Genomic DNA, 132103 nt, shown 5'->3' with positions numbered 1-132103 from the left:
TGTTAATTTAGTTGCTAGCAAGCATATAGGCATGTTATTTTATTTGCTGTACTGCAGTAATGAGATGAATGTTTAGCATCTTTTGCAGAGTGCTGCTGGTATGAGGCCCAGGATTATATTCCCAACTGAAATAGTATATTTAAAATCATATGTGGAGACTGCAGTATGAAATATGCGGGCCTGATGAAACCTCTGAAAAAAATTTGAGTTGCATGATACATTAAGAGAGTTTTAAATCTGTAGATATGTTTTCTGATCCTTTCCTTTCAGTCCTTTCCTCTTCCTTTCCTTTCCTTTCCTTTCCTTTCCTCTTCCTGTCTCCTTCCCTTTCCCTTTTCCTCTCTCCTTTCCTTTCCTTTTCCCTTTTCCTCTTTCCTTTCACTTTCCTTTCCTTTTCCTTTCCTTTCCTTTCCTTTTCCTTTCCTTTCCTTTCCTTTCCTCTTCCTTTCCTTTCCTTTCTTCCTTTCCTTCCTTTCCTTTCCTTTCCTTTCCTTTCCTTTTCCTTTCTTCATTTCCTTTCCTTTCCTTTTCCTTTCCTTCTTCTCTTACTCTCTTTCTCTTCTCTTCTCTTCTCTTCTCTTCTCATTCTCTTCTCTTCTCTTCTCTCTCTTCTCTCTCTTCTTCTTTCTCATTCTCTTCTCTTCTCTCTCTCTCTTCTCCTTCTCTTTCTCTCTTTCTCTTCTCTTTCTCTTCTCTTCTCTTCTCTTGCTCTTCTTCTCTTCTCTTCTCTTCTCTTCTCTTCTCTTCTCTTCTCTTCTCTTCTCAACAAACAATCAAACAGAACACTTCTACTACTTCTTATCAAGCATATAGAATCTACTCTACAGTGCAGCCAAAAATCTACTATAGTGGCAGTTCAGTGGCAGAAGTATCCAGCTGCAGGATCCCCTACAATAGAGGGCAGGAATCTGATGTGACCAATGTCACCCGAGAGCTTATTTGGCACAACACTCAGTTGTGTAATTCAGAACTTCAGCACAAGGATTCTTTAATAAAATAGTGATTCTACAGGGGCAACATAACTTCCTCAGATTGGTTACATTGGCCTGATGAGAAATCAGAATACATTTTTTCCTAATCCTTCTTCATCTCTGCAGAAATCACTTTCTGATTGAGGTCGAACTTTTGGCTTTGGCAAGGCATACAGGCTCTCATTAGGATCTGATTGCACGCATATGATAGTCCAAAATGCACAGTAGGCGAAGGGTCAAGGATACAAAGGCTGCTGTTGTTTTTATTTCTTTTCCCCAGTGCACTCAGCATGTGGGAAGAATATTTATCAACCTTTCGTCTGTGTCCCTGAAGCTTCACTCCTGATACGCTTTTTTAGTGTCCCCTAAGGAGTCCTGTTTAACTTGGACCTACGCATCTACAAAGTGATGTGGGATATTATTTTTAAAATCAAATGGGTGGCAAGATGACAGTGGCTCAGAAAAGCTAAATCTCTTCATCTTTGGTTTGTGTTATGAGATAACCACAACACTTGTGAATAACTAAAATACGTGTAATTGCTGCAAATAGGGATGCTCTTTAGACAGAAACTCTTGTTACTGAGGAACAAAAGATGCTGATAGTCCCCGTGAGTATTTTGGGACAGAAGCCTCTGTAACTGAAAGTTAGGGAAAGAAAATAAGACCCCAATATTAGTACATGGCATCCACTTTGTTACATGTTCATTGATGGTTGTGACTTACTAGACACATGATAAAGACACAGATGAAACTGTGAAGCCAAAGAAGTGTGTTTGGCTGGCTTGACCTGGTCCCATGAGCTATCAAGAGGAGGAACATCCACATCAGAAAAAAACACGTGAGATATTTCTCTCTCTAAGAACTGTAAATTCTGCAGCTACAAACGCACAGTTTACAAGACGTCCACATTGTATATGTTAAGAAATGCAGTCTTCACCTTGCTCTAACTAGGGCTAACCAAGGAGTTATATTTTAAAATGTAATTATAACCAGGTAATCTTTATCTGTTTAAAAAGAAATCCGTTCATTTTTCAAACTGCAATTGTTTTCTTTTTTATATTAGTTTTAGCTTCTGATTTTTGAGGAGGTGAAACAATGCATTTCATAGCAGTTCTCTGCAGAACTGGAAAAGTCAATTACATGCTATAACTGGCAAAAAAAAAAAAAAAAAAAAAAGCTCATCTAGGTGCCAGTGAAAAAAAAAATATTACCTGCAAGACTGCTTCCTTTCAGGGGGAGGGCTTTTTAGGCATTAGGCATTGTAACAAAAACGAAGGGCCAACATTTTGTAATAATAAATATGAGTATTTCAGATTGAACAGAAATACTTTCACAGCCTTTTTTTTTTTTTTTTTTTTGGTTTGTGTTCTCTGAACAGTTCCTGAAAATTGTCATTTAATAAGGAAGTACTCCAAAGGGAAATCTAAACCACAGTTTTTCCATAAAGGGAAATATCTATTCCAGTTGGTTTTTCTGTGACTGTTCCCATTTTTTCTTTTCCTTTCTCCTTTCTTTTCTTCTTTTCTTTATATATATATATATTGAAGAGTTAAATGGGTTTTTACTTTATCTTAAAAACAAGATATTGGCAAAAAAAAAAATCATTATACTTTTTTTTTTTTTTTGTAGAAAGGCATTTTAAATTTATGTTTGCTAGTTATAAATATATATTTTTATATATATATACACATAGCAAACAGTTATGTTTGCTGTTCTATTTTCATTTATGGATCTTACACTTATGTGTACCATGGATATGCTCTGATCTGAATGAAATGCTGCTTCTCTTTTGATTTATTCAAGCTCCAACAGCAACTCTCTAACAGAGTAATCCAAGTGTTGCTGCACTGGTAGCCAACACATTCTATTATTTCAAGTGAAAGACAGCCCTGCAGATTTTCTCCACAATTTCTTTCCACAAAATGAGTTTGGAAGCAAATTATAGTTAATAAAAAAGCCCACGTCAGTGAGTTGGTCCTGACTTAGCACGTGGAATACAAGATGTCCATGCATGTTAGTGGTGTTAGGAAAACCTTGCTAGCATTAAACTAATAGGAGTACAGTTCTGGAAATAGTAATGATTCTTTCAGTGAGGTTCTGATGTTCAGGCTTGCGTCAAATAAATAACTAGGTTACAAATTTTTAGCTAATTGAAACTAATTTGAAAGAAAAACACTTCTTCTAAAAAAAGATAATCTGCAGCTCAAATTTTACTCCAGAAGGAAAACTGATGTGTCTTCAATGCAGTTTTGCTTTTTAAAATATCACTTTGATTTACAGCTAGGAATCTTTGAGTATCTTTAGCTATAACAGCTATTGACAGAAGTGGAGAGCACTCAAGGTGATTATCTCCTTTAGACTGATGTGCAGGGTTTGAATACATCTACAAAGCATAAGTTGCCATAAAATTCAAGCCAAAGTTCTTTAGCGGGCTGTTTTAAAATCTTACAACCTCTGTGGATAAGGCTCTTGAGACTGGGAGGGTTTGTAATGCACACTAACTAGTGGGTTACATGCTACAAGGTAGCTCATCCAAGTATGTGGGACCACAGCAGCCTGAGTCTGGGATCAGTCCCAGTATATGTGTCAGCTGCCCTCTTAGTTGACATATCAGGGACCCAAAGCAAACAGCAAAGTTTTAGCGCCTGAGTTAAGAGCCAAGGCTTTACAGCTGTGGGTTTTAGCAACATATATTCAGAGTGGATTGACAAAAGCAGAGGATTTGCAATATACGCTGATTAGTGGTGACCCTGAGGACCTTGCAAAAGTCCACCTTTAGAAAAAAAGGAAAAAAAAAACAACAATGTAAATATCCATTTAGAAGATTTTAAGGTGATTATTATTTTCTTATAAAAAGATTTCTTAATAACATACCCTTCGTCCTTTTTTATTTTTATTTTTATTTTTATTTTTATTTTTATTTTTATTTTTATTTTTATTTTTATTTTTATTTTTATTTTTATTTTTTATTTTATTTTATTTTTATTTTTTTTTCTCCACAATTCAAATTCAGCAAAACATTTATGGTCATGCTAAGTACTAAATATAGTGTTACTTGACTGACCAAATGAATGGGCTTGAATATACTTTTTGGTGTTCATTAAAAGACTTCTTTTAATCAGAGCCTTTAACTGAGTGAGATTATCAAACTAGATTATGCTGGACCTCTTTCTCCCATATAATACATAAGGGTTTTAATACTCTAATTTCACTGGATAGTGACTATACTTTTGAATGCTATAGAAAAATGTGCATACAAGCCCATACCAAGTAGCTGGAACATACAGCTAAATCCATGCTTATATATTTGACCTCCGCTCTCCTTTTTCTTTTTTTCTTTGATCACAAAAAATCTTATACTACTGAAATTTATAAGCTATGTGTTGTATTTCTGTGGAGTAGAAATAGAATAGAAAGAATATAAAATAAAGGACCATAGTGTAGTTAACAATTATAGGTAGTAAATGCCACTTTTTTTTTTCTTTTTTTTTTTTTTTTTCCTATGGGGTACCTGCTTTTTAAGTTTAATTTCCAATCTACATAGATTGGAAATCTACAGTACAATCTACAATAAACAATCTAATTGTAATCTACACTGCAAATGCAGTTGGCAGGTACTTCTTTTAGGTAACTCTAATACATTTTTACAGACCTGTTTTTTTGAATTAGATTGGAATACTTGGTCATTGAAGGAATTATTTATTTTCACTGGATGTGATATTACGGTTTATGAGATTCACTCTATTTAAATGGGATTTTGCACCTTTTGGAAGACTAGTGAACTCCACTTCAGAGAAATCTTAGTAATTCAAGCCAAATATCCATTGCTTAGTGTGCATTGTTTGTATATTCTCTTGGGTCACCTGAAGCGATCTTATTCTAAAGGAGGTAAATTCCTAAAACCACTGCCCATCAGATGGCTTGTCTGGGGGAAACATTTGTGGAATTGTATGAATTGTATCAATGTCATGTCTTGTTCTTGTGAAGGCATTACCTAAAACAGGTAGACAGATGTTATCCACATACCTATTCTGGAATACTTATCCACTAGCTGTATGGGAGCCTCATCTTTTCTGGGTATGATCATAGTATACTGTTTTTCTTTCTGCTGCACTCTTTTCACTATCTACTAGAGCTGATTTATCTGTTAAAAAAGTGCAACCAGAGAAAATAGGTGTATGAGTATTTTGTTGAACAGCTGCTTCTGAGAGTACTTTCTCATGCTCCCTTTCTAGATACTATGGCGATGGGGTCAAGACAAATAGCTCTCCACCTGGATATTTCTCTTTGGTTGAGCCTTCTTTGGGATCCTTGAATACAGACTTGCTTTAAACCTAAAATTTTCTTTTGGTGTCAAGTACTTTCTGTTGTCCTTCAAGTAATTAAGCTACTCAACTAGATCCAGAATTGTCACCTTATTCACAGCAAATCTACTTTTCTAGTCATTAATGAAAGACATATTACTCTCTAGACTGGAACTCCTTCTCTCTGTGTGCGTCTCTTCATTTCTGGGTTATATGAGTGTAGCTTTCTTGAAACACTGCCACAACTCTGGTAGTTTGGGATTAATCCATCCTCAACTAGATGCAACTTTTCTTGGTTTCAGTCTGAACACATAATGTGAACACAGTTTGCGGTGTTTATCATGGGGTAAGTCTTGAACAACCAATCTGTTCTCATGTGGATAACACCTCTAAAAGCTGGTTAGAATGTTTGGAGAAGAGCAGAAGAAATAGAAGAAAATGGAGCTGTGTTTAGTTGCTTAACTTGAAGAAGAGTTCAGTAATCATCCTAAGTAACAAAAGCATTGTCAAATGCAATGAATCAGTTTTATTGAACTCAGTTAACTTTTGCTGTTCGTTTGTTCAGAGTCAATAAATTCAATTTCATGCATAATTAGAGAACCATCAGCAGTTGGCCAATTTGTAGTTGGCACTACAAATTTTTTTTTTTTTTTTTTTGCAGACTACAAATATAACTCCTAAACATATTAGTATTTTCTTGAAATAATCTTAGAAAATGCAGACTTCTGTGTTTTGTGGGGCTGAGTCTGCTGAAGCCACTTGCGTAAGATCTAACAGCAGAGATGCTCAGCTAAGGATTACATTTTTCCAGGAGTGAGTAGCGAGGATTGTTTTTTTTTTTTTTTAACCTCAGAATTAATGTATTATCTGTGCCATCCAGAAGCACAATTGTTTGTTCTTCAAACCACACTACTCTTGGACTATGCTGTCATTCTGCTCTTCCTTCCTTCCTTCCTTCCTTCCTTCCTTCCTTCCTTCCTTCCTTCCTTCCTTCCTTCCTTCCTTCCTTCCTTCCTTCCTTCCTTCCTTCCTTCCTTCCTTCCTTCCTTCCTTCCTTCCTTCCTTCCTTCCTTCCTTCCTTCCTTCCTTCCTTCCTTCCTTCCTTCCTTCCTTCCTTCCTTCCTTCCTTCCTTCCTTCCTTCCTTTTTAGTTTCTGTTCCCATTTGTCTGAGGATATGACTCCTGAAAAAAGGCACTCTGCAAATAGTAAATAGTTTTTGGAGGGGTCAAAGATGTTTTTTTTCTGTGCACCCTAGATACTACAAGTTTTTAGTGCACGGTATGTATATTTGCGTGTTTGTGCACACATGTATAAGAGTGTATATAGATATTCATGTATATACATATGGGCACATGTACTCTGTAACCTGAATATCCTGGTTTTAAGTCCTACTTGCTGTTTAGGGATTCTTGTTTTACTGTGTTTGTTTTTATTATTTTTTTTTTGGCAAAGACAACATTTGAAATGTCTGAAGCAGAGTTTGGATTGTAAGAAATGAGACTTTCTGTGATAATCTACAGGAATTGTGTCACCTGTAGTCACCTAGGAATCTGGTAACTGCCATACCTATACACAGGCTGAACCTCACCTATGAGGTGGTTCTCTGACCTTTTCTGTGGTAGTGCTAAATATATATATATATATACACACACACACACACACACACAAATTATATATATATACAAATTATATATATATATATATATATATATATATATAATATATATATATATATTATGGAACCGTGTGTTTGAGAAACCTCGGGCTTGATTTAAAGAGTGAGTTTGGAATTTCTGAGCAGTGAGCATAGTGTGATAGAAAAATTATGTCCCAAATATAAAGGTATCCAGACTTCTCCAGCAGGCAACAGACCACCTATGTGGCAGACTCAAGATTCCTCCAGAGCCACTAGTTGAACTTTCTGTGTGTGTGCCAATGGAAAAACACTGAAAGGGTATTTTCTGTAAGTGCACATTAGGGTCTTCTGCTTGCTGCCCAAAGTGAAGGAATGATGTCCAGCAGAGAAGGTTAATTGCATATCCTAGTGATGCTCAGGAAAATGCTATTTAACAGCAGTTTGCCATCAGAAATTCTACTGTGTGAATGATTATGAAGTTGTGCACATTGTAACACTATATGATAGCCTCCCAGCATTTGTACTTGTAATGGACTTCTGCCAGATCTCTAAAACAGCAGGTGATTTTTTTTTCCACTTCTCTGTTTGTGTTTTTCTATTTGCGATCCAACTGCATTATTGGCACATGCAAAAGGCATCTACAAAGGCAAAATAGTAGGCTGTGATCTCCAAGTACCTGGTACTCTTGTGGAATTTGAAACATATGTTTTGAGCTTTGGCATTAACAGAAATGAAAGCATAACTTTTTACATATATTAAGCATTCCCCCAGACTCCAAAATACATGTTACACTCTATGCCAACTTACCTAAGGGCAAAGGATCCATAGTTCTTTGGAACTTGACTAATTTTGATAAAAAGCCTTATGTACCACTTCACTGTTCAGTGTGTGGATGTTAAAACTGTATCTTGACCATTATGGTATAATTTATGTTAGTATGAAACATATGTAATATTTTGTAATGATATTAATCTACAAAAGAAAGAGAATTTTATGTATACATCTGAAATACAAGCTGTATGCAACAGACAATAAACTTAGCCAATATTAAAAGTAAAAAGTATGCAGTATGCTAGATTTCATCTTCTTAGATATTTACAAATCACATACCTTCAAATTATTGTAGTAATAAACATGGAGAAATGAATCAATCCAGCTAAAATAGGAACCAACTTGGAACGCCAGACTTTTCTTTGAACAAAATTAATTTTTGTTAGCTTCAAAAAACATTTGGATAAAGAATGCCTCATCTCAAACCTCTTACATGGCCTTCCTGACCTTCTTTGTTTGAAGTCCAGTTTGGCATTCCTCAGTTTCCTGTTCACCAAAAACTTCTTTAGGTCTTTCTACCTGACTGGAAAGTTTCTTTATTTCTACTATCATCCACTTCTTCAGCAGCTCCCTTCTCTTTGGAGAACCTCATAGTTGATAGATATGTCAAGATAACTACTGAATGCATGCTCTTCCCTTATCCCCATCTACAGCTAATGGGTTCTTTGCTTTCTCTGATCAACCACTGTCTATATTAAATGGGAAATCCCTGACTATCAATGAAAGCAACCTTACAGAAAGACTGAGGTAGGGAGAAGTGGGCAGGAGAAAGAAAGTCATATTTTAAAAACCCTACTAAAATCATATATGGATGACAGGAGAGGCAGGGATAAAATGAGTCAAGGAATATCATAGTAACACTATTTACTTACTAGAAATAAAGAGGTCTGAGATCTACAAGGTTATTTTTTTTTTCTGGTATAAGGGATACAAGTCTACAGTTATTTACATTAGCATGGTGGAGTAGAGACACAAAATGTTCCCCGTCTGGAGTGACACAAGAGGAGTGGGAAGATATCTGTAACCTAGGTAAACTGCAGCCCCAACCCAAAACCCTTCATAGAATTGTAAGATTTTTGTCTCCTATCAATATATGTTTCCTTTGACTAGCATATAGTTCCAGATTTTTAAAATGTACTGCACAGGATTTCAGATGAATTCTTCCTTTTTATTTATTTATTTATTTATTTATTTAAAAAAGCAAAGCTCTCATTGATAGAGTTAAATTAGGGCTCAGTAAAGGTGAAACCATGATCCTATGTACAGTATACAGAGTGCCTGTGTATGTGTGTATACACGCATACACAGCATTGTGGCAGTTCTCAGAAACTAACATTTAATGGTAACCACTGGGTAACATATCCATGTACCCTACCAACCACAGCTGAGGTTCTCACCAAGAAGTTGACTTGGTCCAGGAGGTGGGGTTTGGAAAGGTGATATAAAGCTGACTTTGTTTCCTGTGGTGGCTATTTGTGAGGCCAGTTCCCCAGTTAGAAGTTAGAAGACCATGAGCAAACAGCGGCATAGCGTATCTGGCAAAGACCTGGTGCTATGGATGCAATAGGAATACCAGCCTAGTGTTCCCATCAGAGCTTCCTAAAGCCTTCCTCCATTTACACAGCCTGGCGTTCAAGGCCTCTCCAGCTCATGAGCCTTGGTGCACTTGTATTGTTTCCACATCCAGCAGTGCATCGTTGTGAACCATGTTGTGTTTTGCTGCTCTTTAGAGCTGTAACCTTGACTGTGTGGAAAACAGCATTAAGATGCTTACAGTTGCCAACACACCATCTAAGCTCTCTTTCTGTGTGTTCTTAATAGAAAAGGAACCCATGATTTTTACGAATATTTTCTCATATGACCTAGTGCGATAGGGAAGTATGGACTAGGAAGAGGGAGATCAGTTTATGTTAGCCATCTAAAAGTTAGTTATCAAGTCCAATCTATCCACACAGGCTTTATCTTTAGTCAGGAGAAAGGGGGAAAGATATATGGAGTGAATCTGAAGACAAAACGAATCACCACCTATCTGAGTCCACACTGAGTGTCTAGTGTGGCACCTACCTCTTGGATGGTTAAAGCAAGAGGAATTAATTTCCAAACAGTTTAACAAGGTACCTCAAGAAACCTGTGAAATCAGGCCAGGCTAGGGTCTTAACCCTTCACTTTCTCTATATTCATACACAGGCCTGTTCAGGCCACTTTAAGGGCTGCTCTGTGTGAATGATGCAGCACTAAACAGCTGCACAACAGCACTATCTGGTATCCATATCTACCCTGGATTTTGCACATATAAAATACATGCACACACAAACACAGATGCACATACACTTTTGGGGCACAAAGGGAAAAAGATTTTAACTCTGCATTTTCTGAGAAGTGATGAACTGACAGAAAATATATTAAAAAACAGAAGAGACTTAAAAAAAAAAAAAACAAAACACTCTGTTAGACACGGCCAGTAGGCATTTAATTTGTCAGTAATTTATTCTGAATTGTTGATCTATTCAGACTTTCTTTAGTGACCTGCTCTCTGTAACTACAGCATGCAGGATTAATATCCTCACTAACTCTTATGCATTTGGCAATATGCTCTTGCCCAATTTTTACTGCCCCCCTAAGGAAATAAGAGCACTGTGTATTCTAGGAAAAAAACACACTTCTAAAATATTCATATTTCCATGGTTGTGTGTGTCTGTTGTGTAAGTTTTCCTTGGTGGCAGTGAACAAAGTGCTCTTCTGTGGAGCAGGCTCTCCTGTCTCCTCCAGCAGACTCAGTGTCTGTACAGGGAATTCCTGTTCCTGGCCCAAACCCACAGGCCCTCGGCACTGGAGGACAAGGTCGGCCATCTCACACTCTCTCTTTCTCTCGGTCTGATAGCTGATCTGCACTCTGGAGAAATGGGCTCTGAAAGACAAAAAGAGGGGGGCTGAGGAGAAAGAAAGAGAGAGCACATGTACTTCCAGCTCACCCTGTGAACCTCAGCAGCCATTTCCTCCCTAATGTAAGTTTGTTCAACTTTGCAGTAGTCCTGATAGGCTCTGATTTATTCTGCTCTTGATTTAAATGAATCAGTGGTACCTGGCTGTGCTGTTTCACCAGCACTGTGACAGCATCATCCAAGCCTCATTTCACACCTTCTGCCTTCCACCCTGCCCATGAGGGCTTCTTTTTTTTTTTTTTTTTTTTTTTTTTTTCTTCTTCTCACAGGGGCAGTGACTGAGCAATAGCAGCCGCTGCTAAGCAGGAGGCTGTCTGTAGAGAGCTTCCTCTGTTTAGACTTTAGTCAAAGGACCCACGGAGCATACTTCATGGCTACTTATGGTCAGGGAGGTATGCATATTTTTTAAAAGTTTGCATTTTCAAGACAGGTAATTGTGTAACCTTAGCTGCACTCTTTTTTTTTTTTTTTTTTTCCCCTAAGGCTGGAGTGGCACCTTGCATTCCAGCTGGTGCCAAAGGCATGGCGTGGCTGTGCTGCTCCACAGCCAGCTGCAGTGTAGCTCGTGTCCTCCTGTTGCTCACTGTGGACAGGGTCAGTCCTTTCAGGCTCTCCCAGGCTGTATCTCCCAAGCTTACTGCTCTCCCTTTAATGCACAGTACAGAAAACTTCAGGGTACAGTGTACAAGGCTCCTTTATTATCCTCTGCAGCTATGCTTTCCATTGAGAGCAAGGGTAATTCTATTTCTGTTTCAGTGTCAGGTACCACAGGGTTTATGCATTTGTCTCTTAGAAAACATGTTTTGCTTTGATGTTTGCTTTTCTAATGGGACTAGTTTGCATAATACCTTCTGCTGCAAAAGAATGCTGAATCTACAGATGAGCTATCACTTCTCAAAATACTGATTGCTATCAGATGGCTTGCCGAAGGCCTTGGCTGTGGATGTGCATGCGTGTGTCTGTGCGTGTGTGCACAGTCAGGGGAGGGAGGGAGGTTAATTTCCTGTCTTTGACCAATTTTGACTTATTGTATGAACTAAAAGAGCTGGATTTATCAGTACATTAAGACTACCTGCATTTCCAAAGCAGCATAGTGAGCTCTCTACCTGCAAAGGAATGGAGCAGGAACAGTATGGCAGTGAAAAGGGAAGTACAGTATTTGTGACACCAACTTCTACAGCGCAGCATTTGTGATGGCATCTGCCACACACACACAGAGATAAGAGTGTGTATGTGAGACCTGAAACATGTTTCTTCCTTGTCCCCAGATGATACATCACCACTTGCTCACGATGACCTCCCTCAAGTGAAATCCCCTGTCTGCTGCCAACTCCCCTGACCTCATTGCTTTTCCATGCCTGGACCTGATATCTGACTAACTCCTAGCAGGTAGTGGGGGTGTGAGGAGGGACGGGACTCCTCCTTTCCTTCTCTCCACAAGGAACCCTAGCTAGAAGCCACCTTTCTTCCAAAACTACTCTGACATACTTAGGAGCTAACTCAAAGATTTCCCACTGGCAGCAAGCTCTGAGACTCGAATTTGAATATTTTGGCCTCAGTGTTTTGCTTGCTAGACTGCTGGCTCCAGAGTCTTTTGTTAAAATTAAGGGACTGTACTTTCTGTAGTGTTGCATACTTCCAATTTCCAGGACTCATGGAAACCCCCCAAAGATTTAGACATTTATTTCAGTAAATATTCCCTCATTCCAGTGCCATCTGAATGTATCTGCTTCCACATATCTTTGGGCCAGAAATGGGGTCCAATCTCCAGAGAAGAAACTTTCTCATAAGATTTTTGGAACTTCTTGGCTTCAGTGAGCAGAAACAATTGGAAATACCATGAGAATGATAATAAATAAGAATAATTTGTGCTGACATAATGCCTTCCATCTGTAGATCTGAAAAAATTTACGAACATTAATGAATTAGTCCCCTTGCTACCCTGTGAGACAAAGATATTGTTATCCTAGCTTTGCAGGAGGGGTAATGAGAGGGCTGCTGGGAATTTAAGGGCCTGATCCAGCATTCACTGGAGACTATGGGAAAATTCCCATTGACTTTACTGGGAGCTGGATCAGCCTGCAAGTGGACTGCTCAAGGCCACACAGCAAGTAAGCAATAGTTTTGGGAACAGGACCTAGAGTCACCGACTCCTCATCCTGTGCCATGGCCACAGGTCTGCTTTGTTCATTTCCAGCCCTTGACTTTCTTCATGTCTTTCATTACTTTTCTGTCCGGATGAGGTGCCTGAAGTTGAAAGCATCAATCGACAATATAGAAGGTTCATTTATAGCACCTCAAACCTCAGCAGAGAGCTTTGCTCTGGTCTGGTCTGAGGTAGGAATTTTAGAAAGACCTGATTTTTAAAGCAGTATCCAAGCACTCAGTTCCCAAATTTTTGTGCAGGAGGGGCCTAAGGACCTTTAAAAATCAAGCTGAAAATAATGACTTTGCTCCTAACAGGTTAATTACCCCACTTGTAATTTCCGTGTGAAGCAGAGGAGAACTAAAGCTTAGCCAAACTGAACCTTGAAAACAGGTCATCTCCCCGAAGAGCTTCCCCTGCCCAGGGGACCCTGTCCCCACTGGCCTCTGCCTTCAGATCAAAGCCACATCCGATGCTGCCAGAAGACACCTGCCTCACCAAAGACACCAGTATGCCGGCTCCCCCTGCTTGGGGTGGCACTGGTAGCCTCCCCCCCAAGGCTAAGGCCATCCTCTCCTCTCCCTGCTGGCCTCTTTCTCTTTCAGGCTGTGCTCTCCTACTGCTTTTTTAATCTTTTTGCAGCTGGCTTGCTTTCCACCTGCTCTCTGGGTTAACCCCTTCCTCATCATTATAAACATGGTGGCAGATGCATGTAGATGCATGCAGATGGGTGGAAGCTGAAATTAGTACTGAGCAATATAAGCTGTTTTTGCTAAGAGCCCTGGTATCAGTGAAAAGAAAATAACCAGCAAGATTTGTGATTTGTGGGAAATTACTCTTTTTTAATAGCTTGGGGCAGTTTGGGAGTTTTGAGCTCACAAGACAGGGGCAGGGCTTGTCCTCCTGGGGCTGATGCTTGCAGGGCAACCCAGGGCTGGTATTAATGGCATCAACCCAGACCTGCTCAAGTGCAGAGCCCATTGGGCAATTTGCTTCTGCTCTGCACTTTTTGAGATCTTGGGCATCCAGCATGCATCTGGACAGGGCAGTGGGAAACCGAACCTGCCTCTAGCAGTCTGTAAAGGTAGAGACTTTCCTAAACCATTTACATTCAATTGAAACGGCAGATTTTTTGATCCATTTCCATGCTGAAAGTTCATATCACGGATTTTCAATGAATGAAATTAAAAAAAGAACAGCCAAACTTTTGATTTGAGACTGTGAGCTAAAGGTAGAGGTAATGGAATAACCCTGGAGACTCCTTATAATTGAATTCAGTAACTGTCTGTGTAGCTGTGTTTTGAAGGATTGTAACAAAATCACACTACCCATAGGGCAAGTACTTACACAGACTCCACAGTAGTCTCTTGCTCAGGCACTACATACAAGGGAAAGTTGTTTAAGAGTGAGCTGTGTTGCTCAGCAACACTATGTATTTAATTTTTTTTTTTCCTTCTTTAACATTTCATAGCTCATGGGATTTTAGGCACTAGAGTTAATTTATAAGAAGGCTCCACTGTAGTTTTCTGAAGTTTATTTAACTGAATGAAAACATTTCCAAATAAATTATGTAATCTACAAGATATGTATGTTATTTGTGTGCTGCTTTGCTGGTATTTCTACTAAAGTACTGTTGGATAGGTCTTGAAGCTGAAATGAGATATCATCTGTTCATTCACTGATTGAAATAATTTTTTGGGTCATTTTACCTCTCCCCATGCTACCCACTAAGAGATAAGGAGAACTCTTGTACAGTTCAGCCCATTAATTATCTTTATATGTTTTATACAGAACAAATAATAAAGTGGTTGAAAAACACACAGGTGAAGGAGCTGTTTGTGGCTCTAAGAGAAGATTATAGTTACAAGTGTTCAACTTGATTATAAGGACACAATTCATCCTTTCCCCCTCCCCCCCCCCCCCATTTAAGTACATTGGATCAATCCCAAATCTTTTCCCACTTTTACATATCATGTTTATGGAATTAGAAGATTTATGTGGAGGTGTATATGCTTGTGTCCACCTTTAAGTCAAAGGTAAATTAATTCTCGAGGGAATGAGCCCTCGTGAATACTTTTTCTTGAGAGTGACCATTAAGAAATAGAAACAAAGTCTGAGAGAGGTTTGTGGCTACATATTGGTAAGGCAAGCTTTTCTCCACCCAGCTCCCCTTGCTCCTGGAAAGCTTCCACACCTTATGGCCTCATTACCCATGTTCCTAGTTTCCTCATTACTTGTTCTCATCTACTGCTGGGCAAATCCTGCAAAACAGTATTCATAACATCTGTTCAAAGACAGCCCACACTCTAACTGACATGCTGCTTTAATGTGCTTTTTGTGAATGGGGGACAAGCAAATATTTGTTCACAAAAATACCGTTGAAAGAGAGACTTCCATGGGTAACCACTGAAATCAATAATTGCAGAAAGATTAGGGGTAGGGGGAGTGATGGGAAAATGAAGGTGGGTTGGTATGGTCACTTTGCAAACACTTTGTGGGTTTGACATTTAGGAAGCAAACCCATTGTTATGTGATATCTTCTGCCGTGCATGCTGCTTAGTCAAATCATGAAATCCTCCCTTTAGGAAGCAAATCCCATCCCAGAGGAAAGTCTGAGAGCAATCTGTGGGTGGAAATAAATAGCAATAAACTATCTGGTGAATAATTGAGAGTAACAAATGATTCTGTACCAACCCAGGCCTTTCCATGGATAGGTTACAAGTGGAGTTGGAGGCTTGATGAAACATTATTTGGCAGAAAATACACTCACTCTTGTTCCTTTTTATTAGAAGAGTTCTGTAAGCTGGCTGGTACCTTGGTGAAATGATCTCCTAGCCCTTGCCTAGGGCTTCTGACTTATGATAAATTTAAGGGAGCTGTGACAGTGGCAAAGATAATAATTTGGAGCAGGTGAAAGCCATTGCAATGTGGGAAGAGTTTAAAATATGCTCTTTTCCAGGGAGCTTAGGATACAGTTAACATTTATATATATATATATATATAAAGTGTTAGTTGCTTGAAAATGAGAAGGGTTATCCTTAGTAACTGTGTATTTGCATTTCAAAGAGGTAATTGTAGGTATGTGTATACACAATTAAATAGGCTGTGCATAGTGAAAATAAACAAATAATCAGTGCTATTAGCCAAGCCTTAATGAACATTTTTTGTTATAACATAAATTAGTATGTGTTCTTTGAAAGAACAACAAAATGAAATATTCCTGTTGGAGATTCTCAGGGACTACACAAACAACAAATGAGTTAGAAAAATTACAGATGTGCAATGCTTTGACACCGACACGTCCTTTAAAACATCCAGCAATTGTACCTGGCCAGCTACCCTGATGCAAGCCTTTTCATTCCCGTTGGTAATACATTCAGCAAGTTCCTCTGAACTCCAGGCAATCAGACACATAGATGGCATACCTCAGGCTTGCTCCAGCAGGCTCCATTGACGTTTGCACTGTTGGAAGCCATTCTAACACAGCAATTTATGAATATGTAACATGCAAACTGGAGCTTGCCCAAGAGCTGCTCCAGTTTTAATGACTCTGCTCCTGTCTGCACACACGCACTGCAAACTCTTTCTTCATAGGTGAGCTAAGCAGATCCAGGAAATGTCAGCCATTTCAACTTTGGGGTTTGATGACAGGAACTGTGCGCAAGCTGCTGTTTCTTGCAAACATTCCTCACATTTCTGACACACAGGAGGGTGGATACATGTTGTGTAACAGCGTTTTAACCTTAGCATTAAACTGGTCAAGTGACAAAACACTGAAAAACAACTAGTGTGCTCAAATGATGTTGTTCAATTCTTATCTCACATACCAAATAACCAGTCCATTTACTGTGGCTAGTCCTGAAAATAAAAGCTTTTTTTTTTTTTTTTTTTTTGTAAAGTCCTGACTTCACTGTGTCATACTGCCTGAGGACAGCAGCTACAGCAGTCAGCAGTGTGACCTGCTCCATCCACATGCCTTAAAGGATCGTCTCAAGACAATTAAAGTGTAGCTAAGACTCTGTTCATTCAATCTGTGCTTTCAGCACCGAGAAGAGATTTCTATGCAGAATGTGCTTTCTTGATTAGCTAAATCCTGATTTTAAACTAAAATCGAGTTATTAAACAACTTTACCCTCTCTCATAGAACATTTCTCAGGGCAGTTCCCTACCCCCTCAATTCTCTTCTCATGCCTTGGTTTGGGGTTCGATGTTGAGTTCAAATATGTTCCAAGCTTGTTTGCTAAACCTCATCATCCTCTTGCATTCTCAGCATGCTATTGTACTGCCTAATCCTTGGTGGTAATCTGCCTTTTCAGATCAGTGCTTGCCTGGTATTATCAGAGAGATCAAAAAGAGTTTTCAGCTGGCTGAAGGCATCACTTAATGCACTAGGGATATCTGGACCTGCATCTACCTATGTGTCTGCAGTTTTAAAAATGAGAAAATCCCTTTGGAAAAAATAAAACAATAAAATATAAATCAGAGTGGTATCCAACCTGAGTTCTTACCAAATGCAAAACAAAATAAAAAAGGCAGAATAATTACTGTTTTTATATCACTTTCTAGATAGCACATTATTCAAACTCACCGATTAGTATTCCCATTTCCAATTCCATGTCCCTATAAAATCTCAGGAGATGTGGCCCTAACCAGAATGTGTAATGAGTAAGGTAAGATTTTCCCATTCTCTTTGGAAAAAAAATGATGTAGAAAATATTTTTTTCACTTCTCGTCAAAATAGTACTTAATTCTGCCCCTGCCCCCAAGGTCCACATGTAAGGCTGAAACAATTCCCCGGAAATGTTTGGGTTTCCCTTTCCTTTTGGGGAAAACAACCATTTTTCTTCACAAACCTTGCCAAGCATTTTCCTCTGTTAAAACGTTGTGTTTATTTGAAAAAAAAAATCATCCAGAATTTCTTTGACCAATCCTACCTGTTATGAAGCAAAGAAGATTGTTCTTGTTTCTGAATTTATTATCTATTATTATCTCTATTCTTAAGGCAGTCTTGAGAACATAAACTATCAAAAACTGATAATAGGTGCTCCCTGGCATGGAAATCAAAGTGTTTAACTTCTTCAGAATGTGAGTATGGGATCTTAGAAATGTTACATAGATTCTAACATCATTTAGAATACCTTCCAACATGATGTTTTTCTGTCCCCAACTTTATGTTTGGCTATGCACATGCTCTGATTTTGCACACTGTTATGTCAGGTTGAGTCATTCCCACTCCAGATAATGGTTGGAGCTCCACTGTGTAGGGAATAAAAGTTCATGCACATTCAAGAAGATAACGACTTGTCTCTTTTGGACTGCAAATGATTCCCAAGGAAGTCAGCTGCAGCTTCTGTAGTGACAGTGAGGTAAGGGACTGTTGGCTACACATGATCACCACAGTCAGGAGGCATAAAGCAGTGGGTGCATCTCACACTAATGCTGCTAGCATCCCTAATGCCCATCAGCATGCTTGGCTCAGCCAGTGCAATAGAGAGAAGGGAAATGCCTGTGAGAGCACTACTAGGCCACCCCTGCTGCTGCTCCTAGAGCTGCCCTTTCTTTTGGTGCTCTGAGTGAGCTGCATCATCTCTCCTGTGCACTTTTAAACTGTGCATTGCTCATGGTAGGTAGTTCATACCATTGAGAAGTGTGACTGACAAAGAAGGACAACCTCAAAGGTTTTGTAGTCTAAAATTCCTCGTAAAGTGGTGTTGTATAAAAATGGGACATACTGAGGAATAAAAACTCTTCACTAAACCCTCCTCAGTTTGTAATGGGGCAAACTGCTGCAATCTGGTGACCACAGTAGAAGTTCAGCCTGTCTTTATGGAAACAAGATTTATGCTTAGATAGCACAGAAAATCTGTGGAAGGAACGGCAAGCAGAGTATGGTCCAGGTCTGATGTTAAAGCTTGATTCTCTCTAAGAATAACACACTACCCCCCTACTCCTCACTGAAGCAATGTTAAAATTGACTGCTGCTCTGGAAGGACCCAGCAAACAAAACCCAGCAAGACCTGTGTGTAACAGAGAGATGAATGCAAAATGTAGCTTATCCATGAGTGAGGTCCTCTTGTCTTCAGTGGTCTGTCAGGATGATATACTTCGCAGCCGGCACTTGCTGTTCGTGGTGTGGAACAACCTGTTTGTGAGTTACATGTATATTCTTGCACAAAGTCTGTGAACGTGCACTGAACTCTTCTGCCTTTTCATCTCCTGTGCAGGGTACTTGCAATGTTGTTCTCATTTTCTAATCAATTGCACTTATTGCTTGGGGGCCTTTAGCTTCTTGTTGCTACACTGAACTGGTTGTCACGCCTACTTCTAGGCATTATTGTAGTTAGTAAAAGTAAGAAGTCCTTTTCCTTCTCTTCTCTGGGTCTGTTGTGTTGGCTGAGAGTGAACTGTCCTAGTGTTCCTTCTTATTTCAATAATGATCATTTGCTATAAAGCTGCAATATTGATACATATTCAGGTATGTGTATATATGCAAATATTCCTGAATTTCTTATGTACATTAGGATTTGCCAGCAACTAATATAATTTGGATTGAAATATCGGTTATTTCCAATGTCTCTTTTTGACATGACATATTCAGGCCAAAACCAGAACAAAACAAAACAAAATTCCCATTATGGTGATATAGAAGCAACAAAGGAAAAAAATTGAATTGATTACAGCTGTTGAGATTGTTATGATAGGAAGAGAGAGGATTCCTCGTCTGAAGAAGTTAATTATAAGATCTCTTTCAGAGTAAAGTACCTCTAGCCAAAGATTGCCTGTGACCTGGTAGACAAAACCAAGTCCATTTCTTTCTTAGCAGCAGAGCTAACTTTTATTTTTATGTTTATTTTTATTTTTATTTTTTTATTTTTATTTTTATTTTTATTTTTATTTTTATATTTTTATTTTTATTTTTTATTTATTTTTATTTTTATTTTTTAACATAAGCAGAGTTAAACATCACAAAGACACAAAAGTGATCATTAAATAAGATGCTTCTTTCCAGCATTGTACTTTCTGTGTTAAGTGATTTTTTCTATGCTAATAATTTTATTTATTTATTTATTTGGGATGAGGATTACATCACAATTACAGCATACAGTTACCAGAGTATTTTCCCAGTACTTCCAAGAGGAGCAACATTAGTATTTGGCTTGACCACTGTTGGGTTCTAAATGTTTTTTGAGCCCTTTAATAGACCTGCCTATCTATAACATTAAGGTCTCTGCAAAGGGATGGACAAAGAATATTTACTGCTGTAGTTTGTAGGACAAAAGGGGACAGAAGTACTGAGTAGTAGGAGAAAGATGCGTCCAAGCCTCAGTGTGCCTCTGTGTGGAAGTTAGGCATAATTTGTCTGAGAAGCAGGCATTCTTGAAAGTTGGTGCTACTGCCATGGTAAGTACCCAGGAGAGGGTTGTTCTGGATTCCTCTTGCATCTTCTGTTTCAGTGGTGTTTTGCATATACTGTCAAGGGAAAGTAAAAGTGGAACTGAATATGGCCAGGCAAAAAATAGTGATGCTGGGGATCAGCACTCATTTATTGGACTGAAGATATGTTTGAAATTGTTCTACAACTAAACTAATCTCTTACCTGAAGTATCACGTGTCTATATACTAGGCCTTCAATTCCTGAAGTAAAACTAATATCTGGTGTTTTATTGTCCCCTAATTTTTTTTTTTTTGCAATGTGTCCTTTTTGCCACTCTGCACAATCATGAAATCAAGTCCTTAAAATTTTTATATGCTGCAGAGTCCTCCTCCAGGCTACTCAAGGGTCACTAGAAAATACACTGATGTTGTAGACCCAGATTCAAATCTCTATTCCAATGAAAGCTGAATCTATATATAGAATAAAACAGCTTTAGCACTCCAGATAGTGTTCATGTGGCACGGCTCACCTAATGGATATAATACCTACCTGGACTGAAACATGAGTCCAAATCCCTGTTTTGAAGAATGTAGAGCTGAAACATGAACTCAAGTTTTCCCACACTCCTGGTAGGTGACCTAACCAAAAGGGCAGCTTGAGATAGTATTTCCACTGTAGATCCCAGATATTTGTTTGTTTCTCCTTCTCCCTCTCTTCCCCATTCCCTCTAATATTTTGACCAAATATTGATCACCAGCTTGAGAACTTCTCTTAAAAGAAGCACTGTGAAAATGCACAGAAGTAGTTTTTTTTTTTTTTTTTTTTTTTTTTTTAAATGAAGAAAACAACAATCAAAACAAGCACATTTAATTGGAGAATTTCCAGCAGGCTCCACTTTGGTATTCTGTGGCTGGATTATTTAGAGTCAACATGAAATTGGAAAAATAGTCTGTGTGACTGCCATATATACATGACTTTCACTTACTAAATATGCAGTCTTTTATATGACTGGAGATCGATAAGACTCACCAAACTTCTACTGAATCCTCCATATAATGAAACAGAAGCCTTTATTTGCTTCTGTAACACTGCACTAAATAGTATATTTGCCTTTTATTTTTGGAAACTGAGGGAAGAAAGTGGTGGTAGGATAAAAGGACCAAAAAGTTTTTGAAGATGTATCTACTTTTGAGCAGATTATACAAGTATGAAAACTAAATCAGTACTGTGTTTATACACCATTTCATTATTTTCAATGTACTCCCAGTATTAGGTATTTTAATATTTGTGGAGATGGTGGCCTTTGAGATATGAACATTTCTGAGGAATACTGATGGGTTTCAAAGTTACAACCTCACATAAAAAAGCTGTAGAAAATAAAGTGGGGAAAAAAGAAAGAAAGAAAGGAAGGAAGGAAGGAAGGAAGGAAGGAAGGAAGGAAGGAAGGAAGGAAGGAAGGAAGGAAGGAAGGAAGGAAGGAAGGAAGGAAGGAAGGAAGGAAGGAAGGAAGGAAGGATATCTTTTACCAGCATTGCATGTGATCAATCTAAATTCTAAATTATAGCTTCTACTTCATTAAGGTGAATTAACAGAATCTGACGTCATGAAACAGGCCATTTTCCACCTTTCTTTTGTGCCAAGGAACAGGAATTTTCTTCCCTGGAAAGCTGAAGTAAAAATCAGATGAATGTCCATGAAGAGGAGGTGTTGGAAACCCTGATGTTCAGGGAGTTGCACAAGGTCCCATGTGATGTCCAGCAGCTCTGTGGACTGGGCTTGGCCAATCGCCGCTCTGGGAAAAGCTGTTGGATTGAAATCTGAAGAAATGTTTTCAACAGACTCTTCCTGCCTGTTTGCTGTTATTGCTAACAGTCATGAGAACCAGAAGCCAGTCATGAGACTTCTGATAGGCTTAGAGGAGAAAGGATGAAAAAGGTATCCCATCATCTGTCATTGATCGCTGCCAGATGTGTGCTACTCCCAATTAGAAGTGATTTCAATGTATGACTCAAAATGTGCTGTTTCATTCTATGCTCAGTGCAAGGTTCCCTGGGCCTGCCAGCTTTCCCTGTAACCAACATACATGTGTGAGTCCCACCTAAATTTTTCCCTAATTAACAGTTTTAAAAGAGTGTTGGCAGTTCCACCCATTTATGAATGTCAAAGCAAATATCTTGACCTTCATACATTGTTAGCATTCTCACTAAATATAGAACTGGAAAAAAAAAATGATGGAGGGGCTCAGAGGATTTCACTTTGCTCAGTTTTGGTAGCAGAGATTCAGCTTTACATTCAGTCTACATAAGAAAAATAAATGAAAAGTTAATAGGGTCTGACAATACTACTAAGATAGTTGTATGCCTCCAGTAATGGTGGTCATATGATATGAGGGAATTAATATTGAGTTGTCAAAGAGGGAGTGTTTGCCTAAAGTTAATTACATAATCAACATAAATTTGTTATTCAACTATCTCAGTTAATCTCTAGCTCAGAGATCAAAAAAAGTCAAATAGATGTGTAAAAAATCATGTATAGTTGCTAAATGTATACTTACTGAAGACAAGTGGCCAGGGTTTAGACGTGCATACCTAGCTTGGAAGATGTCAATCTGTTTCTAGGCTGGGGCAAAATCTACGGCAACTTGTTTTTCCTTTTATTGATTATTCCCCAGAGAACATTTCAAATTTTAATGACAATTTAAACAAATGAAAATTTAAGACTGAGAAATAGAAAATTAATTTTAAGTGATGCATATTTGATGACACAATGTTTGTAGTTTGGGTGTTTTATACCTGAGCTTTTTGCTGTGCTCTAGATTTCTTGACTAGCATGCATCCAGGAGTGGAGTACTTCTTCCTACTTGCCCTATGCAGTATGTTATTTGCATGCTACTATGCAATAGACTTTGGCCATGCTACCTTGCAATTGAAAACTGAGAATTATTATAGGTTAATATTCTTGCTGAATGGTTCTTCTGTCCAGTCACTTGACAGCTGAGGTTTTCTAAACACAAGAGAAACTTAAGATGTAAAAAACCTTGCTTAATCATTAACTCCAGTTATCTGCCAGAATATATTTTAGGTGGAAAATTTTCAGCTAGCTTTAGCTAGTTCTATTTCTGTGCTGGCAAAACTCCACATAAGAATGAAGAGAGTACATGTAAAGCAACAGGCCCAACCATTAGATAAAAGGGTTTTGTAATGGGTTAAATTAACTTTAAAGTTTGCTTGCCAATTGGAAGGTATAATAAAACATATCCCCAAACCAAGGGAGAGCCGGTGGGTCTAATTTTAGGGTTACTAGCTGTTTATATTTGGTGATGCCTGTCATTACAGAACAATTTCTGTGTCTGTGGCTACAGACTCTAGTGCCAGACTGAAGGGTAATAGAGATGGAGGAGCAGTGAGTGCTGGTTAACCTTTCCTTTGTGGCAATTAGATTATCCACTCATTGGCATTACACAGTTAATGGGCATTGGGTAATGTCATAGTTAGTGGGATAAAACTGATCCCGAAATCAGGTTCTCTACTTGTGTCAGCAAGACTGGCCCTTCTCACTGAAATCTTACTAGGGCTCTGTGCATAATCCTATGAAATCCAAAAGGGAGACAAAGAGGCAGAGAGGAAAGAGAGGAGAAAATGAAATTTGTATGAATGTATAATTCATTTGGATGAATATATAATTGAGTAACTCAGTATGTGAGTTGCTTTTTGATTTTCATTGGCTTTCTTAATGCCTAAGTGAGCCATATACGTTGCCAGATATCATGTCATATGGTACTTTTGTGGTATTCCCACAAGCTGGGAAACAAAGTCCCATGAGAAAGCCAAATGTCACATTTTGTTAGTGCTATAAAACACCAGAATGCTGCAAAGCTATGAAGAAAGCATAAAATCATAAGCTTCCCTGTCCTTTCATGGTTATTGTCTTCTTTGACAGGGCACATTTCAGAAAGGCTTCTGATATAAGCCTTTCATGAGACATTTGCAGAGCTGTAGTATCAGTTCCCTCTGCCACAGTTTATATTAGGACTTTGCTAAGAAAGTGTGTTGCTCCAGCCTCCTAATGATTTTTCAGAGGTACTAAGATTTCACAAAGTTCTTATCCCCCAGTAAAATCCTTATGAGATACTTACAGTTTGTGTAAAGAACTCTGTCATCCTAAACTTAGCAGAAGACTCACTCTGCGCTAGTAGGGCAATTCCAGAGTAGAACCATTTCTACTTTTTTTTTTTTTTTTTTTTTTTGTAGTGTAAAAGATAGCAGACTTTGCTCTAGCTAAAAGTATATTTTTAGGATTCTTTAAAAACATCTGAGCACTCATTGTTATTGTTGTTGCTATTACAGGAGCTTGGGGAACTGTCACCCAACATGTGAGGCGTAACATGCTAACCAGTGTTAAAGTAAGAGCAGTGTTCAAAAAAATTGGAATTTTGGTAGACAAGCTACACACTAGATGGCGGAGCAAAGGAGATCCCTATTTCACAGCTTGAGAACAGAGATAAGAAGAAACTGAATAATATTCTTTCAATAATTCAGAATAAATTTACAGCACTCTAAGAAAAAACCTGGAGATGTGCATCATGCTTTGTGGAGATTTATGAGAATTTGGAAATGGGGATTTATCCTTTATCAATGTTTTGATTATTCTTTAAACTATCCCAGAAATCTACATTGAGCCTTGCTGAGAATGTATTGAAACAGTTGATGTTGAAACAAACACTGATTCACCCATGCCAGGGCAGTGAAATTCACCATGCTTGCAGACATTGGTTATAATGAATTTTCTTCTGTAGTGAGAAGAAGACGAATAGGAAACTTGCAGCTGTGGTTTTCATTGTTAGCTATTAACATATCTGAGCAGTGAAATCTCAAGCTTCTTCCAATCAAGAAAAATGTCAGTTTCATTGATGTCCCCACAAACATGTAAAGATAAATATTGCTATCCTATTCTCAGAAAACGTAGTTGAAATCTGTGTTCTGTATGCAGTACATAGGCTTGAAGCTAGCTTCAGAGAACCACAGAGTCCTACTTAGCAATCAGCAACTTTTCCTGAACTGCAGCTGGACATTTGTAACAGACTAACTTAGCCCTTTTAGAATAGGTATTGTATGATTTTGAGATTGACACAGAAGTTCACTTGGTCTGTGCTAACTTGAGTTTGATTTCTGCTTGTTCTCAGAATGAGTCTGCTAGAGCGTTTCTTTAAAAATAAAAGGAAAGCGATTTATGCATGTTGATGTAGAAAGTCTGTAGCACATGAGTAGGAATAGACTTATACTTTAATTACAAAATCATGTTGTCTCACGTTGTAGCAAAGGGTTTGTTAATATTTATAGGGAATTATGAGTGCAGGAAAGCAAATAATTCACACTAGACATTTTTTCTCCATCTTTTTGTAGTTTCCTTTTGTTTTCTGCATTTATACACATTCTGTGCTTGCTTCTCACATCCCTTCTTACTCATTTCACCTTACCTTGTGTGTCTCCGGTGACACTGAATTTGGTCATTGTGGCAACAAGACTTTGGGAGTTGTCAGCTGTGTAAAGAGTGGCAGAGAAATAGGAAGCCTGCCGCCTTTGTAGTGGTTTATAGCTGAAAAGTGCCTGGCATGTCTGCTGAATTTCCAAGGGAAAGACAGCTTATGGTATGGCAGGAGGGCATGGTCACAACAGGTTACAGTGAGGTATGTCATTTCAAATCATGCAATTTCCTCTATGAGTCATTTTTCAAGAAAGGATGAATCACTACATCCTCTTCCCTAACTATGGGTCCTGCCTCTGCACATCAATGCTGTGACTGGATCTGAGGTGGCTGCACCTTTTTAATGGTGACAGGAGGTGAATACCACACATTTCAGAAGAATATCCAGCAAAGTTTGGGGAAGAAGGCAAAAGGGCATATAAAGTACATCTGTAACTTCCACAGCTGATCAAGCATGGAAGCTGCTAGAGAAAGAATATGGTATTTTAGTAATGAATAAATAAATGAAAATAAATATACTAACCTGCTTTGTTTTGCTTTAAATTTGACATATTAAGGGCTGAATAATTCTGTCTCAAACTTTTGTTCATGGAACCAGATTCAGACAGTGCTGACCTGCCCTGTCAAATGATAAATTCACAAATATTAGCAGCATGATCTGCTGTTTTCAAGGGTCTCTACTCCCCAGTAAAAGCCCAAATATGTCACTCTTTCACTTGCTGAAGTTCTTTTTTTGTTCAGACTATTAGGAGTTTTCTGTGTCACTAAAACTCTCTGTGGGACTGGCAGCTTTGACATCTGACATCCATGTTTTTTTTTTTTCTTCAGTATTTCCACAGAAAGGTAGCAGCAATTCCCAGTGGCAGCTTCCCAGAGCAGAGGGAATACCTCAGTGGATAGTTCATTTGTTATGCAGCATCTGGGATTCTTTTCAGTGTCTCCAATTACTGGCCTGATCCAATTCCCATTAACAACAACTAAAAGATTCCCATGACTTCAGTGGGGACCAGAAGTAGATCCTAAACTTCTGTTGACACAAAACATTAGAACAGAAAGTGGGACAACTTGCTCTGGGTTTGGTGTAAAACAGTACAGAAACTCTAGGTTCATATGTTATAAAGGATAGACAGAATGCAAATGCCTGGTGTTTTTTTTTTTGTTTTTTTTTTTTTTTTTTTTTTTTTATTATTTTTTACAGTGTTAGAGGACTATTAGAGATCTCAGGATCCTGAACTCTTCATTGTCATACTGTCTGACTGCAAGTGAGAGAGGACTGTGTTTGTTAATGCTCTGTTGCCTGTATGTAAATCAATGCCAACAGGAAAAGACAGCTCCATTAAAAACAAATGGTTGTAATGCAATATCTAATGACAAGTACTTGCAGTGCTTTGGAGGCACTATTTCAATTCACACCATTTGATTATATGTGATATTTAGCATTGGTGACTTGTCACTTGTAAATGGAGATAGTGGTATTGAGCAAAAATTAGCATAAAAGGCATTTAGTTTAAGGGCAGCCTCAAAGCTGAGGCTGGGTTTTATTAAGTACTGTCTTCTTACTGTATAAAGCTACAGTCCTGCTCTGTATGCAGCTAAAACCCTGCTGTTTGTTGGCAATGTCCAGAAACATAAGCAACGGCAGAAATACCCCCCATATAACGTCCTTGGGACAGAAGCAATGTGATCCTTATAAAATGGTGCGCTTACAGGCTTAACATATGCAGTGTAATTTAGGTTTGATGTACACTGTGCAGGAAAAGATTATGTGGATAATGAGAATGAAGTCATCTACTACTCTAACAGAGAGTGCCTAGCCAAGAGAGCTTGCATCCTTCCCACAGGGAATCTCCAGAGTGCAACTGGGTGAAATAGTTTGCCCAGAGTCTGTTCTTGAGAAAGGCAGAGAATTTTTGTTCATATAAATATTCAGGTTAAATTCAATGCATCGTCTTCCCCTGGAGGAAAAAAAAAAAAAAAAAGAAAGAAAGAAAGAAAAAAAAAAACATTTTTGGTAAAGGCTGTTTCTTCTTCTAAAAAAAACAACCAAACAAACAAAAACACATAAAAAAAAAAAAAAAGAAAAAAAGAAATAACAACCAACCAAGCAACAAACAAAAAAACTCAATGTTTTAGAACCTAGAGAAATGAGGTAAAAATAACAAAACCGTGGAGTTAAAAGTATTAGCCCCCACCCTGGACAAGGAATAGTTCAGGTGGGGACTGATCATTTTCTGGTTGTTCTAAATGAAAACCTGGTCTTGTTTGCTTAAAAAACAAATCATGATTTGGGTTGACCCCAGACAGGTATGGCTTTTTTCAGCTACTAGGGTAGGGTTCACTCCTTGAACTGAGATAACCATTTTGTTGCTCAGTTCAGAGCAGGAGGCTTTTTATTTTAGCTAACATTTTGAAAACTCCTGAGACTTCTCTACAGTAGTTTCTGCACTCTGATTTTGCTCCATGAGCCAGCAGAGAGAGAATAAGTCTCTTTTTGTGCCATTTAGGGCACTTCAGGAGCATCCTGGTTGCAAGGTTCCCTTCCTCTTCATAGCATGCAATGTGTGCTTAGGTGGGTCCTTTTGCAGGCTTCACAGCGTGGGAGTAGGGCAGAGTGCTTTTGCTTCCATGTTATATACTCAAAAATGCAATTAAAGACTTACATTATTGTATGGAATTCTGTTGGGAAGGTTATAAAGATAGGGGCCATCTGCAAAACTCAGGTCCAGGCTTCATATTTCAAACACGTGCTAAACCCAAGGCTGTTTGGAACACAGTTTTTGCTATGCTCTCTCACTACTCTTTCCTCCTCTCTCTGTACATGTGAGTATATGGATACACCATATACTTCATACAGTGTGTGGGCTTATTTATGCCTTATTTATGCCACATTCACATACAAGCTCCTCCGTGGACATGCAGTGAATGCCTTAAGCATAGGAAGACACCAGTATTTAATCTATTAAACAAGCAATTGAGTCCTCTTTATGCCTCTTATTAAAAAACAGCTCTTACTCCCAAGAATTCTTTAAAGGAACTCTTTAAACTCTTTTTTTTTTTTTCTTTTTTTCTTTCTTTTTTTTTTTTTTTTTTTCTTCATATAAGATGTATTGGCATGATCTGAACCTCCTCAGGCATTCTTTTAAGCCACCAATTGTTCTTGCTGTGAAACCAATGGATAGAAAATCCGTTTAGATGGCAGGGCCCTGCCCTTTGGAGGCAGGCCTACCCCTGCAGAGCAGGCCCGTGGAGCAGGGAACAACGTGCAACGGCAGGGAGGCAGAAACAGGCTCCTCCTGGGCCCTGTCTCCTCCAGGGGCCAGGCTGGGTGGTGTGGGGCTGGTAGGACACTTGGTGGCTGAGGCCTCATCCCATTGCTGCCTCCAGCTCGCCTCAGCGGCTAAGAAGAAAGAGGGACGCGGTGCAGCTGCCTCCCCAAGTATCACCACTTTCAAATTCCACTTCTTATCTCAGCCCTTCTTCCTTGTTGCTAATTACCACCTACTCCAAGATGTCAAGAACATACTCCCAGGAATAAACTGCTAGATAAACAAACCCCAGACAAACATCAAAGCTTAAAACAAACTGATAAGTCTCTTTGATTGATTTTAAGGGTCGGCAGGGAGAGGTGTGTTTGGATTGGAAGGTGCAAATGTTGAGCTGAGCAGCACCTGCTGTCTTGTGATCTGACCAAACCATTTGGCTTGAAAAACCCAAGAGATAGGGAATCAGAAATCCATTTGGAGTTACAAAAGCAGCAGGGGAAGCTTAGATGAACAAAGGGACTCTCCAGGCACAGCCGTGTGCTGCTTTTTGTCAGCTTGCTATCACATTCCCTGCCCCAGCGTGACGGACAAATGCCAGGCCAGATGATGAGATACGATCGACCTTGTGTGGATGAGGTCTGTACCTGTATTATATGATAGCAGCAGATGCTGACTCAATACAGGGGAAAGAAAAAAAGTAAACCAGAGACCAAATGGCTCAGCAGAAAAAAAAAAAAAAAAAAGCCAAAAAAAAAAAAAAAAAACAAAAAAAAACTTATTAGTATTTAGAGCTCTGAATCAGCTGGTAGGAAAAGAGGACAGCAGAGGCTTGGGATATGTCTAAGTGTGGACTGAGCACTTGTGAGAGATGCTCACTTGGAAAATAAAACAGAGAGCTGAGCTCCCAAACACCTTCCCAGGTGTCACAGGCTCTCAGTCACTCTATGCACATATAGTAGGCTCTCAAAATGAAGAGATCCCCACCTGCTCAGTTAAGCAAGTAGGATCCAAGGGCTCAGAAACCTATCAGCTAGTTTGTAGTATCTATATCTGTGCCTAAGGGTGTTTCAAACACTGCAGTAATGGCTGAGGAGTCTCAGTAACATTGTGTTTAGGAATTGCCTTAAAGAGTGACTCCATGAGGGAGAGCAATTGCTGTGGAAATAAAGCCAGTATGAGTAGAAATTCTTCTGCTGGGATTGTGCTGCGCAGACTTACAAGTGAAAAAAAAATGCAGCCTAGAAATATTTATTTTACTTACTTGCTTTGATGATGAATTTAACTTTCTGATTTCAATCTGGGGATTGTTAGCTTAATTATATTATTTTCTTCCTCTAATGAGATAAAAAAAATGGCAGAAGAGAAGGCTGTCTCTTTTTAGTCATGGATGTGCTGTAACTGATGGAAATTCTAATGTAAAGATCACATTTACTGAACTCAGAAGCTCTCAGAAAAGCTTTATATTTTGGCCCTTATTTCTTGCAGTGAATGCAAAGGAAATGAGGCTAACTAATGATGGGTGGATGAAAAAAAGATGGTTCATGTTACTGAAAAATGGAAGTGGGTGGATGTCTCAGAAATACTTGATCAATGTTTGAGAAAAACATGAGAAAATTTCTAAGAAAGGAGTTTACCCTCAGGAACAACAGTGGAAAAAATAACAACAACAACAACAAAATTTAAATAAACTACTGAAATTCTCAGCTTGAGTTTTCATGGTACAAATCCAATTCTTGGATTATCACTTAGCCAGTTATAGATTGGGTGACTCTCCAGTCAGTTAAGAGCAAGCAACAGAGGCTGAATTTCTGCAAATGAGTTTTCAAAACCATATACATTTCAGGACAGAGCAACTTGTCCAGTCCTATTACTTGCATTACCTACAGTATTAGATGATATTTCAAGATGTGCCTGTCTGTAAAAGATAACGAAAGCAAAAGTTCCCAGGCATGCTTCATTTCCAAATGACTTTCTTTGAAATAATTTGGATCATGTGCAATGAGTTTAAAATTACTGAAGAAATATTGATGTACATTGGAGAGATCAAGGAGGGACATGTTATTCTAACAATCTACTTAAAAATAAAATAAAGCAATGTCACCTCTCTGTACGTTAGACTTTCTGTCTACTGAAATGGCACAGAAAGAACATCTCTGAGGGCTTTCCAGTGCCAATGGCAATGATTTATAGCTTCAGCACTATTTGTTTTAATTTTGGAGGGAGGGGAAGAGGGACGGAATGGATACGATGATACATAAAGAAACATTATTTCCCAAAGGTGGATTTTATTTCTTTAACAATTTATAAAGCTCCATAAGTGAAATATCACTATTTTGGGACTGGTGTTATATATCAATGAGTTTAGCAGCTGCCAGGCTTATGCATGTATTTTGTGCTGTACATACAGTGGAAAGCCCATTGATTCAAAAGTGGTAAAAGAACCTTTATTGTCGTTCTTGCAGTAAATCACCAAATTTGATCCTGAAAGACAGACTGTGCACTGAGAAATGTCAAAGGCAAACTTGTATAATAAGCAAAACCAACTCTGCCTCCACTAATCACCCTAATAACTGCCTCAATAACTGCATTTGACTTATTCTGTTCTTTATTAATAACACGTATTACTTCCACGGTTCTGTTCATTCTGCTAGCACTGTTAACTATGGGGACATATAAATGTAAGCAAGTAATGAAAATATTGATTTAAATTTTCTTAGAGGCTAGTCAGGGAAGGTAGATGTGTACATTGTGTAAGGTAGAAAAAAAAACAACAAATCTTGTGCTTTTCATTTTAGTTGCACTAGCTCTATAGGCCCTTACAGGCTATTTAGAGTGAGTAACTGGATTTACAGGAAAGATACAGACAAGCTGATTCTAGGCAGAAAATTCAGAGACTAGTGGTTATAGTGTTTTAGTAGAGGATGGGTTCTTGAAGCAAGAGCTCAATTACTGAAAGGTAGAGGTCTGTTACCTCAAAATGGTAAAAATGATTGCATGCAAATCACAGGTAACCCCATGATTTCAGATGGATACCACCACCTGTTTCTGCCTGACTGCTACTAAATCTTAAAGGATGGAGAAAACAAAAACAAAAATCCTTTTTAGGTTTGAGGGAACCTGAGGTAATAAGATAGATAAGATTTTATTTCTCTTCTGGAAAGTAGAGATATCATGTTTCATTTGGGGATTTTATACAGCAGAAAAGAAACTTTCAAAGGGGCTCTCTAGCCCTTCTTTTAAAAAAGCCTCTGTAGTAATTGCTTGAGTTACTTGTCTTCATCCCTGGGAGTGCACTTGAGGTGAGAAAGAATTTAGCTCTGCTGAGATATACACACTGTTCCCCCATGTGTTTTCTCTCCCTTTTAACTTAAGTCATGTTTGAGTTGGAGAAAAACCTAGTTTTCAGCTCTGCAACTACAGAGCCCTTACTGTCAGCAGAATCAGCATATTTTCCTTAGGCAAAGACAAAAGAGACAATAGAAGGGCAATATATACAGTGCACATTGTTACATACTCAGTGGGGACTTCTGGTATGGGATTGATTATGGGGATACAGTGTGAGGCAGGGCCATATTCTTCTCTTAGAATGTGTTGGGAATCCAGAAAGCTATTGCAGACACTGATGCCTTTTTCATTGCTTTTATTGGGTGCGAGGTCTCTGGATTTAGCTTGTTATTATAGGATGTTTATGTATTTATTTACTTAGAGATAATTTAGTCCAGAGTTTGCTGAATATTCCATGTGTTCATCGAGATGAAGCAAGATTGAAAAGCTGTGAATTAAAAGTTTACTTATGTTGATATCATTCTTGCTCCAGGGTTTTGCAAATCACTGCTCGTGGCAGTGAAATGGAGAGCAGCTCTACTGATTTCTGTTCGGATCTTGCAAAGCAGAAGTCTGCTGATTTTTCTGTTCCTAAGGACGTCTGCATAGTTTGCTAATCCCTGGAAGTGGGGAGCCAGCTTTTAACAGCAGCAGGAGGGACTGGACCTTTGGTGTTTGCTAGCTCTGAAATTGGGATTTAGCCAGATTATTCTTCATTTCTCACAAAAGGGGAGTCATAGTGCTTGCTGGAGCCAAATGACAGTTGTGGGAGCTGGGACTTCCATTTACTACACACAACAGCAAAGCTAAGAGGAAGCCATGGTTGCCAGATGTTTGTTTTACATAATCCAGAGGATGCAGATGTCTTTCTTCAGCAACGGAAGTTCTGTGACATTCTTTAAAGGATGGTACCTAAGAAGCTTTCCCTAGTTTGTGACCTGGGCCCTGGACTATGTGTGTCTGGGAGGAAGGGAGCGAGGATCCCTTTCCTCTTTTCAGGTTACCTCAGGTTGGGTCCTGGGATGACAGAATAGCTAGGACTTTATGTCTGTTTAGTCATAGTCCAGAGGAAAGTGGGTGGGAGAATAGCTTAAGCGGTGGCTTCCTTCCTGCAGCAACCTGCACCAACCCTGAAGAAAGGAGTACAGATTGTACTCACAATCAGCCTTTACACAGCTGGTGGACTGTGAGTGCAGCACCTCTGAACCCACTTATGTTAATAAAGAACCATTTAAAGAACATAGGCTTTTTTTTTTTTTTTTTTTTCATTATTGCTCAGTGTGATGCTCCAGAGGTTGATAAGGCAATAAAACTTGAAGACAAACAAAGCAGTGCCTACTTACAAAATAATAGTAATAGTAATAGTAATAGTAATAGTAATAGTAATAGTAATAGTAATAGTAATAGTAATAGTAATAGTAATAGTAATAGTAATAGTAATATAAGAGTCATAAACATTGGGACTGGTTTAGTTTCTGGATTAAACTGTATTTAGCATCAGTCAAAATGTTCATAATGTATGTAAAGAGACAAGAAAGGGAGTTAGAAATGAAACAGTGGGAATACAAGTCACACACCCTTACCATAACAGATATGCAGAATGTGAAAACACCTGAAGAAGATGGTTGACAAACCCTGTGTCCTCATACCTGATAAAGTAGAGAAACTGACAACAGGGCTACAGTAAACAGATTTCTCTGAGCACTGTAGGCAGTGTCCATACTTGCAAACAAAACAAGATCAAGCCTTGAGCAGTGGCTGATGATTGTTCAAATAGTTCAGTTGTTTACATGATCTCTGCTATTGCTCTAGCAATATCAACAAGTATTTTCCCAATAATCCCTACATGTGAATTAGGAGATAGCACAAAGCATAGGTGTTTCTGAATATAAGCAGTCTGGATGCAGCCACCTTCCTTTGTTGGGAAAATGGTTCTTGCAGCCACACTATCTAGCTAGATTAACATCCATCTCATAGCCTGGCATCCCCTGATACTTCTCACTGGTGCCTGTTCTAAAGCCATTCATGTTCTCCTGTCTTTCCCATTGGGCAGAAATATATATATATTTAGGTGTATCATATAGCCAGGTCCAATGTAATTCCAATGGCAATGATAAATGGCAGCATTAGACTGTGAAAATATGACCAAGTGTAAATGGCATAAAATAAAAGTATCCCAAGTCCATAGGAAAACGTAGGGCACCAGTAAGAAACTTGTGAAACAAGAGAGTGGAGCCGTTAGAATAATTTAGCTAAAGCAGGCACCCTGTACTAGGAGAAATGATGGAACATACCTGAGAAAAACATCCCCCAGAAACTTGTTTGATAACAAGGATAGGAAAAATGTCCTTTCACTCCTACTTTTTCACCTGGAACATTACTTTTCATCTGTGTCCTCTTCTCACTGCTGGCCATGTGGCAAGGGAAAAAAGGCAAAGTACGACACCAAATGATGGCAGCCCGAAGAATTTCTGACTTGATTTAGCTCTGTGCAGAGATGCTGTTTGGTTTAAAATCTTCTCTTCCACCTTCCCCAGTTTCTTCATTGGAGCTTCAAAGGGATGGAGTTGCTCTATCCTCTTTACCCACCCTTGTCTTTTCAGTCAGCATAACTACACTGAACAACACTGCAAGGAACTACTCTCAAGTAGTAAAGTGCCCAGGTGTTGTGGATTTGTATTCTGAAAAAAAAAAAAAAATAGAATTTCTGAGATACTGAATATTTCAGAATATTTCAGAATATCTCAGAAGATGCTGAAAGTACTGGTATTACCTATTGTCTTTGCTGCATGCCTTTGCCTGACCTCTTTTGTAAAAAGTGGGATTCTTGGGGCATGATCCTCTAGTATTACATATATGTTTGTGGCTTGATTTTAGGCAGTAATCATAATTAGAGAAAATAGCTGCAATCAGTTGCCACACAGAAATGCAGGTATGACTTCCCATTGTAGAGAGCTAAGGAACTGCGCATCTTTGTGGAGTTTGTGGGACAGTACCCCACTTCAACAACAAAATATCCTCAATGTGAGAAATGAAAGACAACAATGACTTCGGCTTACAACCATCATTTAAAGTCAAAGAAAGCTTATATTGAAAGAGGTGGAGGAAGATTCTTCATGGTGAGATGAAGATAGAAACCCATTGGATATGTAGACAGTGAGACTACAGAGAGTTTAATTATCTCCAGTGAAGACTGGGCAGAAGGAACCATCAGTACTACAAAGAAGAGAACAATACACCTGTTGAAACAAGCATAGAGAATTGTTGAGAAAAATTGTGCTGCTTCTGCTATACATCTGTTGACTTTTGAGAGACTCCAGCTGCACTCTGAAAAATGTAGAGTGTTTAGGAAATGCTCAAACTAAAGGGTGGGAAGAAGTTCAGTGATTTATAGGGATGCCTAACTTATCTTTCTAGATTCTGCACATGCTTATCAGAAGCCTGTGAACTCTTGAGACAGTTTGCACATAGTGGGCGTATGGTGAGATACCAAGAAACAGACATTTGAAAGAGTAAAGAAAAATGTAAATGATATATCAGGCTTTAAGTATTATCAAGCAGAGCAGCCCTGGAACTATGGTGGCTATGTCTACATAGACACACCTTTAAACAACTGGGATTGCTCCAAGCGCCACAAATTTATGCCCAAAGCAAAACCCATCCAATTGATACTTTAGTGTTAACAGTCTACTTTCTCTCCCTTAAATGCCTGCAATAAATGACTATGTCTTCTCTCTTCAAAATTTAGGAAAAGTCAAATATATAAAAAATCCATAAAAGTAACAAGTCTTTATGAAACAAAAATGGAGTCAACAAGATTGATTATCAGCTAATGTGAAGCTGCTTTTTGTGTTTTCTATGCCAACACAAACTGGGGCTAAGGCAGACTGGGCAGGTGTAAGTGAAAAACGTATGTGTAATAGCCATCTGTCTGACTGTCATTCATATGAACATAGCATGATGATGTCCTCCAAGATCTGTATCTTCATTAATTTTTAGGTACACCTGGCACTAGGAGGAGGCAAGGCTAGGAATCCATATTGAAGACTATCCAGTATTCCTGAAGGGCTAGACATTCAAACGTGGATCTTTAGTGTTGAGAAAACAAAATGTCTTTGTGTTTGTGGGCACAAGATGAATTTAGACACCTACTAGAATTCAAGAGCAAGGGAAGGTGCTGTACAGACACAGACTGTAGGGAGTCTTAGAACGTGGATTATGAGAAGAAATGAAGGACACAGGTTACAGCAGTTGGCACCAAAATTCTGATTCACAGAGAAAGAGGCAGGCACATACTGAAAAGGATGAAATAGCTGAGGTTTTTGGATAACAGAAATCCAATTACTTCACTTTTGGGTGCAACATGAACATGTGGTCTCATTGAAGTCCATTAAAAAGCAATATGATCAAGCTAATACTAAATACATCAAAACAACTACCCTATATAGTGGAAACTGTATTGATCATGGAAGAAATAGGAAAGTTCATGAGGATTTCTGGGGATGACATACACATATACTCTATATCCTATTGTGAATATAAAACATCTGGGACTCCGGAACAGGAGATAAAATCCCTGAACATGTTACAGTACCTTCTGATCCCTCACAAGACACTTCAGGCAGCTGAAACAAATGTGCTAGAAACAGTGAAATGACTCACACTCCAGCCTTAGTTGCTTCACAATAAAAGACCACAGGATGTTACTTCTTACTCTGCAGTAAGTAGTGACTTTGGTGGGCAATACACGTTCTTGCAAGCAGAAGGCCAAGTGTTCATCCTGATAAATTTAGGACATGACACCCTGACATAAGTATATGTACAAAAGCTTAAATGAAAATGCAGGTCTTTCAGACATGAGCCAGGAAACATACCCAATAGTCAAGCATGAAAGACATATGCAGAACAGTAGAGAGCAACTAGCTGGTAACTGCAGGAAACTCTACTGCCTAACGACATCCCAGACCAACACTGTGAAGCACTCTGTTCATAGTGAAGGGCAGGAATTTCATTGTTAGAATGAATTATAATCCAGTTTCTAAGAGCTGGGTTCTCTCTTTAGATAAAGTCTTTGTCTTAAAGGGCTATTTTTTCCCCACTATTTGTAATGCAGTAGTTCAAATAGCCGGGAGCCAATGACTGCTAGGAAGACCATAAGCCAGATGACTACTGACTTTAAGCACAGAGAAAGCTGGGCAGAAATGTTGACTCACACGTGTGTCACTAAATCACTGTGCCAGCCAGGATTATTCCTCAGGTGATGCACCACACCTGTCTAAGAGCTGTGCCTGCACAGACAAAGTATGAATCCAATTAGTTCATAAAGAGAAAAAGATTGAGAGGGGAGAAGAAAATTCAACAGCTCAGGAAGGGACTGCATTATCTAAGACTGTAAGAGACAGTTCCAGTAGTTCTCATCCTACATTCCTGTATATTCAAAAATGGAGAGACAAGGTCTTCATTCAAATGCACTAACTGTAACCATCTACAGCAGTAGGTATTTCTGCCAAGACTGGTCTGTAACTGGGATATTTATATGTACAAATGACCACTTTCCCAGCTATCTTCTGGTTTGTGCAACCATGTGGCTTGCACATACAGAAGTGGTTGCGCACTCAAAGAGACATGCACAGTGCTGTGTGTATGGAGTCTATGAAAGTTGTTACCTACTTAAAAATATCTCTGAGAGAAGAGATTAAAAAGCTGTGTGTACTATAGCTGTTTGTTTCTGTGCAGCATCCAGCATCTCTCAATGTTAGTATGTGAGATATGGGCATTAATGAAACTGTAACACACTGGCACTGGCACCACAAAAATAATATATATATATATATTTAATTTAAAATGTCTATTTGTGGGAACGGTCTATCTTAAGCCTGACTTCTTGACTTTCTAAAAGAAAATATTTTTCTAGATATCATTATTATTTTTTATTTATTTTTTTAACAAAAAAAATAAACAAAAATTTAACAAAAAAAAAAATCAGGAGAAAAAAAAAATAAATCAGGAGAAAAATCTTTATGCTATCCTTTAGGGAAATGCAGACTTAAGATGCTACTTCAGCTAACCCCAAAGTCATTGGGAGTGAAGACCTCAGAAATCTCATGGGCTCCAGTTCAGCAAAAGACTTTAGCACATCCTTAACATTAAACATGTGGGCTGTGCCTTTGAAGTCAGTAAGTGTACTCACATGCTTTAGCCTACTGCTGGATTGGGCTTTGACCACCTGTTTTTTATCTCAGCAGTAAAGAGCATCCAGTCATTTCTGATACTGCCTTACTCATGCTAGTGGTTCCTGAGCTCTTAGTATGACTACTGTGAATACAAGGCTTATTCAATTCAGATCATGCTAAGCCCACCAGTAATATTGAAAGTCCCTTAATATTTAGAATTCTGCTTGCACTCTCTCTCTCTTTTTTTTTTTTTTTTTTTTCCCCCTCACTTTTTCGCTGATAATTCTATTTGAGTTGGTTTGCTCCAGGGATTCAGGGATTCCTGCACTTTTCCCCTCCAAAAGCCAGCCAGACTAGTTACTAAATATTCATAATTGCTCGCAGTCCAAGACACAAATTAGATTATCCTTTGTAAATTCATTTGTTCACTTGTTGGAATAATGGAAGTCAAGCTTCCATTATTTGTTTTTTCTTATACCTACAGAAGGGAACAGGAATCAAGCCCCTAAGCACCCCCCCCCACCCCTTCCACCCCCCCCCCCTCCCCCCCCCCCGCTGCATATTCACTACATTTTCATCTGAAGTGCCAAAATACTCAATTTGTATTTTCTTCCTCAGCCTGCAAGGAAAATAAGGTAATGAAAAATGAACTGTACCAAAGAATGAAACACGTATAAATGCAATTTAATGAAGAAGATTTGTTTTGAGTGTCCGAAGATATGACTGCTCATTTCCATTCTGGTGGTCCAGGCTCTGAACATACCTTTCTTTTGGGGGATGGCTGTATGCTACTGGCTGGTATAACTGGCTGGTTGTACCCATTCACTACCTAAAGCCTGGAAGCTCTCATGTTTTCCTGTATTTACAAACAGAATCATTGACCTAGTTTTGGATACAGAGTTCTGTTTCTCCTCTCAGACTGATTTTGAGACCAATATTTTTTATTCCATTAATTGGAGTTTTGTTTCAAAGTGATATGTAAAGTACAAAGGAGAGAAGACAAGACAAATAATTGAAGCAACAACTGGGATTTTGATAATAGCACTTTTTGGGCCTGGACACAATTGCTGGCTTTCTGTTGATCTGTTGCTATCGAGTTCCATGCTCTTTTCTGCTGACAGCTCTGGATATTCACATTGCCTTATAATGCCATTGACAGATGCAATGATACATCCTGACGTTGGCAGACCTAGATCAAGTTTTAATGCCTTGAAAACATTAGTGAGAAAGGACTGAAATTTCACAGAACAGTTTCAGGATATTGCCATTTCTTCCATGTTTATTAGAGGGAATAATCATTTTGCTCTGGATCAAATTTGCAGATGCTCCTTGGAACATCGTTCTTGATACATTTGTAATGACAATGTTTCATTTTCCAAGCCTTCATTTTCTTGGAAGAAGTAATGTCATTCTGGGCCATGGAAAGTCATCTGCCCTGGTGGGAAAAGTAAAAATTATACTAACAGAAAAAAGAGAATAAAGGTGTTTACAGAGAGGATACAGATATGAAAAAGAAACAGAGAACTTTTCTAATAGCTTGTGGATTTCTCATTTCAAAGTTCTTTGCCATGAGATTTTATTTTTTCTCGTGGCTAAAATGTTAACCACCTGATGCCATGTTCTCATAAATGTAAAAATTAAACCTTAGTGTTTTGTTGTTTGTTTGTTTTTGGAGGGGGGGGGGGGGACGGGGATTACTTGGTTGAGAAAAACAACTTTGAGAAAAAAATTAGTTTTAGAAACTAAATGGCATGTTATATTGATTTAACCAAAATATTCACCCATATTCCAGCCTGCTGAATGTGTAAGCAGACTTGTCATCCTATCTCAAAACTAACAGCCATCTCATCTCTTTACCCCTCTGCTGATTGCAGTTCTGATTTACATCAACAATGCATGAAATTATCCCATCTAATGATAGTAATTTAATTGAGAAAGCAGAAGCACAGGGATGATATTGGCTCAGAAAAGATGGAGACGGACAAGTATGAACTTTCCATTATTCTGGATGCTGCTTGTAAATGTTTTTCCTCTTATGAACTTTGACTTGTCATGGTTGGAAAATCATTACAGCAAGTAGCTGCAGATGCCATTCAGTGCATATTACATGACTGTTGGGCTCTTCTATATCTTTTCAGTAGAATTTCAGCCAACCTATGTAATCATTTCTAGTCAGCCTTATAAATTTGCCTGCAAAGGATGAACTTCAGAATGTCTTTGCTGCAATGTAATGATGATGCACCAAACCAAAATATAATGCTAGATTCCTTTGAATATTCCTGACACTTTATAGAAAGTATATTTATTCTCAAAGTAGTTTACTGTTGCTGTAAGGTGCTGGCATGATGAACCTTCTGATTAAAGTCTTCAGCCACCTATCAGAAAGAGGATGATTGGTAACAACACAGTTACACTACAATTTTCCTCCATCCTAACCTGTCTATAATAAACTTCTAGGGATGAGAATGAATTCAGTTTCCATGGCCATTTGATTCTCACCTTCTCTTTGAGGACAATGATGTAATTTTTGGACTTTCCAGTCTCTATTTGAACCTGACCTGTGAAGTCTCACAAGCTAGGCTTTTTGAAGGAGCAGAACAGTAAACAAGATGGAAAGGCTTAAAGCAGAAATGCAGTACATTTGACTGAGTAGAAGTTCATGGGAGACAAGACCGAGTGTGGGCTTGTTATAAGAAAAAAATCTGGGACTTTTTCTTTCCCATTCTAACATCTTTCATTTGCCTGGGCCCATCTACACAATTTTAGGAGGTTTGGCATGGTTGAAAATTGAGTTTTTATTTGCCATCTATTGTTCTTAGCTCTTCCAGAACATTCTACTTCCAATTATTTTAACCCTTTTTCATGCTACTTCTTTCCACATCTGGTCTTCTGACCAGAATTACAGATATATGTCTATAGAAAGAAAAGTCTCCAAAGAGTTAAACTGTTGTTGTTGTCGTCATTGTCATTTATTTCACTCTCCTTGAATCACATGGGCAAAGGAAATGACAAAAGAGAAGGAAATGGTTCTCTGATCAGAGATCTCTTTCTTGCCACATACTTTTGGTGGGGAGTGGGGACAGGAGAGATCTACATAGGATTGTGAGACCCGATAATGGGGAACAGGTTTGTCAGCATAAGCAGCTGAACAACTGAAGGAAATTACAGTCCTATATGATATCATACACAGATCTGTGAAACAGGGTGTCTTGTCATATCACATGTGTCTAGTTTCCCTCTAGGAAAATGGGCAGCAGTTACCATGGATAAGACAGATGCATGACACATAGGACAAAAAAATACCATATGATGGTACTATTTGATTAATTTCTAGTCTAATTCTACTGATTGGTCAAATTAGGTCACTTCTGTAAAAATACAGGAGACTAGTCAACAATGAACATTCTTCTTGCAAAACATGATAAAACAAAAATGCTTGAAAGACCCCATAGCTAATACAAAATATACAAGTTTTCAATAAAAAGAGAAGCACAGACAAGCTGGAAGCCAAGAGCAATACCAGGAGAGCAGCCCAGACATGGGGGGAAACAGATCAGACACTCAAGGAGATGGCAATTAAAATACAAGTTCACTCACTTGAACAGCTCAACTTCAATGGGTCTTCAGCCAGAGTTTGATGATATTGCATGTGAGACCAGAGAGGACACATTTTTTATTCTTCTTGAAATCGAACCTCTTCTCCAGTGTGCACTTTTACTGATCAATATTGATAGAGTTAAAAGCACTAAAATTCAGATCAGGATATTTCTGTGAAAATGGCTGGAAATAGAATAAACAAAAACATATATTTTTAAATGTATATGTTTTGGTTTTGTAATACTTATTTTCTGAAGGTTATTTCAATTACTAATGTTCACCAGGAGAAAGGATGACTTCCCAGGAGGTCTAAAACCAAAACAATTGAAATCTTAGAAAAGTGTTGGAGCTGAAATCAGAAAAAAAAGTTTGCATCAATAAAATAATTTGTTTTAATACTTAAAATTTTTACTTTCAAAAAATTTCAACTCAAATTCTAACTGAAAAAATCACCCTAATTTTTATTATTTATTTATTTAATTATTTATTAACACCTTTGGGTTAGGGAAATTTTCTTCTCTTGCATGATATTGAGTTAGTTGTCATATGTTATACCAAGTCTATTCCTGCATTTTTAGAATTTCTGTTTTTTTTTTTTTTTTTTTTTTTTTAATAAATAGATCAGAATTCTCAAGCTAAATCTACACAATACATTTTAAAGGGACAGTCAGTATCTATTAAACAGAAGCAAAACTGAATTAAAACTGAAATTAAAACTCCAAAAAAGTTGTCTACATAGTAAGCATGATATTTTGATTTGTGAATAGAAGCTATCAACATTACCTACCCTTTCCTTCCTTTCCTCCATTCTCCCCCAACCTTCAAAAAAAAAAAAAAAGTGAAGTTAAACCCCAAATATATCCATAAGCAGGATCACAAAATCATGACGAATCTAGAATATCTGTTTGGAAAAATGTATGCCGTCTTGTTTTAGGATTTAGGTGGCTGAAGTTGCCTGGCTGCTTCCTAGGGATTACTGACTGCAAGTTTCCAGTGTCTCACAGTGACATGATTGCTACTTCTCTGTTTAGTTAATTGAAGATTTGAGTAACTCATGGTAAAGAGAGGCAAACACAAAGAGCAATTGTCTTGTGGTTGTTTTGTGGTGTGGACTTGAAGGGCCATACCCTTTGAATGAGTTAACACCTTGTCCCCAGAGTACAGAAGTATAAAAATAAAGATCTGAATAGTATTGTTCCAGTCGAGTAAAATTAGAAGCCGTTTTTAACAGCTCCCATTCTGCAGTGCTATTGTTAGAACTTGTTCACTTGCTGAAGTGTGCTGCATAATGCTACAGTATGTGCTCCATCCTCAGTGTAAGAGCTCTTTTCTGATAGCTTTCTGGAGCCAAGAATGTGCCATATAAAATGAAGCAGCTATTAAAATGTGCATGAAAAAACAATTTGCTTTATGCTTAGTTATACCTTCAAGGTTGATAGTTATCAATGTATTCAATCTGAGTCTCTGTGTCTAATCAAGTATTAGAACATAAAATGGTAGTAAGCATAATAAAACCATTGCAGTAGGAAAGCCAATCACCCAGTGATTTGCTGAAAAGTTTGTGGGATGTGGAAAAGAGAGGAAGAGGAGCGGAGAAGTGGGAAACATAGACCTATTTACTATTCATTCAGTTTGAATGTGGCTTTTGCACCATCTATATTAGCTAATTGGGTGTTCATCCAAAAGACTTTACAAGGAGGCAGAATTTGTACAAAACTTGCATGAACTGTGGTACCACACAGATAGGAAACATCCTGGACCCCAAAACAAGCATCCAACAATGATTCTGCCTGTTTTAACTGGTTGGTGGAAAGGAGAGATTTCTTCTTCTACCAGTTTTTATTGAAATCATCATATATATGTCTAGATAGACTAGTCACGGTAGAATGAATCCAAGGTCAATTCCTATAAGCTAACTCTTCTGGATTTCTGTTCAGTTATTGAAGTATTTGTCATTAGCAGCCATTTATATATATATATATATATATATATATATATATATATATTTGTTAATAGAAGTACTACATACTACTGTTTCCCTCCCCTTGCAAAAATGTACACTGTTCCATGTGTAAGTAAGCTACAAAGTGTAAAAGAAAGAATTAGAAAAGTAAAAGAAGTCATGCACCCTTTGAAACACAGGCAAAAATTCTAAGCATGAAAAAAATGTACATCCTCACAGGAATTTATTCTCATTTCAGCATGAGTAGGATTTACATGTCAGTAATTCTATACTACAACAGGCACTCAGAAAAATCTGTGCATTTAAGTAGGCCTCTAGAATCTTAAGACAAGAAAGAACTAATATTTGATAGGCTCCTAGTGGGATAAACTTCATAGGGACATCTGAAATGTGAAGGAAAACATCCAAACAACACCTACTTTTCCCCTCTCTATCCTTTTCCTCTCTTTGAATTCTCCAAGTGACAGTCTATAGCAATATGAGGACCGACAAGGAACACAAACTACCTGAAAATTCCACAGAGATTCAAGACCTCAAGGATATATTCAGACTTAAGGAGATTCTCAAATAGACTTAAAGGCCCACTCTGGCATCTGGTTTCAAGAACATGGCCAGTGACACAGGAAAGTCATTATTCAGAGTCCCTGTCCAAAAATGGGAGAGATGGATGCACTACCAAATTTATATTTCTCTTGAATGTGGTCTGAATTTGACTTTCCTTTCTGTGCAGGGATCAAGGATATGGAATGCCTAGAAAGTGGGCTGAATCACTCCTTGCTTTCTGAATTCTATGCACAAGAATCTATTGAAGGGGCCTCTGTGTTGTGGTGTTTCTTCACAAGTCCTCAATCCTCTGGGCTATAGAAAAATCACTGGAGAAGCAGGTAGAAATTCCTTGCACAGATCCCATTGATTCACATAGTTCTCACTGAAGGAATGGGATATAATCATATGTGTTTCTTACGTCAATAATGTATCTCCTGCCCTGTAAGACCCTTTAGTTTACTTTGAACTTTCATTATATAAGATATATATATATATTTTCAAGTGATAATTAAAACAGTAAGTACCTGTGTCTGGATTTAACTTTGGTGGAATTATTTTCAAAGAGATGCGAATTACATTCCCCTTTTCTAAAAATAACATTGGTGGAAAAAGACCTCATATAGTCTCTGTCTAGTATTATGAGGTCTATACAGCAAGCTTTGATTTCCTCGTATAGAGGAATAACTTGGTAAAATTCAAGGGATATACAACCACTGACTGGAGGAATTTCTAAGGCATTTGCCTCTCACTTACTGAAATGTGTTAGTCCTTGAACGTGGTTCCTTCTTTGAATGTGGTAATACTTAGAGCCTTGTGCTGCCTTTGATCACATACTTTAATCATAGAAATTAGAGATGGAGCAGGCATATTCATTCATCTAGTCCATTTCCTGCTGCTGCAGGATTGGTCTGCAGTTTATTTTTGAGGGCTTTCTAGTGCTCTCATTTCTCCCAGAGATCAATGGGAGCTCCTCACCCAGATCAAGGGCAATGAATGGTTCATAACTTGTGAAACTCATACTGAATTTTATTTTGTATGATGTTATGTTGCATAAGTGGTGGAATAGTGGAGAATTCTTCTCTTACAGCTCAAAGGAAAGCATCTGCTAGAGGACTAGGCAGGTATTAGTTGAGTAGAAATGAAAGAATATCCTGGTTATTTTTCTGTGCACTCAGCTTTCTAAACACAAGTGGCTTTCTGTAAGTATCATGTGCAGAATTTTCAGTCAGCATTTCATTCTTATTCTTCCTCAGTATTTTTTGCTACTTTTTTTTTCTACTTTTTTTTTTTTTGCTATTTTTTTCCTTTTTCTCTCTCTCTCGTTTTTTTTTTTTTTTTTTTTTTTTTTTAATTTTAATAAAAAAGCTAGATTAGTGTTGCTGTAAGAGATTTTTTTTTTTTTTTTTTTTTACCAGCTAAACTGGTTGCATTTTATTCCTGATAAGTTAGCATTTCAGAAAAAACAGACATAAAGTTTTGCATGTGCTATGGTGAATTTTTAAGTTTTGGTCTTTGAGTAAATTGCTAATGATTTGCCTACCATCTATATTAGGGAAATTAAGATAAAAGTTTTACCTTGGGGTTTCTTGTAAAATGATATTGTCTAGGGCAATGATCATGCAGTAGGGGCTGTTTACACTTTTTTTTATTACCGAATTTGTTATAATCCCTGAATCTTTCCTCCACCCAACATTCCCCTCATTAATTGTTGTTTCACCTCAGAAGGTTCTGATGATTTGCAATATTCCCTTGGCTTCCATGATACAGTCTATCTGGCATTTCCTTTCTAGTACAGTACTCTTCAAAGTAATTAAAATATAAGCCACAACATGAAAAAGCCTGAATTCAGCTGTCAGGCATGTCTGCATATCATGGCACTGGTCCGACCATAAGCTTCTTAAACGACGCCCTGCCACAGAGTTCCACAAAATGGAAGATTGCCAAACAGTTTTTAATTCATATAATTTAAACTCAGTGGCATGAATAACTGCAAAATGCAGAAAACTGTCAAAAGAAGTCCAAATACTTGCTGAGCTACAAAATCAAGTGTGACTTTTCAGCTTCCTCTGTGGTTTGTAGTTAGCGTTCATTATTGTGTAACAAAACACAGCATCTCCAGTAACTGGTGCTTATTTAATACCTGTAGCAATGAAGCCCTTGCCCTGATCCAGAGCAGTGGCAACAGTGCATTTTCTCAAACAGCAGCAGAAAAATTGTAGTACATAATTGCAAACATGGAACTGCCCTTGCCCTAAATATATTTTAAGTGGGCATCTAATGAGCAGGACCAAAGGAATTCCATGGAGGAGGAAGTCTTAAAATAGTATGGTTGTGAGTTGAGCTGTAAGAGGTATTTGGCTGGCTCTCAACCCACAGAAGGCAGTGTCACACAACAGCCCAGTGTTGCTGGGGGCAGGTCATTGTTAGTCCCCGCAGGAAAGGGATTAACCAGACAATTGCCTTTCTGCAGAGCAGAAACAAACTTCCCCATTAATTGCTACCAGCCTCTTCCTGCTCCAGTAGGTTACTCTGGCTTTTTTCACTGCTCGGCCTTTGCCATCAGAGCAGACAGTACCTATAGTACAGGATGCCCTTCCCCATTAACTCTTTCTGTGTTTGTTTTTCTGCACCACAGCCTGCTGCAACATTGGCATTCATAGAGATGACAAAGTATGTTAAGATTTACCATGGAGATTTAATCATACAAAATAATTTATTAATGTTATGCACTGAGCATTACTATTACTGCTGTAATATAGCATAAACCCATGTACAGCTCCAAGTGTAAGAAAAGGCCTTTTATCACACCTCTTACAAGAATAAATAAATAAATAAATAAATTATATTTAACTTAATTTTCTCCACCTTAGCTTGAATTGCAGTTACAGGAATTGCCATCCTGGAGCAGTCCAGTAAATTAGCTAAAGTGTATTACTAACCCTCCAGCTACAGTCTGAGCTAGATGCTTCGCGGGATGGTGAGGCCACATGCCTGCAAGAATGCATACTTTCTACCCTTTAGCTTGTTGACTACTTGCAGACAGAACACTATGCTCTACCTATGTGCCAAGATAGAACAATCTTGTAGATTAGGTTAATACTATATTATTGCTGCTGAAGGGCTGGCATCTGGGCACAGAGGGTTTTTTTCTTGTTCCTGTGTTAAACAAACTAACGATGCACATTTGTCTCCATCTGAGGTTGGGGAAGGGGCACCATCCAGTCTAATCTTGTTTCCTTTCTTGATTTTTCTCCGTATTCACTTTGGTATGACTGAGTATGTCTGAAACTGATATTATTATTGACATCTTTTCTCTTGCTATCACTTCCTGCAAAACTTCTAGTTACTCAGGCTGGTATCTAGAGTATTTAAATATTTACCTTTTCTGTCCCCTCTCCTGTGTCCTTGATATGCACTTATAGGTTTTTGCAAATCCTGAGACTTATTCTTGTGTAGATGTGTAAAAATATTAGATTTCCCCTTCATTCTCTTATTAAAATTTTCCCTTTCGTGGATCCAGGGATTTCCTGCATTTTCAGATTGTCACTCTGAGAAGGCTTTTGCTGACAATGTCACTTCTCTGCTGCAATGCCACACTTTTAGAATCTCTTCTTTCACACCTTCAGAGATTGTCTTAGCCTTTTTCAGTCTTCATGGCAGCCTTTTTCACTAATGTTTTTTGTTTGTTTGTTTGTTTGTTTGTTTCTAATGTTTATGCCCCTTCCTCAGCATGCATCAGACCTCACTCCTCATTTTCATACAGCTCTGTACATCGTCTGTGCTCATTCACAGCCTGGAGAAATGTGTCTTCCAATTCCAAGAGCATAAATGATTTGATCACAATTATACCTTTGGGGAACTCTCCTGGTCTGTATCAAGCACCTTTCCTTCCTTCTCTCAGAAACACACAACCAAAGCTGCTGGTGTGCCATTCCCTTCCTACTGAACTCATTACTATGATGGACAATATGAAATAGGAAAAAATGAAAACCCATAGAAAGCTCCTTGCTAAAACTCATTATACACCAGTCAGCCACTGCAAAGTACCAACTTTTTACCTGAAATGGTAATAATAGGTTCAGTAAAGAACACAAAACCTTGATTGTCTCCCAAAAGCATATGTGTTGCCTGAATTGTGTACACTCAGCCTGATACTTCAGAGGGTGAAAAATATCCCATTTCAGCACATGATCAATTATGCAGTGCTGAAAACATTAGGGTATCTTTCTTGTTACACTACTGTCTATTATTACATTGCAGTTCTCTCTAGTAGCAGTGCATATCTCATTTTAAAACCAATCAGAAAATACATGAAAATCATTTTTTAAAAATTAATTAATTACTTAAAATATGAAGTCTGGATGTCTGATAAAGCTTAACTTTCTTGCATTTTTTTCCTCTCAAAATAAGGCCTGCATATATAATTAATATTTTTTAAAAATCTACTTTTCCTTCAGAAACTTTTAACATTTTTAGCTTTTACTTGTGACCACATGATCTTCTGAATGCTCCATTTTCTAAGCATGAAATTGATTTTCTATATGTATGCTAGCATGAAGCATGATGCAGACGGAATCTAAACCAATGAGTTAAAAATAATTTGTGAGTTAAGTTTCTGTATCATAACAGCTTTGCCAGTTTGGGGAACATTAGTAGTGGAATACAAAGCCCAGCACAATTAAGTAATTGTTTTTCTACTTTACAGCATCACATATCAAATAATCAAACAAAACAACAACAACAAGAAAAGAACACCTAATAATTTATTTCAGGTTGTATTTTTTATTGAAAGATAAAACTGTTCCTAGGTCTATTTATAAATAATGAGATTATTATTTACTAAGAATAGATATTTAGCTGCTGCTGTGATTTTTTCCAAAGCTATGAATTTATTGATTTTTTGATTTTAGACATTATACATTTGTAAAGAATAAGAATATAACACTACATTTTGTCACAGGACCTTTGGTGCTAGACTGAGCTATAAATCCTTTCATTCTTTGCTCAAAGTTCAAGCACTGGATGACAATACAGATGTGTCAAGGGTCTTCCAGTTGCCCCAAGCAGAGACTTAATTTCTGGCCTGTCTTGAGGAACTATTAGTCTTGTTCCTATCACTATGGGCAAAATGCTGTAATATCCTTTTGTTTATAGTCCAGGATACCCCAGTGTTGAATTCCACATACAACTATGTATCTGAATACATACATACATACACATACACTTATGCATATACATACATATACATATCTACATATATTTCTGGTGCTGCTGGAGTAGTAGAAACATGAAATAATATGCACTCCTGAAATGCTTTCTAGAAAATGGCTTTGGATAAACAACTGTGAAAAGACATACACCTCATGTAGTTGCTGAAAATGTACAAAGGTATGAACACTTGGTGAACGTGAATGTAATAGGCTTTTCTTTTTCCCAGAACATCAGCTGTAGTCAATAGGACTGTGGGAGAGAGAAAGACACTGTGTGTACGTAGCTGATTTGCAGGGCAGAATTACTCTTCAGACACACACGCAACTGTAGAGAAGCCAGTGTCTTCTCAGCACTCTGTCCTGTCTACTCCAGATGCCATATAAGAATATATATATATGCGGGGTTTGTGTGTGTGTTTGTGCGCACGTGAATGTTCTTGGGTCTCAAGAAATACCTGTGGTCAGGACTCTGTAACCTTCAACTTGACCAAGACCACCAAATAAATGCTTTCCACTGAAAGAAGATCCAATTGTCTGGTCTTCACTTCTAAGTTGTCACAAGAAAGAACTGTATGAAAGTAAATGAAAAGATAGTATGAGCTATAAGTGAACTTTTGTTAAAGCATTGGATACACTGGGTCATGAGGCACTTCTGTTGAGATAAATTCATCTCAACATAATAAGGAAATGTATAAGGCTTATATAAGGAAATTATCACATGAATAAAGTATACGAACAAGTATAAAGTAAAATGTGGCAAAGTTTCTAATACTGGTACAGAACAGTTTAAAGTCTGTTTTTCATTTTCAGCTTTATTAATGGATCAGTAGAGAGGCCAAAGAGAAACCATTAAATGCATTAGAGAAAAGTGTGTGAATGTTATTGAGGACAGAGATAGAAAAAAAAATCAAACAATGCAAAATGCCTTCCTTGAACAATAAAACAATTGATTATTGGGCTATATAAATTGATTGCTAAAATGAAGTCAGGAAGGTAGCCTTTTTTTTTTTTTTTTTCTTAATCCGGATCAGATTAAGGGAAAGCTGTTGGGGTAAGATATTTATTTATTTATTTATTTATTTATTTATTTATTTATTTATTTATTTATTTTTTCTTTCATTAGAACTGTGGGAGCCTGTCAGCTCCTAAGAACTTTCTGTAACAACTTCACTCCTCTTTTAGGGGACCAGAACAGCAGAAAACATTCTAGAAATTGTTTTTCATCTTTACAATTAGTTTGAAGTTATAAGACAATGAAGCTGTTTTATGGCCTGTAGAATAAGGGGAATAGGATATGGTATCAGTATTCCATGGACTTTCCTAAATGAAAGAGCTTGGATTATGGAACACAGAAATCAGTGCCCCTTGTGACCCTTGTGAGTCTTATGTTCCCGTTTCCAACCAAAGAGTTATCAGTGAGAAGGTATATTTGCTTTGGGTTAAAATGAAAGTGAGACTTTTTTACTTAGGGGAGCCTTTCCAGCATTAATTAATCTAACAAATTGATTCTACATTTTGGCAAACTTTGAAGCATGTCACAATTTCCTGATTATCTAAGCCACGAGATTCAAAATGAAATAATAGACTTTTGTTCTAATCAAGTCTTATGGAGAATTGTGCATGACCAGCAGGCAGACGTTATGTGTCTCATTCCAGATGTGAGAGAGCTCAGAAAACTCCCAGAAACAGAGCCTATGTTACCACAACCCTAGAACCACAATTCACCAGACATAACCTTGGACGTTGAAGGGCAGAGAGGGAAAGGAGGGGGTAGGGAATTGGCAGAAGGAGTGTGTGGGCACCAGCCTTTCACCACCACTTTCTGCGGCTGCCTTGAAAACTGGAAGGGACAATTTCTGATCTGAATGTACATTTTGTGCTAGACATCTGGCACCAAGAAATCACTAACTTGAGAGAGGATGCTGTCAGCTCCTACCTACATTTCCTATTTGGCTCAGAAGGCTGCTAACAAGAGCACTGTCCTGGACTTGCTGAGTCCTGCTGGATAGTGCAAGACCCAGCAGATGCCTCGCACTCTTTGCTGATCACCATTTGTACAACTGCGGTGATCTATTATGGTAGTGTACCTCATGGCTTTTGATTCTGAGAGTTTATCTAATTAATATCAGGAATTGCGGCCATTCCAGTGATGATATACTTCAGATATACTGAATATGTTTGCAGTCAGTTAAACCTGAGTAAATATTACAAATATTAAACTCTGAATTCAAACCAATCCACTGCTGAATTTTCTCCATGTAGGTTGCACATCATGTTATCGTGTAATCTAATGTCTATATGCAGAATAAAGGATGTTGGAATAAAATAACTGCTTTTCTGAGGTCTTGCCTCTGTTACAGAGCTTATTGTGGGCACATTCTCAGCACAATCTTTGCTGAAGTACCACATTTAAGTACTTCACGTCAAGCCAGTACAGTGTACTACCTTCAGCATTACACTCAGAGCTAACTAAAGGGAATGAGGGGCATCCAGAAAATTAAAGATGTCTAAACCAAGTTGATTGCTTAAAATATGTTCTTGATACATGTCTAAGTAACAAGAAAAGCTTTTCGATCTTATAAGAGATAATTTAAAATGCCTAGAGGAAATTTAAAATTGTAATGAATAAACCATACTGTATGTATGCTAGTACTTTGACAGGACTGATCTTCTTAAGAAATAATAAAAGGGTTTGATATAGTTATTTGAAAATATTAATGCTATGTGTTGAAAAGTGCTGCCTCTGCCAAGATGCACTGATCTTTTCTCTTCTTCTTCTTTTTTTTTTTTTTTTTCTCTTCCTAGATAACAGTAAATTCTACCTAGATTCTTCTCCTAGCTAGTCTCCTAAAGTTCACCCTTCATTCTTTTAATTCTTTTTTTTTTTTTTTTTCCCTTCATAAGTCCCAAAAGATCTTTTAAAGCCTACTTGAAGGGCTAGATTATGATGTCCTTACTCATAGTGACTAATTCACAATTTGTTACTTTCAAATTCTAGCCTGAGTCTACACCCTGAGGTGTGTGTATAAGGGAGCTATTCAGTATGAATTAGCAGTTTCCAAGGTGATTGGGGCTTTACAGAAAATATGCCAATTCATGTTATCGAAATTCATCAGTTTGGAACACTTACAATTCCAATTGTAGTAAAGAACACTAACAATAAATAGCAAGACACAACAGCATGCAAATTACTATTCAGTGCTTCAAAGGTAGTAAGCTGTGAGGCACCATGCCAAAGATCAAGGAAGAGCGGGTTTCTGAGCGTGAATTATTGCACCATAATTCATGCTCTGGTATACAATGCAGAGCTTGTAAGATCATTAGGGAAATGAGCTTTTAAATATTTCTAAATCAAATGCTGATTTGATAATGTAGTATGGTAGATTAGGATTCCTTCTCCCTTTCAATTTATAGCAAAAACATAGGATGAATTTGCCTTACTGACATTATAGTATGATATTTGGCATCTGGATTTACATGGCTTAACAGGAGTTGAGTTTAGGTGAAACCTTCAGGCTGTAGAGACTTCTGGTGGATGGAAACTTTGGAAGTCTATTCTAAATTTAGTAATTTGACATACTTAACATACAAATCCTATAGGCTTTCAGGCTTATATGTAAACAAAAAACTGACAGTGGACAGCTGTCATGGAGACTTTATAATTTAAATAATGCAATAGTAGCTGGACTGTTTTTAAAGGGACCTTTTGATCTTAGGTTCAAAAGTTTTGAAACCTTCACTGCTGAGCTCTATAGCTTTTAACAATGGAAACATAAGCGAGGGGTACCAAACCTGTGCCTGCAGTCATATGAGAGAATCTTCCTACTCTGTTGAAGCAAATTCAGACTGTATTTCCCTGCATGCTTCTAGCTGGTATTTCAGAGGGAAAGTCAGCAGTGATGTCCCACCTCAACAGATAAAACCTCCACCTGTTGCAGATTAAGTATGTTTACATCGCATATTATGTCAGTGTTTAGGCATAAAATCCTAGTTTCTGCACAGGCATGTAATTTCTCACAAAACTGAGCAGTGGTACTCTAAAGCTTATGCTTTTCAGTATTTAGGTACTAAAACTGCTGAACCAGGGGCAACATAAAGCTTTGTTAGTGTTTTGCTTCACTGTAAGTGATCCAGTCTTTAACTGTAGCTTTTATATTGTGGAGATCAATTTTGAACTATATTAAAGAAGAACTCATTTCTCAAAGCAAGGCTCTTGAAGAGGCGGTTATGCAAAGACATCATTTTCTCCTGAAAAGATCCTTCTCCTTTAACTGTTCATGCTGGTAAGATTTTGCCTACATTTCTTTGTTTTAACTTTTTCTCACTAAAGCATCCAACAAGGGAGCTCTCTCTCTGCAGTGCAATTGACAACAGAATGACCATACTGTTTGAGACGCAGTATACAGCATCACTGATATAAAACTCATATTTTTGGGTCTCATATGTCCTTGACCAATTGAATGATGTGGACTAAAGGGGTCATTTTCAGAGCTGAGGTACCTCTACTTGATTGAATTTAAATGTTTGCATGTGGAAAATAAATGGGTACATGAAGCAATATTTTAATTGTCTTATTCACCTTCTAATTATCTTCTTTCAGAGTTAAAGAGACTGGCAGAAACTTTCCTCTTCCCTTCCTTTTCAAAGGGGTTGTGTTTGCCAGAAAAAACAGTATTTGACATTTTACCAGTGTAACTGAGGGAGAAAATGGCAAAATTAAAACAAGGCAAGGTTCACTCAGAGGCTACACTGATACTTCAGGGCAAAGAAAAAACTTATTCAACAGGAACTTGAAGTACATAAAACAATAAGCCTGAGGTCCCTACCAAAGGCTTCTGGCACTGACAGAGTGTAAATAGTAAAGATTAATAAATGTGATTAATTAAATCAGACCAGATTTTGCTAGAGGACACTGATGTGTTCAGGAAAATTTCTCTGTCCCCTCTTACAAAGTTTTATTGTAGAAACTGAAGCAGCTGTATTATTTCAATAACTGAAATATGGATATAGTCAAGCAGGATATTCTACTAATTAAGGCATCTTCTGTGGAACCATGAGACATTTAGACCTGTCCAACTGCTAGTGATAAGAAAGTGAGTATAAAATTGTAGGAGTGATTTAGATCACTAAATCATAGTTTCCTTGTGAAAATTGTTGCCTATAGCATTGTTCACAGTCCTGAGAGAAGATCTGGGTTTTCTCATCTCCACAGGTCATTTTCTTCCTTATTATAGTTAGTATAATTCCTAAAATGATTACAACTGGTGTACATAGAACTCACTTGTTGAAAGCATAATCTAAAATGCTTTCATGTAGTATCTGTTTCCTCTTTCCTTACCTTTAAGGAAGAGGTAACTGAACTAGCAAAGCAGCCACTGTAACATTACTGAGTATCAGTCAGGGACACTGGAAAGTAAGTGATGTCCCAGAAGACCAGAGGAGGAAAAATATAATGTCTGTCTTGAAGCACAGAGAGAAAGAAGACTTGAAAAATTAAGTCCAGCTGGCCTAATGGCAATACTGGGAAAGATACTGAAACAATTTACTAAGAAGACAGTTTATAAGTACTTAAGGATGATAAGAAAAAGCCAATACAGATTTTTCAGGAAAAAGAATGCCAAGTCATTCTAATTACTTTCTTTGACAAGGTAACTGACCTTGTAAAAAAAGGATGTGGCAAATATGATATATACCAATCCTGTGTTTTAACCCATTGTCATAAAACATGGACATAAGCAAATTAAAGAAAAATGACCTAAATGGAAGTACTATGAAGTGGCTGAAAATCCATGGTTGAGAACAGGTGTGAGTGATTCACCATTAAAGTGCGTTGTTGGTAAGTCTGTTTTGGTCAGTGTCAGACTGTGCAAACTCTCGTTACAAAATCTGATGTTTTCTGAGAGTGAGAGAGATTGTAAACAGTTTCTAAAGCATAACTCAATTTTAAAATGATTGTGAAAAATTGGAAGAATGATCTGAAGCCACTGAAATGAGATTCAATAAAGATTAGTGTGAAATGTTGTTTCCAGGGAGAGACAATCACATACTTAGATACAGAGCACAGAGTAAATGGCCAGACAACAGTGCTGAAGAGAAGTAGTCAAGGGTGATAGTGGAGCACAGACCAAGTATGACTCAAGAACATAATGTCTTTTTTGGAACAGCAACATTATTCTGTGGTGAAATACAAGAAAATGTCTTGTGTCAGACGGAAATAGGAATTCCATCCTACTTGGCACTTTGAGCTCTCAACTGGGTAACTCGACCCAATTTTGGGCACCACTTTTTTAGAAAGATGTAGACAAATTGGCGAATGTCCAGAAGAAAGCAACAGGAATGATAAGCGGTTTAGAAAACATGACCTATGAGGAAAGATTGAAGGAATTGGGTTTGTTTAGTCTACAACAGAAGAGCCTGAGAGGGACATGATAACAGTCTTCAAGTATGTAGAAGGTTGTTGTAAAGAGGACAGTGATCAATTATACTCCAAGTCCACTGACAAAACACAGAAAAAGTGATTGCTTTAATTTGAGGTAAAGAAGGTTTAGGTTAGATATTAAAAAAAAAATCATAAAAAATAAAATCCTCTTACTACTCTGAGGATAACTAAGCACTTACACAGTTTTCAGGCATTTTTAAATAATTAAGGAATAAAATAAATATGGGCCAGAGAAAATAGAGGTATTTTCAAAGCACATGGGTGAACTATGTAAATTACTGGGAAATTACTGGGGTTCTTTTCTTGTTCTATATTTCTGGTTTCTATGAAATATGTGCATTAGGGTTGTCTCTAATTTGCTCTGCAAACAAGCTACCTAGTCCTGAGCTTCAGGAATGCCAGAATTAATGAATTTCCTAATTTATACTAGACTCGTTTATTTTCATTTCTAAATTTGTCTTCTCATCTTGTTTTTTGAAAAGGGGAATACAGTGATCTAAAAGTATTGCAGGTACTTAGCTGAAAAGAACAACAACACATAATTGTGTGTAATAGGCATTACTACTATTGTTATCAAAAGTTTTTATAAAGTTTTTGTTTTACTGAGACATTTGAAATCTTAAGTTAATCTTTTAAAGAACAAAGGACATCAGTGGCCTAGTGCATGTCTTTATTTCCCAGAGAGCATGAACTTACTGTTCTGTTTCTGATATACCTGTAACTATGGAATTGTCCCTATACAGTACTGAATATGAAAAAGACATTATCATCTTCTGATCTTTGCAGCTCCTTAGCGAGGAAAATACTAGAGAAAGGTGAGTTAATTTAGACCCATGGACTGTAGATTGCAGAGACCCATTGGCAGATATATATATTCATTTCTGCTGGTTTTGCTTTGAAATCCATAATTTGCATCAGAGAAATGGCAGGGCAGGTGACAGAAGATAGCAACTGAAACCAACAGAGGAAAATCTGCCAGGGTTAAGCTTTCAAAAGCTTATAGCTAAATTCTTGCCATAGGTTCAGGTAGTATAAAACAAGGTGCTTAATTCTTGTCTACTGCTATTTTTACACCATTCAGTGCAGTTATTTGTGTTTTATAACATTGGTGTTAATTTTAACTCAGGTAAGCTAGTGGAAAGGAGATGCTAAAATTGTTGCAAGGTGATACCTATACTTGTGACTGAAAGAGACCTCCTAGGTCACAGAATCCAGCCCCCTCTTCCTACAAATTATCAGATCATATAACCCTCATCTATTTAATTAAAGTTGCCTTAAAAATCAGTATGAACAGTTTAAGAAGCTGAGCCAGGCACAGGTCTTGTATTTTCAACTGGAAATGTTGGTCAAAAACAGGGAAGGAAGTGATAGGCACTTTAAGGAATGTTTCTGGGTCCTAGGTTCTTGCATTAAACTGATGAAACTATTGAAGTGAGCCAAGTTAAATCTTGTGTAAAGGGTTTAGGAAAATATCTCAATAAACTCTCTCTCCTCTATGTCTACTTTAGCCCACCTATGAAAAATCAGCCATTTACATGTCAGCGGGCATAGTTACAGTCTATCCATAGCTAAAGAGCACAGCAATATTTTATGCTTAATCTGGAGCCACAGCCTTAAACTTTGCTCGTTTTAGACTTGAAGCTTCACAGAAACTGTCTACATTTACCTAATATATTAGAGTATTGTAAAGCTGGTACTCATTGCATTACCAGAAAAGCTGGCTTTTCAGTAAGATGTAAATCAACACACAACATCATGATGCTGACATACCACACTGGTGAACTGAATAGGTATCCTGGTGAACTTTCAGCTCTCACCTCTCTGACCCTGACTGAAACCCCTCATCAGTTCAATTATTTCATTTCTTTTCAACACCAGTTCCTATCTTGCAGCCCCTCTTCTCTTCATGTCTTTATTTTTCATTGATCAATTCCCTAGCAGGTACTTTGTGCTCCCTCCCAGTTCAGCTGGTTATTCCTTACCTCCACATGGACTGCAAAACGCTTCTTCCTGTAAAGAGACAGCAACATATCCCATAGCTAGATCTGCTAGACCTCATTAGATGACATGGTGAAGGTCTAGGTGTGAGTTATTCATTATATTTTCCTTTTACAATGCTGTCTCTCATGTTATAATCTCCTCGTCTCCAAGAAATAGCCACAATGTCTTCAGGTATCTGAGACAGCATAATTACACTCAAGCTGATAAAAAAAAAACACCATGTATGAGTACTGCTCTCTTGTACCTGTTGCACAGCATTGTGGTGCTACATTTCCTCTAAGCAAGTGGTTTCCCAGTGGATCTGTGATGTAATTATTACTTTGCATTCTTTTCAGGTATGTTCAGTAGCATGAAGGCAATATTTCTGCTTGTCAGAATCAGATTTTCATAACATGAAAACTGTGGGGTTGTGTGGCATGCCTTGGTGCAAAGGTTTATTAGAGATCTGTGAATGCATAAAGTGTATGGGATAGTATTACAGGACAATACAAACTCTAATCTGTTGTGGTCTCACTCACCTAGACTGCTGGGTGAGCTCCCTGCCCCATGTGCTCTCCCATCAGTCAGGCCTGGGCATTAGTATTGAAAATTGTTAGTTACCACATGCCAAAACTGTGCCAGAAAAGGTACTAATAACTAAGCAAAATGAATGTTCATAGTCCCATAATCAAGTCCACTCCCTGGCTCTGTTTTATTTGGCAGTGTAGATATAGCCTGTGCTTTGGACATGCTGTACAAAGTGTTATCTCTTTTATTTTTGCTGTAATGCAATGTGTGACATATCAGATGCTTCCATTTTTGAAGATATTTTCAGCCATGAGATTTCTTTTAATGGCAATAATGACAATAATTAAGAACAGAGTGCCAAAAAGTAGTTCATGTTTTGCATGTTATAGCTATTCTCTGAAACAAATGTCCTGTGCTAGAAAATAAGAAGCAAAAGGTGGCAGAGTTCATGGACAGTAACTCTTGCTTTGAGCTGGAGACCTCTCTTTAGACATGTTTATTATCATTTTGTACTGATTCATCTGCAGGTTTAGCAGCAAAATGAAAAGCTGTCTTGTTTAAAGGAAGATGTAACTCATTTTATGAACAAGAACTGCAAACAGCTGCTTCCATATGTTGCTACTATCTGGACAAATTCTTTGTTAAATGGCATCTTTAAGATTAAACTGGTGCTGAAAATAAACACAACAAAAGCGTGAGATGATTGAGGAGAACAGTGACCCACTCCAAGAGAAAATACACTTTGTTTCAGCTGATGATGAATCTGCATGACCCAGACAGAGCGTTCTAACATTGACTATCGCTGCATTCTGCATTATTTTGACATATAATATAAATGTCTGTGATAAGGGGTAAAAAGCACTTTGGCCCATCTGTGCTAGTTTTAAACCTGTTCGTCCAACTTTACTTTGGGATGTTCTTCCTTCCTCTCTTGTTTTTCTCTCTCATTTTTTTTTTTTTTTAAAGTGAATTTAACATAGTTTGGACCTACTTCTGCTTTCTGCAGTATCTCTATTAGAAAATGTTTTAAGTGCAAACCTCTGCTATCCAGATTGAAACACAGTTTGCAAAGGTGTCATCATGCTCTCTTTGAAGTTGAAGAGAGACACATCTGCCTTGAATGAGAGCAGGATCAAATCACCTAAGCAAATGGTTAACTATTCAAATAGTCCCTTGGAAGCTAAGTATGGTTTGAAACCCTTTGTAAAGAAGACAGAACTCTGGCTTCAGTTTTAATGATGAAGTATTTTCCCTTCGTGACAGCTAAAATGTGAATCTCCTGCCATTGTCTTCATGCCCCTGGATTTACACTTAATCTTATGGATCTTTCTTCTCCAGCAAATCCATAGAGAAAAGTGAGATATGCAAGCACTGTCAGGGACTTCTCTTGTTCTGGAAGTCTCCTCCTAGGAGGGCCTACCTATGATCACCTGCTTCTTGCTATACTTTCCTTCTTTGAGTTTCTATTTTTTTTGCTTCAAAGTGTTTTCTTAACAGAGCCTAAGGAAGCATATATATTTGGCAAATAATGTGCTATCACTTATAGATCATTAAATATCCTTTATATGCACATACTTCACATACTTTGTTTCAGAAGGGCTGCTTGAAAATTAATTGAAGAAAGTGTGGAAGGGTGAGGATATGATTGTGGATACTTGTCTAAAAACGTACACGTGTCAGGTAAATAAGTTCCAAGATTTTTTTCCAGACCCTTTTGAAAGAGAATTAAACTTGTTTTTGCATTACTATTTTGCAATATTTTCATGATATAAAGAACTTTTTTTTTTTTTTTTTTTTCTTTGGCAAGCATATATTTACTTTTTGTTGTCATAAATGGAGGAGAAATCTTGAAAAGATGAGCCACCTACTGACAGTGCAGAGAGTCTGAAATAATAGCTCTCATGGGTCTGAACTCCCATTTCGGCATCAAATTGATTCCTACAGCTCAGCCTATCTCAGCGCAGTGCTGGACGACTTCTGCAGGTCCCACCCAACTCTGCATTTCTGTGCGTCTGGGATTTCAGAAATGACCATAGTCACAGCTTGTCACTGGGTTATAGGAAACCCCTCCATGGGTGTGTTTAAGGCACTACTCTGCAGCCATTAAGCTTTACCCATAAAATTCAATCATTTTTTCTAAGATGATAACAAACAGCATATTAATTACTGTGGACTATGTCATCTGTTGTCTTCTGTTTTGCCAGATTTTTTTCTTAATCATGTTGGTCTTTCTGTTTGTCATATCTCTGCAATCAAATGCATGTCATTTACACTCATCCTATCTGAACTGAGAACATACATTTCAGGCTCCTAAGTATTCAAGCAAAGTGTGCAGAGGAGAAAGCAAATGTTAGTAACTACTGTTTTCTGTGTCTCATGTGGAAGACTTATCTTGATGTACAGTTCTGTGCTGGTTTAAACAGGGAAGTGACATTTAAAAAAATCCACTTTGGGGGATGTTATTGAAAGAACTTAAATGCATGTTATGATTAACTTGCCAAAGCTACTAGAAGTAAACACATCCTTAATGTAGACTAGAACGTCTTCACATAAAACTCTTTCCCACATCCCCCTCCCTCCCCTTCACCTCCCAAGTTTCATCCTACCCTAAGGCAGTAAAATCTGTAGGGTGGGGGTTTCCTTAAACACATTGTATATGAGAGTATGTGACTTATCATCTCTGTGCCTCATTTACAGTGAGACTTAGCAGCTGCTTCACAACCATGTGATACATTGAGCTTTGTATAATAGTTCACTTGAAGGTCTTTGCACAGTTCAGGCATGTCAGCTGAGTACCTTCAAGCAGTGCAGGGACTTGTAATTAGAGTGGCCCGAGGCTGCTCGCCTTTCTGAGGGGCTTTGTCTTCCCCGTGGATCCCCGTGGCATCCTGTTTCCAAAGGCTTGCCATCTGAGTGCTCCAGCGCAGGCTCAGCAGGCAGTGGGGGGATCCGAGGTATGTCAGGAACTGCAAACAGGTATGAGAGTTCAAGCCTAGACAAAGGTCTTGTTAGTCATTTTAACATAAAGCATGCAGCACCTTGCCCCTCTGCTGGATCCAGCAGCAGGTAAAGAGAGAACCGCCCTGTGCTTTACCTCAGAGGAGTTATGCCCCAGTCCATTTCCAAAATAAACAATCCACTGTGTTTATCTGTAATGACTTTTGTCACTTGAAGCAAGTTGGCTGATGCAGACATTCCTGGGAGGATGTCAAAAGAAGAAACATACTGTTTTTCCAAGTTGTCCTTTTAAATGACTACATCACTTCTGCAACACTCTGTACCCTGCCTACAACTTCCCATCCATTTTTCCCTGAGCATTTTTGGAAGAAGAAATTGAGCAATTTGGAAGGGATAGTCTTGAACTTCCTATTTCCATTTCTGCCATACCCTAAGACAGAGAAATTAAAAAAACAAGCAAGCAAACAAAACAAAACAAAAAAGAGAGAGAGAGAGAAAGAACCTGAAAGTTTTGTACAGAAGAGTACACTTTTTGCCACTCCTGCCTGCAAAAGATATTTGAAAACATGGAGGTTTTCAAACAGCAAAACAAGGCAGTGCTGCTCCAGGTGATGGATAACTTGGTTTTACCTCATGAAAGGATTATTTCTGATGGCAGTGGTTGGAAGGAAAGTTCCTCAGAAGGTGACACAATTTTTATCTGGCTCTGCAGAAAGTACAAATCAATGTATAAAAAATGGCAGGCATGTGGGTGACCCCCTTTTTAAATAAATTTGAAGACCTGCCATTTCTGATGAATGAAGAACAGGTCCCTTGTCACAGGACTCTCCTTCTTCTGTCTCCCTAGCAGAGCAGGGCTGAGGACAACACATGCTCATGTCCACCATGGCATATAGCCCCAGTAGCTATATATATCCCTCTAAATAGAAGAGGGCCATGGGCCACCCTCTCGCTCCTGGCCTGCTCAGGTTCAGCTGTCCCCAGAGTAGCAGAGCCTGTCACTGGCAGGCCATAGCTCTCCTTGTAAATTAAATGGTTGGAATAAAGACAAGTGGAGTGGCTAGGCTGTCATACTGTGAGGCTGGTTCTTGGCTCCAAGTGGTGCCAGAGATGGTCCAGAGGTCAGCATGGCCCCAAAACCATTCCCAGTAGGCCAGCTGAGCCAGCCCCCATCTTCTGGTGGGAGTCTTCAAGCCAGCTGGCCTGGGAGCCTGAGGCCAGGCCCAGGCATGCCTCATGACCGGTTTAGCTGGAGTTTGCACCCCCATGACGATGAAAACAGATACATGTTTCCTCTGGGCTGTGGGGTATCCCTAAAAGAGAATTACCATGTCACTCAGTTCAAAGCATCTGAAACAGTTGAGGGCTGTGTGACAGGCAAAACAAGCAGTGCTTTTATAGCATGGAAGGAACAGATGCGCTGCATACTCAGCAGTGTGCCAGGATGGCATGGGAAGAACTTCAGGGTGTGGTGTCTGCTGGGATTGCATTAGAGGCATGGCGAAGGTGGAAGGAACCAAACGTGGTGCTTCCCCAGACCTATTGCCTTTTGGAATTGGTCCCTGGGGGAACCACCCCCTTAATTCCTCCAAAAGACATGCTCTGGTCTCCCACTGCCTGTGCAGCAGTCGCTTGCTGCTATCATTGCTTCTCTTCACTTTGCTTCTGTCACTGCTGCCCTGGCTTTGCCATAGCCTCTGGAAAGCTGGCAGTAGCATTTCAGTTATTGGAAGAGTTGGTACAGAAGGGACATAATTTCCAATGCTTATCCCCCCCCCCCCCCCGACCTGCCCAGAAACTTCTTGTTTTGTGGACTGGAAATGCAGCCACTTGTGGAGGTTGTAAATGCACAGGGCTCCCTTCAGGCTTTCTCACCCAAGAACCCAGCTTGCTGGGCAATACAAACCTGAGACAAGACTTACATTGCTGTTTTCTGCTGAAGCACATGTCTAGCACTCAGAATAACTGCTAGTTTGCTTCCACTCCTAAGATCCTTGCAGCCAATGATGCATTGCTTGCTAACATAAAGCTCACAGGTTTACTGTTATTTTTTGTCTGCATTGTGTTTTAGTCATGACAGTCTAGGTAGACATGGGAAAGATTCAATGAGCCTATATGAGTTTTTCTTCTGCCTCTAGAAATAGCAGACTAGAAACAGACCAAACACTGGGACTGTTTAGCTAGACCTGGAGTTTGGATACTGTGATTCACTGATGCTAATACTGTTATATATATCTGCCAATTATACTCAGTAATACGGAATAGATTTTGGCCTGGTAGATCCTTTGTATGTTCAGAAACAGGGAAGCCTGATGAAGAGATTTCCCTGTCTGTCCCTCTGGGTTTGTAACTAAAAGTTATGACTTCAGGCTTTATATTCTCTCTAGCATTTTGAAATCAGTATCTCATTTTATTAACCTAAATGTTCTGGAGCTTACCTAATTACCTATGACATAAGAATATTGTCACTTGGCCAGTTTTTCTTTTAGAGATAATATTTTATGAAGTTCTATATATGCATCGCTGAATTGCTTCATGTGTTTCAGTGCTCTTGGAAATGAGCACTGTATCAAATTCATCACAGAGTTAAACTTGCAAGTTCACAATCACAGGGCTCATCCAGCAAGCTTGCATTCAGCTCATGTTAGTTTAACACTGAACATGCCTGTGATTGTGCTTTGGCTGGTGTCAGTGACAAAGTCCCATTGATTTAAAGGAAAGTAGGATGGGGCCCAAAATGCTAATTCTGTTGACTTTCTTAATGGGCTTTGGTTTAACCCTACAGCACTGAAGACTGTTTCGCTTCCTATGGCCCAACTTTATCTCTTCATCTCAATACTCCAAGTTTACATGACTCCCTTTTTCATCCCATCAACAAAGAATTATGCTGAATTACAGCTTTGTTACTAAAGAGGAATTGTGTGTTTGAGGTATATTTTTCACGAGGCATTTTGGCCAAGTGGATGAGGTATTAATATGAGAAACTATAAACAAATCTTGGTTTTTTAAACTGCAGATAGAGTGATTGGCTTAATTTGTTTCTATACACTGCCATCTTGAAAACTAAACTGAAGCATCCAAATTAAACAGGAGATGTAAATATTAGCCAGATGTTCCCTGGTGTCAGAACTCTTTTTTGTTTCTTTAATTCTATTAAATGGGTACACTTTTTTACATCTAACATAATGACCTATGTTTTAGGTTTTGGTCCTGGCCTAATGGCTTTTTATCATATGATTATGATATCATCCAATCATGTAAGCGTCATGAGATGCTGTTCAGCTTTGCTGAAGCACATGAGTGTCAAACTGCTTAGTTTAGGCTGAACCATTTGTCTGACTGTCTTAATGTGGGGAGTGAATGTGCTGTTAATTTAGGAAATGCCAGCTGAGGCTGAGGGTTTAGCGAGCCAAGCAAAACAGAACACTGACCACAGATTGAAACATTACAGAGTTCCTTAATGGTTCTGTCAAAAAGAAATATAACACTTTTTTTTTTTTCTTTTTTCTTTTCTTTTCTTTTTTTCCTTCCCCCTACAGAAGTTGCAATAGTCTTCTGGTACAAGTAGCAACCAGTAGGGCTTTAGCATTGACAAACGTGGATGGAAAAGACAGGCACTCGACTTAGGTTTTGGTTCTTGTTTTTTCCTAAAGGCATTTGTTTGAGTTTAAAGATAGTAAAGCTTTTTATTCTATTCTTCACTTTTGGTATTACCTGACAAATTGCTGCAACTACCGGTCAGAAAGAATTTAGCAGATACAGAAAGAAGATTTACAATGTGCTTAAAATTGTAGCACTCACCTGTTGGGTTTGATGCAAATGAACAAATCAAAATGATATCTCTCTATTTTTTTTTCTGTTACCTCAAGAGCTTTGCTCAGAAATATGGTCTTCAGTTTCCATCATTGTAGGTCTGGATATGTGAAATACTAAGAATGCTTGAAGATTGTTGAATATCCTGCTAGGCACTGACAGTTAAGCACTATGAAAACTTCCCTGTATTTGGCCCTAGAGCTCGAACAGTTATGAATTCTGCTGAGAAGGTTTGCTTCAACAATCCTTACTGTAAGACCCTTTTGCTCCTGAGCTGCACATCTGTTAGGGCCCTTGTACTCCCGTCTTTTTTTTTTTTTTTATTGTTATTTTTTCTTTACTGATCTCTTTTTAACATTGCTGGTCTTGGTTGGAATGAGAACTTGTTTTATGATGACTACTTAGCACCCTAAGCACTTTGGTGGGTGAAAGAGAGAAAGCTTGATAAAATTATTGTTATTATTCTTTATCTATTCAGAGCTTTGTTTGAGAGAGAGGGCTGCCTGTGAACTCTCCTCTGCAGAAATTCTCATCACTTAGGCCATTTAAAAATAGACTGGACAAAGCACTAGGGAGCACTCTGCAGAGGGTAAGTCTGCACTGTTAGTGAGGGGGACTAGATGACTTTCCCATATCTATGTTTTTTATTGTAGCAAGGTAATATTTTAGCAGTGTCCTCTAAGGCAACAAAACAGAATAGGTTAATCTCAAATGCACATCTGTCCTGGGGTTTCCACCACAGTCAAGCAACTACAGTGAAAATTTCAGCCATAAATGACTGAGTAAGAATAACTCTATTTTTTGCCGTCGAATTTCAAGATATACTTCACAGTAAGCAACATGAGTGTTTCAAAGTAAGGCTCTGAGGATCCTTCCTACTCATGGGAAAGCACTTTTCAGATCATCCTTGTGAAAATAGTGTAGATGTTCTCTTTTCCCCCCTCTCTGATGAAAGGTGTGAATTGCCTCCAGTGACATTGTTTCCATCTGTCTTGCTGCTATGTGAAGTACCCAGTCCTGTAAGACAAAGGAGGTGGAGGCCACTTACACTCCCAGAAGGCTCTCATCACATTGCAGTTTCGGGCTTTATTTTGGTTTATTAGTTTATTGTCTAGAGAATGTGAAAGAAATTGGACTGTGTTTCTCGCAGGGGAAGGGCTATATCTATTGAAACAAGTGCACCAGAATGAACGGATCAAAATCTAGAGAGGCCTTTTATTTCAGTTACTGAAGCCACTTTCTATTCTGTAAAGTATGTTTTATAGCATTTAAAATAAGCAGAGAGAGCCTCTAAAATCTTCATGTTTGTTTGGTCTCATATGTAAGCCAAAAGCCTATCAGTGCATTTTGTGAAGCTCATAATACTGCTGATTGCAAATACGATTGATATACATTCATAACAATGAATTAACAGTTCTTAGCATGTATATATATATTATGAATATAACAATTTCCATAGATGCAAGATGTAAAACTCCATAGCTGAATTCACAAGATATGTGTCTTGGTTTCAGTTAGAACAGAATTAATTTTCTTCCTAGTAGCTGGTGGAATGCTAATAATAGAGATGAATAACTGATCACCTCTCACCACCTCCCTCTCTTTGTTCTCATAATATGTATTTATCTAATGTCTAAAATGGTATTTTAATACCTTCATGGCTTGGGCCCACCTTTTTATATGCCCCAAAAGATTTTCACTCCATTACTGGGTACTATTAAGTAGCAGATCCCAGATCCTCAGCAGGTCAGGCACTGTCATTCATTGGCTGACCAGAAGCATACATAATTCATAATTAAACTTTGTTTATGGTATCTAGGGAATGCTCTCTGATATATCATGTTGCATCTGCTAGACCCAGCAACCCAAAATATAGCCTCCAGTCAGAATGTGTTTTGTCCTGGTTTTGTTAAAAAATGCATACAGAGGATGAAGTACTTGGTTTTATACTTGTTTTCTTCAATGTAAAGGCACAACATTATTTTCATACTCTGCATTGTCTGTCCAATATAATTCTTTTCGTTAAATATTTTGTGGTTGTTTAGTCATTCAGAAATACTTCAAGAATCTCCTTGTGATTAAAGTGAGATGAAAATTTTTGTTTAACAGTTTCTCTAGTCTATCCTTTTTTCTGCAATGGTATTTTTTTTTTAAATGATAGCACGTCTATTATCCCAGGTTTGTAATCACAGCGGCTGTATATCAGTGTTTCACTTAAGTGTTATTAGTCAAGAACTGCTGCTATCAACAAAACCTTGTGATAACAGAAGTTCTGCTACAGTATCACTACTTCCACACTAAAGCATTTACAACTCAAAGATAAATTACGGGGTGGGAAAAACAAAACAAAACAAATCAAGCAAAAAAAAACACCCACCCAACAAAATAAAACAAACAAACACATAAGAAATGCAGGTCCTGTGAGAAAAATTGCATGGATATGAGATGGACTTAACACTGACCCTCATAACAATGACAGAACACTTGTGCATATCACCTGGGGTGGCTTCACAACTGCTTAGAGTGGAAGATGTAAAGCAGTCTCACTCACACAACTCTCAGGAGTGCACTGAGGCTGAAATGAGTACTGTCTGGGCTATTTTCTGAACCAATTCAAGATAGGAGTTGAAATTTATGCAGGTGCAAAAGGCCACAACCACTTCAATCAAGGTTTTTGTATTTACCTGGCAGCATTTCTCCCATGTGCTGAGTGGTTCTAGGTATGAATGCTGCAAAGGAGACAAAGGCCACAAGGAGGGTGGTGAGCTCTTGACCTACCTTTATCTTCTAGTTTCAACATGCTGGACAAATAGTATGAATTATCTACTATTTTTATTCCAGACAGGAGCTGCATAGCTGCCCACTGTTGCAGCCATAGCTTGGAGATTGGATTTCAGAGGATTCTGAGTGTTTTGGGAACAATGTCCTGGAATGGCCTTCCAGACAGGTGGTGAGTAGAAAAGACTAAAACATTGCTAAGAGTAGAGTTTTTCATGTTTAGAGAAGAGACAGTTCAGGACTGAAAAGTGAAAGCTTGGAAGTAGGTGATTTATTGGTATTTCCAAGGGGTTGTGTGATTTCTGTTTGTTGATCATTTGTTTTATACTATATTTATACTGGCCAGGAAGGAATTCCCACTTCCTTGACTGCCTTGATGTATACCTTGGCCTCTAGGTTGTTTATTTGTTTGCATTCCTTTGAAGACTGGCCATGGCTAGAAACAGGTGAATGGGTGCAGTAATAACAGCTTCCAGGTGCTTGTGTGGCTTCTGCTCCTCACACACCATCAAACCCATGTGCTGATCTGGCATCAAAAACCACTGCCCTCTTCCCACAAGTTGTACTGGCATGGCATTTTCAATTTTTGTGTTTTGCTTTTCTCTGTAATGGATTTAACCTTACAAATCACCTGCTGTGACGAGGACTATGGACAATAGCAATGCCTTTGTTTGACCTCCTCATTCCCTTGTCACATTAATCATCATGACTTCCAGTCCTTTTCTGTTGGTCTTAAGTTTGCTATAGAGTTATAAGAACTATTCAGAAAGGATAAAAATATAAAAAGGCCTTTTGTTCAGCTGCAGCTTCTGTAACCACTTTATGTTTTATGACCATGAAATCTGTACAAGAAATCCTTGTCATTTGACTTCTTTATCTTAGAGCCTGCTTCACAGTATCTCCAAAGAAAATATAAACCTTTTCCATTTTTAATAAAGGAAACTTAACTGTATTTGAAAAAAAATAAAATAAATCTCTGAGAATCTCTAATAGTCTGTTAGTCTGTTAGAGCACAATCCATGTATTCATTATTACTACTGCTTTGACTGTCTTACAAAAATATAATAAACACCATTGACCTTAAAGCCAAAATGAGTTCAGTATGAGATACAGCAAAGTATGAAAAACTGAAAATGTTTTGTTAGATTTGCACTGTATAATATCATTGATCATATCATTGATCATGGCTGTCTAACATGGAGAAACATCATGGTCTCCTAACATGATCTCTACCTGGAACTGCAGTGCCCATCTTCATGACTGGGGGCTCAGAAAAAAGTTTCTTAGAAAAGCTAGAGTGAGTAGAAATAGTATCATCATCTCACTGAGAGGGATACATAGGCTCAGAAAGTTTACAATTACATTAGCCAAGTTCACAAAGACCCCCTGTAACAGGGCCACAAATAGACCCACACAGCTTCCAGATTCCATTTGCTTGCTACAGCCAGAAAACTACACTTCCTCTGACTTAAGCCAATAATTACATCAAGGATATGTTTATCAGCAAGAGTTAGTCAAGGCTTTTGTGAGTTTATGTCTCTGTAGCTACTAACCAACATTTAGAGAATTTCTGTGGTCAGTTGCCATTAGGATTTCACTGAAAAACACAACAGAAACTTAAAAAAAGTATGTACTAATAGGCACATATATGCACATTAAGGTAAAACAAAAAAATCCTTTTGCAAGAAAGAAGTGAAGAGCTTTAATTTATGTTAACTGAAGGAATTTGAGATTACTACTGACAGGATTTCCTTCTTTAATAAGATCACAGTAGTATAAATATAGGTGACATGTTGCCTCACTGAGAACTATAAAGTCCAGGTCTATGTTATGCAGACTTTCACAGCAGTTGTTTGCAGACGGGAAAATGTAGGAGTAAAGCAAGGAGCTGCAGACAAATCTTAATGTCTGCACAAGCTTCCAGGCCCTAAGGTTTAGGAAGTCTATTTTTAAACGTGGTTTCTTTGAAAAACTGAGACCTGAGACTAATGCTCATCATTATGGTATAATGATCTATCTTCTTGCCAGAGTATTTGGGGATTATGTTTCACAGAGAAGCAGAGTTATCTGCCAGCGATTACTCTTCATGTTTGTGATCTGTTTTCTCTCTCTTCCTAGTAAGGCGTACAATCTTCCATATTTCCAAAAGCATTATAACCAACTGTGCAAATGTCTTCTCTCCCAGATTTCAGCAAAACTGCCTCTGTTCAGTATGACTTCTCCCAGCAGCCTGCTCTGAAGGTTCCAGGTGCTGGCTGGCCTTGGAGATCCTGGTTCCCTGAGGAAAAGTGTGCAGGAGCTGGTGTCCTTGATCTGTTGCTGCTCAAATGTCTCCTTCCTCAGTAGCTTACTTAAGACTTTTCAAATGGTCAGCAAAGTTCATTGAGAGACTCAAAGTATACAACCAACTTCCAGAGAAGAAAGGGAAAAAGCCCCCTGTTTAAGGATACTCAGATAATACCATTTCTGCCCCATGATGGCCTCTGAGCAAATAAAATAGATCTTCTTCTCCAGTTTCATGATCTGCTTCCAGGGCTGAGTGGGGAGGAGGTGTATACACATTGGTATATATGTATGCATATACATGTTCTATATTGTCAGAGGGTTTTGTGGCTTCTGGGACAGGTCACAGCCCTTCAGACCCTCTGGAGCAGAGAGGGAGAGAAGCTCTGTGACTTGCAAAAGAACCATGTATGTAGCATACAATCCACATATTGGGTGTATGTTATGGCAAAGGTTAGTGCATGATCTGCCTGCTGGCTATGAAAATATTTGGAAAATTTCTCACACATGGGAGCTTAGCCTGATAGGTTGCAACATAGTATGATCAGTTAGAGATGCCTGGGCACTGGACAATTTTCCTTGTCGTACTGAGGTGGATACTAGCCCTGAGGTCTCAAATCTTTTCCATAAGGTGCTCTATCACTCAAACTCTGATGAGTGTTCCAGTAAAATTCACAGGCCTCACAGTCATGGAGACCTGTTTTCTGTGGGTTTATCTATAAAAGGGAATTCTTGTATCCCATGATTTATCTGTCTGTTATACTGCTTAACTGTAGTTTTGTTGACTGTCCTTTTCATCCTGAAAGATTTATGGTCTCAAATATGAGTCTCTCTTTTCTTATTCTCTCTCTTGCTTAACATACAAAGGCTTGAGCGGTGAAAGGGGAGGGAAGGAAGAAAGAAACTTATATGTAGACAAGGCAAAGATTTGTGTATGGTACAATCATTGTAGGTTTGCTGTACCCCATATCTGCTGGAAATAAAACAAACGCTAAATGGATGCATGCTAAATTTGAAACGGGTCAGACTCCTTCTAATTTACAAGAACTGTTCCGGATGACATGGTCTGTTCAGGCTGAGACCTTACTTTGGATTGGAAGAACCAGATAAGCACTCTTGCTCATTCTTTAAGCATTGTTAATGTGTTGGTTTCAAATCTTAGAAAGAAAGCTGAAAATATATGTAAAATATCACTCAAAATATCTTAACAAGCCAAGTGAAGTGGATCTAGCAGTGATATAGGTAATCATACATAACAACTGAAAGAATGCAAGGGAAAAATAAAAGTATACATTTTCCTTGTCTTTTCAAGCCTTCTTTTAACATTGTGTTTAATGGTCTGCCTACATTTATGGACATGATTTAAGTGAATGGGTTCTAAATGAAATATCTGGCAACAAACAGCAGTATGTTTTCAGATATATGCTGACAGTTATCTAAAATTGTTGCTGTTATTCAAGGCAAGGTAACTTGCTATACATCTTAATCTGGTCTATTTATTCTTTAACATGATTTGATTCTGCAAAACTCATTGGGATCCTCTATTTGCTTTCCCAAAACAACAGTTCACATACTCTCCAAGTTTTGCTCTTTTTCAAATGAAGATGGGAAACTTGAAACAACTGCAATTTCATACAGTGTTAGTACAAAACTTTATGGGACTGGGACTAAATCTGCATGTTTGCAGTCAATTGTGGCCACACCAGGGCCATTATCAGCTGTTACTGAAAACACTAAATTAAAGTTTCACGCTCTTAGTGCAGCTGATGTGTTTACTAGGTCATATTATCTCCTCTGCAAGAATCCCAATATTGGGGGTGCTGTTATCTAGTCACAAAGGAGGAAAAGCATGAGAACAAGAACTGACTCATTCCCCTCTACCCCACCCTCACCCCAGTTCTCCCCCTCTATTCATTACTGAGCTTCTTTTAGACAGGGATTGAAAGCCAACTTTAGTTCTCAGTTACACTGGTGTGTATCTGAATAAACCCACAGCCATCATGGGAGAAATTCTGGTTTTATACTGTTATAGGAGACAGCAAGTTTTGGCAACGACCTTTATATAGCAATGTCCTGAAGTGTAAACAGCTTGCTTTTATGCAAACAAATTACAAAATTGTGTATAGAGTAAGAGAATCCCTGCTTTTAAGCTGTCTTGCCCAGGAAAATGAATTAAGTCGTCCAGCTTGGATATGTGTAATCCTCTTGAATTCTTTGAATTTATAACTTTCTATTGCTGTGTAAACTTGAGTTTCCTTGTGGAGATGCTGTTCTCTCTAATTGTTTGCTTCTTGAGGATATAATTTTAAAAGATCATACTGTATCTAGTCATCTGAACCATCTGATGCAATTTAAAAAAAAAATAAAAATCACTAAATATAGTTAACACAGCTTGGTTCTGTCTTCTTGTAACTCCCCTACAGGCAATGGAAAAGGAGCCCAGAAAACAATTTGTTTATTATAAGCAGGTCAGTCCTCCAGGGTATTCATGGAATCATGCAGTGGTAGAAGACAATCACGGCACTGAAATGGTGGGTAATTTTATTTGTTCCACTTGATGGTCACAGTGGCATCATGCTGGCCAATTACTCTTGAGTCAGCAGGTTTCAGAGGTTAAGACCCCCTTGTGGGTTGCAGCACTGCAGGCAAAGTATTCAGGCCAGATTGAAACCGTTTCAACAGCAGAGACGCCAGCCTTCTTCTCCCTTGGAGATCTCCTTTTTCAACTGTGTACGAGACATACATGTGATAAAATAGACACGTCTCTAACAACTAGACAGCTTAATTATTGAGAGTGGAAAAAATGCCAGCTTCAGATAAAGAAAGGAAGAAAATCAGCCAGAGAGACAGGCTACACAGAGGAGGCATGAAACGTACAAATACTGCAAACTTCAACTGCAGGTTCCAAAGGAAAGATCATGTCTGGGAATAATCCTGGTGTCAATAGCCTGCTAGTGTTTCAAGACTGCTGAACCTTTAGCAATTTCATCACATTTTTCTCAAGTGGAAATGTTTTAAGCTACTTCTTCAGCGATCTGTAATTCTAAGGGGAAAAACAGCAGCAGAGCATTTGCTTTACCACTAGAGCCTGCCACAAACGATTGGGCAGAGGCGGATATGAAACCCAAGCTAGCAGAAATAACGTGTGTGAGTGTGTATGTGAGGGAATTGGGCAGCAAGGTTGTCCAGGACAGGCTGGAATTATTCCATTAGGCTTTGCCATAGATAAAATTCATGAAGTGACTCACATTTCATTTGGAGAGGGGTATGGGAAGCAAGGAAGTGGCATTTTATCCTCTCAATTATAATATTAGTGTTATGATCTTGGAAACAGGGGAAGCTGTTCTCAGGCTTAAGCTCCATTGTGTATGTGACATTTCAAGCTTAAAACATCTCAAGTGTATATTTCCTGTCAGAAATATTATGCTGTGAGAGCTATGCAGTTTCTGAAGGATTCACTGGAGACTTCAGACCTATGCTTTAATGTTTTTTTGGCTAGTATCATGCCAGTTTGCAGTTTCTGGAAAACATCTCAAGAATCTTAGAACCAGGACATAGATGTATTATTATGATTAATAGTAGTGCTAATTCATCCAAAGCCTGTTCTTGAGAGGCACAAATGATCAGTGGGACTCTAAACTCTGATGTCTTGCTCTGCAGAACTGAATCCAATGACCCTTCCAGCTTAAATGTCAGACTATTTCAATTTACAGAGCACATTGGGATGAATTGGAATGAAAGAAAATGTATATATCAGGGTTATTTATTTATCATTTTAGTCTTAGGAGTCATTTTTCCCTTCTTCACCATAGGAACTTATTAAATAACTTTGAATATGAATATGACAAACCCCACAACTGTTTGTTTGTTTGTTTTGTTTTGTTTTTTTCTTTTCCGCTCTTCTTTGGCTCAAATATCAGAGCATTGCTTTTTTGGAAGTGATGTCCCAGGAAAAGGAAGTAGCCAAGGTGAGAAGTTTTCCTCATTTTCATTCCTTTAGCATCACTTTATCTGACAGCAGACACTGGAAAATTCTTACACTGGAAAGTCCATACCTGTCGACTGTTGATCATAGAATCATAGAATCATAGAATATCCTGAGTTGGAAGGGACCCTTAAGGATCATCAAGTCCAACTCTGAAAAAGGTTTAAGTTATCTTTCTTCTTTGATGCTTCCTTCAGGAACAATGGTATGGCTGGCCTGTGTCTGGGCATCAAAAGCAGAGCAAAGCCCATATCACAGCTTGTTTTAAATCAGTTATATTTTAAGTTGCATTAATTTGAACACTAGCAGAAAGTTAAGCACATACTTGCTTAACCAGCTTTGCCAAGCTGTGGCCACTATGAATGTGTACTCATTGTTACAGGTGTCTAATGAATAAAGGGCATGCCATAATTCATTTACAACTACTACTGCTAATAATAACAATAATTTAAAGAGCTTAATCTTTTCAAGAGACTGGCATTATTTTTATTCAGAAGTTCAGAATATGAATCAGAGCTTAAGAGAAAGATTATAACCAGTCTTTGTTGGTTAGGTTTAACTGCTTGAACTGAACAATTGATTCTTTTGCACAAACACTTTACAATGAACCACTGCATGACATCTGCAGAGGGAATAAATACATCCTGTCTAAGGTAGTTCTATGTGTACCATGGGAATAAACTACATTGATAAGAATGATTTGATTTTATTGGTTTAACTGTATAGACAATCTGATCATATATGCATAGTTGATAAATACACAAATTCATTTTGTATTCATTCAGTAATTCTCACTTTGGTTGATGTAGCTCTCTGTATGAGAGAAAAACCCTGATGCAAGAACTGATATATTCAGCAAATTTGTAAATCAATAAATGAACTTCCTTGCTGCTTATGTACATGGTACTCCACTGCAATATGTTTAAATAGATTGTGTTCCATATTAAATGAGAAAATGAATGGTGAATTTGCCTAATGTATACAAATCAGCATAATAAACCACTTTCACATCTTTTAAAGGTTTTTGCCATGAATAAATCATAAACCTATATAAATAAAACATGGGAATATATTTTTAATAATAGAATCCTGTATTTCAACACCGTGCTATCTATTCCCAATGTTTATTTAGTAACTTTACCTAACATTATGATTTTTCCAGTGTCTGGAGGATCTCGAATAAAAAAAAAAAAGGCAATGATCAATTGAAAGAAGAAAGTGCAAGAGTTCGTGGAATTTCCAATCTTCTCATTGATACATCTCATGAAAGATTATCTAAAACTTTATCATTTGTTTCACCACAATAAAATAGTGGTTGTTGTGATTAAAAATGTCAAGAACACTTTGAAGAACCATGAAACCATGTTTCAGAAATGACTGTCCAATCCAAATGTCATTACTTTTTTTGAATGGTATACTGTATATCATTAGGGCAAAATCTGTCATTCAGAAAAGATATTTCAGCCCCTAGGTGTATTCATGAATATGCAAAGATAACCTTAGATATGGAGACTTTCAGCAAATTGTTGTAAACATGTGTCATTGCATACGGATCTTCATGTATGCACAGGTAAATTGATAAAGATCTACTGAAGTAAATGCTTTAAGGGAAAACAATTCAAGGCTTTAAGAAAATTCAATAAATCTCAGTTGGAAGACCTCTGTTTCCCAGATTTCTTGAAGCCAGGTTGATAATATGTGGAATTAGCTCATCTACACATCTCAGGAAAATCTGCACCTATTTTGCTGTGTAAATATCACTTATAAAGGACTTCACCATAATGAAAATTAAAAAAAAAAAAAAAAAAAGAAAAAAAGAAAAAAAAAAGAAATCGTGTGTTGCAAATGAAGACCTCTGTAAATAGATGCTGAAGGAAAAATACATTATTAATCATTGCTGCAATGCCTCTGCATGTGAGGAGAAAACAGATGATTTCACATCCCAGTCACAGTGGTACCACACACATCCATCAATACTGTTGTACCTCAACATAGTCAAAATAAGGTCTGAATTTAGCAGGGTTCAGTAAATGGAATTAAGACGGTAATTGAATTTGCAATTCCATGGCTAAAACAATAAATATATTTCATCAGTCAGATCCAAAATATTTTCATTTTTGTCTAGTGCTTTTTGCTCACACAAAAATATATATAAAAAAAATTCCCCCCAGAATTGTAGAATCACAGAATATTTGTGGCTGGAATGCACCTCTGGAGTTTATCTAGTCCAGCTCTTCCACTCAAGCAGGGGCAGCTAAAGGAGGTTAACAAGGACTGTGTACAGTTGGATTTTGAGTATTTCCAAGGATGGAGGCTCCACAACCTCCCTGAGCAACTTGTTTCAGTGTTTGACTGCTCTCACAGGTTTGTGTTTAGTATGTTATAATTTGTTCAGTAAATTAAAAGTGTATATTTGAAGATGCCTGCAGTAAAAGGTAAAAAAGTATAAGACAGCATTTGCAGAACTTCAGAAAAGGTCATCCTCGTTCACTGAGTCATGCTCTGCTGCAAGCGTATGCATCTGGCTAGCCACAGGAGCTTCCTGGTAAAGGCATCACACCACCTGGTAGTATTTGAACCAGTTTTGCACCTCCAAGTGGTCTAACCACCAGTGTGCAAGGTATCCAGGTGTGAAAGGGAAAGAGAGAATGGCTTCATGACTCATAGCACAGCAGCCCAGGCATGGGCCAGGGAAAATGATTTAAGCCTATTTTCTACCAGACAGGTTAGAATTTACAATATGACCTCCTTAACGGCACTTTCCAAACTCACCACTCAAGTCAGAGTGCACAGGCCAGATTTTAAGCCGGGCAGCATCTAAGTGTGCTTATTTTTATTTTTATTATTTTTATTTTTATTTTTATTTTTATTTTTATTTTTATTTTTATTTTTATTTTTATTTTTATTTTTATTTTTATTTTTATTTATTTATTTATTTTCCTAAAAGCCCCTGTTCCTTTTTAAAATAATAGTACAGGGGTTAGAATCTTTTGCCATTGAGCCACTGGCTGCAGTTATGTACAGTTCTGATGTCCTGTGAGTTTTCCATGCAACCTGTGGAACAGAGCAGGCTGGAAGGCAAGTCACAAAGGCATACAAAGCTCTCCTATGTTTTCTTCCTTTCACTGACAATCATCTGACGTGTTGCATAGCATGCCATTTCCATGTTGCTTGTGGAATGCACCTTCTTGATATAAATGTTTTTGACCTTTGGTCAATGTAAAGTATATATAATATTAAAAAAAAAAAAGGGGATATAATAGTTCTAACTAGTCTCTGGAGCAGATTCACACATTACAGCACTAGTTGTTCCCTCCTTGAGGATGGGGAACCTACTGAAATGTACCTTGCTTGTATGCACTAGCTTCCCTCCAAAGGAAGGTGAGGTTGCTCCCCAGTGTTTTAACCTGAAACCCAGTGAGAAAGTAACCAGATGTGCACCAAGAGACCAGGACTGTGGGCCACACTGGGAAATGCACCCACCCTATCCTGTGGATAGAGCCATGAGAACCAGCTTTCCTGTCAGCTATTGGCCCCTGACCTTTACAACATTTGTCTGACGTATTTTGCAGGCATTACTTAGTGGGGAGCCAAAAAAGAGAAGACTGCGTCTATTCACTGGAACCATGCTCTTTGAAAACTCCAGCATAAAACTAGCTCTACGTTTGCAAGCTGAGCACTGATTGTGTGCACTATAAGGTGAAAGGTTATAATCTGTAGCTCCTGGGGTGAGGCATAGAAAAAGGAGAGTTGGATTTGTGCTCCATATCCTTTGCACATGTAGGCAGTCTTATCTTTCACCCTTATCTGCCTTAAGAGGTGCAATTCTCTACTGTGCTGCCTGGCACATGCAGTTTTCTCTCAGATTTCCAGAGCATCATTGTAGGAGTAGGATTGGTATATTCTCCTTGATATTCCAGAAGGCTTCTGAAAGTATAGAAAATGTAAAAATTTGGAGATGCATCTGAGTTCTCTCTTAGGTGCAGATCAAGACTTTGTATTTATGCAATAGGTCTGATGTGATGCTGTGAGTGCTCTGCACAACTGTATTGCTCACACCTGGTAAGACCAGTGTTTCCTGAATGCATCAAATTCCCTGAACAAACATAACTGATACATGTGAGCAGGAGGGTACCTGTCTCTTTATTTTTGCTCTGATGGGATTGCTGAATATACAGGAGAAATCCAAATCGAAAACCTTAGTTGTGTCCCAAAATAATTTCTTCTGGAGAAAAATGGATAACATAGGTGCAAGGTGCATACACCTACACAGGAACATTATACTCAAGTAAAGTCTGAGTCTGCACAGGAACATTATACTCAAGAAAAGTCTGAGTAAAGAACACCAACTGCCTATATTGCATAAGCATAAAGAAGATTTCTTGACTACTCTGAGAACTAGGTGATTGAGTCTCCTTCACAGGTGTTGCAAACTGTAGAAAAACATGTCTGAGTAAATTAATACAGTGCATTCCCTTTATGTCTGTTAGCCAGCCTTCAGTATATTGGCTTATTGGCTCTGGAAGACAGTCAATGGGCTGGTTCATTGTGACATACTTTTTATGTGGTAGAAAGGCAGGAAAGGGTTGGAAAGGGAGAGTGGAAGAAATAATTTTTTTCCAGTTATTCCATTTTGACAATCTCAGAAATCTTCCTAATAGATGCCCTTCCCATTTTTCTATATTTTTATGAATGTAATCCAGTAGGATTCAACAGACTCCATATATTTGTTGCATGCAGATAACATACGGTTTGGTTTCAGGCGTACCTGTTAGCTTCGAAAGACTCTCTGCATGCAGTTTAACTCCAGCAATCTATTTTTCTGTTTGTTTTGTAATCTTTTTTACTTTCACTCATGCCGCTTACAACAACAAAGTAAAATTCTGATCAATAAATAGTGATGATCTTCACTACAGTGTTCTCCCACATTTTCCTTCTATGCTTTGGTCAGCCAGAGAACTGGTTCATCTGCTAACAATTACCATCTCCTCCGGGACTGTCCCCATTGAAACCTCTCCAAGTGAAGAAGTGCCAATATACCACTTGAACTGTGCATCCCTGAGATTTTTTTTTTTTTTTTTTTTTTTTTTTTTTTTTTGAGGGAGGGTGGAAAGGTAACTGTAGGAAAAACAGACATTTTTTTTTTTTATTTAAATAAAAATTGAGATTTCAGAATAGAAGGAAGGATGGAAATGTCCCATGTATTAATAGTACTGCTCAAAGAAATAATATCATTTAGGGTGCCATTTTGCTCTAATTTTGTCTTTGTGTATGTACAGAAAGTGCTTCTATATATTCAAGTGTATATATATAGTCACAGTTGCATGTATATATGCATACATATATACATATTTTTAGAAGGACTTCTAATTTTATAAATGGGAAATGTAACATAGCTGGAACAGATTAAAACAGAAGAGTTTTAGTGGACCAGAAAACATATTGTACTGATAAGGATTTTTTTGTTTTAAATTCAATCCTACCATAAAGTCATTTATTACCCATTGTTTGTTTTTCTAGAAAGGCCAGTGCAGCACCATTTGCTGGCTGATTGACAGTGCAACTCTCTTTTTACAACTTGGAATTTAAAACAGGAAGGCTGCCATTCACATCAGTTAAGAAGCCTACATTTTTGATCACCTGGAAAGGTTCGTCTTTGGCATAAGCAGATAGAAGGTTCAAATGGCTTTAAAACAAAACAAAACAAAACAAAACAAAACAAATGAGCAACATATTTATCTGCAAAAAATAATTCACGTGGTTTAATTAAAATAAAATCCTTTTCACTATTTCACTTCAATTTTCCATTTCCATTAATTTATTACTTTTCTCTTCAAAGAGCAACAGAAATGATCATTTTACATTCCTCAACAGAAACTGCAGTAGTACAAACTCTGCAAGCCTGGCTTGTCTGCCGAGTTTCATATATCGAAATCTGCAGCTAATCAGGCCTGGTCCAACCTGAAAAGGTCACAGCAATCCTGCTGAACTATTACCGAGGTGTTATGAGACATGGACATTATTCATTCTCACTAAAAGCAGGCAGGAAGAATATAAAATGAAAGCAAACCGATTAACGCAAGTATATTTGCTGTAGTCTCACAGTGAGAAGGAGTGGTTTCAACTCTTCTTCTGCCACCAAGCTTATAATTTCCCATCCCTTCTACCCTTCACATGTCACCTCAAAATCCTGTCACTTAAGCATTAATGTCTGGGCTATACTTTAGGCACAATCCTGGGAGGAAGAAGGTATGCAAGCTGCACTGTCTTGAGACTCAGATCAGGTCTATGTCAGAAACTTATGCCAAGAGTCACGTGCTAGTGTCATGTTGTGTCATCCACCTCCTTTATTTATTTCTTTTCTTACAGGACTTCTGTACTGACAAAGCTAAAGTCTAGTTATAGCTTTATTGGCCTACAAGTGCACTTGTGCCTGGAGAACCAGGAGAACTTCTGCTGCAAAACACGTCAGCATGATTTGCATGCATTCTAGGAGAGTGTGTTGCACAGTTACATCCATGAAGTTTCTTGTAGAGAAGGCTGGTCCTTGGATATCCTGCTGAATACTTGCCTCCTTTCTTCCCAGCTGCACCAAGTCAGAGCATAGAGGATGCTGGCAGCACACTAGGCACCACAATCAGGACATAATGATCAGAAGACTAAAGGACAACCTATTCCCATGTAGTGATCATTAATGTTTTCAAGAGACGGTTCTATTTCAAAAGAGAAGACACTCCTGTTCTTTGATATCCTGTTCTTTTGACTTGGTCATAATCTATCAGTGGAGGACCATGGTTCGACTTTATGTGGCATCTCTTCAAAATATGACTTCCTCCTTTCAAAATGAATTGCATCGATACTTGGCTGCATTGTGCATCTGTGTAGGTAATATATATCTTAAACTTCTGTGGTGGGCCCCTAAAACCCACATATAATAATAAATTCCAAAATCTTTCTCAGAAAACAACTTCCTTTATGAGGAACCACAACAAAACTTCAGATGTCAGAAGGAACAAAGTATTAGGAGGAAGAGAAAATTAATCTGGGCTAAAAGACCTAAAAGCTATTTCCTGTTTACAGTGGGAGACCGAAATCACATGCGAGATGCCAGCTTTTTGTTTTTGGGGAATGCTACAGAATAGACCTTCTTCACTATTATTGATCTAAGAAACAAATACACTGTGATACTTATGCTTACAGAGTCAACATACAACAGCAAGCTTTGCATGTGCACTGTTTCCCCTCTTGAATACAAGATCTCAAACCACAAAGAGAAGATCCAAAAAATTTCAAACTGTATTCAAGAAAACTTTCATGAAATTTTCACTTTGTGTTAAAAATAGGCAGATATAAACAAGATGAAAAGGCATTTACCAAAGACAAATAAATAAAGATTCTCAAATATATGGGAGTTCAGATTTAATATCATGTCTGCAATTATCAGAAAATTTGTGGGAAATTAAGTTTTCAAAAATCTCTTGAACTCAGCCTAAATAATAAGTAAATAAGTTACATTATTTCCTCCAATTACATAGGAAAAAGCATGGAGAAAAATGTTAAAAAACTACCTTCAAATCTTACCACAGAAATTCAGAATTGTAACCTTGTTTTTGTTAGCACAGCAACCTGACATACAACCTTCAGCAAAGCTGGAAAATGTAAGAGCTCATTACGAATGATTCTGATTCCTTTCCAGCCTGGATTATTGTACAGTAAGAAAAAAAATAAAAAAATCTGCCTTGAGAAGGGACCCATAGAACTCCAAGCTGGTCAGTGTTTTAGGAAGAACAAGATCTTCCTAAAAGATCTTCCAGGCTTACAGAGTCCTGGCTCTACTTCCTCCTTAACCCTGCAAACTGAAACAAATGATGCATGTGATGTACATGGGATTGTACTACAGCAAATGTTTATTGAAAATTGACCTTTCTATTAGGAAATGTCCTGATAGATATGAAATACTGTTTCTGACGGTGGAAAACAGAAAGGTCACTGGGAGAAAAATCACAGTATTGGGCAATCCCAGGATAGCCTATGTGTAGAATTTTTTGCCACCAAAATGACAGACATGACATAAAAACAAGGAATTAATAATCATTTTCAAAATAGCTCAGTTCTCGGTGGTGCCTTCTGGGGTCAGAGCAAAGTTGGTAGACAACAAGAATACTTTTTTTTTTTTTTTTCCAAATTGCTAAAGAATACTCTGAGTGAAAATATCAATAACCCTGGTTTAAAAAGTTGGTAAGCAATGGGAACATTTTTAGTTAAAAGTTTTAGTTAAAACCCAAAAAAAGGTAGAATTGTGTTTTCCAGTATTAATTCTCTGCATTTAAATCTATGTTTTACATATATGTAGTTTTATATGACTCTGGATTTTTCTGTTTTCATAGTTTATATTTGTATAATAATAAAAGCCTCTACTATGTCCTTCGTTACTGCTCTATTTTGTGTCAATAAGAATAGCAATGTAAGGTAATGTAAGGTAATGACTTACCTGATTTATCTGCTGCAGTGATAGCTGGAGCCAAAATCTCCTCTCAAAGCTAAACAGCACTGAGATTCTCCTGTTACAGAAGACTGACCTGGAAGGTAATTTGTAATTGATACTTACTGTCTGTAAATACCTATCAAACACTATGCAACCCCCACCCCTCCCATCCTCCCCACTGCATCCCACTCCATGAAGGCTGACATTTTAACAATCTTTAAGGCCTCTTTTTAGTTCTCAAAAACCATGTTGTCCTGCCAATCCAGCATAATGAAGCTTCTTAGGACAGAATGTTTGGGTTCAAATATTCAGAACCAGTCCTAGGTCATGGCTCCTTGTTGTGACCTCTAAACCACTGTTCTGCTAATATTATGAAAAAGGGGGCACAGAAAAGGAATGGAGCAATTTCTTGAAATTATCCAGAAACAGAAAGCCATTTCCCTAAAAATGTGATTTTCTGTCAGTAAGACATGGCTGTCAAAAAATCCTGACTGGTTTTGAGTGTGGGCCTTGTCCAGTTAGAGCTAGTTAGGAACTGGACTGAGATGCCAAATTGTTTCACAAACACCACCAAAATGTCTATCACGAGTCACAAGATTCTTTTTAATTTCCCCAGGACATAACAACCTGGCCCAGTTTCATGTATTACGGATGAATAGTGAACGCTTTGCTATAAATCTTGGTGAACTGTCTTCCAAAATATCTCTTTTATAACATTAAAAAATGGAGGGGGGGGAGGGGGAATGATTTAATACTCAATATGATGTAGCTTCTGCAGAAATGAAGGAGACTTTTATTAGTCTTATGCATAACATTATGACTTTATATTGTTGATTATCGTTCATTCAATTTTTGCTGTAGTTATTTAATAATTGTCAGTTCTCATTCTTGTAACTCTTTATTCATTGTCAGCTGTGGATAATCTGCCAGCCCACATGAGAGGACAGGTTACATTCAAAGGAATTTACTTTGGTTTAGGGACATGTGCAAAATCTGAGCTAATTGTAGTGCAACTTTATACTTTAACTGCTTCTTATTAGCAACTTAACAGATGTCTGTGACTTCGCACTGTGATGTTCAGCAGGTGCTGAGAACCCACAGGACTTAGTGAGATGTAGGCTGTTCTCTGTGAAGGACTTGTTAGAACCAAGCTCCTGTGATCCCAGGTCGTTCCTTTGAAGAAGATATGAAAAGGTGATGGTCAGGAGCTCTTGCCATTTGATGGATGCTGTTTGAAGGCCCAGCATGTGACATGTATTTATTGTTTGGACCCACATTTATGTCTCGTTAGAGGGAGTGGCAATGCCTGCATCTGTGAAGTGTTTAAAGATCCATCGACTCTGATCCAATGTGAGCTTCATTTGGGTTGGAGATGACTCCTATGTAAGGCAGAGAAAGCAATAACAGAAGAGGCAAAAACATGGGAAGTAGGGAGAACAGGGAGACTTGGTAAGGTACAGAATGGCTTTCTGTAGTCTTTGTCTATATGAAAAGGTCTGCTTTATAGCATTAAGTAGTATAAAGCTTAACTACTAGGAAAATATTCTGATCCACGTTTGAAGTGTAGTGATCCTTCCTATGTCCAGTGAATGGACAGTCAGCTTAAAGAATACTCTTCATTTACTTCCACAAGTTTTGTCCTGCTAGAAAACACTCTTGTGCTTGCATTTAAATGCAACTTTTAAATTGAAGAATGGCTCTACCAGAGACAAAATGAGGGATCTATCTGTGGGTTGTTCTGTAGCAGATCTAAATTAGGACTGCAGTGAAGTGATTTGTATGTTTGAATGTGCAGTCTGGTTGGTTGCATGTCCACCTATATGAAGACAACATGTGGATGTCTTCATGGACCACTGCAGCTCTCTAAACTTACAGGATGAAGGCTACTAAAAGATGACAGAGGCCATGTGAATTTGAGCTGGCATTCCTGTGATTGTTCTATTTTCTGTGTCTTCTTTGAACAAAATAAATGACAGATTTAAAAAGGGAAAATTTAAAAGGAGAAAAGAGGATTTAGTTCCCTTTTGGCAAGGACTATCAAACTATGATCCTCACCCACCTCCAGGCCACCTAGCATACACTCTGGACAAACTTCTGATGATGCATACAAAACAGAAAGGAACAAAGACAGGAGACAAGGTATATCCAAAGCCCAGTCAACAGGGAGAGAGGAGACAGATGTAATAGAAAGCATCTGGAGAGCAAAATTGCATGTTACAATAACTTTTGTCTTACAAAGACATGGGGAAAATAGGAGAAGGGAGGCCATTAAGCAGCATTTCCTTATGTTTGTTTGTTTGTTTGTTTTGTTTTGTTTTGTTTTGTTTTGAAATCCAAAATGCTGAGTGAACCAGAAGAAGAAAAAATACAAATAAAATAAAATAAAATAAAATAAAATAAAATAAAATAAAATAAAATAAAATAAAATAAAATAAAATAAATAAAATAAAATAAAATGTTGGTTTGGATGGCATTCCTGAAATATTGAAGAAGAAAGGAACAAGGTGACTAAAATGCCAAACAAGTAAAAAAAACACTACTACACATTTGTTCTTTTATTCTCTTTTTTATTCTCTAGCCTGGTTTGGCTATGTATCCCTCAGAAGGAACAACAGTGCAAGGATTTAAATAGGCTGCACCATGGCCTCAAAGGCTTCCTTAACACTTTTCTAAGACTTTGAGACACTTTCATACAGTGTCCAAAAGAGGATATATATGCCTTTGCAACAAGATATGCACTCCTGGCATAAACCCACATCATGTATCCCCCTGAGGTACCCTTGTACTGCAATCTGTCACAGGACAGGGCACTCTTCTCTCTCCCAACGAAGCACAGTTCCACCCTCCACACCCTTCAAAGTTCCTGAAGACTTTATAGCGATGTGATAGGTGTGATAGGTGTTTATAGGTGTGATCTAATGTTATAGTTCATATGGTTGCCATAACGTTTATGACTCCCATCAGCATGCCAACAGAAACTGGGAGGAAGTGAGTGCTATTCCCACCTCTACTCAGCAGTGGTGAGGTCTATCTGCAGTGCCCAGTCCAGACTGGGGCTCTCTAGTACATGAGAGACAGGGACATACTGGAGTGAGTTCACTGAAGGACCTCAAAAATAATTATGGGACTGGAGTTCTTGCCATATGAGAGGGGCTGAGACAACTTGAGAGGAAAAGGCTCAGGGGGGATCTTATCAATGTGTGTAAATATTTGATAAGAGGGAGTAAAGAAGACCGACCCAGACTCTTAGTGATGCCCAGTGACAGGACAAGAGGTAACAGGCACCATCTGAAATACAGGGAATTCCACTTAAACATTTAAAAACTTTTCAACTATTAGGGTGATTGAACAAGGGAATCTGTTGCCCAGAGAAGTTATAGTCTTCATTCTTGGAGATACTCAAAATCCAGCTGGACACATGGGTAAAATGCTCTACTGACCCTGCTTTGAGCAGTGGGTTGGACTACACAATCTCCATTGGGGCCTTCCCACCTCAGCCATTCTCCAGTTCTCAGATTTTACTTGCATTCAGTCTGTTCTCATTTCTTGAAGCCATCATTCAATATTACTATATATGCAGGTTCAATTGTGCTTCTCACATTCCACTCTATATTTCTGTGAACAAGAAATATAATTTATATATTTTAACTGTCAAAATGTCTATTTAAAAAAAAAAAAAAGGAAAAAAAAATAAGGTGTCCAGGACGGTTAGTAAATACCAGCAGCTTATTAAAAAAAGAAAAAAAAAGGCATTGAAAATGTCTTATTCAAAAGTAAAAACATTGTAATATAAGATGAAATATTAATGTTTTTTTTTTTTTTTGTTGTTGTTTTTTTTTTTTTTTTTTTTTTTTTTTTTGGCATGAGAAAACAACCAGAGAACAAGACATCAGAATTAAATTACCAGGTTTCCTATTGTCCTTCCTTTTTTTTTTAATTGAAATTGTGGGATCCTTAGGGTGCTTCTTATATGATTTTATGGAGCTTAGAGTAATAGGCCCTGAGCTTGTTTAAAGATAACAGTAACTATAATAATCCAAATAAGAGAGTAGTAATACAGATGACAGATTTCATGGTGCCTTACTCTGAAAGGCACTCATTTTAACCCTTTGGCGAGTGCATAAGATGCTTTTCTGAACTTCATATTAGTTGGTAGGATAATTGGAGTGCTTTGAGCATAAACATATAATTTGTTCTGTCTTCCTTTTGTGCACATATTGCTTCTTGCTGCAGCTTCTGAGGTGAAAAGCACACCCAAATGGAAGCTAGGGAAGAGAAAAGAGGAACCAAAGTGAATCAATTATTGCCTTCAGCCTTAAGAAATTCACATATTCAACATGTAATTGTGCTTCTTCCCTGGTTGTTCAACTCTCCTCCACACACTGAAAATACACTTACGATGTGAAAGTAAATCACCAGAACATATGTAAAGAATGATCCTTCATTCCCTATGATGAGCCATCATATAACCAGGTAGGTATGTATTGAGAGTACTTTGAGTATGCTCCAATGAAAAGTCCCTTTCCAGGATCAAATGATTTTAAACAACTCATTAGCGAAGGTTTAAAAGAATATATGAATCACATTGCATATGTCGCTATCATGCTTGTACCTTTAGAGGACAGAATGGCTTTTTGATAGCTTAAGTTTTCACTTAAAAGTATTATGTTTAATAGTGGCGCTGAAAATCAAAGTTCAAAAGTGAGTTCAGAAAAGAGTGGTGAAGATAGCAGGAATGTGGGGAGCACGTTTTCCTAAGAAAGGTTTGAAAATTTGATTATTTGGTTAATACAATCAGAGACATATTGCAAGAAATGTAGCTATGGTCAAAGGGATTCAATGAGTAAATTTACCAGGAAGGGAGCTTTTCAGTCACGTTTTGAAAAAGTCAAAGCCAGCTGCTTAGAGCAAAATTCAATTTACATTGATAAATAGCTTGTGCAGGTACAGAAGGGCATTTCTAGAGTAATGAGGTAAAACTATTAATGGAAGATGTTTTGGAAAAATGTCCTGAGAGCAAATACAAAGCAGTCTCACAGGAAAAGCAGTGAAATTCAGCTGCCTGGGAAGTTTATGCTGCAACTGGACAGAGAGCTAGAAATCTTTGATAGAGCACTCTGTTTCAATTAGAGAGATGAGCCAGAAGAGCTTCTAGCCTTTCCCATCTTTGTGTTTTATGAGTACAGGTGTTACAGGCATGCAAAGTAGCATATCTTAATTGTCATCTCCAAATCAGACCAGTTCCACTTGTGTTTGGTTTAGCATACTGTATTTTGATGAAGTTTTCATCTGATTTCCCTTAAGGACAACAGCAGCATTTCCATTCACTCAAGAAGTCAAGTTCTTATGCTATTTCATTTGCTATGGGCGTAGAGAATTTAAAGTGTGAATTAAAACAATGGAAAAGCCTTTATATCATGAGGTAAATAGTCACAGGAGAGCAAACTTAGAACTTTGACAGTACAAATAGCTGTTGACTGCCACAGCTTTACTTATACACTGGTAAACTTCACTCTGGGAAGAGAAAGCTGCACAAAGAGCTGCTGGAGCCTATGAACTTCAAAGTGAATAACATGGAAGTGCAAATCAATAGAGTAACCACATGAAACTTTTCAAAGGTATTTGATGCCTTCAAATGTTCATTTTGAAAGTTACCTTGCAAATTCCCACTAATACTATTTTCTTGAAATCCTAGTTATTTCCTGAAAAAAATAATAATAAAATAAAATAATAACTCCTACAGAATTGTTCTTATAACACTGAGATTTCATCAAAATATGCTTGGAGAATATGAAAAGCTTCATCTGAGATTTTTTTTTTCAGTACTGTGCTTCCCATGGAAAAAAAGTTGCAAAACTTCTGTCATGAACTTATTGCCTAAGTTCTTCCAATGCAGTCCTGCAGATGCACTCCTTAGAGGGTCTCCACAGGAGACGACTCAATACAGGCATCATCCGTAATTTATTTTTATTTATTTTTATTTATTTTTATATTTTTTAAATGTACTTTTTTAAAGAAATCTGCAACTTGTGTATGTCCTACTGTAATCTTCTCATTCATTGGTTGGAATTCTGGTTTTGTTATCTTTTGCTTCTCCTAGTAACATAGTGTAGACATACTGCTATTGAGATTGGACGCCAACTAGTGTTTATTTGTTTTCTAGCTATGTGTATGGTTAAAAGTTGAAAATACTGTTGTTTTACACTAGTCTGTAATAATGAGACATGATTTGCAGAAGCTGTAATGCTTTTGTTATTTAGAACTTGGAGTCCTTAGTAAAATCCTCTGAATAAAAATATTTCTGCTTTTTATTACTGAATAATTATTTTCTGTGATATACTAGCTGTTATACAATCATAATACATTCACTTGACAGTTCTGATATGTAAGATACTTTAGCAAAATAACTTTACTATTTCCAAAATGACCATATAAATATCATATTGTGACTTAAAGATGACTTTAAGGAAGCATGCAAATGCTGCTGAAATCCTGTAAGGTTCTGATGACTTTAATGAACTTTTAATAAGGCCCAAATTTCCTAATGTTAGTATCTCAGGAAAAGTATTGTAATAATAGTAATAATTGTAATGCTCAAATAGTATTCTTTAAACTGTTTAAATTCTTTAAAATGCAAGGTTTTTTTTTATAATACTTTTAATAAAATATGTTTCACAATATGGTCATACCGTTATAAGTAACAAAAAGGTAGAAGTGTTTTAAAGTAGTGATTCCATAAATATGTTCTGTACTGTTCTAAACGTTTGAAAAATACAAATGAATATATATATTTTTTCTGAAGTTGTGAATTAAGAATTCACTTTCATCTTCATTTTGTCATGTAGAGACACTTGCATTTTTCTGTATTCCATACCCTTGTTAATCCAGACATGGTCCCTTTATTTAATTAGAACAAACAGCAGAAATCTTATTTAAAAATGTTTATTGTAAAAAAGTGGCTAGAAAAAAAAAACACATAAATTTCACTTCACACTTTCTTCAAGTTATCTATAGATGCTGCTATAGGCAACAATTCACTTTCATTCATAACACATTCGGTCATATAAAAATAAAAATATTTACATTGTGTCCACATACTTTACAAAATCATCAATAAAAAAGGCACTTGGAGGGGTAATGCTGAAAATATTGCATTTCCTTTGTGCATTTAAAAAAATAATTGTCAAACTCCCATGAGCCCCCTCTCTTGCACTTATTCCCGTTTTTAAAAAAGATTAAAGTTTAGAGGAACTATTCCATATTCAAAGATGGCATGCACCAGGAATGTTTGAAGCTACAGTATTTTTTTAAAAGGCACATGCAATTAATTTGTGGCTTTCAATTTTTCATACATTCTCTTACATGTTTTCTTTTTCCTCTCTTAATTATGCAGTTTTAAAGCATTTCAGATCATTAATGACAGCCTTGGCTTTTAATAAAATAAAATAATAAAAAAAAAAAACAAAAAACACAGCAATGAATAATATTAAACATTTACTAAGGTAAACTTGGAATACTTTTTAAGGCACCTGAGATAAATGGTGTCTAGTAAGATTCACTTGGGTAGTATTTTTATCAAAAGTTCCACTTAAAATACTGTTTCTTTGGTTGAAATGGCTTGGCAGGAATGTATTAGTAACTTTGCAGCCTTTTCTAAGCAAGAAAAGACTACATACATTTGGCTTCATCTCTAAAGAAAGCTGATAATGCTTTTTCCTTTAGATCTACTTGAAATGTCATGCATCGTGTCTTTCCCCATATTTCAGAGTTCACACTTAAGAATGTGAATGTGTGACTGAACAGAACTACTTAAAGCTCATTTCTACTGACATTATAAGTTCTCCCACTATTTTGTTTATTTGCTTGTTTTTTTTTTTGTTTGTTTGTTTTTAATGAGTGTTTTTTTTTGGTGTTTTATTTTTTTTATTTAGTTTTTGGCTGAAAAGTAGAAAAGAAAATGCCTTTGGATTTCCACTTATCATTTGAAACAGGAGTGGAGAAATGCATTGAGTCCAGGTAAACATTGACTGCATGACTCAGTGTGCTACACAGCAGCCAGATTCCTCGTGTTTGTGCAGAAGAGACATTCTGGAGAAAGTTTTGGAGCAATTTTTGCACTGGTATTTCTTCACATCCGAGTGGGTCTGCAGATGAGCCCTCAGATTGGATCTGTCTGCAAAAGCCCTGTTGCAGTGAGGACAGGAAAACGGCTTCTCTCCTAAAAAGGAAACATTAAGTAAAAATACAAATAAAGCTTTAAAAAAGAAGTACGTTTAGTACAGAAAAAACTCATTTTTATCCTAAGAAACAAGCAGACAGAAATGATTTGTTATAATAAAAAACGTGTGTAATAAAAAATCAGGCCACAGATACAGCAGCTTTCAGCACTGCTGACTGTACTTGCAGAACTCAGGCTTTCAGAATATACTGCTAAGCACAGTCTCCAAAGACAAGCTGCTGACACCTTCTGTATCTGCAGGTGCAGGCAGTATTTCTAGGTTGCGCTCCTCCCAGCATTTTCAAATATTTTCATGGCGTCTTTTCTACTTAGCTCTGTATGAATAACTTGGAACCAGGCTTTGACTGAAAAGCAGCAAACAGCTGTACAGACATTACATTGTACCCAGTGTTATACTGAAGATCATGTTTTTGCCTCAATACAAAAAAAATTCTTTGGTGATGATGTGTTTCTAATTCGTAAGGACTTGAGATAGCGCATGCAAAACTTGCCGTTTGCTTAAGGAGTCAATGATTAGACTCATGCATTGCCTTTCTGTTTTGCTATTTCAGAGTCAGCTGAAGCCTTCTTAAAGTTAGCATTTTCCAAAGCCTGAAAGTTAACATAAAATTCTTAAAGCAAAACCTTCAGCTAGTGGAAACAAGCTAAACTCTGGGATTATCAGAGGAGCGATGCTGATCTATGCCAGAATATGCCACACAGTTATGAGGCCATGCTGCACTTTCCTCTCACTCAGGCCCCCAAAAGGAAGAATTTGCCCATTTAATGATATATTTGAAATTGCACATATGCATTTCAAGGTCAGTCAAGAAACACTGCTGTTTTTTCTACCTGTAGGAAAAAAAATAATCAGAAAGGCATTCTGATGATATAGCAACAACAGCCTGCAATTGTAATGGTTGTTCTTACCAGTGTGGGTTCTGATGTGTCCTTGAAGTAGCCAGGGTCTGGAGAAAGCCTTGCCACAGATCTTGCAGACACATGGTAGTGTGTGGGTCCTGATGTGCATCTTAAGCGCTCCCAGGCTGACATACTCCTTGTCACAGTACTTGCAGCTGAATGATTTCCTAGACTGGGCATCACAATGCAGCTGCTTATGTTTGGCCAACCCAGAGAAAGTTGAATAGGTCTTGTTGCATAAACTGCACTGAAACTTTTCAGCTTCGATTGCATGGGGGTCTGAAAGCTTTGACTGGATTCTCTCTTCTTCATCACTAATGGGACTTTCTGAACCGCTGTGGTCTTTGGAGGAGGTGTCAGAAGGTGGAGGTGGGCTGACTCTTCCCAAAGATGAAGGGTATCCAGAAAGTGGAGAGAGGTCATTAGGTAGTGGAGATGGTAGCAGCCCGGTTGTAGTCCACACAGTAATGGGGTTGTAAGCTACAGAGCTCAGGATCTCTGGCTGTGGTATGATAGGGACTGGATAGCTTTCATACAGGTATGGGGATATAATCACTGGAGAAAGAAGAAAATTTTAAGGTAAGAGAACTGAAAAGTACTTCAGAAGGCAGCAAAATTAACATTTGTGGGATTAAAAAAAATGCATAAATCAAAAACTCAGTACGGTTGTCTGAGTATAGGGAGGACTAAGGAAATACTACTTGATATATACATACTGATGGGTAGAGACAGCATTATAGTTCGAGTTATAGTTTGAGTCTCTTCGAGGCAGCATGCTCTTTCTAAACCTATGCAGCCTGATACACTGAAGCAGTGAAACTTCCTGAAGGAATTGCATAAAAGTTTCAATTCCATTTCCAACAGATGTAGAACAGGAAAACTCCAAATCCTCTTATAATAACTGAGTTCAAGTGGATGAGCAAACTTTGTGATTCATTCTGCGGAGCACTGACATATTTCTCAGAACTCTCTCGTTGTAAGCAAAAGATAAAAGAGCTAGCAGTGAACTAACCCATTCTCCAAAGCCTGTAAAAGCAATCCCACCCCTCCTCTTTACCGCCACACCATAAACACAACCTCAGAAGCAAAGCGGCGGCCATCGATCTCGTTTTGTTACCTGTATGAGTGTCCAGTTCGCTGTAATTTGGCTTCTTAGATGAATTGAAATGCTTCTTGACCAGGAAGGAGCGTGGCATTTTGAATGCAGGGTTTCTCCTTCTTCCAGAGCCTCCTTTCGGATTCGTGTAACGGTGCCCAGCTGGTGTGCAGCACGCACGCACACTATCACTGCTGGTGCATCGGTCCCTATCGCATTGTCTGCCCCGCGCCGTCCATGCACTCTGCTTGTGTAGTGGCAGTGCAGAGGCGCCTTGAAAAGTGCTGTAAATACCCACAAGTCAGGTGCAGGGGGGAAGGGTTTTCTGCTCCTCCAATCACTTCTGGATGTTCTCAAGCACTTTTCCAAACAGCCTGTTTTTTTGGGAGGGCTCCTCGCAGGACGGATCCAATCCCTGCTCGGAGGCTTTGCTTCAGGTTTCAGCTCCTCCCGCTGGAGACAGCTGTGAACAGAGGAGCTAGTCTGTTGTCAGAGCACATTATCCTGCTGCAAAGTGTATGTTGCTTTTCAGAGTTTCTGTCTAGAAAACCGTGTTGGTCATAGTGTTTCTCTCTCTCTTTTTTTTTTTCATAATTATTTTATTTTATTTTATTTTATTAAAAAGGTCAGTTTACTGGTTCAGCTGACCCTCCTTTTTTTTTTTTTTTTTTTTTTTTTTTTTTTTTTGTTCTTGGGTAAGTCACGTGTACTAAAAGACTTTTTTTTTTTTTAATCTATGTGGTGTGTAAAAATTTATCTGTCTGGTTTCCAGATGCTTGATATAAGAATTACAATGGAACAAACTGTTCATTAAGGGCAGAAGAGGGGGACCTTACAAGATAACAAACTAGCCAGCAGAGCTAATGGAAGCTTTTGAACAGACTGTGTGCCGCTCTGTTTGGGAGCCGCCTTTGAAAAGTTGTGTTCAGGAAATGCTGGAGACTAGCAGCATGCTTCCCTAACCTGGCCCTTCCAGGCAGAAAGGCCGGCAAGATACTTCAAATGAGTCAAAGCAGAGGGAGTAGCCCATGAAAAGGCAACATATTTCAGAGCTGCGTGATAGGTTTTATATGTTACACACATGCATACTGCTTCAGACTGTCCATATGATGGATACTTTAATTTTTTACTTTAAAAATCTGCAGAATGCAAAACCCCGACCTTTCCTTCTTTGGGAGTAGTTATGTCACTCTTTTGCCTATCCTCTTAGAGCATTGCCAAGGAAATTTTCCTAATTATCCAAAGCAGTCAAAAGATGCACAGATAAGCAAAACCCCCAAAATTATAGACTGGGTAATTTAAATGTCTCTTAAATGTAATTCTCCATTAGTATATTTAGGACCTCTTGAATTCCTATGAAGGTATAATCTGAGTTATGTATTTCATTTAGGATGAAAGTCTCTCAAATGTGCCACAGAATTTTCTGGTTATCTAGATTGATTTTGAGAAGCCATTTAGTCACAGATATGATTTTTAATTTTAAAACATTTGCATTTTGAAAATGTGGACGGCTGAGCACTGGTGGATTTTTAACAGACCACACTTTGACTGAGTCCTGCTCTGTCCTCCCCCCCTCTCTTCCCCCTTTGCGTCTTAACTCCACCTGCCTGGGCACATATTGGTATGCCGTGCCGGCGTGCCGCTAGGGCTCTGTCCTGTTGGGAGGGGTGTTGCACAGAGACCACCCCAGCCCATTTTTTTTTTTCTTTTGCAGCAGGTGTTGGAATAGAGACATGAAAAAAAAATCTCTCTCTGGTTCTGTTAAGACACGTAAGAGCAAAGTGCTTTGTCAAGCTGCATGACTTCTTAATCTTTGGGATGCCAAAACAAGTGCAGGGAAAGTTAGCCATTTTCAAGAACTGATTAAAAAGATTCAGCTGTTCAGTGTCTAGCTCTGGTGTGTGTCAGTGAAAGGTGTCACATGTATTTCCAAGCTGCAGGGAACACACCCAGACTAGGGAAGGAAAGGGAAAGTGGCAATGAAAGGGACTCCCAAGTTACCTGCTTTATAGCTGGGGTGGAGGAAGAAATGCAGCTCTTCACAGCACAGAAAGCAGTGCTGGCCAGAACACAAGCTGTTGCTTTCCTCCTCCGTACAGGAATGAAGAAATCTACAACACGTTTTTGAAAGGGGTGTTTGTGGCACCGGTCCCCTCTCAGCTCTTCCATCTGAGAAGTACCCGTCCCCCGCCAGCTCTGGGAAAGCATTGCATTTCAGGATGTGAGGCATTAGTCTGTATCTAAATAGTCTGTTACATGAGCTGTGATTCAGACTTTGAGCTGGTTTAAGTTTGTGTGTTGAAATGAATGGAGCCATGCAGATTTTCACTGGCTCGAGATCTGTTCCTTTGTATATTTGTTAAAAGTAAAGGGTCTGATTCACCAGTGAGGTACTCCCTCTCGGGGCATTTTCACCAGCATAACACCGGAGTGATGCAGTTTAAATTAATTGCACTTATATAAATCACAGAAGCGTAAGCAGTTAGCCCACTGGCTGAGCTGATTGAAGGATGTTAGGAATTGGATAGAAGGCATGTTATTACATGGTTCTGAAAGGATATTAGCAGTACATACTACCTGAGTGAGGTCTGCTGTCAAAAAAAGGGAGAGTCTGTGTGAGGGGTGGGTGAGTCAGAGTAAACAGGTGTTCTGGGTGTTTACGGCAAATGTGGATGAGAGGGCACTCGCCGACGTGCAGCATCCATCCCTGAGCAAGAAAGGAAACACAAAGGTCGAGCACAGAGGGTGGGAGGGTTCCCCTGAGCCGAGGAGCCAGGGAGGTGCAGGGCTGGTGGACGGCAGCGGATGCACCCAACGGCTCCTGCTGCCTGCGGGCAAAGCCTTTCGTCTACCTCCAAAAAGTCAGGCTGAGTGCTTCCCCTGCGCATTTTACAATTAGTTGGTCTTTCGGGGCTTCTTTAGGTTGTTACTTTGAAAGCTGGTGTAAAGCTGTCTTGCTAATGCCACTGTACTGCTAATTGCTGCTCTGTGAAGCAGGTGGGAAGTGACCTGAGCACATCCGTTGCCTGAAAGCTTGGTATGTGCTTTGCACTGACAGCCTGGCTAGGCCCAAAGATTCAACCATGTAGCAGATTTTATTTTTATTTTTAAGACCAGGACACTTGTTTATGTGTCTAAATAACAACTTGTGAGCCTCAGTTTCTGAGACCTCCAGCAAATTCCTTTCCTGTCAGGCTTTCTGAGAAGGGCAGCAACTTTTGTTAAATGGCTTTCTGGAAATGGAAGGGTGCCAGAACTGTGTTTGTTATCAAAGAGGGAAGAAGGACCCAAGCTAAACCATTACCAGCTCAGTTTTTCTCATTAAAAAGTTTATGTCCTTACCAAGCATCAATTAATAGCAAGATCATGGATCAGAAAATAGTAAATATCTGGATAAGTCACAGCGTCACAGCAAAATCATGAAAAGTAGTTTTAGAATGTTAAGTGAGTTATGCTGGATCACTGTTCCTAGAGTAGACTACATTTGTCTGGCAGCAGACACAGCAGTGTTGAACATGTTTTGCCTGGGCCTGCCATGGAGCCCATGGAAGGCAGTGCAGCGAGGTTCAGAGGAACCCCCAGGAGGCACTGAGCCCAGTGGAGCATACCAAAAATAGCTCTGGAGGGTTACTGATGCAGGTGACAACTTCATCCCAGGAGGGGCAAAAGCAGAAGTAACTCATGCTTACAGTGTAGCTCTTTCAATTTATAAGCTTCCTTCAATCCAGAGGAAAGAATTAAATGGTTATTATGGAGGAAGAAGAATGAAAAGGATATCAGTTTTCAATAGCCAATAGTATGTGGAATATATTGGCAATTCTTCAGTCTTATTCTGTGCTTTCGTATTTCTCCCTTAGTGCCAGCTGGTATATCCTGGGAAAGTAAACCAGAAGTGTAACTTTTGGAGGCAGTAAAGGTTTAGTAGACCTAAAAGGTGAGGAGTACCTCAGCTGTAATTATGTTGAATGGCTGAGAGGGGTAAGCCTGAAATTAACAGAGTAGAGAGAAACAATTAGGAAATAGTATTCCTTCCCATTGCCCTGACATATATACCTTAGTAAATTTTTTTGAAACACATTTTTAGGAAACTTTTTTTTTTTTTTTTCTCATGTTTTAATTTATCCTTCCAAATTCTGACCAGAACTATGAGCAGAAATGGCAGCAACTTTAGAGGGACTGGTATGAAATCACGTGGAACTTGGGTCTTGTATACTTAAAGTTCAATGATTCAAAAGAAATCTCTGCATTTTAGAAAGTTCTTTTAGTTCCAAGTTAAAATTCTTCATATTTTGAAGGTTTCACACCAATTAATACTTTTTTTTTTTTTTTTCTTCTTTCTAAAATCAGTAGCCTTAAGTCAGAGTTATCAAGTTCAGTTATGTAATAATATCTAAACTTCTGACATTAAGTGAGATTAAAAACCAAATTTGCTTTTAGGACATGTTATAGAACTGTGTTCCTCTGTGTTTTGGTTTATTCAGGTTTGTAATTCCAGTTTAAGCCTATTAAAGAAACGATCATTGAACCACAAAGTCTGATTCAGTCTTAACTTTCAAAGTTTTCAAAGTCAAGAAGCTTTGAAAAGGGTGCCTTAGAGGTCTAAGCCTGTCTGCAATGTTTTCTTTCTTTCTTTCTTTCTTTATATATTTATATACATATGTAAAGAATGTTAATTGTGAGGAAACTTGCCTTTATTAGTAAGATGCAAAATGGTCCCTTTTGGACCAAGTAGTTCAAGCAAGGCCGGCTTCTGTGTGCTTTCCTTCACACCTGTGGAACTTCACTGAGTTAACAGGGTTCAATTTAGAGTCAATTTAGCTCATAATGAAGGAACCTGGTCATAGTTCAATTTTCCTACATTGTTTCTACATGAAGATATTTTAACAATGGGCCAAATTCCCCTGTCATTCCCATCTGTAGTATCTCCACCGGCTACAGCTGAACTATTTCAGATTTACTCAAGCAGAACTGAGATGTGATTCTAGACCAATAAATACAGCTCTGTTTATGCATGTAGTACTGTGATAAGTATTTGTTAACCGAATGCACTGTACATCCCCGCTAAACTATCGCACTCTGAAAACGGATGCTTTGTGCATCGCACTCTGAAAACTAAAAAGCACTGCATTTTACTGACTTTCCAGCGTGCCACTGGAATAATTCAGGCGAGGAACAAAGGCTGAGAGGAATGGGAGGCTGGAAGCGAGCTGGGTGCCGAGCGAGCGTTGTGCGGGGGGAAGGAGCCATCTGCTGGGCGCCGCCGCCGGGACGGGCACTGCGCGCTCCCGGGTGAGAGCCGTGCCCGCCGCCCCACCATGCGGCCGCCGAGCGAAATGGGCGCTTCCAATCAGGCAGGGATCACCTCCTAGTAATCTGGTAACCCCGGTTTATCATGGTTTGGGGATTTCGATCTTAATTTTTATTACTTTTTTTTTTTTTTTTGGTCTTTATTGTTTGTTGACTACCTCAAAGTGAGACGCAAAATCTCATTCAAGACACCTCTGTGGTTTGCGCGTCTGTGTGTGCATAGGTGACAGAGACACACACATTTGTAAATTATTTTACACATGTACATGCATACATTTATGTACCTACATATGCTTGTATTTGTACATTTCCTTATAATTGTGAGACTATTTCAAACATAGACACTTCAATCGCATGACAAGTATTTGTGGGAGACAACATGTTATCCCTATTTTGAAAATTACTAAATGAAGCATGAAGAGATTGACATTTTCAAAAGCTTAATTCTTAAGTGTATTTTAACTATGCCTTCCTGTAGTCTCTTCTCCAACAGCTTATGCTCCTTTCTCCAAATGCTACACAACATGGTGTATCATTTCCTTTTGCAGCAAATGTTACTGCATTTATTTAAAGATAAAATAATAAAGGATTACACACACATATAACATGTATAATTTTTATTAATAATTTTTTATTTATACTGAGGATATGACCTTTATCCACAGTCCACTGCAGTGTTGTAGATTTTCAAATACGATAAAAACTCTTTCCCTTGTTATCTGCTTGTCCCTTTACTCTAGTTGGTGGACTACAGTGCTTGGCTTTGGCCATCTATGTTTTGCGTAATGTCAGTTATTATGTTCATGCAAAATTCATCATACAATGATTGAAGTGTTTTTTTCTTGTCTTTCCAGAGACATTTATGGTCCTCTCCAGTATGCCCTGCCTTTCTGACCACATCTTCAGGTTCCCCACAAAATTATTTTCTGATTGACTGTCCTTGGGGTAGTTACTGCCTGCCAGAAATATGCAAAACCCATCTTTGTATACCCTGATGTTAAATTGTCTGTGTCAGTATCAGCAAGTTCCCACCTTTGGACTGGGTTTAAATGTCTATGTGACACCTCTTCTTGGTCACTCTTCCTCCACACCTACCCGGTCAGCTACTTTGCACTTTTTCTGATTTCTTCCTTTAAAAGCGCAGGAAGTTTCTTGTGGTCCTGTAGGCAAAACTGGTTCACTTCTCTCCCTGCCAGCTGTAGCATGTGTAGGAAGAGACTGTAGTTGTTGACATTCAGTTTTATATCATGGCTGCCAGGCAGGCATGGGGCAGCATGCTGTGTTCTGGGGGACAGCAGAGATGTCTCCTCTGCTTCTCAACCATCTGTTCAGTGCTCAAAAAAGCATGTGGTATATCTGCCACAGAAGGAAACTTTCCTGGGCTGTATCTTAATTTAGTGGATCAGTGAATGCTTCTTACTGTTTATTTGTCAATTTCACATCTATTTGTTCAAACAAGTTAAACTCCTAAATTCTTTTCTATGTCTGTTTAACTCTTGGCATCTCAGTGTTATGCACTGGTAACAGTTGGGACATTTGTCTTTGTGCTTCAAAATGAACTGATGATGTCATGTCATAGAGCCAGCATCTCTCTTTCAGTGTAAATTCATTTTGCTCTGGCAACAGAAGATGAAATGTTGGGATTGTTTCAGTGTTACTTCTTTGTCTCATCCTAAGGCCTTCTGTAACCTATGTATGTGCCTCAAAATCATGGTAGTGTTATAAGGCTGATTCTCTATCTGTACTGCCTATTCTTAATTTCTTCATTTAATATTATCACTTGCACACGGAATCCCAGGCAAATGCTCTAGAAGGCTACTCTTTTAATTTCTTGGATTGCTGTGAAGAACTTAGTCTTTCCATTTCGTGGGGGCTGTTCAGAAGTTCTCTGGACCCCAGAGATTTCTGTTAGTGAAGCCCTGTGTTCTCCTGAACTACAGCTTCTTTACATTCAGACTAGTACTCTGTTTCTGGCTTTGTTAAGCTTGATAAATACATCCTGCACTACCTTCTCCTATCACCTTATACAGTAACTTGCCAGCTGCAGGCCTGATGTCTGAAAGTCCCATTCTGTCTTTATCTGTTATCACTGGAGTAGCTTTGGGGGTAGGCTGATGTCTGGAGACTTTTGTTTCTGCAGTGGTACCTGGAAAAATGCACAGCACAGACTGTCAGTGGCTGGGTGATTCAGCACACCAGAACCTATTTTCAACATCACAGTCGGTAACCTTTTTAGTCCCAGACAAATCAAGCAATATATCTTCAAGATTACCAAGTAGCAACTCCTTTGCTGTGCTCTGTTCCTTGATGGGAGGTTTCCCAAACATCCAAGATACTCTTGAAGGCTTTTCACCACTGGAAAAATGCTCAAGACTGTAAAAATGAAAAGGCACAGCTGCCAACTCTGGTTTCCGTGAGCATGAGGATATCTGGGCTTTCTGCTCTCCCTGATTCCTTCCTCAGCAGCTCCACCAGGACTGACAGATCTCTGCATTTCAGGTTTCATAATTTCTGTGAGAGCCTTCAGCTGACTGCAGGATGTACTATAGGAGTTGATCTCATGATAGTATGTCTCTGTTTGTCTGCTGCTGCTGCAGGGAACCTAGAGTGACTACTACCTTATTCTTTCATGGTGGGGACAGTCAGACGTTGCATTACACTGTAATTATTCAGCCAAACTGGTAGATCATAGAATATCCTGAGTGGAAGGGACTCATGAGGATTATAGAATCATAGAATGGTTTGGATTGGAAGGAACTTTAAGGATCATCTAATTCCAAGCCCCCCAAGGGACACCACCCACTAGAAGGATCATTGCGTCCAACTCCTGACTGCAGACAGGGCAAAATAAGAGTTAAACCACATATCCACTAGTGTTGTCCAAATACTTCTTGAATTCTGGCAGGCTCAGTGCCATGGCCTGGGGAGCCTGTTCCAGAGCCTGACCACCCTCTGGGTGCAGAACCTTTCCCTAAACCCCTAAAACCTGATCCTCACCTGTCCCAGCTCCATGCTGTTCCCTCCAGTCCTGTCGCTGTCCCCAGAAAGCAGAGCTCAGCGCCTGCCCCTCCGCTCCCCTCGTGAGGGAGCTGCAGGCTGCCATGAGGCCTCCCCTCAGCCTGCTCTGCTCTGGGCTGAGCAAACCAAGGGACCTCAGCCACTCCTCATTTGTCTTACCCTCTAGACCCTTCACCATCTTTGTTGCCTTCTTTTGGATACATTCTAATAGTTTTACGTCCTTCTTATATTGCAGATCCCCAGACTACACCCAGTACTCAAGATCACTTTAATAATCTTCTTTGGCAATGGTCTTTGCCTCAACTCCTGTGCATTACAAGTGATTTTTTTTTTTTCTTTATGTTAACAGCCTGTGTCTGCCTGTTGGCTTCAAAACTGCTTTATGCATATTGCCAGCACTTGGCCACACTTCTTCACTCCCATGTTGTGCTGCCTCTTGGTATTGGTGGGAGTGAGCTGCAGCTGTTTCAGCACATTGGCTGGAAATGGATCCATTATTGATCCCAAAGTCTAATTATAGGAATGGTAGTGTGGCTGATTTTTAAATGAACCAAATTTTTGCTGAACTTTCTCTTCTGTGTTCCTGAGTGTTTTCTCTGCAACAGTGGCTGTCATTGCTTATGTACTTTTCCTGCTCTTCCTCTTTAGAAGCACTTGTAAAATGATCATGTTTCCCTCAGTAATCATCTCTGCAAGGTGGATGAAGGATACTGTGAATTAGTTGATGCGCTAGTTCTTGCTCATACTATAGTTCTTAGTCAATTACATCTTTTGGTTTAACTGCTATATGAGAGAGGGAGATCTTTCCTGGACAGACTGCTGCCAGCAGAGTTTATAGGTAATTTGCAGGATAATAATCTTGAGGAGGCTGCATTTCCATAGATTAAATGTTATTACATAAAGGAAGCTATGCCTTGAGGTTCAGCATCACAGTTGAATCATGTCTGTATGTGTAAACGGATGTTTTTTCCCCAAGACATGGTGGCTACAGCTGAGCTGACAATTGGAAACAGTCGTGGAAAATGCTAAACCATGCCTAGGCCTTAGTTGGTAGGATGCTGATGTTTACAGGGCAAACCGATGCATAGGAACACAATTAAAAGGGAACATCATAGATATCTGTATTCCTGTGCCTTGGCTTTGTTTTATCTAATAATCCAGGGTTGGCTCATATTCCTGAAATTAGTTTGATTCTTCATTAAAGGAAATATTTGCAAAGATACTGAATGGTAATATTAAAACACTATAAATCTTTTCCCTAGAGTTTCTTCTACTGTCATCTTTCAAATAGTTCATTCCCTCCTCCCAGGTTATATGCATTGTAATGCCTGTTAAATCCTGACATATATCTGTCCAGAGGGTGAGGGGGTGGAGGAGAGGGAATGAAAAAAAATCATGTGTTTTACTAAAATTGTGCCATAATTTTATTATATGTAATTTCAAAATTTCTAAATCTGTCAATTTCTAAAGTCCAGGTCATAGATTTTCCCAATGCTACCTTTGCTTTTCAAAATTTTGTGTCAGCTTCATTTACTCATAATGAAGCATCCATCTCAGTTTATTTTGTACCAGTTTGGTCCTAGTCTCCTGTCCAATGCTATACTCCTATCGTCTTACCCATGAAGTTATCATAAAAACTCTAGGTACTTAGAAAATTACTTAAAGAAGACTTAGATATTCATAACATCTGGGAAACAACTACTGTTGATCTCAAATATCTCACTGTTCTCCACTGCAGACACAATAGATGAAAATATTGAGTCCCATATTACAACCATCACCAGGAAGAAGAATGAGTAACCATTATGTCCAGCTGATATCTTCTGAAGTAGAAGTAATAAAACCTTACAAGAGGAGGTGATCTAATGCAAAATTAAGACTAACTGGCATTCAGTGACTGATCCTAATTCAGTAAACAAAACAAAAAAAATGTGGGGACGCCGATAGCCTACATTTCAAATGGAGATATGTTTGAACCTCAGAAGATTCACATCCTTAAAACTCTAAAGATTACATCCATTTCACTCAAGATAGGGCAGGAGTCCAGACAGTAGAATTCCAAGATGAAAGGTAATATTGCGGTTACTGCCTGATTCACTCCGTTCTTAGAAATGTGTTGAAATCCCAGTTCTGCAGCAGATTACTTCTGCTCGTGCTTCAGCTGCTGTTTCCCATTTGTAAAATGGGGCTTATGGCATTTCCCTATCTTTTGAGAAGGTCTCAGAACTACTGCTTTAAAGCACAGAGGATATTAAAGAGGAGATTAGCAGTGTGTTGGACTGGATTGAAGTCTGGAACAAAATTCTGAAACGGAAGACAGGGAAACAGAGGGAGGACAAGGAGTCAGATGCAGCTGGAACATATGTCCTGGAAATTCCTTCAAGGCTGCATCACTTCCCACTGCAGAAGCAGAAGGTGGTGCCACATTGCCATGTGCTTGTCCTTTATCCTCAGCTCAGCCATTCTGCACCTGTACCTTTTGAGTACATGTCCTTACCAATTTGTAGAATAGTCCTTTGAACTACCATTTTGAGAGATTGTATTCTGGACAAAAAACAAAACAAAACAAAAAAAACAACTGAGGCTTTTTGTTAATTTGCTTCATCTTAAAAGATATTAATGAATTACTCTTGTCATGGATTATTGTGTAATTCATAAGCTGAAACAAATATGAAATCCTTTGCTGAAATGTTAAAGATCTACAAAGAAAATGTCCATTGCAAAATCCAGGTTAGAGAATTTACAAAACACAGAATATAAAAAAAGAGAGACCTTCAGGGTCTTAAAGAAAATTGTTTCTCACTTTTTTTTCTTTATTGCATTTTTCTTTCCTCACCAATAATAATAAATTAGTCAATATTTGTGTGGGTGATAGCACTGACTATACTAGCTACTCAAAATTGCTTATTTCAGGCAATTACTTATTCTGAATTTACGTAATTCTCTATTTATGTCAATAAAGAGTAGATTGCTCTGATTTGACACTCAGGCTTTTTTAGTGACATGAACAGGCTGCAGAGGCTGCTCCTGTGGGAGGTGAAAAGTAACTTTGACTGAAGTTTGATTTGGTCTGTGGCCCCTTCAGCAGTGACTGCCAAATTACCTATGTTCCACATGCTGTTTTTTCTCACTTGTTCAATTTTTCCTTATGGAATGAGCTGAGGTACCCAAAAATAACCTAGAGGTCTAAAGCAGTTAAAAAGCTAAAAACAAACAAACAAAAACAAAACGACAAACCAACTGAAACAAAAAATAGAAAAACAAACAAACAAACAAACACCTAATACCAAAAGAGCTTTAAAGCCTTCTAAAAGTCAAACTGAAAGGTATAGCATATAAACCAAACATTTGCTGTTCTGTGGAGCTCCTAGATACTACAAGGGTTTGATGTGCAGATGAGATATTGCTTAGGTTTATTGTTTGTGGACTGCTTAGTTGCTCATGCAGCCTTTTTGTCTGGGATTCTCTGTTAAATGTATAATGATAAGAAGTTTCATGTAGGGGAGTCAGAAAAAAAAGAAGGCAAGCATATCTGTGAGAAGAAAGAATGAGCAAACCAAGTAAATGTCAGATATTGATCTCTCAGAACATGAAAAGTCTTTGAAAAATATGAAGTCTCTTTCAGGTGGCAGAGAAGACCTTTCAATTCTGCTTTACTGATCTATAAGTGTCAGCATAGTGCTGTGGTACCTGAAGGGACTATTTGCCTCCTGAATTGCTTTAGGAGCCCTGTCTCAATTTCTTCAGATTCTCCCTGAGAATCACTTTTTTTTTTTTTTTTTAATAATCCTTTTTATTTAAGCTTCTTTTGTCAATAATTTTGCATGGCTTCTCTACCTTAAACCTTCATATTTTTTTAATGCATTTCCTTGATTCTTTACATTCTTTTTCTTCAAGGATTGCTAATAGGTTTTCATGTATGAAGAAGATGACAAATGACTGTTCAGCACTGTCTGTATCAGTATCACCTTTCTTGAGGATTTCAGCGACCTCCTTCTGCCAGAGTATTCAGGTATTTATGCAAAGTGATGGGAGGGCAATGCAGCAGAACAGTTTAAGGCTGTTTTGCAGATGCCTGGCAATAATGCCAAACATGTGCAGTAAGTGACTAAATCTGGCATTTCTGAGAACTATGGTGCATTGCCATGCCAGCACAGCACAGCTGATATGCATGTGCACTGCAAAAATATCCAGGACTGTCAGATGAATTGTGCAATTTGTCCTTCACCAGCTTGGAGGTCACTGATAAAGTGTGAAGTTCTCAGGTTTCATCCAGGCAGAGCTTCCTTTTGAGAGGAGAAACTGTATCTAAGAGGAGATGCAACATCTGGTAGGCAGGGCTGGGAAGTCAGCTACTTCCATTTTAGTGATGGAGTACTGAGACACAGGAGAGCTAAAAGACACACTCAAAGTCATTAAAAAAAAAAAAAAAAAAAAAAAAAAAAAAGCTGGGTAGAAGTGGAACAAGTCTACTGAGAACAAGTCCAATTATGGAATAACCCTTCCTTCTCTCAGCATCAATTTTGAGCCATCACTGAAAGAAGGAGTTTCCATTAGCAGGGACTTGGATTGTGAGCAAGAGAAAAGTCCCAAAGCATAAAGGCTGGTGAGATGAGCAGTGACTGAATAACATGTTTTGCTGTGTTCTGCCATGGAACCACTTAATCAAGTTATTTCTCCAGTTACATGCTGTGTCAAGTGAAGTTATACCTCATGTCTCGTTAAAATCTAGAGAAGTAAGCTACCTGGAGAATTTGAATAACATTTGAAAAGACATAATAATGCAAAAGATCAAGGGGATTCACTGCTAAGTACTGTCAGGGATGTTAACAAAATTACCAGTGAAGAAGAAAAAATGAATCAATGATGAATAATCATGTACTGTATCAGGTAAGTCAAGCCATTGTCTCTGCAGTAATTAACTATTCCAATGATATGGGATGGCAATGTAATGAGAAAGCAGCAGTGAACATGCACTAATTACATTTGCTTTCAAATTCAACAGAAGCTGAACAGCTGTTTGGTGCAGTAGGTAAATTAAGTGTACTAGTCAGATCCAATTTTGGACTGAATCCTTGATGTCACTCAATGATTAATGTGTAGGCTGAATGTTTAAGGGCATGATTCAGTTAAAAAAAAATGTCACTCAGGGTCTTATTACCTCTTGCTGCCTTGATCACACCTTCCCTCCATAAAAGTGCATTTGTGTGTGTGTGTGGAGGAGGAAGCAGCTGAAGAAAGCAGCTTCTGTTGTGTTCATTGCAAAATTTACTTGTCAGGTTGTGTAGAGCAGAAGGATAGAAAAGGATTTGTCTTCTCCTCCTGAGAAAACAGCTGCTAGGACAGTTTGTAAAGCTCGCAGTTATAGCCTGTGCCTAGCATCTACTGGATTGGAGGTAAACTAGGGCATTCATCAGAGGAAAGAGCTGTCCCACCTCATTGGATCACTTTAAGAAGCATTTCAAGCCATAAAGGAGAATTTATAGCTGAACTTTGTTATGGTTACACATGAACTCCTCAGGGAGCCACTGCATGGCTCCATGCCTGCACTATTGCATCTTCCTAGCTTTTCTATTTCACAGGCAACACCTATACAACCACCAATACAAACTTTTCTTGCTGTGTTCTTGCTCTCTTTCTGACATACACATTCTGTACATTCTGGTATTGCACTACCTTCTTCTCCACAAAAAATCCTGATCTTGGGGTATGGTGTGGCATGGGTTGGCACTGACCCATGGAAACTGAAGAAATACCACAGCTTCTTCTTCTCCATGTAAAGGTTGATAAGGCCATCAGAAATCAAGAGAAAACACATTAACTCTGAGCCAAGTGTCCTGTTATAGAGAAACAACCAGGATTTACTTATTTAAGGTCTTTACTTATTTAAATTCAGGTTCTCATAATATGTAAGGGCTGTTTGGTTTCTTCGATCTTTTCAAAACTCAAATCTGTAGGAAAAAGCTAAGCTTAATAAATGGGATAATCTATTATTATAGTATTATCCTGGTGAGTGACAAGTGACAAGTTATTGCCTTTCAAAATCTGAAGTTTAGATCCTTGTCTTTCCATGCCTCAAGTAGCCAGTCCACTTCCTTTATCAATTTACTTCTAACATGGCTGAGTTCTGTTAGTCATAGTGGTAGACTACCTTAAAGTATTACATTTAAAAGTAAAGAAAAATCTGTTAGTTTGGTCAATGATATTTTTGCAAATTAGTCTTTCAGTGAAATTCCTCTCTTCAGTGTGGGGAATATGTAAGGAGTTACGTTCAGCTTTCATGCTGGGGTACCATTTCCCTCATATCTCATCAGCAGTCCTGTTGTGAAGCAAGGCTTTGCTGACTTTGATTTAGATGAATGTGTTAGCTGCACACAGATGAAAATTAGTTTTAAAATTATTAATGAGTCTACAAAGACAGAATCATGGCAGTGAAAGACAGAAAACAGCTTGTCATCCCCCTTTACATGAAAGATTGTATGGTTTTCAGAAATGAAGCAACTTGGGTGAGTCATATAATCCATACCCACAGGGTCTGATGCAAATTTATGGTCTCTAAGATCTTTCTAAATGCAAATACTGGTGCTAGAACCAGTAGTTTGCTAAATAATCAGATATTGGCAATTTCAGCATAGACTGAAATAGACTTAGCTAAAACACTTTCAGTGGAACACTTTTAAACTAAGGTTGCTGGGGGAGGGGAACATCAGTCCATCCCGCTCTTCCCAGTTTAATGCCAATGTCTGTGGTAGATGCCCTTAGCCTGGAGAAGGGTGACAGGATGGATGGCAGGAGAGAACCTAAAGAGCATCACAAAGGGATTCCAGCCACTCCAGCCAGTAAGCCAGCTTCATCAGGGGCCCAACTCAAATATTTCTTTATACATGTAGCATGGGGAATAAACAAGGAGAGTTAGAGATGTACACACACTTGCAGGGCTATGACCCCATTGGCATTGCGTAGGTGTGGTGGGATGGCTCCCACGACTGGAGCAGTGGAATGGAAGGATATAGGCCCTTTAGGAAGGACAGGCAAGGAGGTGAGGAAGGGGCATTGCCCTGTATGTCAGTGAGCAGCTGGAGTGCATGGAGCTCTGCCTGGGGCTGTATAAGGACATTTCTGACAGAAAGCTGATGGGTCAGGACTAAAGCGAGGGCAAGGACAGTGGACATAGTAGGTGTCTGCTACAGGCCACCTGATCAGGAAGACCAAGCAGGTGAGGCCCTTTATAGACAGATAGAAGCAGCCTCACATTCACAAGCCCTGGTACTCATGAGGGACTTCAGCCACCCCAATATCCATTGGAGGGACAGCACAGCAGGGCATATAGGCAATCCAGGAGTTTCCTAGAATGTATATGATGATAAATTCCTCCTCCAAGTGGTAGAGGATCCAGCGAGGAGAGCTGTTATGCTGGACCTCATTCTCACCAACAGATTGTGGCTGGTGAGGAGTGTGAAGGTGCAGTTTAGGATCCTGAGGGCAGTGAGGAAGGGAGCACAGGAAGCTCTCTATGCTGGACTTAAGGAGAACCAACTTTAGCCACTTCAGGGATCTGCTTGGTAGAGTACCATGGGATAAAGCCCTAGAGGGAAGAGGGGCCCAAGAAAGCTGGTTAATATTCAAGGATCACTTCCTCCAAACTCAGGAGTGAAGCATCCCAACAAAGAGGATGTCAGGCAAAAAGAGGATGCCAGGAGGCCTGCATGGATAAACAAAGAGCTCCTGGACAAACTCAAGCAGAAAAGGGAGGCACACAGAGGGTAAAAGTAAGGACAGGTGTCTTGGGAGGGATACAGAGACATTGTTTGAGCAGCCAGAAATCAAGTTAGGAAAGCTGAAGTCCTGTTAGAATTAAATTGGCCAGGGATGTCAAAGGCAACAAGAAGGGCTTCTATAGGTATGTTAGCGCTAAAAGGAAGACTAGGGAAATCCCGGGCCCTCTCCAGAAGGAAATGGGACACACTGTCGTGCATGATACACAGAAAGCTGAGGTACTCACTGACATTTTTGTCTCAGTCTTCACCAGCAAGAGCTCCAGCCACATAGCCTGAGCCTCAGAAGGCAAAGACTGTCAGGGACTGGGAGAATGAAGAACTGCCAAACGTAGAAGATCAGGTATGAGAGCATCCAAGGAACATCCAAGGTGTACAAGTCCATGGAACCTGATGAGTTGCATTCATGGGTCCTGAGGGAACTGGCAGATGTAGTTGTTAAGCCACTACCCATCTTATCTGAGATCGTGGCAGTCTGGTGAAGTTCCTGCTGGCTGGAAGAGGGGAAATATAAACCCTATTTTTAAAAAGGGGGAAAAAAAATAAAAAAGACCCTGAGAACTACAGGCCAGTCAGTTTCACGTGTGTTCAGCTCTGGGGTACCTAGCACATGAGGGACATGGACATATTAAAACAAGTCCAGAGGAGGTCCACGAAGATGATCAAAGGGCTGGAGCACCTCTCCTATGAAGAGAAGGAGTTGCTGAAGGAGTTGAGGTTGTTCAGTCTGGGGAAAAAAATGCATGAAAATAGTTCAGAGGTTATGGAGTAACCCCAGTAAACCCAACGTTATAGTCAAGATACATAGTATTGAGCCAAACTGAGTCCAAATTCTGACAGTAACTTGCAGTCGCTTTGCAGAGCTCCATGAAAGTTAAACTGAAGGGATGTCAGCCTACAGAACTGATCAACAAGCATAACTGAACACTGCAAGAAGCCAAAACAAAAACAACACCCCCCATAACAACAAAAATGCCCCCAAACCAACAAACCAACAAATCAATGACAACAGCAAAAACTATAATATAAATACATTGTAAAATATATTGTGGTGGACTTCCTCAGATGCATTCATCTGTAGTTAAGTGTTTGAGTGGTCAGAGAAAGACCTTGAATTAAGAAGGCTCTCTGAGCATATGTGTCACAATCCTCAAGTTGAGATTTCCACCTGAAAGGCAATCCTTCTCTAAAGAAGTGTAAGAAAGTATCTCCAGCCACATCTGGCCTTGCCAAAGTACACTAGTTCTGTCACTTATTATCTGTGACATAGACGCATTGGGAAGAACATTGGCAACACAGTCTTAAGACATGAAGAGTGCATGTGGAGGGGGTGTAGGGAGACATGAAGGTAAAAGCATCTTTTTTAGCTTCACTTGCAGTTGATTATTCATTCCATCATTCTTCATTGAATCATCTTTGGATGCTATATTTCTAGTCAGCCGTAGAATTTTTTGTGTTACGTGGTTTCTCATTCCTTGTATATTATTTTGTCTCAAAATGTTGTGAGAAAAGGCATTCACCTGAGTTGGTATAAAGCATATGTATAATTCTGTATATTACTTGTCACATCATTGAATAATGAGGAAGAATAACATCTCTGTCAAAAGAAAAGGCTGTTATGGACATCTCAGAAATCCTTCCTTTAATCTTGCTATGTCAATGTTAATGACTAAGAGAAAAAGACTTAATTGAGATCAGGATGTAATACCCACAGCTTTGCATTAATGTGCACAGACAAGACAGAGACCAAGAGACAAAAAACTGGAATACAGGGAGAAGAATGTAACATCTGTAAATCAGCAAGAATCCCTTTACTTAACCTCTTTCTCAAGGGCTAGTCTTTCTTACTGATGCTAATACACAGTTTGTGAGGGGAAGCAGCTATATAATATCATTTAATGAACAGCTATGTAACAAACAGTATATACAAAAACAGTATAAACAAAAAGTATATACAACAAACTTTTGTATATATATAATTCTACTGCCTTACTTTAACAAACTAATGACCTATTATCACCAATTTGTATAGTGTTTACCTGTGGAAACCTGATGCTAAAACTACTACTAAATCCAGCAGATAACACTGTAGATTCTCATTAGACTTGAAATTCACATAGAAATCTTGATATTTTGGCTTAAAATCCAAGGTAAAGATTAAGTTAAATGAAAAAAAACAAACAAACAACCATTTTGAAACAGTTAAAATATTCTCGTGTATAGAGGTATACCTTTATCCTTCTTCTCCATCAAAATTAAGCTGAAAAAACATCTGAAAGGAACAGAAAATGGACTCTGGAAAAGATTGGATGAAACAGAACATGACAATTCAAATGAACGAGGTGGGTAAAATTATGTTGGATAGAACTCAGGGAGATAGGGGACATGAAATAGAATTATGTCAAATGAAAAATATAGACAAAAATGTAAAGGAGACAGAGTGGTATAATAAGAGAGTGATTGAAAATCAAGCAATGCAGAAGGATGTGAAAATGAACAATGGCAAAAAGTAAGTGAAGGGCAAGGAGTAGGCAAAGAAATATAAAGAATCTGTTGCCTCATGGTATTAAAGTGAATAATTTCAAGTGCAACATAAAAAAAAACTATACATGTACACTACTGGAATAAAGTATGAAAAGGATGTTGGGGAAAAAAAAATTGCAAAAATGAAGTTCTAATTTTTCTCATCAGAAAGAGAGAAAAGGACAAGTATAAAGAAATCAAACTGATCTGTAAGTTTGTCTTCAATTAACATAGTTAAGAAGTGATAAGCTTATATTCATTTACTATTTTGTCAGTGATCTTTGTTACTAACCATTATATGTAAAATTAAAAAAAAAAAAGAAAAAATGTATAGCCTATCATATTGTTAATCATTTGACTTTGTATTATTGTACCTCACAGCTTTTAGTTAACATAAAATGAATTTTGCAGTCCAATACTATAACTTCTCACACTTGTAACTGCCAGAAACAATAATTTATAGATCAATTCCTTTGTTTAACTACTATTTTATATACTTTTTTTTTCTTTTTTTTTTTTTTTTTCTAACTCTCCATTGTGCAACACTGAAATTTAAGTTTGCTGACAATATTTTGAAGTCTATCAGTATGTCTCTGGATAAGACTGAGGAAAAGCAAAGTAATTCTCAAATGCTTTTGCTATTTTAAGGTTGATTGTTTTCCTTCATAGGAGAGGAGAATGTAGGATTCAGAGGAAGGGGCCTCATCCATTTGTGTCTTTTGAGTATAGATGCAATTTGTTTTTGAGATTGCAGTTTCTTTGGTAATGGTGACAAGTCTGTTCCCATTTATGCTTGCTACAGGGGGCTCTAAAATGTTTGTCATCAAAGAGCCAATTTAGACTGGATTTAAGGGATGAATTGTGTTCACAGCAAAACTGGAGCCTAAGAGTTTATTAATCTTGTAACCAAGGTGTCTGAACTGCAAGATTTCTAAAAATTTCTGGTTTGAAATGCAAAGGATACTCTTACAGCTATTTCATATTTATATCACCATTAAAATGTTCTTGCCTTTCAAAAAGTGCTCTTTGAAAGCTATCACACCAGTTTTGGTTTTAACAATGAACCAAAGGGACACCAAACAATAAAACCAAGAAGAATTACAAAGTTTGTAGAAGCATGATTTCATTTCTTAAGGAAACTGGATGCAAAACTTGTAACTGGAGCACAAAACTATTAGCAAAAGGATGATTTACTACATTAAAGCTCACAGTAGTTTCATCATATGAAATGAGCAGCTGCTGGCCCACACCAAAATACTGCAGAGCTCACCACTGTATTATAAAAATAAGTATAAGTGAAAACAGTATAGTTATTTCTGTGGCTCAGTCAATGTAACATTGAAATTCCAATGTGCTTAAACAGTATATATATATATATATATATATATTTTTTTTTTTTTGGTAAGGTTTCTCTTCAAAGTCAGACTTATTCTGAATTAATATAGTGAAGTAGTAAAGGTGAGTATGTTTAGCATTTAATCTATTAGGAAATATTCTTAATGATGTTATAACATGCTAACTAGTAAATCATCAAGGAAAATATTTTTGTGTTCTTTGTTTAACACTTTGAAACATCCTTTTTACTTATGTAAGCTTATAGAAGATCACAGTGTCTTTGAAGTAAGTACATATATATCTGCTCTGTAAAAAAAGAAGTTTATTTCTGAAAATTTTGTACAAAGCAGACATATATTACACTCGATGTATTACATCATATCTTCCTTTGAGCACTTATTTTTACACTACTACTAAAGTTGGTGAAATAAAACTGGATATTTTATGAAAAGAAAATTTCCCAAATCAGTGATAGATGCTAATTAATAACTAGGTTTCCAGTTCAGATTTTTCTGCCTGTTGATTCAAGATTTCCTTCCTTCCTTCCTTCCTTCCTTCCTTCCTTCCTTCCTTCCTTCCTTCCTTCCTTCCTTCCTTCCTTCCTTCCTTCCTTCCTTCCTTCCTTCCTTCCTTCCTTCCTTCCTTCCTTCCTTCCTTCCTTCCTTCCTTCCTTCCTTCCTTTTCTAACTTAGGATGAGGTAAAAACAAAAATGGTCTAGTCTAATATAGAGATTCTTCTCAAGTTATGCTTTTGCAATTGAACCTTTTTATTGATCAAAAGAATATTTGAAAAGCACCAACAATATTTTGTTTTGTTTCTTCCGTTGAATGCCTGTGAATCAATGAATTAGGTTATGAAGGTTATGAGAACTTGAAGCATCCGCATCCTTGTTATTAATAAAAATATACAAAAAAAAAAAAGTCATTAAATTACAGGATTTAAATCTTTTTTTTTTTTTTTTCCCCTCCCCAAAAATTTCAAATACTCAAGTATTTTATTTTTAATAAATTTACAATTTATGTAACTTGCTGGGAGGGATGAAGCGGTTGGGGAGAACTAAACCCATCTGTTTGGGCAGATGTCTGTAGCATTTTGAGAGTGACCATAGTAGCCAAAAAGACCAAAGATTTAGGGCAGCAGTATATTATTGAAGTGTAGCTATCTGATGTGGCCACAAGAGAGCACTGTAAATCCAAGGAAGACTAGTTTCAGCAAATGAAGTTCATGAGAGCTGAATGTATTGCTTTTTTTCCTCCTGCTGTCAGAAATCTCAAGAAATGATGACTATGTTTATTGACGTTAGTACTAGACAGATAATTAATTATTTAGGGTTTTTCCTGAGAAGTGAAAAGGTCACCTTTATTACACATAACTTGGAAAAATACTGTGATATTGTAGATCATGAAACATTAAAATGCAAGCAGTGATTGAGGTTTTCACAGCCCATATATTTGTTTTACTTGTCCTCTCAGATTTAAAATGTCTTCATTACTGAACAGTGTATTTAAAAGTATATATATATCATTAAGAAACTCTACCATGAAAAAGCAAAGACTGACATATTTCCCATTGTGATGGCAAAGGAGATGGGAAGTGCTGAAAAAAAAAAAAAAAAAAAACCCTATGAAAGATTATGTAGTGGTTTTTCAACATAAGAGAGCAAGAGAGAAAGTGAGAGAAGAAACTTAGAACACAAAGGGTCAAGACCAAAGAAGTGGGGCAAATGGAAATCGTGAAGTAAAAAGGAGAGTTCTTACAGCTCTCTCCCTGTTTGGCCTTGGGAAATCCCACATAATGCTTTTCACGTGCATCTGCTGATGCTGCATGGCAAGATTGCTAAGGGAGTCTCACCTTATTTCTCTTCTTTCTTGGATGTCATTTACAGATAAGGCATTATTTCTTGTGCTGCTTGAAAAAAGATTAATACCCTCTCTCCATTTTGCCTTATAAACCTTTTTTCTACTTCCATGATACTGCACAGCTGTAGAGGCCTGTCACCACCTGCAGGATGGCATCACTCTCTTTGAGATATAGTGTCCCGCCTGTCCTCGCAGCTCAGAAGCAGACATGCAGCAGGGGAAATGGAAGCAGACCATAGTGCTACAAATGCACCTGATCAGAGTTTGTGTCAGAGAGGCATCAATAGTTTGGGGTGGAATGAGGTGATGTAACAAATGGATTGAAATAATAATGGAATGGAATTAAGAGAGATAAAATCATACATATTATGTCTGCCAGGTTAATGAAGCCTGTTTAAGAGGGTTAATGGAGAGACATTTCAATGAGTGCCTGCCAAACCTGACAGCTGCAGGATCTTCCTGCAGTGGATTTAGTAAATGTTTGAGTGTACAAACTCAAACATTTTTTTATCCCCAAACACATTCACAATATAAACTTCTGAAACTCACTGAAAATGAACAATTAAAGAGCAATGTGAATAAAGGTATGTTTCTATGATATTAAACAATAGCACTAGTTCTGTAGTAATTATATTTTAGCCATCAGGGACCACACTAAAATGGCCTGCAATTTGCTTCATATTTTATGTTTCTTCTCTGCTGCATGGCTCCAGGCATTCAGAAGTACCTTGACAAGGAGAAACAAGGTACAGGACTGTAGGATTGGAGCTGAATTAGAGCAAAACTGCTGTTATGAACCAGCAAAAACAAATTATGTATTATATTTATTGCTACTCTTTTTTTTTCTTTCTTTTTTTTTTTTTTCTCTTTTTCTGAGCTGTAAAGTGCACAAAGAGCACAAAATGAAACAAATAGGCAATTTAAACTTGTAATTCAGGATTGTTCACAACGAAGCTGAAGGATGTGCAATGGGTAGTGAAGAGAGAATTTCTGCTAATAAAGCTGCAACACTCCCATTGCAGGAGGCTTAGAATTAGATGATTTGTAAGGTCCCTTCCAACCCAAGCCATTCTATAGCTCTATGAACATTCTTGCTCAGGTTACAACTGTGCCTCATCCACTCTGCACAAAAAGACATATTTTTATGACTATAATTATGAGATTTGGCAGTGCGATCCTGGCCCTGGTGGCATGTTGGAAGAGATCCTCAATAGCACATGTGGTAACTTGTTTGAAAGACTCGCCATTTCCAGTCAGTTGGCTGGATTAACTGTGAACTATGGTAACTGCCTTCTTCCATAAAGGGAAACTACAGACAAAGTTTCTATGCTATGGTTTCATCTAAAAACTAGTTGTGGAGGAAGAGGATACATTTTGCACATGTGTTAGTGTGCTAGTTCTTAAGATTTCTGTCACTTCTGTTTTAGAACTGGTATATTTTCCCTTTTGTACTACATTGGAAGTTGGCTTTGGAAAGGAACTAGTTTTACCACTGATCCTTCTATAACAGAAGGTGTAAGGATCATCATTCATGTCTGATGAAGGTGGTACCAGAGAAGAAAATATAATATTTTAAGTATTTATAAAAAAGGAGAAAATCACATACAGTGTGCATTTAAAATTGATAGGAGCAGGATTTGCCTTTTTGTCTTCTGGTGTGATGAATGCTTTGAGGCATTCTGACACCATGCTGAAAAGCTGGTTCACTTGCCAAGTTCATTTGTCCAAAGTATAGAGTAAGATCTGCAGAATGAGATGTGAAAATTAAATAGTATCTATACCTTTCAGATGCTCTCAGAATTTCAGTTGATAACTTGTTTGGTTATAAACTGGGTAGAATACAGACCAGCTCTTCCACTTTGCCCTTGTTCTTTCTGTATAAGCAGGTGATTTGTTTACAAATTCTTTATCAAATAGTTTTTTTTTTTCTTTCTTTCTTTCTTTCTTTTTGGTGTGAATTTTTGCAAATATTACTTTCTAACTTATTTGTGAAAGAGAATAAAACTTTCAGTAGCTCTCTAGGCAAAGAGGAAAGCAATGAGGGAAAGCAGAGATCCTGAGAACACTCTACGGGACAGCCATTGTGAGGAATCTTTGACTCTGCTCTTATAATTCCTGAGCTGACAAGAAAGCCAAGCCCCAAGTCAGGGTGTAACCCAAGCCTCTGTGTCCTGCTGAGGACAGGGTGGGGCTCACTCATCAGACCTGTGTTTTAGCTCTGGCAGTGAGGACCTGGCAGGGATTACCAGGACCCTCACATCATAGATGGAATCCTGTCAACAGTTCTGCTGAGAGCAGATCCCAGCATGACAAACCAGGTCAAGGGGCATGTCAAAATCCATCCGTATGTAGTTCTGGTTTTATAACATGAAAAAGCACTGAACTCCTGGATAGTTCCCTGGGTGTATCTGTGGTAACTGAAACTGTCGGTTAGTCCTGGCTGCGACATTTTCTTGAATGAAAATGGGGCTACATTTGGCTTCTTGCAGTTAATCCAGATCAGAAGGTCAGGATTATCTGACCACCTTCTTTTCACTGTTAGATCTCAAATCTTTAACAGTGATTCAACTCCCAGAACACTATACTAATTTGATACTAATCCATGAAAGGTCACTGCTAGCATAACAAAATCCCATAATAGTAAAACAAGAATATTCAGTGGCATTTTACATGTACTTAGTGCTTCTAATCTAACATTTAGTGTCACTGTAGATTCTATGTAGCAGTGAACTTTAAAACTAAGTCTTTTCCTTCCTTAATTCTTCTTCCTCATACTTTATACAAAATATAAATTCAAAACATTAAGAGGCCAATAGCTGCACTGGGAATATACTGCTAGTATAAAAATGATTCTTGATGAAATGCTATCTAATGAAACAAAACTGAAGCTCTGGGTCTTGATAACTAAGCCAGGAGGGTCTGTCACAGATGAGAGACTCTGAAAAGCTGGCTTTTCCCCAGAGCCCTAAGAATCTTGAAAAAGTATTCAAAGTAGAACTGACAGGGATGTTGATTTCACTGAGGTGCTACAGGCTCAACAAGCTCCATTTTATGAGAAATGTCAAAAAAATGTTGGGTTTGGCCTGGTTCAGACCTAGCACTTCTAGATTTTCATCTTCACCTTTTCATGAGATTACTCTGTGTTTCCTGACTAGCATATCTTCCAATAGACAGACAGAATAAATTGCAGGCAGCACTGAAAACAATTTCTCTTCTCCAGTTCATTACATACCCAGCACGAAATACTTTACAAGGAGCTTATTTTCATAATACTTGGACCATTATTTGAATAAAAGAGTAAAGCCTTTCTTGTATTCACGTTGAGAGAGTGACAGTCATTAAAATGAACAAGTGCCTGTTACCTATGAAGCAAGCCTTGGAGCAAGTCTCTCTGATCCAAGCATTTGAGTGAAGGAGGAGATGAGAAGGGGAATGATAATGAGAAACTGGATGCAAGTTAAAAAGCAGTTGCCTTTGGCATGTTTTTATTAATTTTTGGTTGGTATGGGGGAAAAGGTTGGTGTGTTTAGTGAACTTTCAGTGATTCTCAAAGTTATGATGAAAATAGAAGTTATAGTAAATAAGTGTTGAAGTAAAAATTGGCCAGGCAATATTTATTTGAAGTGTGAAAAGTCAGGCACCAAATGTTTTTCAAACATGACTGCTCTATGCAGTTATCCCGTTCGTAGTAACAATTAATACCAAGTATTACAGAGCAGCACTCTGCTGTTGTGTGTGAAAAAAATGTCTATTCTGGCTGTTCAATAAAACCATTAAGAGAGAGAAAAAGCCAGTCATGTTGGGTTTTGTTCCTTTCCTAACTCTGTGCTTTTGTATGTGAGGAAAAGCCAGTTTTGCCCTCTGCAGTCGTCTTTGCCCCAGGGTGTGACTACATTTGTTTTGAATTTTCTCCCAATATGTGCTAAATCAAAAGACAACATTTTGTTATTGCAAAAGTAGGGGAGTTTTTTTTTTTTAAAGCAAACTTACTCTGTCTGAACCTTCCTTCACTTTTGCTGCTTTTAAATTCACAGGTTACAGGTCACTGTAGTGGATTTCTGCTGTTACATGGCAGGAAATCCATTTATTCTTTTTGTGTTAGGAACTTCCTTGAAACATCTACAGGAACTCAATAACCCTACAGATCATCCAATAGAATAGGTCATTTCTGTCAGTACTGTGGGATTTCATTAGTGCCATAACAGATTTTACACTTTTTTGCTTATCTGAAATTTGATAATTTGTAATTTGGACTTGTACAAAAAAAGTTGTTTTTTTTTTTTTTTTTTTTTTTCCTCAGCCTTTAATCTATGTCAAGCATCCCAGGCTTTGTGGTAAGTAGACTACAAATTATAGTGTATGTCATGGGAGTGTGGTAGGTACATTACCCTTTCTTATCTGGAAAGCCATCTCAATTCTGTTCAGATGATGAGGAAAATGCTGTTGATCATTATTCCTAGCTGCCACGTATGGTTTAGTGCTTTCAGAAGTTTTAGAAGAAATGGCAGCAGTAGGATGAACAGAAACAAGCACAACAGGATGATCAGGAGCGGGAAAGAATATCTGAACACTAATTTTGTCACATTATCCAGTATTGCCTGTAGCTCTGCTCCATATTTGTATTAGTCTTCTCAGTGTCCAGGCAGTCTACATGACCTTCCACAGAGGGATGCTTTTGTGATAGTTATCATATAAACAAACATATATAATATCATAGAAGACATATATAACATCTAAGAAGACAAGCAATGTATAAAAGATGAGGTAAGAAAAATAAAATTCATTAAAATAAAAGTAGTGCAATTGGACTGCTATTAGTTTTACTTTTAAAATCAAATCAGATTTACAAAGACACAGGTTGGTCGTATTCTACACAATTTTATCTACTGACTTTAGCGGAACAACATGAGAGATAAATCTGATTGGAATCCTCAACAGCAACCAACTTCTTTTCATTACAAATAAAACACCCCATTTAACATAGTACATAAATTATCCTGTGTTATGTGGTAAATGGTAAACCAGAGGCAATTTCATAGAAATGAGAGCAGCTCTGAGGAGAAGGACCTGAGGGTGCTGGTCGATGAGAAGCTCAATATGAGCCAGCAATGTGTGCTTGGAGCCCAGAAAGCCAGCTGCATTCTGGGCTGCAGCAAAAGAGGCATGACCAGCAGGGACAAGGGAGGTGATTGTCCCCCTCTGCTCTGTTTTTGTGAGATCCCAGCTGGAGTACTGTGTTCAGACCCGGGGCCCCCAGCACAAGAAGAACATGGACCTGTCCATGGAACAAGTCCATAGGAGGGCCACAAAGATGATCAGAGGCATGGAGCACCTCTCCTGTGCAGACAGGCTGAGAGAGTAGGGGTTGTTCAGCCTGGAGAAGGGAAGGCTCTGGCGAGACCTTATAGCGGCCTTCTAGCACCTAAAGGAGGCCTACAGGAAAGCTGGGGAGGGACTCTTTGTCATGGAGTGGAGTGATAGGACAAGGGGGAATGGCTTTAAATTAAAAGAGGGGAGATTTACATTAGATATTTGGAATAAATTCTTTACTCAGAGGGCAGTGAGGCACTGGCACAGGCTGTCCAGAGAAGCTGTGGATGCCCCATCCCTGGAGGTGTTCAAGGCCAGGCTGGATGAGGCTTTGGGCAACCTGGTCTGGTGGGAGGTGTCCCTGCCCATGGCAGGGGGGCTGAAACTATGTGATCTTTAAGGTCCCTTCTGACCCAAGCTGTTCTGTGATTCTAAGACTGTATGAATCAACAGAGTGATACTGGAGTTAAACTATTTGGAGATAATATTTTGCCAGAGCAGATTGTTTCCTATATTTCTAAATCTTAGCATGTATTTATATTCCTTCAGTTCTAATTAATTGGGAATAGATGCTGAGTAGGGTATGTCATGTGCTGTAGTTTCTACATAAACAAATCAAAGACTTTATGGCATTTCCTTATATCAGACTTCATTCCTTTTTTTTTTTTTTTTTTTTCTTTTTCTTTTCTTTTTTTCCTATTTGTTTGTTTGACTAAGATTTTCATATCCTTTATCTTTTTACTTTAGTAAAAGGTGTGCATGACATTTTTCATATAGAAAAAACATTCTGAATTCTCGACAAAACCATAAATACTGCACATAGTTAGAATGACAAAAGTACTGTCTGACCTGGAGACATGATGCAAAATGTTACCATCTCAGCAAGGCATCTTATTACAGGAATATGCTTAAAGATGTAGACTCATCAGATTTGCCTTCTTGATGTCAAAGGCTATGACTCAACACTAATATACTGTTATTTTTGCCTTCACTCACATCTATTTTTGCCTTCACAGGCATGTAATAGGGAACATGAGTAATAGTTCAGGACTTGAAAACGATTCTACATTTTCTCAAAATTAAAGTACCATTAAAAGGCCCCAGGTTGTTCCTCTCAGGAGGCAGTGGTCAATAAATATGAGCTGCAGAAAAGGATATGTAGATGAATGCCTTACCTAGTTTGTACTTATGAGGGAAGACATACTTACACAGGTTATTTGACTTAATGAATATATAATCCAGTTTGGATCATAAAATATACCATAATAGGAAATCTAGGGTTCATTAAATTCCTCTAACCTTATACTTGTTGATGTGTTTACTCTGTCAGTTTGACATGCTGTCTTTTTCAGGCTGCATCTCTGGTCCCCTGATCATTCATTCTAAATTAATGCTGTTTTTCCTGTAGGAGAATGGAAGAATTATCTGTGTTTTTGGAGCATGGATACATACTATGCGAAGAGGAAATCTGTAAGCATCTTCTCAGTATATCTTTTCTTCAGGGAAGCCCCAAGCATGTCTTGTGCAAGTCACTGGCCACAGGAAGCCTGACTCTCTTTTCCCAAAGCAGCTGTTTTATCACTTGTTCATTCTTTATTTTATGTATGGTTATTACTCTTTGGTAACAGAAAGTCATTTATCCAAGTGAATCCCGAAGAAAAACAGAGGAAACCAGAAGGAGGTTTCCCAAGAGCATTATTAGAGGTGACTGAGCAGCTTGCTGCTTCTTGGCATGACAGGTACACAGGGCAGTGCAGGTTCAGCAATAAGCAAGGTGATATGTATGAAAATTGGTGACAAGAGGAAGCAGTTGTTTCCTTAGGCTGACAAATTTTGACAATGGTGACACCTTGGTACCACTTATTTTACTCTAATTCCTGGGCATAGGGCCAGTTATGGTCAGATAAAGATGTTTTTATGCCCTATGTCCAACATGCCCATTTGTTTCAAGGCTATTTAGTAATTATAATGGCATTATAAACTTTTGTGCTTTGCTTGTATAGGAGGAGTTGATTGGTTTTCCTAGATGGTAATGAGTACAATAAATATATGACCATGCTATGGCCATGTGTATTTGAGAGCAGTAAATTGCTCATTAAAATTCTATTGCAGGAATTAAATCAGAAGACTATTGCCTTAGCCAAATAATGATGGCTATCACTTTTTAATCAAAACATATAATTTTATGGCTTATGAGTTAACTAATGGCTGTGGAACCTGATTTGAGATTGACACATAAATCATAAGACAGGCCTCTGGGATGATCTTGGTTCATATGAGGAAAAAAAAAAAAAAGAAGTTGGAAAAGTAGGCATCGTAGTGTTTTTTTTTTTTTTTTTTTTTTTTTTTTTTTTAATAATAGTCACATTTCACTAATTTAAGGGGTAGAGATGAAGACAGATATATCCAGATTTGTATCATGATTGTCATTCTCCTTATTGTAACCGTTTCTGATTGTTACCCTCTCATTACTTTCCTTTATGACAGAGGAACTAGGGGCCAGAGATTCAGATGTTGATGTTTTAAGGATCCAGGGTCTGCCTCTGATATGTCCTGGCTGTATAGCCTTGGCTCAGACTGCTGAGAAAGTTACTAAGTTGTGAGAAAACTGTGAGAAAGTCTGTCAAGACTTTCAAATAAGGAAGGGAAAATAAGAAAGGTGAAATAAGAAAGGTGAAAGTAGAAATGTAGGCAGGATTTTAATTAGGAGGTCAATGATTCAAGAAGAAAAATATTGGTCTGTCAGGGTGTAAAATGTTAAATGGAAGAACAAGGTGGGTCTAGCAAAGATCTGCTCAATTGTCAGTGCCATTGGTATGTCAGTGTTGATGGTACTGGTGGATGACAGGAGCTCATTGGTGAGCAGGTCTCTTTCACAAGACCATGGAGGCCAACTCTTCTGCTCCTGACTGATCCCCTCCTCACCAGCAAAGTCTCTTTGAGTATCTTACTGGAATGGAGAACACACCACCTAGCCTAGTAGACTGTGAAAGCCTAGCTAGCTTCTGTATGTGTTGGCTGACAAATCACTGCTTTATCCTTTCAAACACGCTGCTTATAGAGCATCTTTGCAAAATGCAGGGTGCCTATGCAAACTGACCCAAAACACAGCAGTTGTGTTTGAATGTTTAAAAATGCATATCACAGAATGAATACTTAAAAATATGCCCATATTTGTTTAAGAGTGTAATGCAGATCTCTTATCCAATCTGGTTTGATCAACTCTAATCAAGAACAAAACACATGGCATTTGCCTAGAAAAATATGTAAGAAAACATAGTAGTTCAGTGACTATTTTATAAACCAGAAATTTCTCTGTAAAGGAAAATGCAAAGAACTAGGGTAAGCAGGCACAGCTACTTGTGCACAGAAGGAAGGCAAGAACACAATTGCCTGCATGCAAACCAATAAACCCCAGTGTCATTCTTGGAGCTGGGACTAAATGAGCTAAGGAATGCTCTCATAAGCCTTGGTTAAAACAGAAGTGTATGTAGGTAATATAGGTGTAGCAGATAGACTTGTTATACAGCACAATTCTTTCTTTCACAGCAGTTCTTTCTTTCTCTGACATTAAATCATACTTGTTTTTTAAAAGCTGTTGCTTTCCAAAGGCAAACTAGACAATTTCAAAGCCTATCAGGCTTGCTGAATGATCCTCCTTGGTGCAGTATGCAACATGCTCTGAGGCCCAGGACATTAGAGGGGAGCTGCAAGACTCCAGCTGGAGTGGTGATGGGTGGCACAAGATGTCTGGTCCAAGGGCCATGCACTCAGAGAAACAACAGCATTGCTCAAAGAAAATAGAGACCCTGAACCACGGCATTCGTAAGTATAATAGCATTTAGATCTTCCAGGAATGCCTCACAATCTGCAGCAATGCTGTTTTTGATTTTAGTCCCGTGGTTGTTGAGAAATGTGTGTGCGTGAATGCCTTACTTTCATTATTATTTCACATTTCAGGAGCTGAGACCTGGAAATGCCATTCTACCTACATAAGATACTCTTATCAGGTGACAACTGTTATGCCAAATGCACCATATTTGCATGAAAATGCAACTAAGTCTCAGGCCGTATGTCTGTGGTAACCAGAAAAGCATGAAAACCCATTTCTTAACTTAGAGGTCCCATTAAACAAACGAGACATGACAGTGTTTGATTTCATTCGAAAATCAGAAAGAGAACAAAAACCTGAGATATTGGAAGATTGCCCTTAGGATTTAGAAGTGGAAAGAGGAGACAATAGGTAGATTTATGCCTTTAAATCAACTTTCTGCTTGTTTCTTCCTAAGCTTGTATGGCATTTTATGATTTAGAACACTTTTTAACTTGTTTGCAAATTGAACATCGTTTTAAAAAGGATGAGTTGTCTATAATAAAAATCAATAAAGATATTGAATTGAAGTAATGGAAAAGATCCACTTTGGTAAATATCAAATGATTTCAAAGACAGCTTGGCAAGAAATATGAATGAAAGGATTTCAACTTGTTTACAGAGGTGTGGGTAGCACAAGCAGTTTAACTGTTCTATGTGAAGAACGGAAGAAATTGTTTCTGTCCCCCCCTCCCCTCCCCTTTGATCTTTTCATAATCTAAAATGTGTTCACTCTATATGCATTTGCAAGGAGGCTGCACTGTTGCTGAAGTCTCTTCTTCTATTAAAATCTGTAATTAAAATAGAGTTGCAGCAGTGTTAGCTAATGAGAGTGTGTCTTGTCTCTCAGGCGAGCTCTCGCCAGAGCATGAAGGCTCCAGGGCACTGTGCTCCAGAGGACAGTAAGTGGCTGCCAAGCTATCTGGAAATCCAAATTTTGTCATGTGGGAAATTCTGACATTCTGTAATGTTTTCATTCTAAATAATAAAACTTTAAGTCTCTCTCAGGAGATAAATTTCCCAGAGAATTTGGATCTAGAAACATCAAAATGATCATGCTAAAATGTTTCCTTCTTCCTAGTTATGTACAAATGCTTAATTCTGGTAATGCCTGCTGTAAGGACACTAACACTGAATTTTCACCTACAATATGAAATGTAAGATTTCAGATGGAACTGCAGAGATAAATCAATACTAAACATAGTTTTGAGTTTGAATAAGCCTGCTAATTTCCCACCAGAAGCATACTCAAAGTGAACACTTTATTTTTTGACCAAACATTTTGCAATAGACAGTTGTGCTGTAAAAATAAACATTTAAATAGTTCTGTTTGTTATTTCTTAATTTCAGTCTCATATTACACAAGTCAGCACTATGAAAAGCTCTATTACTTCAGCATACAGGAGTTAATATCTGTTGTCTTCACTTGTTATTGTATTTTCTTTTTTAATAAAAAAGAAAACTCAAAAACTAAATACAATCAAAATTCAAACTGCCTTTAAACCACCAGAACAATTACAAAGTCATGCAGCATATAAGTGATTTACACAAACAGAATCATTCTAGGATAAAGTTCAATGTATTTTATATCCACCATCAACCTTAATGTATGGGCCATGGTGCTTCACTGCTCCCACAGCTCATCTATATAATTTTTTTTAATGTTGAAGCTAGTTCATCATTATAATTATGATTTAGAGGTGTTTTTTTTTTTTTTTTTTTTTTTTTTTTTTTTTTTGATGTTGTTGTATTTGTTTTGTTTTATTTTGTTTTGTTTTGAAAGAACATAAGGGACAAACAACTGTCCCTTACACCTTTTGTCAGGAACATGCGATTTTTCCTGACTCTTCTCTCCCTGATTCTGGATTTTATCTATCCAGCCCCAGAGGGAAATCTTTGCCCTTTCAGAGATGAGCAGGAAAATCAGCCAGTTACCAAAGCTCTGCTGGTGTTTATAACGTATGTGGTGTCTACAGAAGAATGAAACAAAAAACATGCACGAGCACAACAGAACACAAAAGCATATGGTATTCAGATTGAAGATAAGGGAGTTGATGATGAGAGCTTCATTAATGCTAATAAGAAGAGTGTAACTGCATTGCCGCATGTTGTGTTGCATATGTATGCTTTGGAGGCAAATAAACCTCATTTCAAATCTAATGAGTACAGTACAGTCCTCAGTTTGACATAACAAAAGTTATTCCATTGCTCAAATTATATTTGTTACTGCAATTATTTTGTTATTATTGTTGTTTTTGTTAAAAAGTTTGGTAGAGATTTAAAGGGAAAAAAAAAAAGGGGGAGCCAAAGAGATAAAATACAAGGGGATCATATATTATTATGTTTTTAAATATTGAAGTTCAGGAAATACTAACGTTACCAGCAGTATGTTAATAGTAACAAATAGAAGCAGTTGGCAAATTTTAGCTGCAATTTCTCTTGAGAAAAGAGAAGTTTTTATCTCCTGAAAGGGACACATGCAGTGTTTAGTAAAATTCTGGTTGGGACACAGTAGGGAAGAACTGTGACATATTCTTACATGTCATTATATTTTAAAATATGGTGTGGGTTAGTACTTTAGAGAGCAGCAACTTGGCTGTACAAGGACCCTCAGGCTCAAATTTGGCAGTGAGGGAATCAAAGCCTTTACCTGCTAAATAGGTATATAAGTAGATAATATGCAGTCATTCCCCATATCTATTAATGAAAATTATTGATTTCCTGTTTAAACTAATAAATCAACTATACATCCCTATTAATTGGTTTATTATCCAAGAACTCTAATAGTAATAGAAACACACAGTAATATTTCATTATGTTAAAATATCATGAAAGAAAATGTACAGTATCTGTTGAATCAGGTACAATAGACTCTGGACAATGTCCAACCAAGAAAATGAATTGTGGTATTTGCCTGAAGACCAGACACTCATTCACAGCAACTTTTAAGTAGATTGTCTGGCTGTAAATTGTTGGGTCTTTGTACCATGCCTGTGTCTTCCTTCCTTTGTGTTTGCACAAAGACAAGTAAATTGAGAGATGTAGCTCATACCAGGTCTTGCAAAATGAAAAAGGTTGGGGGTTTGGAATTCCTGTAGTCCTGGGATTCCTGCTAGGTTTGTTTCTGTCACCTAGGTGTACAGCCTACCATGGTGGTAGGATCCAGAGGGAGCACTTTCCAGGTGTAAAATGATAGCAGCATGATTGCTCCCATTATTACAATTGAGAAATACATGTACATTTTTACATGTTGTCAATCCAAAATTTTGTGTCACTTTTAACACTTGTGCCTTATGCAAGAACTGAGTCTACAATTACTCAAGCTAAAGACATTGGGGTATGGGGACAGGAAACTAGCTCAAAAATTGATAACTAAGGCATATTTTTGGATTAAATTAATAAGAAAATAATTTAATTGTTAGCATGCTTTCTGTGACGGTTTCAGCCCAGGGTAACTAGGCTTTCTCTCGCTATACCCAGGTGTGGTGTTGGGGCTGGCATGGACCAGGGTTTATATCTACAGGACAGTGTAAATGAGGCAATATGCTCTGGGAAGAAGACAGTATAGTCGTATGATTACAAAACATGCCATGCCCCTTCCCAGAGAACAGACTCCTATCTTTCCATTTATAAGCATAAGCACTGCCTGTGATCTCACTATAGTTCCTCTTGCAGGTGGCAGTTGACCTTAAATGACATGCAGTCTTTAATGGATTGTGCATATGAAGTAGGCTCTATTTTCTCTCTCACTTGATATCAAATGTTACGGGCTTTTGAGAATAAGAACTGAGGACCTGATACAAATTTGGGCAGGAGGAGACGTGAGAACAGGCGCTGATGAACATGCCCTGGATCTAATTTTATTTGGTCTGTGGTGGGAGAAAACTGGAAAGGTTTGTTGCCAAACTCAGCAGCTCCTGTGTATTCCAAGGACCTGAAAATATTTGGTCCATAATGATATCATTCCAGTCAGACAAGATCATAGAGAAAAAGATAAAGTAATTGTATTTTGTGATGGACTGAACTTTGTACCCCAGCAAGTGCTATGACTCATCGCACACTAATCAGTGCAACTCTACCTCTTTTTTTTTTTTTTTTTTTGTATTTTTGAAACAGAAATGATAAAATCTTTCCTAAATTCTAAGCACATGTAGGCACATGCATATACACATAGTTTATTTTAAACATAAATATTATACAGATATGCACTAGATGTTTCATAAGTAGTTAAATAGGTCGCAATTACTCTGACCATAATAATCCTTGCATTGCCCTTTCATACACAGCTCACATATCACCTGCAAACTTTAAAAGAAAATGTTAGGGATGCTTTTATGGTAAAGGATGTTTTACTTGGTTATGTCTCTTAATAGAGAGTATACAAACATAATTTACGTACATGGCCATGATAAGATTTTGAACAGAAAACACTCTATTGTAGTGACATCAATTAATTTGTCAACACATTAGAGCTATGTCACTGGCACACAAGATATCCTCTTTACAAAACAGTACCTGAATGGCATGTAAAGTCTGATTCTTACTGTTTTTTTTTTTTTGTTTGTTTGTTTGTTTTGCATGAGACATTCAGAGAGTGAACAGCATAACTGAAAAGAGAGTATTAAACTTCTTATACAAGCTAAATTACAAACAACAGGGAAAAGCTGAGACAGGATTATTAAACAGTCAACAGAACTGATAATTACTTTAAAACAAAACAAAACGAAACAAATTGACATTTTTTGAAGACAGTAAGAATCAGACAGAGGTAATGAATTGGAAGTGCTGCCTATGGCACCATATACTAATACAGAATTTATTTTTCTTTTCAGGAGATCTTTGGCAACATTAGAAACTATTACCTTGAAGTAGTCTGCCTTTTCCTATCTCACTGTGCAGTGAGAGCATATGATTGCAGATGACCTGGTGAATCACTGGGTTCAGTCCTACGCAGTTGTGGATGAAAAAAACAGGGTCATGTTGCATTTCCCCATTGTCGGTGGTGCTGCCCTCCACCATGTGGCTGAGCATCTCCGTCATTGCAGAAAACATCTCGTAGATTGCTTCTTTCTCATTTGGCTGTGCCCCACCTTTTTCTTATGTTTCTTCTTGGTTTTCATTTCCAATTTCAACTAACAACATGTGACAACCATCAGTTAGGTGATCAGCTCTACCCTTCACCTTTACCACGTTGACAGATTTGGGCAGAGCTTTGAACTGCAGATTAAAAGGAGAGCTCTATGTCCCAGCACTGCAGAGTTACAGATGAATGAGAATACTGTAAACAGGGTGGAGAAATGTGCATTAAACTGTCATTACACTTAATGAAACAGAATTGGCTTTGGGAAGACGATAAATTATCAGAGGCAAGGGTTGTGCCTGTAGAATACAAAGGAATACAGTATGTAAAAGTATATTTCACATCTACAGAAGTGACTTAGCATGGGGTATCACAGAAAACAGGTCTGGAAGGGATCCGAGAAGGTCAGTTAGTCTATCCCCTGCTCCAAGGCAGGATAAGCTATATATAAATCATTCCTGACAGACGGCTGTGTTATGTCCTGATAAAAAAAAAAAAAAAAACACCAGCGAGGGAGACACTACAGCTCCCCAGGCAGTGTACTCCATTACTCAACTATCTCACCATTAGAGAGTATATCTATTGCTATAGTATAAGCCCCTGCTTTCTTTTTCCTGTCACTGCTTGATAGAGGAAAAAAAAAAAAAAAAGGTTTATTTTCTTTCTCTTTGCAGCAAGCACATACACAGCACAGCACTCTAAGGAGAATTGCTCTACATATAAAGACTGTGATATAGGCCATACTCAGAGTTTTAGCAAAGTGGACCTATTCAGGAATTAAACTCGTAATGAGTTACCTATCTATATGTTACTGAAAAGAAAGCTAAAGAGTTCACTTAAATCTTGCTTGTGACTCTCCTGTGGGTATTTTTAGCTATGTCTACAGGCCACGTGCACACAGGTACTCTGTACTCACTCTGCCCTGGCCTCAGACCAGGAGTTCATGAGCTAAGTGTGATCGATCATGTTAGCAGGATACAGTTATTAAGCCTGCTAGTCTGTGGGCCAGCTCAGAAAGCAATCAGAGCAAGCTCACAACTCTCTACAGCTGTCTTTTTTAGTCCTAAATGACTGCCTGCCTGCCCAGAGAGGTGACCACGAGTCAGGTTAGGATAGAGGCTGCAAAGCACTAGCTGTAGGAGGCATACACAGAACACTAAGTATGGTGGCTTGTCAGGGTGACTAATAAAAAGATTTCCCTATTTTCCTGACCCAATATATGAAGCTCTGTACTTTGAATAATACAACGGGAATCAAGCCACCACATGCCTTGAGTGACGTGGCAGGAGCCTAGCTACCATGTGACACAGAGGAGGCATAGCCCAAGGCTTCACTTGGGGACGATCTGGAGCCTAGAGGGGGCTACTAGGTGCGGAGCCTTGCAGCCCTTTGGCTCCTGAGAAGAATTAAAGGCTTTTTACAGCTCTGGATCTTGTATATGAGGTGCAGCTGGTTGGTAGGTCAATGCATGAGTGGACCCATTAGGAAAAGGATGCATGAGGGTCCTGGTGCAAGGAAGGGAATATGCTTGAATTTCACACACTCTTAATTCTCTGAAGTTTTACTCCTATATGGTAGCCCTGAAAGTACTTTTGTGTGGTGCAGCTTATCTGACGTTCAGAAGGGAACAAATTGACTCATTCTTAATATATGATATGGAGGAACGGCAAGATGACAGATTCACAGCCTAGCTCACTACTCTTATTCATCTACCCATATAGATGTGTTCACATAGCTAAGAGTTGAATTTAGCTCAAACATAATTGTCTTTCATCTGACATTTTGTCTTTTTTCTGTTCTTTCCACTATATTTCTAACTGAACCCACTTTCCTCAAATTAGGGTAAGAATTCAGCAGCTTTCCTACACCATTGAAATTAGAATTTTCCCTTCCTTAATGTTAAAGATAAAATAGAAAATGACAAAAGATCACAAATTTAGATGTAATACCTTCTCTAATCTTAGTTCAGCCTTTATGACATAAAATTCATAAAACTCTGGACTGATACAAGATCATTTTAAGAATATGAAACACTGCTAAGTCATTGAGTCAAAAGATTTGGTCTCAGTGATGAATTTTCTAGTTTTTACACTTACATCCATGTTAAAATAGTGAACACATTATTCTGCTAGAGTCCCTCTCTCCACCAAATTAACAGAATAAAAATCACTATGAATGAACTGGGCATAAGTGTGATGAGAAATGTACACATATACACTTATTTCTTTTAGAGCCCTTTACAGCATTTTATTTACTTCTAATGCAGACATTAGTATTATGAATACATGACATGAAAATGAAAATATGGCTGATGGTTCACAGCAGTATTCTAAAGCTTCTTAATGAAATCAAGTAAATTTGAGGATTCTGTACTCCTGTTCTTGAACAAGCGTGAAAATACCTCTGTATTGGTAGACACAGAGATCAGAACATAGCTGTGATTTTGTCTGTAGAAGCAGTCCGTCTCAATGCCTGAAAATTAACTATTCAAAATTTTGCAAGTTATATTCTTATATCAGTCAAAAATTAGATTTCCCCTCCCCGCCCCCCCCCCCCTCAAAACATACATATTTTAGAAACATAGATGATTGGCAAGTCTATACCTAAGAAAAAATATTCCTTATGAAAGATTGCCTGAAATCTATCTTTCTTTTCTTTGACACCTGGGCATAAGTTTGGGGGAAAAGTTTTTTCACTTTCTACAGAGTACTTTGCTTTCCTCTGGCAACTTGCTCCATTCAGACTTACACTGAAGCTTTCAAATATGACCTTTA

At 38.1% G+C, this 132103-nt stretch overlaps 1 protein-coding gene and 2 long non-coding RNA genes across 3 annotated transcripts; 2 read left to right on the top strand and 1 right to left on the bottom strand.

Moving 5' to 3' along the window:
• Positions 1 to 10430: 10430 nt before the first annotated feature.
• LOC137851018 (uncharacterized) lies at positions 10431 to 72931 on the top strand. The gene is made up of 3 exons (XR_011092957.1): positions 10431 to 10748; positions 68326 to 68434; positions 70448 to 72931. It is a non-coding gene; the product is annotated as an uncharacterized lncRNA (long non-coding RNA).
• Positions 72932 to 90864: 17933 nt separating this feature from the next.
• SNAI2 (snail family transcriptional repressor 2) lies at positions 90865 to 93562 on the bottom strand. Its single transcript, XM_068671711.1, has 3 exons — positions 93272 to 93562; positions 92164 to 92709; positions 90865 to 91233 (listed from the first exon to the last, which is right to left on the bottom strand). Exons 1-3 carry the CDS (start codon positions 93348 to 93350, stop codon positions 91052 to 91054), a joined length of 807 nt encoding a protein of 268 aa, XP_068527812.1. The 5' UTR covers positions 93351 to 93562; the 3' UTR covers positions 90865 to 91051.
• Positions 93563 to 93651: 89 nt separating this feature from the next.
• Positions 93652 to 129186, top strand: LOC137851017 (uncharacterized). Its single transcript, XR_011092956.1, has 3 exons — positions 93652 to 93766; positions 121787 to 121848; positions 124339 to 129186. It is a non-coding gene; the product is annotated as an uncharacterized lncRNA (long non-coding RNA).
• The last annotated feature ends 2917 nt before the right edge of the window (positions 129187 to 132103 follow it).

Source organism: Anas acuta, chromosome 2 (assembly GCF_963932015.1).
Source record: "Anas acuta chromosome 2, bAnaAcu1.1, whole genome shotgun sequence".
Classification (NCBI taxonomy): Eukaryota; Metazoa; Chordata; class Aves; order Anseriformes; family Anatidae; genus Anas; species Anas acuta.
This window is presented reverse-complemented; position numbering and strand designations above follow the sequence as displayed.

Coding starts and splice junctions, on each gene's coding strand:
- SNAI2 (XM_068671711.1), bottom strand. CDS start 93,350: ATGCCACGCTCCTTCCTGGTCAAGAAGCATTTCAATTCATCTAAGAAG. Junction 92,710..93,271: donor CGAACTGGACACTCATACAG/GTAACAAAACGA, acceptor TTCTTTCTCCAG/TGATTATATCCCCATACCTG. Junction 91,234..92,163: donor ACACATCAGAACCCACACTG/GTAAGAACAACC, acceptor TTTCCTTTTTAG/GAGAGAAGCCGTTTTCCTGT.